General features: G+C 44.2%; 1 long non-coding RNA gene across 1 annotated transcript; it reads right to left on the bottom strand.

Moving 5' to 3' along the window:
• Positions 1 to 72334: 72334 nt before the first annotated feature.
• Positions 72335 to 136052, bottom strand: LOC106590421 (uncharacterized). The gene is made up of 3 exons (XR_001325048.2): positions 135732 to 136052; positions 133398 to 133430; positions 72335 to 72431 (listed from the first exon to the last, which is right to left on the bottom strand). It is a non-coding gene; the product is annotated as an uncharacterized lncRNA (long non-coding RNA).
• Positions 136053 to 140155: the final 4103 nt, after the last annotated feature.

Here is a 140155-nt window from a genome sequence, read left to right as displayed (position 1 = left end):
GCTTCTGCAAGCATTGTCACAAGTCCCGGCAGCTGGACTCTTGTCTGGTCAGGTGGAAGAGCATCAGCTGAATGGCCACCATACACTTCGGAACACAAGCATCCATGCAGTCCAGTGATTGTCCACCAATCATTCAATTTAGAACTTTGTCGCCGCCCATCTGGCAATTCTAGGAAGCTTCGGGTTATGTCTGTAAACTCTGTAGGAGAATGTTACGAAACATCATGGCAAGTCTGAGGGTTTCAGCATCTCTGTAAGCTCCTTTAAAGGTAAGTCAAACCAATCTTGGAAAACTGAAATTCCTCTATAAATTTGAATACGTTATAGGAAAAAAATTACTATGTTTCAATTACGCTATGAATTTCTGTAATACAATGCCATCATCAAATGTTATTGGTTCGCATATACAGATTTGCAGACGTTATCACAGGTGCAGCGAAATGCTTGTGTTTCTAGCTCCAACAGTGCGGTAATACCTAGTAATAAAACATTTAAATAAAAACAATATACACACTGCAGAATTGTTTTATTGTTTTTAATTAATAAATTAAGAAGTATAGAAATGTCAGAACGAGCAATGTCAGAGATCACACAAGATTTGAAATGTGTGTGGCAAACTATACATGATTGTAATGTGGTTGTCAACCATAACAGTTTGAGATAGCAGTCTTACAGACTCATGATGTCTGTGGGTAGAAATACCTGTTACACGGCCAGTGTGATGATAATAGTTACCCTCCCCCCACCCCTTCACTGGAGTGGCATATTCTAAGTGATTAAAATTGGGAAGGGGGACAGAGCAAAACAAGGGCCTTGTCAGAACAGACCCTCCATCAGGTTTGAAGTCAATTACAGCTTGATTGCGTGTGTGTGTGTGTGTGTGTGTGTGTGTGTGTGTGTGTGTGTGTGTGTGTGTGTGTGTGTGTGTGTGTGTGTGTGTGTGTGTGTGTGTGTGTGTGTGTGTGTGTGTGTGTGTGTGTGTGTGATAAACTGGAGTTACCAGAGCCATCATGTGATCAGAAGTGGTGAGTCCCTCACGCACACCTCCTCCCCCCTCTTTCTCTCTCTCTCTCTCTTTCTCTTTCTCTCTCGCTCTCTCTCTCTCTCTCCTTAGTCTTTACCTAATCATGTGTTTCCACATTATGCTACCGCTTACATATGTACACACCAGCCCCCACCAACGTGCCCATTGAGAAGACCAGTACCCCCTCTCTTTCATCCCACTACTCCCCTCTCTCTCTCCTCATCACCATCTCCATCTATCCCTTTCTCTTCCACCCCTCTGCCCCTCTGCCTGCTCTTCCGCTCACCTCCATGTTCGCAAATCACTTCTTCCCGTGTCAGCAGGTAAATTGTTTTGTCATCCCATTCCCTGCTTTCATTACCTTGTGTAAATTAAGCGATACGTCGTCCACTGGTGCGCGCCAGAGCACCCACCGTGGCAACGCCAAAATCATGAAATTTGGCTTAATAAATGAAGACAAACTGGCAGTAGCACTGCTCATTCTGCACGTGGGCTCGCCTTCATTATTCACTTAACTTGCCAGAGAAAATTACTTAACCCTGACCTATGTATTATGTCCCATATTCACTCCAGATAAAAGCCTTTTTACAGCGCACAACAATTTATATTCCAGCAAAGAGACTTTTCTCTGCTTTTCTCTGTCAGTTTTCCAATCTCTGCTCATGAACACATCCCATTAAACTTGTCTTGCATTCCTGTATTTGTCCATCAGTCCTTCTTTTTACATAAAATCTGGCAGCATTATTCTGAGATTTGATGGCACCCACACATTTTTTCCCCTTTTTGATTGGAAGAAATATAGCCGGCTGGGGCTATCTCCTCTCTTCTGTGGAATCATGCGCTTGATGAAATAGTGTTCCCCCAGCAAGAATAATAAAAACAGACTTGTGCATTACAGGTCTCTCTACCTGCCAGCTCGGCTGTTTCAGAGCAAAAAATCCTCCCCCTGACTCCTGACAGATTTTTTTGTTATCTCACCAGATAAATGGAAGCGTGTGACCAGGCTGGGGAAGGCCATACTGAAGCCAGGCATGGGGAGTTGGGTTGGTCAACATGACCTATCAGGATTGGGAGAAGGCGGTGCTTAAACTGCTATGCCTCAAGCAATGAACCCTCTAAGTATTTTCAGCACTGAGCAAATTTCAGGTCTGCTGAGCGCAAACTTAAACATTGTGAAAATTCTGTGCAACTGCCGGCAAGTTTACTGTGAACACTTAGTCTGAACCCGCTTTAAGTTACATTTTTAACAGTGGCCAAGTAGGCTACTGTGGCTATTTGATCATAATGTAGGCCTACCATCAGAAACAATGGAGCAAATGCATCCCATAACATTTGAACATGGAAATAGCTGTTCCATCATTCAGTAGAAGCCAACGTTTGGTGTTCAATGTAGGTTTGTGCAGTAAGCTATAGGATATTGGAAATGCTTTATCGTTGTTTTTTTTACAGAAATGTTTGGTGATCGACTAGGAATGCCTTGGAGATTGACCAGTCTATCGTGATTGACCGGTTTGGTCGACCACTGCTCTAGAAAGTTGAGTGAAGTTCAATGTGCTTCACTCTGTGGGCTAATATTTCTGCTGGGCAGTCCTGGGGGAGCTGTGCAGCAGTCTCGGGCCTACTGCGCATGAGCGCACGTGGACAGGTTAGAGGAAACATTGGCCTCGAGTGTTTTGCACATAACAAACACTCCAAACAGCCTACCCGACCACTCGGAGGCGTCCGCATGGCCCTAAAGCACACTGTTGCCTCGTTTTGTATAATATTCCAACGATTAAACTGGGGGGGGGACAAAAATGCTATTTCAGAATGAAAGTTGCGCCCCTGGCTTTGAGTGTGTGCCCACATGGATCAGAAGGGCAGAGACTCTCAATTTCTAACACAAGTGAACACATAAGTTAATCATGCAGCTGACCCAATTACGCAAGATTTTACTTCTGGGTTACAGAGATTACTCACAGGTCAACCAGTGGCTGCTAATGGAGAAATTAGCTATTTTATCCCCAGTTCTTCAATTCCCTTCCTTCCCAATACACTCTATGGAGGCATGTAGGGGGCACAGAGAATATACAGAGAACCTCATTGCTTTTCAGGGAAAAATGTCACAAGGTGTATTGATATTTGAATAAATGGACATGGCCTTTATTGTGTGTGTTTTATTAGGTCCTTTTTATTGAGAGGGATGGCCACAAAGTTTACATCCTGACTCACTCCAGCTGCTCTATGGAGAGAAGGGAGCTTTTTCATCAAGTGTTCATGTCATTGTTGTACTAATCCCTTGGTGTGCCTGAAGAATCAATCATGTTCATCAGCCACTCTCTGGCAGACGTCATTGGCTAGGCTGTTGTTGTTTGTACTGACACAAGACTGAGATATCAAAAGGGGAGATAAGGGATCAAATGACTGAGGTGAACCCTGGCCTGCCACTCTGCCAAGTTGACATGTCAACCCTGTTGGGACTAACTGGGACTAACTTTGTTGGGACTAACTGACATCACTAACTGTAGCAAATAACACACCTGAAACAATGTGCCACAGTGAGGTCTCTGGGTACAGAGCCACAACGAACACACTCACAACTGTTTGATTTCCTTAACAACAAAAACAATGCTCCGGAGGTCTGTGGACCAGCTTTTCAGATAATGTTGTTAATAGCTTACGCCATCTGGGGCCAGAAAACAGGATTCTTTGAATCCCAATGAGAGATCTCTATTGGCTTTAGTCATATTGTTCAGTTGGTGTTTTTTGTCGTACAGCCATTGTTGTAGCTAGCAGTGATAAAGCTAGAATCGTTAGTTGAAACAATAACAAAGAGGTCACCCGTCTCTGTTTTGGTAAAAGGCTGAGGGATAGGCCTGGAGAAATGTAACCACTCTCACATGCTAGTTAGCTACGGCGTCATAGGATACGGTGCACTGGGTGGGTTTCACGGAAGAATACTGTACCACATTATCTAGCTGAATAAACTAAGTTTGAGCCTATTCCTGGAAACATTGAACCACTGTAGTTTACATCAATTATAATTTCTAAAGTGGAAGTTGGAAAAGTTATATTTGAGTGTTTCAGTGAATGGTTAGTGAGGGAGGCCCTGCTCTCTCGCTTCCCCAGTTGTTTAGTTAATTTTCATTCCAATCTCTTTTGCATTAGCATAGCCTCTCCTGTAGCCTGTCAACTATGTGTCTGTCTATCCCTGTTCTCTCCTCTCTGCACAGGCCACACAAACGCTTCACACCACGTGGCCGCTGCCACTCTAACGTGGTGGTCCCAGCGCGCACGACCCACGTGGAGTTCCAGGTCTCCGGCAGCCTCTGGAACTGCCGGTTTGTGGCCAACAAGGCAGAGTTCATCTCAGCCTATGCTACCCTCCAGTCCCTCGACTTCTTGGCGCTGACGGAAACATGGATTACCACAGAAAACACTGCTACTCCTACTGCTCTCTCCTCGTCTGACCACGTGTTCTCGCATACCCTGAGAGAATCTGGTCAGCGGGGTGGTGGCACTGGAATCCTCATCTCTCCCAAGTGGACATTCTCTCTTTCTCCCCTGACCCATCTGTCTATCTCCTCCTTTGAATTCCATGCTGTCACAGTCACTTTAACCTCCCTACGTCTACCTTTGACTCATTTCTCTCTGCCTCCTTCTTTCCACTCCTCTCCTCTTTTGACCTCACCCTCTCACCGTCCCCCCTACTCACAAGGCAGGCAATACCCTTGACATCATCTTTACTAGATGCTGTTCTTCTACTAATCTCACTGCAACTCCCCTCCAAGTCTCCGACCACTACCTTGTATCCTTTTCCCTCTCGCTCTCCTCCAACACTACTCACTCTGCACCTACTCAGATGGTATTGCGTCGTCGCAACCTTCGCTCTCTCTCTCCTGCTACTCTCTCCTCTTCCATCCTATCATCTCTTCCCTCTGCTCAACCCTTCTCCAACCAATCTCCTGATTCTGCTTCCTCAACCCTCCTCTCCTCCCTTTCTGCATCCTTTGACTCTCTATGTCCCCTATCCTCCCGGCCGGCTCGGTCCTCCCCTCCTGCTCGATGGCTTGACGACTCATTGCGAGCTCACAGAACAGGGCTCCGGGCAGCCGAGCGGAAATGGAGGAAAACTAGCCTCCCTGCGGACCTGGCATCGTTTCACTCCCTCCTCTCTACATTTTCTTCTTCTGTTTCTGCTGCTAAAGCCACTTTCTACCACTCTAAATTCCAAGCATCTGCCTCTAACCCTAGGAAGCTCTTTGCCACCTTCACCTCCCTCCTGAATCCTCCTCCCCTTCCTCCCTCTTTGCGGATGACTTCGTCAACCATTTTGAAAAGAAGGTTGACGACATCCGATCCTCGTTTGTTAAGTCAAACGACATCGCTGGTCCTGCTCACATTGCTCTACCCTATGCTTTGACCTCTTTCTCCCCTCTCTCTCCAGATGAAATCTTGCGACTTGTGACGGCCGGCCGCCCAACAACCTGCCCGCTTGACCCTATCCCTTCCTCTCTTCTCCAGACCATTTCGGGAGACCTTCTCCCCTACCTCACCTCGCTCATCAACTCATCCTTGACCGCTGGCTACGTCCCTTCCGTCTTCAAGAGAGCGAGAGTTGCACCCCTTCTCAAAAAACCTACACTCGATCCCTCCGATGTCAACAACTACAGACCAGTATCCCTTCTTTCTTTTCTCTCCAAAACTCTTGAGCGTGCCGTCCTTGGCCAGCTCTCTTGCTATCTCTCTCAGAATGACCTTCTTGATCCAAATCAGTCAGGTTTCAAGACTGGTCATTCAACTGAGACTGCTCTTCTCTGTGTCACGGAGCCTCTCCGCACTGCTAAAGCTAACTCTCTCTCCTCTGCTCTCATCCTCCTAGACCTATCTTCTGCATTTGATACTGTGAACCATCAAATCCTCCTCTCCACCCTCTCCGAGTTGGGCATCTCCGGCGTGGCTCACTCTTGGATTGCGTCCTACCTGACAGGTTGCTCCTACCAGGGGGCGTGGCGAGAATCCGTCTCCGCACCATGTGCTCTCACCACTGGTGTCCCCCAGGGCTCAGTTCTAGGCCCTCTCCTATTCTCGCTAAACACCAAGTCACTTGGCTCAGTCATATCCTCACATGGTCTCTCCTATCATTGCTACGCAGACGACACACAATTAATCTTCTCCATTCCCCCTTCTGATAACCAGGTGGCGAATCACATCTCTGCATGTCTGGCAGACATATCAGTGTGGATGACGGATCACCACCTCAAGCTGAACCTCGGCAAGACGGAGCTGCTCTTCCTCCCGGGGAAGGACTGCCCGTTCCATGATCTTGCCATCACGGTTGACAAACTCCATTGTGTCCTCCTCCCAGAGTGCTAAGAGCCTTGGCGTGACCCTGGACAACACCCTGTTGTTCTCCGCTAACATCAAGGCGGTGACCTGATCCTGTAGGTTCATGCTCTACAACATTCGCAGAGTACGACCCTGCCTTACACAGGAAGCGGCGCAGGTCCTAATCCAGGCACTTGTCATCTCCCGTCTGGATTACTGCAACTCGCTGCTGGCGGGGCTCCCTGCCTGTGCCATTAAACCCCTACAACTCATCCAGAACGCCGCAGCCCGTCTGGTGTTCAACCTTCCCAAGTTCTCTCACGTCACCCCGCTCCTCCGCACACTCCACTGGCTTCCAGTTGAAGCTCGCATCTGCTACAAGACCATGGTGCTTGACTACGGAGCTGTGAGGGGAACGGCACCTCCGTACCTTCAGGCTCTGATCAGTCCCTACACCCAAAGAAGGGCACTGCGTTCATCCACCTCTGGCCTGCTCGCCTCCCTACCTCTGCGGAAGCACAGTTCCCGCTCAGCCCAGTCAAAACTATTCGCTGCTCTGGCACCCCAATGGTGGAACAAGCTCCCTCACGACGCCAGGAAAGCGGAGTCAATCACCACCTTCCGGAGACACCTGAAACCCCACCTCTTTAAGGAATACCTGAGATAGGATAAAGCTGTGAGGGGAACGGCACCTCCGTACCTTCAGGCTCTGATCAGTCCCTACACCCAAAGAAGGGCACTGCGTTCATCCACCTCTGGCCTGCTCGCCTCCCTACTTCTGCGGAAGCACAGTTCCCGCTCAGCCCAGTCAAAACTGTTCGCTGCTCTGGCACCCCAATGGTGGAACAAGCTCCCTCACGACGCCAGGAAAGCGGAGTCAATCACCACCTTCCGGAGACACCTGAAACCCCACCTCTTTAAGGAATACCTGAGATAGGATAAAGTAATCCTTCTACCCCCCCAAAATAAATAAAAAGCTATAGATGTACTATTGTAAAGTGGTTGTTCCACTGGATATCATAAGGTGAATGCACCAATTTGTAAGTCGCTAAGAGCGTCTGCTAAATGACATAAATGTAATGTAAAAATGTATAGACAGAGCTATGGATGCAAGGACTGACCATCCATGATATGAAAATGATAGTTTGAAGACATATTTTGAGGGGTACGTCAGTTGAACTAATATCATGAGACAGTTGCAAGTCATGTTCTTCAAGAATCAATGGGCATATTTCATTCATTTATGAGTACAAAACATGTATGTAGCACTAGCAACTAAGGACATTAGCTTCTTTAATCAACAATGATTACTAAAATGGTAGGCCTATTTCCTTTTGAAGGAATGGGAAATGTCAGGATGATTTTCTCTGAAGCAAATTGTTCTGATCTTGTCAACATTACTAACTGAGTCATCTATAAGCCCAGAATGTGACTAGAACAAACAATAATTGTGGGAAACTTTGAATCAATTAGGGCCCATTGAGGCCCATTTTCTATCAAATCATAAGACAGTGAGTTGTGCTGAGCAGCCACAGGTTGCTCTCATACCAAGCTGCTTTCAGTCTGACTAGTGCAGAGAAAATTATACAAAATCTGAAATGAAAAAATGTAGCATGCAACTCATTTCTTACTATGTAAAAGTTTCACAAGGTCATTTGGAGAGGCATGTTAACACAATACCTGAATACAGATTTGTTTCCTTGCTCTACAAGTCACGACGCCCCAGGTCTTTAAGCAATCATTATTACCATACAAATAGACAGATCTATTTAACAACCCTCTTTTTATCGCATAACACTTATTCTTTAGTGTTGCTCCTTGAAAGGCATTGAAATGCGGCTCCCCTTTTTGCAGCGGAGCGTCTATGGGTTGATAAAGGCTCAGAGCAATAGACGAAGCAAGGCTGACATCTTCTTAAGAGATGATAGGGAAACCAAATCAAATAGGATGGAACAGTCAGTCTTTTCACAGATAGGTAGCTCATTCTGCTGGCTGGGAGTTTACATCCCTAGTGGCGCTCTGCCTGGGAAAGATAGCTCACTCGGACTCCATTCATTATTTCATTCCCTGTCCCTCTTTTTAAATTTTAAGCCATTTATTTTTGGCTTTAATGAATTGCGTATTTTTCCATTTTTGATGAGGATCTTGGAATTTAGATTTTGAGACAAAATGCTTAATCACATTCCTTTTTCATTTATGTGAGAGGCAAAAATCAATTATTTTTATTAGACAAAGCAGATTGGAATGGAATGGGTAGCATTTAGAAACAAAGGATTCAGAGTGGCCCAGATAAGTGTTATTCTTGCCCCCTGAGGTAAAGCGTGTGGTTTGGGTTATTAAACACTTTGCAAACATTTGCCCTCTCATCCAGGCAGCAAAATAAGTAGTATAGCAGTACCAACAATGATACTTTACCATACTGTTAAAGTGTTAGACATTATAAAACATTGTCCTATATTGCAAAACTACAGTATTACAGGCCCAATTGGGAACTAATCACAAAATCCTTCAACGATCTGTAAAAAACATCTGTCTTTAGACATCTATTCTAGCACTGGTCTTTCAAACCAGATACAACAGCAAGTGCTACAGCATAAGGATGCGCAGGCTGTGCTAGAATAGCTGTCTGAAGATGGCCTTTTGTTTTTTACAATATCCATTGGTCATCACAGTCATATTTGACATATGATGCATTTCTCGCATATTTTTTTGTCTGGCTTTTGTTGACCTGACATTCTAATACCCATATGCCCTCTCTTGTGGAGGGGAGAGTCTCCTCTGTGGCAGAGCTACTGGCTGGAAGGAGTTACCTCAAATTTTGACTATTTACTTCTCAACTTAATCAAGCATGCACAACTCTACAGGATTTCCGGCTTGGTGCTTCTTGAAGAGTGCTTTGCTATCATATCCCATGCATTCTTGACAAATCCCTTTGAAAATGATTTGTAAAATGTACTTGAAAAGAAGAATTACATGACAGATAAAACATATCACCAGCGGAAGGCTAGACAATGTATGTTGAGAAATTGGGAAGACGGTAGAAACAATGAATATTAAGTGCCTTAGAATCTAACGCTGTCCTGCCGACTAAATTGAAACTGTATATCCTGAGGGGGCAAGGTTTCCAAATTGCTAATTACCGCCTCTGAAAGGGGTCTGTTTCTGATATGTTTGCTTGTGAAAGGCTGGCGCTTAATGAAGCGGTGGCATTTTTTTTTTATTGCCCCTCTCCGGCTTTCAGCCCTCTCCCCGGACTTCCTCCCAGGCCAGAACAATGGCAGGCCCAGGAGCCCAGCTCTCCCACAGGCCCGGCGAGAGGAGGCCGGGGGCTTGGTACTGAGGAAGCCGCTCGGCACGCTGAAATATGGAGGGGACAGATAAGGTCGCAGCGGCACAGAGAGGCCCTCTCCCATGGGCCCAAAGGGAAATGTGCAGTTATTAAGAGGAAGATGAGAGAGATTAAATGGCCTTTGTGCTCATTTTCGCAGAGACTTTTCTTTTTTCATTATTAGGCCAGCCTTCATCTGAGAGATGAAAGGAGTGGTAAATGACTTTTCACTTCATTCAGCCACCCATTGGCTTTGAGGAAAACTTCCATTACTGGCACTTGCCAGACATTATAAAAACACTAATTTCTATTGTTTTAAAAAGTCTTATATACATGAAATGTATTGGTCTTGCTCCACACACTAGGAACAATGTCACTTTGAAGTTTTCTGCAAACCTCTGAGAATTCTTTTTTCATACTAACTATATTATTGGCCTACAGGCAGGCATCTATTGCTTGCCTGGTCAAGAAAACATAACGTTGACCTGACATGATGTATGTACTGTTATAACCTGGGGGCTTCGAGCCCTGAATGCTGATTGGCTGACAGCCGTGGTATATCAGATCGGATACCACAGGTATGACAAAACATTTATTTTTACTGCTCTAATTACGTTGGTAACTAGTTTATAATAGCAATATGGCACCTTGGGGGGTTGTGGTATATGGTCAATATACCACGGCTAAGGGCAATGTGTAGTACCTAAGAACAGTCCTTAGCCGTGGTATATTGGGCATATACCACACCCCCTTGTGCCCTATTGCTTAATTATATTACCCTCTGGGAAGTTCACTTTTTAAAGAAAACAATACAGTTATTCTGTTCTATTTTCTTGTTGTATGATATTTATAACTATTTTTCTGTTACTGGTAGCCTATATTTTTTGTTATTTTATTCCTTATTTTTATTTACTTATTTATTGTTTTTCTTATTGTTTTTTTATTAAACAACAGTAACATGCTGAACACAAACAGAACAGAACAGCCAGAGGACTGGTAGCCTATGTGCAGAGACCTCAACGGAGTTAGCTTTTTAACATTTTTCTGGGGGGTGGAAATTACTTCATTTATCTGGCAGCGGGGCGGAAGTAGGTAACATGTTTACAGCTGTGAAAACAAAACAAGCAGGAACCGCGGTATGGTGAGTGGAAACAACAGCATCATAACATAATGATATTATTTCATTAAGAAACGGAGCGTGTTATTTCAGACATCTTTCTCATTTTAAATGGAGTAACAACAATTGTGTCACAATACTGTTTTAAGAGATACTGTAGTAAGGTTACATAACAGTAATGTTTTGGTTTGTTATTTTCTCAGCACATTTATTCACTCCCCAGGCTATTAGCTAATTATCGTGGCCATCTTCAGAATAAAAGAATCAATCAACATTGAAGAACGATTATGATCTTTCGAGTCTGCCGAAGTGGTGAAGTCTACACACAATTGATATTACAGAATAGTTTTCTTCCCCTGTTTTTCACTACTCTTCGTCACATATAGTCTTCCTGATTATTGACTATATAATGGTTCAATTCTCTGTCTTCATGATCGATTCAAACGTGTTTCAGCCGTAGTTGTGCTGTAATAGGGTATGAGTCGTGAATAGATTAATTCTGTAGCCTTTGTTGTGCCAGTGCTGTGTTACTATAGTGCCAGATGGCTTGAACGTTTGTTTTATGTAGTATCAAATCAAATTTTATTTGTCACATGCGCTGAAAACAACAGGTGTAGTACAGTGAAATGCTTACTTACAAGCCCTTAACCAACAACGCAGTTTTAAGAAAAACAAGTGTTAGGTAAAAAATAGATAAGTAAGAAATAAAAATAACAAATAATTAAAGAGCAGCAGTAAAATAATAGTAACGAGGCTATATACAGGGGGTACCGGTACAGAGTTAATATGCGGGGGAACAGGTTAGTTGAGGTAATTGAGGTAATAAACTCAGCAAAAAAAGAAACATCATCTCACTGTCAACTGCGTTTATTTTCAGCAAACTTAACATGTGTAAATATTTGTATGAATATAACAAGATTCAACAACTGAGAGATAAACTGAACAAGTTTCACAGACATGTGACTAACAGAAATGGAATAATGTGTCCCTGAACAAAGGGGGGTCAAAATGAACAGTCAGAATCTGGTGTGGCAACCAGCTGCATTAACTAAGTACTGCAGTGCATCTCCTCCTCGTGGACTGCACCAGATTTGCCAGTTCTTGCTGTGAGATGTTACGCCACTCTTCCACCAAGGCACCTGCAAGTTCCCAGGCATTTCTGGGGGGAATGGCCCTAGCCCTCACCCTCCGATCCAACAGGTCCCAGACGTGCTCAATGGGATTGAGATCCGGGCACTTCGCTGGCCATGGCAGAACACTGACATTCCTGTCTTGCAGGAAATCACGCACAGAACAAGCAGTACGGCTGGTGGCATTGTCATGCTGGAGGGTCATGTCAGGATGAGCCTGCAGGAAGGGTACCACATGAGGGAGGAGGATGTCTTCCCTGTAACGCACAGCGTTGAGATTGCCTGCAATGACAACAAGCTCAGTCCGATGATGCTGTGACACACTGCCTCAGTCCATGACGGACCATCCACCTCCAAATCGATGCTGCTCCAGAGTACAGGCCTCAGTGTAATGTTCATTCCTTCGATGATAAACGCGAATCCAATCATCACCCCTGGTGAGACAAAACCGCGAATCATCAGTGAAGAGCACTTTTTGCCAGTCCTGTCTGGTCCAGCGACGGTGGGTTTGTGCCCATAGGCGACGTTGTTGCCAGTGATGTCTGCTGAGGACCTGCCTTACAACAGGCCTACAAGCCCTCAGTCCAGCCTCTCTCAGCCTATTGCGAACAGTCTGAGCACTGATGGAGGGATTGTGCGTTCCTGGTGTAACTCGGGCAGTTGTTGCCATCCTGTACCTGTCCCGCAGGTGTGATGTTCGGATGTACCGATCCTGTGCAGGTGTTGTTACACGTAAGCCGTTAGTGTCTTAATTAACGACCATTCCACAGGTGCATGTTCATTAATTGTTTATGTTTCATTGAACAAGCATGGGAAACAGTGTTTAAACCCCTTTGCAATGAAGATCTGTGAAGTTATTTGGATTTTTACGAATTAACTTTGAAAGACAGGGTCCTGAAAAAGGGTCCTGACGTTCCTTTTTTTTGCTGAGTTTATGTACATGCAGGTAGAGTTAATGTGACTATGCATAAGTAATAACCAGAGAGTAGCAGCAGCGTCAGGGGGAGTGCAAATAGTCTGGGTAGCCATTTGATTAGCTGTTCAGGAATCTTATGGCTTGGCGGTAGAAGCAGTTAAGAAGCCTTTTGGACCTTTGGTACAGCTTGCCGTGCGGTAGCAGAGAGAACAGTCTTTGACTAGGGTGGCTGGAGTCTTTGACAATTTTATGGCCTTCCTCTGTCACTGCCTGGTATAGAGGTCCTGGATGGCAGGACGATTGGCTCCAGTGATGTACTGGGTTGTTCGCACTACCATCTGTAGTACCTTGCGGTCGGAGGCCGAGCAGTTGCCATACCATGCAGTGATGCAACCAGTCAGGATGCTCTCGATGGTGCAGCTTTAGAACTTTTTGAGGATCTGAGGACCCATGCCAAATCTGTTCAGTTTCCTGAGAGGGGAATAGGCTAAGTTGTACCCTCTTGACGACTGTCTTGGTGTGTTTGGACCATGATAGTGTGTTGGTGATGTGGACACCAATGATCTTGAAGCTCTCAACCAGCTCCACTACAGCCCCGTCGATGAGAATGGGGGTGTGTTCGGTCCTCCTTTTCCTGTAGTCCATGCTATATAAGATGTGAAGCGACCACCTTGGCCTTATGAAGGGTCTATGAAAGATATATTAAGACTAACACAATTGTTGTGCATTTAAAATGGGTCCAAATCATTGTTATATTAGTTGAACAAAACATCTTCATAGTCATCTGCATTATGCTTTAACATCTGAGGATGCTGATTGTTGTAGTTGACACCAGCAGCTTACACTGTCCTCCTATCCTAGACGTACCATAAGCTAGTATCAACTTACACTATACTCATCATATTCATGTGCTATTCACATCAATATTGGAGCTGTAATCCACCAGCTTACCTGTATTCCTCTCCCCCTCTCCCCCAGCAGCATGATGGATGAGCTGGCGCATGACCTGGTGTCAGCCCTGGAGCAGACCCCAGAGCAGACCTCAGAGCAGACCAAGATAGAGGAGCTCTGGGAGGAGATGGTTCTGAGCCCTTCTGCAGCAGCGCAGTTAGATCCTCCGATGTCGGGGATGGAAACACCGCTGTGACTCCTCCCTCCACCCCATGGGGCATGGTTGCTGCCTCAGTGAGGCTGAGGCCATCAAAACCAAGCAGCACTCATGGCCTGAGTAGGACTCCTTCTCAGAGAACACCCTGGAACGGCCATTTTAGGAGGAGGCGGATGGTCAAGCGCATGACCTCAGACGTGACGGTCAGCCTGCAGCAGAAGTTGACGGTGTCGGGAGTGGATGGCGAGTGGGGTGGGAACCACAGGTCGTCTAAAAATAAAGGTCTGTCCAGGCTGAAGAAGGGTCTGGAGGCTGGGTGGGAGTGGGTGTGGACAGGGAGGCTGATGCAGTGGGTCTCAGGCTAGAGGAGTGCTGGACGGATAAGATCAAATCAAATCAAATTTATTTATATAGCCGTTCTTACATCAGCTGAAATCTCAAAGAACTGTACAGAAACCCAGCCTAAAACCCCAAACAGCAAGCAATGCAGGTGTAGAAGCACGGTGGCTAGGAAAAACTCCCTAGAAAGGCCAAGACCTAGGAAGAAACCTAGAGAGGAACCAGGCTATGAGGGGTGACCAGTCCTCTTCTGGCTGTGCCGGGTGGAGATTATAACAGCACATGGCCAAGATGTTCAAATGTTCATAAATGACCAGCATGGTCAAATAATAATAATCATAGTAGTTGTCGAGGGTGCAACAAGTCAGCAACTCAAGAATAAGTGTCAGTTGGCTTTTTCATAGCCGATCTTTGAGAGTATCTCTACCGCTCCTGCTGTCTCTAGAGAGTTGAAAACAGCAGGTCTGGGACAGGTAGCACGTCCGGTGAACAGGTCAGGGTTCCAGCAGGTCTGGGACAGCAGGTCTGGGACAAGTAGCACGTCCGGTGAACAGGTCAGGGTTCCAGCAGGTCTGGGACAGCAGGTCTGGGACAGGTAGCACGTCCGGTGAACAGGTCAGGGTTCCATAGCCACAGGCAGAACAGTTGAAACTGGAGCAGCAGCACGGCCAGGTGGACTGGCGACAGCAAGGAGTCATCATGCCAGGTAGTCCTGAGGCATGGTCCTAGGGCTCAGGTCCTCCGAGAGAGAGAAAGAAAGAAAGAGAGAAAGAGAGATTTAGAGAGAGCATATTTAAATTCACACAGGACACCGGATAAGACAAGAGAAATACTCCAGATGTAACAGACTGACCCTAGCCCCCCGACACATAAACTACTGCAGCATAAATACTGGAGGCTGAGACAGGAGGGGTCAGGAGATACTGTGGCCCCATCCAATGAAACCCCCGGACAGGGCCAAACAGGCAGGATATAACCCCACCCACTTTGCCAAAGCACAGCCCCCACACCACTGGAGGGATATCTCCAACCACCAACTTACCATCCTGAGACAAGGCTGAGTATAGCCCACAAAGATCTCCGCCACAGCACAACCCAAGGGGGTGGGGCGCCAACCCAGACAGGAAGACCACGTCAGTGACTCAACCCACTCAAGTGATGCACCCCTCCCAGGGACGGCATGGAAGAACACCAGTAAGCCAGTGACTCAGCCCCTGTAATAGGGTTAGAGGCAGAGAATCCCAGTGGATTCGGCCAGGCAGAGACAGCAAGGGCGGTTCGTTGCTCCAGCCTTTCCGTTCACCTTCACACTCCTGGGCCAGACTACACTTAATCGTAGGACCTACTGAAGAGATGAGTCTTCAGTAAAGACTTAAAGGTTGAGACTGAGTCTGCGTCTCTCACATGGGTAGGCAGACCATTCCATAAAAATGAAGCTCTATAGGAGAAAGCCCTGCCTCCAGCTGTTTGCTTAGAAATTCTAGGGACAATTAGGAGGCCCGCGTCTTGTGATCGTAGCGTACGTGTAGGTATGTACAGCAGGACCAAATCGGAAAGATAGGTAGGAGCAAGCCCATGTAATGCTTTGTAGGTTAGCAGTAAAACCTTGAAATCAGCCCTTGCCTTAACAGGAAGCCAGTGTAGGGAGGCTAGCACTGGAGTAATATAATCAAATTTCACATTTCAAATAAGATCCCACTGGTCCGAGAGTCCAAGGAGCAATGAGAGGCTTGTGATGAGAGCATGTCTGAAGGGTAATGTTCTAAACATTATGCATATACCTAAACATCACTTTCATTTTATTTGTGTGTGAGAAAATATCTATTTGGGAAAAAGAATAATATAACTTCATATAGGATAGAATATTTTAGGACACTGAAATTTTACATGAAGAGGTTTCATTTCCTAAATATTACATCATGTTTGCAACCTTTGCAATATTTACAACACATCCATTGTAAAATATGTTATTGTTAGCCTTTGTTGACACAGACCAAGTCAGACTGCAAATTACCCCTAAATATCACATGCTCCATTTACCCTTTATGTGGTGAAGTTACTGAGGCAGTTTGGCCCGTAATATAAAAGTCATGGGCATAACTACTATCTGACAGAGGCAATTAAACACGCCGACATTTAAAATGATCTATACTGCCTGTCTTCATCTAGTTGTCAATATTCAATGTGGCCCCGTCTAAAACAAAAGGTGTATCACGTTGATGCTTCTGCACCTTTAAGTATTCAATTGACATTAAAAATGAATGACGTTCCCCTCTCCTGCTCATCTCCTCTCTCTCTCTGAGGTGATCAGTCGGTAGGGTCACTGATTCTTTGGCCGCAAGGCATCACTCAGCTCATTACTTTGTTGGGAGAAATATTGTCACAAATTAATGTCACTTGGTGAGGTATTGATTGGTTTCAAAATGAATTTCTATCTTATTCTTGATAATTGAAGTTATAGTTGCCCTGAGTTCAACTGACTGCATTCCAATGCATTTATTTGTTCAAAATGAGATATACAACTTTCTATAAGTGACATTGGAACCAATCAGTTACCATGCTGTCATATTAATTATAATAATGGGTTTACTAAATAGGCTTATACAGTCCTGCCTGGCCACTGTAGGCCTGAGCCAGAGGTCAACATTTTTACATAAATGATCAAGCCTGATCTCTGGTACCCTCAACAGAGAGGAAATCATCAGTGTCAGTATACTACACTAGGACGAAAATAGAAAGTTGGACCATGGCGCAATAGGCTAGTCCCATATAAGTACATGGTGCTGCCTGTGTGTAAATCTGGTTGGTCTCTTTCCTCCCATGTCCCTCCCACTGCTAGACACCTGCCTCCACTGGGTATTCCCCTTGATGATCTCATTATCTGTTGGCTATAAAAAATAGGGAGAAGACGTCTTTGGTAACCAATAATAGGGATACAGAGGGCTTTACATCTTCTGGTTTAATTTGTGCTGACCTCTCAATGGTACTTGTTTTCTTACTTTATGGAAAAATCAATAACCGTTCTGACAGAAAACAGCTCCGAAGAAGAAATAAATGGGAACACCGTGGCACACTGTCAATCATTTCTCACTTACACAACAGCACACTGCTGATTGCTGCTCAGTAGACTGCCGCTCTGTACTGAGGACTGAACAATCGATGGGTTAAGTCCTACTGAAGCCCAAAGAGATGAAAAAATGGTAGCAAGTAATGGGGGGTTGACAGTGGTACAACAGCCATATTTAGACATCAGGAAATGCTATGATACATCTGATGTTTTAGAGTTAAAGACACTTTAGTGTGTCTTAAAGTGTCTTTTAACCTTTTAGGTTTCAGTAGTCTCTCTCTGTTCGTTCCATTAACCTCTTCATATTCTGTGTTTGATCTCTGAAACGTCCCTTGCCTCAAGGTCACAGCTCATGCAGTATGTGCCCAGACCAGAGCCTGCCTTTAGCCAACCAAGTGCATGGGTAGCAGATGTTGGCAACTCCAGCTGGGTTCCACATCCTTGATTAGAGTAGCATTGGCCTACTGGCAGGATGGCCACCTGGTGCCCAGTCTGGCCCAGAGAGCAGGCCTCACCTGTAGTTGGAGGCACACAGAGACACAGCCACTTTCTTCAGCTGTGGTGGTGGTACTGTTGGTGGACAACCTTGTCACCGGAAAAACACAAGCCATTGGCGTGCATTTGTCACACTCCACTCCATCACTTTGTAATTTGGATTTTTTTTGAAAACTCTACGAGGAGTTTTGGTTTAGAGCTGTATTCCATTTGCTGAAGTTCATTTTCAGAAATCTCTGAGACTAATCCAATTACAGGAGCTCAGGAAGGGTGGGATAACCTTATAATCAGACGCCTATGGAAGAGGGCATGGATTTGGGCTGGGGCGGCTTGTTTGAAGAGCCTACAGATCCATTGTTATCAGCGCTTTGCCCCCCTCTGTCTCTGTCTCTTTATTCCTCTGCTGAATGAGCCCAGGCTCAATAAATGGCGGCCGACTCGTAATCTCTGAGCAAACTAGCCTGCCTCTCCAAGGAGCCAGGGATTATATCCTATTGGATAGTGTGTTTTTGCTTCACGGAAAAGAAGGGAGCTTTTGTTCCACACTGGAATGCAGTTTTCATGTCTTATAACATGTAACCGTCCTTGTATTAATTGAGTGCCACCATGGTTGTAGGGAACATCAGTGTGAAGGCTTATTTAGTGACATGGTGCCTGATGCAAAGTATGTGATGGTATTTCTCTGCGATGAAGAAATGGAAGGTGAGTGTTTTTAATGAGCGTTATCTGTAGTTGATACTAACACAGGGATGATACTAACACAGGGATGATCCCTTTTCTCGTAAGTGCATGTAAAACAGACTAAGAATGACTAAAATGTTAGTTAACTTTTCCTGACAAAGGTCATGGGAGATGAAAGAGAGAGGTGTTTCAACTGGTCTCAAGAAAAATGGCAGCCTCAATTATTCATGGTCATTAAATAGATAGCACTTAATGGAAATGGTTTCACATTGGCTCAGGGCTGCTCCCAGCGACATCACGTTAGACCTTTAGTATGGATAAATACTTAATGTGTGGCTCTAATTCATTGTTTATACCTGTGATCTTTTTCAAACTTTGCACCAAATCCCCCTATAGGAAGCAAACACATTTTCAACTCAGAAATGTAAGAAGCTGTTGTACCGCTGCCATCTGTGAGCCATACCTTCTTTGTGGAGGAGCACTTTTCTAAATGTTCTGCTATTAACCCGTTACACTGCTACCCGTATACATGTTGAAAATTGAGGTGCGTGTCTGCTACCCGTATACACGCCCTGAGGTGCGTGTCACCAGTCTGGTGCCACCTGAGCCACTCCCACGCATCAGGCCTCCAGTGCGCCTGCTCAGTCTGGTGTGTCCTGTTCCTGCTCCCCGCACTCACCCTGAGGTGCGTGTTACTAGTCTGGCGTCACCTGTGCCAGCCCCACGCATCAGGCCTCCAGTGCGCATTCCGGCCTGCAGCCCGGAGTCTTCGGCGGCGGCCTGCAGCCCAGAACCTCCGGCGGCGGTCTGCAGCCCAGAACCTCCGGCGGCGGTCTGCAGCCCAGAACTTCTGGTCGCGGTCTGCAGTACAGAGCCTCCGGCGATGATCTACAGTCCGGATCCTCCGATGACGATCCACAGTCCGGTGGTACTGAAGCAGAGGGATCAGCGGGCTGAGTGGGGGTTACGCCCCGAACCGGAGCCGCCTCCTCTGTGGGAGGATCCGATGGATGATAGGGTTCTGGGTACTGCACCAGAGCCGCCATAGACAAGTTACCCACCCTGCCCTCCCTTTTTTTTCCCTTTTTTTGGGTGGGGGTGGTTGTTGTTTTGTCTAGGTGCGGTCGGAGTCCGCACCTTTGGGGGGGGGGTACTGTCACATCCTGACCATAGAAAGATGCTATTTTCTATGGTAGAGTAGGTCAGGGCGTGACAGGTTTTTTTCCCTATGTTTTATATTTCTATGTTTAGGTTCTAGTTTTGTATTTCTATGTTGGGTTTTGTTTGGGATGATCTCCAATTAGAGGCAGCTGGTCCTCATTGTCTCTAATTGGAGATCATACTTAAGTAGGGGTTTTTCCACCTGGGTTTTGTGGGTGATTAATTTTGAGTTGTGTATGTGTTCATCTCTGCGTCACGATTTGTTGTTTTTTTCATTTCAGTGTATTTATATATTGCATAGTTTCACAGTATAAATAAATATGTGGAATGACACACACGCTGCACTTCCTACGACAGCCGTGAAAGTAGTGGCTGTACAATAACATGTTATAAATGACGTCAGAGCTCAGGCTCTGCCCTTCACAGTGCTGTATGGGTTTTGACTGACGGCAGTCGTTCTGAGAAGTTGCCTTAAACTCTCCTGCTAATTGGGCAACTTTTGTAAATGTTTTGTATTCTGATTCAGGGAAATACTGTAAATTAAAAAGACTGAAAATATTTTTAAAGATGAGACGTGTAACGATCGTCTGAAAGAGGGGACCAAGATGCAGCGTAGTAAGTGGTCATTATTATAAATGACGAAACACTTAAACAAAGAAACAAAAACGAAAGCCAAACAGTTCTGTCAGGTGAAAAACACAAGACAGAAAACAACTACCCAACAAAACCCCAAAGAAAAACAGGCTGCCTAAGTATGGCTCCCAATCAGCGACAACGATGTACAGCTGTCCCTGATTGAGAGCCATACTAGGCCAAAACAAAGAAATACAAAGCATAGAAAAAAGGACATAGAATGCCCACCCTAGTCACACCCTGGCCTAACCAAAATAGAGAATAAAACCCTCTCTATGGCCAGGGCGTGACAAGACGTTGATGATTATAATAAATACCGCTTTGAAGTCTTACAAGCAAGCCAAGAGTCCAAATGTGCACTTCACATTTCCATATAATAAAACTCGTCATATACAGTACAGTGTCAACACTTATGATCACTATGTTTGATTTTTATTTATTTATTTTATTTCACCTTTATTTAACCAGGTAGGCCAGTTGAGAACAAGTTCTCATTTACAACTGCGACCTGGCCAAGATAAAGCAAAGCAGTACGACAAAAACAACAACACAGAGTTACACATAAACAAACATACAGTCTGTATGTACAGTTGATGTACAGTTACAAGATGACATGGCATCATAACCTGGGTTGTTCTGAACAGGATGAGCCTATGGTTGTCTATCGTGAAGAGGATTTGCCACTGAACCTGATGCACACATGACTACCTTCTATGTGTACCTACGATCCGTTTCTCTGAACTGACCTGTGACCTGTAGCTAGTCATGTTGACAATAGAACAAGCTTTCAAATGATGCCCACCTGACCCAGATTGCGATTTATAATGGTCTGTTTTTTTGATTGCCTAAACAACAACAGTAATTGTGTGATGGCAGGGATGCAGGGCTGTGTTCCAAACAAAACAACTAGTTGTGCACACTGGAGAGGTGCGTGTCCACTTAGAGACACCAGTTAGTCCTCTCACTGAAACCCTTGTCATTTCTTTGTTTTATGTTGCACCTACCCCACATTTTCCAATAATATTTGTATCATGTTACTGAATGTATCCAGAGTATTTTCAGATTTCCTTATCCACAAATGTGGCGAAAAGTATAGTAAAATTAAAATGCACATAAAATCGACAGCTTCATGTTTGGATTCAGTCTTATGTCAGGTAAACTGTTGTGTCTTCAATATTGGTCTAATAATTTTCCTATAATCTCCAAACTTTTCCCTTTCAATTGGTACTATGCTTATGTAAATGCATTGGAATGCATTTCATATTCTGTATGAATCATTTAAATGTAGCCCTATCCATATAGGCCATTCCATGAGTGTAAAGGTTTTATGGGAAAGAGTATTGGGAGCCAGATTAAAAGTATACTGTACATTAGTGATGGGGGAAATATTGACACAGTTACATATCGAGATATTATTTTGGATGATATAACGTTATATTATTGTTTACAATATTGCAATATTTTTACGCTAGTCAATCAAATTTCAATCAATCAAATGTATTTATAAAGCCCTTCTTACATCAGCTGATGTCACAAAGTGCTGTACAGAAACCCAGCCTAAAACCCCAAACAGCAAGCAATGCAGGTGTAGAAGCACAGTGGCTAGGAAAAACTCCCTAGAAAGGCCCGAACCTAGGAAGAAACCTAGAGAGGAACCAGGCTATGAGGGGTGGCCAGTCCTCTTCTGGCTGTGCCGGGTGGAGATTATAACAGAACATGGCCAAGATGTTCAAAAGCTCATAGATGACCAGCAGGGTCAAATAATAATAATCACAGTGGTCGAGGGTGCAACAGGTCAGCACCTCAGGAGTAAATATCAGTTGGCTTTTCATAGCCGATCTTTGAGAGTATCTCTACCGCTCCTGCTGTCTCTACAGAGTTGAAAACAGCAGGTCTGGGACAGGTAGCCCGACCGGTGAACAGGTCAGGGTTCCATAGCCACAGGCTATGGAACAGTTGAAACTGGAGCAGCAGCACGGCCAGGTGGACTGGGGACTGCAAGGAGTCATCAGGCCAGGTAGTCCTGAGCCATGGTCCTAGAGTTCAGGTCCTCCGAGAGAAAGAAAGAAAGAAAGAGAGAAAGAGAGAGAAATAGAGAGAGCATACTTAAATTCACACAGGACACCGGATAAGACAGGAGAAATACTCCATATATAACAGACTGACCCTAGCCCCCCCGACACATAAACTACTGCAGCATAATGTCACGCCCTGACCTGAGAGAGCCTTTTTTATGTCTCTATTCAGGTTTGGTCAGGGTGTGATTTGGGTGGGCATTCTATGTCCTTTTTTCTATGCTTTGTATTTCTTTGTTTTGGCCTGGTATGACTCTCAATCAGGGACAGCTGTACATCGTTGTCGCTGATTGGGAGTCATACTTAGGTAGCCTGTTTTCCTTTGGGGTTTGTGGGTAGTTGTTTTCTGTTTTGTGAGTATACCTGACAGAACTGTTTGGCTGTCGTTTGTGAAGTGCCTTTTCATCCAAAATAAAAGATGAACAAATTCCACGCTGCACCTCGGTCCTCTTCTTCCAAAGATAGCCGTTACACATAAATACTGGAGGCTGAGACAGGAGGGGTCGGGAGACACTGTGGCCCCATCCGACGATACCAACGAACAGGGCCAAACAGGCAGGATATAACCCCACCCACTTTGCCAAAGCACAGCCCCCACACCATTAGATGGATAACTTCAACCACCAACGTACCATCCTGAGACAAGGCCGAGTATAGCCCACAAAGATCTCCACCACGGCACACCCAAGGGGTAGTCATTTGTAGCTGCACCAAAACTACAGTATTACTATAGCCTGTTCTCCATCTTCTTTTTAAATATTTAGCCAATTTGTTTTCAGCACTTTTATTTTCATGACTGATCAAAACTCGTTTTCTCATGGCTCTCTTGTTCCTCTGCAGCAGACATATGGTGAGCATTATGTTTGGAACATCGAATCCCAATCGTGAGAATGACAATATATATTGTATCGGCACCTACGTATCGTGATAATATCTTATCGTGAGGTCCCTGGCAATTCCTGGCCCTATTTTACATGTGTAAACTGTACTCAGAATATTCTCCTTAAAACCTGTTAGGGCTAGGGGGCAGTATTGACACGGCTGGATAAAAAACATGGCCTGTCTGACCATTTCTTGAACTTCTTTTCCATCTCTATCATTTACTAAGGATCTCTGCTCTAACGTGACACTTCCCACGTCGTCCATAGGCGCTCAGAGCCCGGGAAAAAACAGAATGTCGTCATTCCAGCCCCAGGCTGAAACACATTATCGCCTTTCTCAAGTGGCCGATCAAGGGACACTGGGCTTATGCGCGTGACCCGACCGCCCCCGCCTTTGGGATTTTTTCCTCTGTTTGCCGAAAAGGAGATTCCCTGTTGGAATATTATCGCTTTTCTACGAGAAAAATGTCGTAAAAATTGATTTTAAACAGCGGTTGACATGCTTCGAAGTACGGTAATGGAATATTTAGAATTTTATTGTCACGAATTGCGCCATGCGCGCGACACTTCTTTACTATTTCGGATAGTGTCTGGAACGCATACGAACAAAACGCCGCTATTCGGATATAACGATGGATTATTTTGGACCAAACCAACATTTGTTATTGAAGTAGCAGTCCTGGGTGTGCATTCTGACGAAGACAACAAAAGGTAATCAAACTTTTATAATAGTAAATATGATTATGGTGAGTGCTAAACTTGCCGGGTGTCTAAATAGCGAGCCCGTGATGCCTGGGCTATGTACTTAGAATATTGCAAAATGTGCTTTCACCAAAAAGCTATTTTAAAATCGGACATATCGAGTGCATAGAGGAGGTCTGTATCTATAATTCTTAAAATAATTGTTATGCTTTTTGTGAACGTTTATCGTGAGTAATTTAGTAAAATGTTAGCGAATTCCCCGGAAGTTTGCGGGGGGTATGCTAGTTCTGAACGTCACATGCTAATGTAAAAAGCTGGTTTTTGATATAAATATGAACTTGATTGAACAAAACATGCATGTATTGTATAACATAATGTCCTAGGGTTGTCATCTGATGAAGATCATCAAAGGTGAGTGCTGCATTTAGCTGTCTTCTGGGTTTTGGTGACATTATATGCTGGCTTGAAAAATGGGTGTCTGATTATTTCTGGCTTGGTACTCTGCTGACATAATCTAATGTTTTGCTTTCGTTGTAAAGCCTTTTTGAAATCGGACAGTGTGGTTAGATTAACGAGAGTCTTGTCTTTAAATAGCTGTAAAATAGTCATATGTTTGAGAAATTGAAGTAATAGGATTTTTAACGTTTTGAAAATCGCGCCACAGGCTGCCAGTGGCTGTTACGTAGGTGGGACGCAAGCGTCCCACCTAGCCCATAGAGGTTAAGACCAGAATATTTATATATTAGACAGTCCCTCCATGATTGCAAAATCAACAATTCTCCGTAAATTTCACCAATCACTGCACTATTTATGCATTAAACAGTCAAATCATTGTAATATTATTACAAAATCAAGTATTTTAACCCGCAAATATAAAAAAAATCCCAGGGAATTCCTGGATGGACTGAATAAAGAGAGAGGGAGAACTAGAAAGGCTGTGGGATAAGTAGCAATAGTCCTGAAAGGGCCATTAGTGTGTATTATAGGTGCTGCTGCATATAGCCAGGAGGACGCATGGTGAGGAGATATGCCCTCTACTGCTGTTGAACAGAAAGCAGTGTGCTCCAGATGCTCAGCCGTGTGTCCAGAGGTGGAGGACAGCTGAGGAGAGGCCTGGGGAACCAGGGTCTGGGGAAGGGGGTGGGGAGGGAGGGAGAGATGGTCCAGGAATGCTTGGTTAGGCCAAACAACTTCCACATTCCCTGGAGAGGCCTGGTCCCTCTCACATCTGCTTCTTGGGTGTGTGAGGGGAAATGGTGCTGGACCATCTGGCAGCAGCCTAGTCTGAGCCTGCAGTCACCGCCACGCCTGTGCAATATGGCAAAGAACCATACCAGCGTGTATCTGACCCCACCGGTCTCTCTCCCTCGTCACCAAGGTCAACGCTGATCACCACAAAGCAAAATGCAACGCAAACAAGACCGTCAGACTTCCTCTGACCCAATGGTCAAAAAGCCTCAAAGGACGGTGCTTGCATGTTTGTGTTACAATTGCCACTTGGCATGCTGTGAGATAATTTAAGACATTTCAAAATCAGTGACTTTATTCCGTCCATTGCAGTTTGAATCTAAGGATCTAAAAAACGAAATATGTCATTTTAGCACAATACAGAGATATTAATTATTAAAATTCACCTTTTGTCAAACAGAACACAGTTCTACATGAACTGCATCAATGTCCACTTCATTAAGACGATCATTGTAAAAAAATTGGTGTAAAACAAATAGGTCTTTGGAGCTTTTAGTCATGTGTGACCTTGGTGGCTCTATCTCTCAGCCCAAGGTGGCAGAGGTGTGACAGAGGCATAGAGACCCGGGGTAGGGGCCCGTGGCAGAGGGGGGTGGAGGGATGACCCGGGGGCCGCCGGGGGGCATGGAGAGGGCCAGCCATGGAGTAGCCTGGGCTGGAGCAGCCTTCACAGCAAATGCTGGCCAGTTGTTGTCCGCAGATCCTGCTCACAGACGGAGGGGAAGGCAGGGGAATCTGCCACGCTCATGTCATCCTCCAGAACGCAGCACAGATTAGATTGGAGCTGACAGCGGAGGATATTCAATTAGATTGTGCATGTCACTCAGTGGTTTCGATCAGAGTCCTTCCCCTTGCCTTGTGGGGAGAGCCCAGTGGGGAGAGCTCACCTTGTCTTTTTGTGTCATTTTATATTTATGTCGACCTAGCTAGGGAATTCTTTATTTGGTTATTGAATGTTAATTTTGAAATTATTCATCACAACGTAAATCATTTTTCTTGTTACACATGAGTATTGTGACTACATAAAAACTGTTTTCTAATTTCAACATGAAATGCATACTGACAATTATATTATTCTTCCTCTTTTGTAGTGATTCTGGCCTATTCACTAATGATGAGGGAAGACAAGGTATTCATGTAATATTATTATTCTGTGGCATTTACACGGAGTATACCCCCCTTTTCCCTTAGACCATCCTCAATTTGTCAGGGCATGGACTCTACAAGGTGTTGAAAGCGTTCCAGAGAGATGCTGGCCCATTTTGACTCCAATGCTTCCCACAGTTGTCAAGTTGGCTGGATGTCCTTTGGTTGGTGGACCATTCTTGATACACACGGGAAACTGTTGCAGTTCTTGACATAAACTGGTGTGCCTGGCACCTACTACTGTACCCCGTTCAAAGGAACTTAAATCTTTTGTCTCAAGGCTTAAAAGTCCTTATTTAACCTGTCTCCTCCCCTTCATCTACACTGACTTGAAGTGGATTTAATAAGTGACATCAATAAGGATCATAGCCTTCACCTGGTCAGTCTATGTCATGGAAAGAGCAGGTGTTCTTAATGTTTTGTACTCTCAGTGTACATAACAGGTATGTATGTGCAAATTAAATAAAATACAACTATAGTAATGTAGTAAAATGCAAACAGAAAGCATGTAATAAGCCTTTTAATTCTAGCATTACCAGTTGGTTAAAAGGATGGAGATATGCCTTTGCTCTTTGTACGTGTAACAGAATCCTGCGACTAGACAGAAGGAGGTTCCGATACAATAGGCTGGTTGCCGGGCACCCAGGCGGCTCTAATAAGGCGTTGTCATGTCGTGTTAATGAGCGCTGAAGCCTCTGCTAATCTCATTAGCCGTGGTGGGGCGAGGTAGCCCCTGATTTAACAGTTGTCACTACACCTTGACTGTGAGAGGCATGCCCCCTGCGTGCGCCCGCTGACTGACAGGTCTGTGGAGAGAGCAGTGTCTGGGGACCAGGGTGGTCTTCTGTCTGTCTGTCTGCTGTGTGTGTGGTGTGGTGTTGGTGGATAGTCTGTCAACAAATAGAGAGAGGATTGATGGAGGACAATTAGGAAATAGGCCCTCATGCAGTCAGTACTTCATTCCATGGCTAATTGTACATCACTAAATTATAAATTGGTGCAGGCCATCCGTGAATACTTTTTTGAACAATCAAACAAAATGTGTAATACAGAATCCTATTAAATTGTTATGGAATTGCCCAATGTATACATTGTGACTAACAGTGTTGTATTTCCTGCCTGTGCAGTAGGTGATGATGAGCAGAGTGACTGGTTCTTTGAGGGGGAGTGTGGAGAAGGGGGATGGGCGTTCCCAGCCTGCTGCCCAGCTGGGACCCAGACACACCTCCTGTCCTAGAGGTACCAGACTCAGCTCCACCCACCTTCCTACAGCCTGCACAGCCCACTCAGAGATGTGATGATCTTGCTTTTGATAACTAATACAAAATACTATGCACTTCCACTGTAAATGTATCTCTCCAGGCTCTCCTGTTCTGATTGGTGGAACCGTCTGCCCGCTGCATCAGGAAAGGCCGGAGGAGGTTGCCCAGCAAGGTGATAGCAGAGTGGCACACTATCAACACAATCCTTTCCCACATGAATGGCTTTCAATGCTGGTATCTAACAAGTTATGTGATACATACACTGAGTGTACAAAACATCTTTCCATGACATATGCTGACCAGATGAAAGCTATGATCCCTTACTGATGTCATATGTTAAATCAACTTTAATCAGTGTAGATGAAGGGGAGGAGACAGGTTAAAGAAGGATTTTTAAGCGTTGGATTGTGTATGTGTGCCATTCAGAGGGTGAATGGGCAAGAAAAAAGATTTAAGTGCCTTTGAACGGGGTATGGTAGTTGGTGCCAGGCGCACCGGTTTGAGTGTGTCAAGAACTGCAACGCTGCTGTGTATCAAGAATGGTCCACCACCTAAAGGACATCAAGCCAACTTGACACAACTGTGGGAAGCAATGGAGTCAACATGCCCCAGGATGTTTTGTACACTCAGTGTATGTTATACAAAAAAATGTGTGTGTTGCAGGACAACAGTATATCCGTGTCTGTGGAGAGAATTAAGTATTTCTCTCAGGACCTCTACCAATGGCTGCCTTCCATTGGATAACGAGACCGGAGCCAGGTATATTTGTGTTGACTATTGAATAAGACATTTCGGCTATCTAGCCCTATTTTGGTAGGTCTGGATGAACACCTTCTAAATGTGTTCCGGTTCAGCCCTCTGTGACCGTTACCTGTTTATCCCATTGACATGGTGCCAGACAGCTCCCATCGGAGATGCTCCTCTTCCATCTGCAAAACCAGTTAGGAGCACCTCACAGCACTCATTATTGGCGGCATGGTTAGACTCCGCCTCTCCTGGGCCAATTGGAGCCATTGAGCCCATTCCCTTCTGAAGCTCAATATATTGACAGACATGGTTAACCCTCCTAAATGAACCAGTCACTAAACACAGGTCGTGTTATAACCAATGCATGCTACATCAAAGTTTGTACCTCAGAGACGTGTGTTCAATGTCTGTGAGGTTTAGAACATTGACCAACTCCTCAGAGACAGGATCTCAAAGCGAGACCTTGTGACCTCCAGACTCGGGTGTTCATGTAGATGACATCACATCAAGCAGCGTAAAGTTGTGCTTTCTGCTTTGTTGCTGTTGGTGTGGGCTCTCCTGGTCTTTAGTGTATGAAAGGGAATGGTCCCACAGAGGTCATGTAGGATGAGGACATGGGTAAGGCTGTAGAAACACTTATCTGACTTTTGTGATATTAGCCACGTCCCCATCACAGCCTCCGGTGAAAGACTAGCTAGCACAGTCAGGTATATGGGGCAAGCTTGACCTGTGCTTTATACTACAGACAACTCTGCAGTGGGATATATGACTCCAATGAATAATAACTGCTGTATTTTTCAAGGTTGTCTTTCTCAAACATAGAATATATTCATGTAGAATCTTTGAATTCCTGTGTTTCTGAAAATGCAAAAAATATAAATAAATGCAGAAGTTTTTCTAAAGAGTTTTTCTCAAAGCCTCCAAGTCAGTTCCTGTACGGTTGGATCTGCATGGGGATTGTTGAGGAGCTGAACAGCCCTCAGCCTGGGACTCTTCCTTGCATTGTTTCCAGTTCCACAGTGCCTATTTACAGAGCATTTTTAATTCTGTTTCAAGCCCTCTCTCTCTCTCCTGGGCTATTTCAGAAAGCCCTCCACCATTCCTTGATGAGGGGCAAAAACACGACTGCTATGAAAAGGCTAAACTTCTTAGAGCTTTCTTTTCTTAACTGGCCCTTTCTTCTCCACCTGAAAGGTTCCTTCAGATTCCAGTTTGAGGCATTGTGAATACTAATTTCTATCTATTAAAAAGCCCTCATATCCCTGGCATGCTCTCATTTAAATGCAGTCTCAGGGGAACCCTCTTAATTCCTTTATAGAGGGATTGAAGACCCTTCACTTCAAAAAGTATAAATCATACTCCCAAATGAACGAGGGAGAGAGGGGGATTGACGAGTGGTGCTTCTGATGTGTCCCGTCGGATGGCACAAGCCTGAATCCATCTCCCCAAGCTGCTCAAATCCATCCTCCAGTGAGACGGCGTCTCTGTCCTTACTGCTCTCCGGCCCCCAAACTGTCCAGACTTACCCCCTCTCCACACCCCTAACCAAGTCACCCAACACATACATTACACACGCTTACCAATGCAAATGTACGCAGGCACACACACATTCACTTACATAAACGTCATCAATATTCTTATATAGTGCATCAGCATTGGTACTAAAAGGGTGGAGATATATAGTGCTGTGTCTCTCTAGCAGAGAGCATCGATACTCAGAGTCAGTAACTGTATTATATAACACCTTGCTCATTGCAAATTTTATACTTACAACAATTGCCTTCAGTATGTTTATTTAGATTTTTGAATGATCCATTTTTATCAATGAGCTCTCATGTGTCTATACATTTTCTATACTTTGTTTCAAAATACCCTTGAAAGAAAAGTGTTTTGGTCTGTAAGGAAAGTATAAACATTAATCTTGTACCTTACAGAGGTTGAAATGATACTGGATTAATAAAACTTGTCATCTGTTTTGGGAGAGCTGATGGCAACAATCAGGGATTTGATATGAAGTGCTAAAGGGCTCTATGTGGTTCCATGTTATTTGTCCTTGTACTGTGTGGTCATGTGAATGGGCACTGTGCACAGTGGAATTTAGCTCTAAGACTCTGGGATGGTGGCCATGTTAAAATGCATAACTGCCTCCCACCTGTGCCGGCCACATTCAGGTTATATATATTGACTTATTTATTTCTAAATGACATTTGTGCTGCAAGATAAATCATAGTCTTACGCCATTCCTCTCCCAGTTTTCATTTTAATTGTGAGATCTCGGTGTCAGCAGTTAGTATATTGGTGTGAGTGGCCTATTGATTATTGATTTGGGGCTATTGATCGGCTTCCCAGGAGACCCTAATCATTTCTGATTCATCTGAATACCTCTATTCATCTTGTGATCCTGCTCACACCTGAAGCGCCATGTAGCCTAATGAAAATAGATGGCCATTTTGTTACTGCTGCTCCTCTCGCTTCTTTTGATGAATTATTTTTAATTGATATATCTGCTTTTGAATGTGTGCGCCTGAATTACAATTGACCCTGTGTCACTGTTGTTTTACTCCCTGCCTAAGGGACCACGCTGCATTTAGGACTGTCTTTGTATGACTCATATGACCTGTAAAATATATTGCTCAGACATTTTCTTGAATGTCCTCGACATGTCTTTGGGAAAAGGTAGTTGTTGTTCATCTGCTTTATTGGATATTTGGTTATTTTTCCATTACTTAATACAGCTCTTAATACAGCTCTTAATACAGCTCTGCTATTCTTAACTGGAGATACATTTTCAATCCCCAATTCTATGACTTTCCTTTCTTTCTAGTTTACCATTACATTACATTCAAATGTTAAATGTTCCCATGTGCAAGGAAATAACTTTTCACCAGAATTTTTTGCCACTTATTTTGTAATGTTGCCATGTAAATCTTGCAAGAAGATCACTCTCATGTATTGTATATTGTATCTGTTAACTGCTTCTCTTGAACACATCTTAAGGCCAACTCTATTGCAAACCAATTTCCAAATGATTACACCTTTAAGTTCAATTTTAGCTGTGTTATCCAGCAGCGAGTTACTGAAACAGCTACAAAGCATGCATAACAAGCCTGTTGCCAGAGGCCTTTTGGTTCCATTTTTTAAACGAGTTGTCTCATTTAGCCTAATGAGCCAGCTGATGGTATTCTACTGTTTGATTAGCATGTGGCTCGGTGTCTCTGTGGGCTCCCTGTGGCCCGTGAGTGTTCCCTGCTCCTCAGCCTGGAGCCTGGATCCTGGAGCAGCAGCAGGGGAGGGGCCAGGCAGGCAGCCACCCTCCACAGGATCTCTCCCTCCAGGCTTCAGTCTAGGCCCCAGAGCGCCTGCCCGATCAGGGCTCCTTGTAATGAGGGGAGAGATGGAAGGATGGACCTCCATGCATTAAGACCATAATGCATCAGGGTATTACTTTTAATACTGCGGGTGTGCCTCAAGACATAATGTGACGTTGAAGTGCGGATCGATTTTTGAATTAAAAACTTAGTTTGCAAAGATTTACTGTGGAGAGTTTAATGTCCGAGCTCTTTATAAAGGGCGCAAATGGCTGGTTATGTTCTATCCGACAGAGGTACGATTGAGGGATCGATAGCCGCGTGATTTACTAACTGGAGTACAGGCAATCAATAAGTATAAAAGTAAATGAAATATGCATTACTAGGATTTTATTAGAGAAGGGTAGCAGGGAGAGAATAACAGTCAAGCCATTTATTTTTATACCTATTGATTATACAACATAGAGACTTGGCTCAAAGCGTTCCCCACATAGCTCTCTGCACCCCCTGCTGCTGCGCCATCATGTGATTGATGGGTGTTGGGGTCATGGATGGAACACGCAGGCTGTTAAAAGGCTGCCATGACAGGACCCTATCCTATCTTTGCACACGTTTGGCCAGTGAGGTTTATATAGCTGGCCGCTCAGGATGAGACACCGCCGTTAACGGGTCTGCTGTATTATGGTCCTCCTTTGTTGTTTTGCACTACAGACATTCCCTTTTTTACAGATATACAGTACCAGTCAAAAGTTTGGACACACCTACTCATTCCAGGGTTTTTCTTTATTTGTACTATTTTTCTACATTGTAGAATAATAGTGAAGACATAAAAACTATGAAATAAAACATGGAAGCATGTAGTAACCAAAAAAGTGCTGCAAGGGAATATCCAACCATGCACCCCAAAGGAGTTAAAAATACTACAAACAGTTTTTGTGTACTGGAGAGAATCACCCGAATTTTGTTCCATTTTGTTCTGTTTTGTTGAAACGTTAACAGAAAGATCAGCGGATGAAGAAGGAGGTGTGGGGGTTGTGTTTGTCTGTCACTGCCAGGTTCAGATAAACAAATTACCCTTGCTGTGGACCTCCTGTGTCATATGTCAGGAGCCCCCAAACGGGAAGGGCCCCCCATGGCCGCTCCTAGCCCTGATTACTGCGATGTAAAGTTAAGGTCAAGGTCCCCGCCATGGCTGGGGGGAGTGATTGAAGTTACCATGAGCAGGCAATGTGATAGGTTGACTCTGAGTTTTTTATGTGTGTGTGTGTGTGTGTGTGTGTGTGTGTGTGTGTGTGTGTGTGTGTGTGTGTGTGTGTGTGTGTGTGTGTGTGTGTGTGTGTGTGTGTGTGTGTGTGTGTGTGTGTGTGTGTGTGTGTGTGTGTGAGTGCGTGCGTGCACTCGTATGTGTGCAAGTGCATGATATCACCATCTCACATTTAGTTTCACAGCACTGTGTCCACTTTGACAAAAACTGTGTTCTTTGATTACAAGCACCTATATAAATGCAGTTCCAGTCAAAGGTTTGGACACACCTACTCATTCAAAGGTTTTTCTTTATTTGTACTATTTCTACATTGTAGAATAATAGTAAAGACATCAGAACTATGAAATAACACATATGGAATCATGTAGTAACCCAAAAAGTTTTAAACAAATCAAAACATATTTTACTTTTTAGATTCTTCAAATAGCCATCCTTTGCCTTGATGACAACCTTGCACACTCTTGGCATTCTCTCAAGCGCTTCCCCTGGAATGCTTTTCCAACAGTCTTGAAGGAGTTCCCACATATGTTGAGCACTTGTTGGCTGCTTTTCCTTCACTCTGAGGTCCAACTCATCACAAACCATCTCAATTGGTGGAGGCCAGGTCAACTGATGCACACTCCATCACTCTCTTTCTTGGTCAAATATCCCTTACACAGTCTGGAGGTGTGTTGGGTCATTGTCCTGTTGAAAAACAAAATATAGTCCCACTAAGCCCAAACCAGATGGGATGGCGTATTGCTGCAGAATGCTATGGTAGCAATGCTGGTTAAGTGTGCCTTGAATTCTAAATAGATCACTGACAGTGTCACCTGCAAAGCACACCCACACCATAACATCTCCTCCTCCATGCTTTACGGTGGGAAATATACATACAGAGATAATCCGTTCACCCACACTGCGTCTCACAAAGACACGGCGGTTGGAGCCAAACATCTCAAATTTGGACTCCAGAACAAAGGACAAATTTACAACGGTCTAATGTCCATTGCTCGTGTTTCTTGGCCCAAGCAAGTCTCTTCTTATTATTGGTGTCCTTTTGGTAGTGGTTTCTTTGCAGCAATTCAACCATGAAGGCCTGATTCACACAGTCTCCTCTGAACAGTTGATGTTGAGAAGTGTCTGTTACTTGAACTCTGTGAAGCATTAATTTGGGCTGAAATTTCTGAGGCTCGTAACTCTAATGAACGTATCCTCTGCAGCAGAGGTAACTCTGGGTCTTCCATTCCTGTGGCGGTTCTCATGAGAGCCAGTTTCATCATAGCGCTTCATGGTTTTTGCGACTGAACTTGAAGAAACTTTCAAAGTTCTTGAAATTTTCCGTATTGACTGACCTTCATGTCTTAAAGTAATTATGGACTGTCGTTTCTCTTTGCTTATTTGAGCTGTTCTTGCCATAATATGGACTTGGTCTTTTACCAAATAGGGCTATCTTCTGTATACCACCCCTACCTTGTCACAACACAACTGATTGGCTCAAACCCAATAAGAAGGAAAGAAATTCCACAAATTAACTTTTAACAAGGCCCACCTGTTCATTGAAATGCACTCCAGATGACTAACTCATGAAGGTGGTTGAGAGAATGCCAAGAGTGTGCAAAGCTGTCATCAAGGCAAAGGGTGGCTATTTCAAGAATTGTTTGACACTTTTTTGGTTACTACATGATTCCATATGTGTTATTTCATAGTTTTGATGTCTTCACTATTATTCCACAATGTAGAAAATTGTAAAAATAAAGAAAAATTAGTACATGTTCTAAAACTTTTGACTGGTAGTGTGTATACATATACACTGCTCAAAAAAATAAAGGGAACACTAAAATAACACATCCTAGATCTGAATGAATGAAATAATCTTATTAAATACTTTTTTCTTTACATAGTTGAATGTGCTGACAACAAAATCACACAAAAATAATCAATGGAAATCCAATTTATCAACCCATGGAGGTCTGGATTTGGAGTCACACTCAAAATTAAAGTGGAAAACCACACTACAGGCTGATCCAACTTTGATGTAATGTCCTTAAAACAAGTCAAAATGAGGCTCAGTAGTGTGTGTGGCCTCCACGTGCCTGTATGACCTCCCTACAATGCCTGGGCATGCTCCTGATGAGGTCTGCGGATGGTCTCCTGAGGGATCTCCTCCCAGACCTGGACTAAAGCATCCGCCAACTCCTGGACAGTCTGTGGTGCAACGTGGCGTTGGTGGATGGAGCGAGACATGATGTCCCAGATGTGCTCAATTGGATTCTGGTCTGGGGAACGGGCGGGCCAGTCCATAGCATCATTGCCTTCCTCTTGCAGGAACTGCTGACACACTCCAGCCACATGAGGTCTAGCATTGTCTTGCATTAGGAGGAACCCAGGGCCAACCGCACCAGCATATGGTCTCACAAGGGGTCTGAGGATCTCATCTCGGTACCTAATGGCAGTCAGGCTACCTCTGGCGAGCACATGGAGGGCTGTGCGGCCCCCCAAAGAAATGCCACCCCACACCATGACTGACCCACCGCCAAACCGGTCATGCTGGAGGATGTTGCAGGCAGCAGAACGTTCTCCACGACGTCTCCAGACTCTGTCACGTCTGTCACATGTGCTCAGTGTGAACCTGCTTTCATCTGTGAAGAGCACAGGGCGCCAGTGGCGAATTTGCCAATCTTGGTGTTCTCTGGCAAATGCCAAACGTCCTGCACGGTGTTGGGCTGTAAGCACAACCCCTACCTGTGGACGTCGGGCCCTCATACCAACCTCATGGAGTCTGTTTCTGACCATTTGAGCAGACACATGCACATTTGTGGCCTGCTGGAGGTCATTTTGCAGGGCTCTGGCAGTGCTCCTCCTGCTCCTCCTTGCACAAAGGCGGAGGTAGCTGTCCTGCTGCTGGGTTGTTGCCCTCCTACGTGCTCCTCCACGTCACCTGATGTACTGGCCTGTCTCCTGGTAGCGCCTCCATGCTCTGGACACTACGCTGACAGACACAGTAAACCTTCCTGCCACAGCTCGCATTGATGTGCCATCCTGGATGAGCTGCACTACCTGAGCCACTTGTGTGGGTTGTAGACTCCGTCTCATGCTACCACTAGAGTGAAAGCACCGCCAGCATTCAAAAGTGACCAAAACATCAGCCAGGAAGCATAGGAACTGAGAAGTGGTCTGTGGTCCCCACCTGCAGAACCACTCCTTTATTGGGGGTGTCTTGCTAATTGCCTATAATTTCCACCTGTTGTCTATTCCATTTGCACAACAGCATGTGAAATTTATTGTCAATCAGTGTTGCTTCCTAAGTGGACAGTTTGATTTCACAGAAGTGTAATTGACTTGGAGTTACATTGTGTTGTTTAAGTGTTCCCTTTATTTTTTTGTGCAGTGTATATACACTACCGTTCAAAGGTTTGGGGTCACTTAGAAATGTCCTTGTTTTTGAAAGAAAAGGCCATTTGTTGTCCATTTAAAATAACATAAAATGTAGACATTGTTAATGTTGTAAATGACTATTGTAGCTGGAAACGGCAGATTCATTTATGGAATATCTACATAGGCGTACAGAGGCCCATTATCAGCAACCATCACTCCTGTGTTCCAATGGCATGTTGTGTTAGCTAATCCAAGTTTATCATTTTAAAAGGCTAATTGATCATTAGAAAACCCTTTTGCAATTATGTTAGCACAGCTGAAAACTGTTGTCCTGATTAAAGAAGCAATAAAACTGTCCTTCTTTAGGCTAGTTGAGTATTTGGAGCGTCAGCATTTGTCGGTTCGATTACAGGCTCAAAATGGCCAGAAACAAATACCTTTCTTCTGAAGCTTGTCAGTCTATTCTTGTTCTGAGAAATGAAGGCTATTCCATGTGAGAAATTGTCAAGAAACTGAAGATCTCGTACAGCGCTGTGTACTACTCCCGTCACAGAACAGCGCAAACTGTCTCTAACCAGAATGGAAAGGGGGCTGAATAAGAGGACAAGTACGTTAGAGTGTGATATCAGTTTTATTTTATACATTTTGCAAACATTTCTAAAAACCTGCTTTTGCTTTGTCATTATGAGGTATTGTGTGTAGATTGATGAGTTACATTTTTTTTAAATCCATTTTAGAATGTAATGTAACAAAATGTGGAAAACGGCAAGGGGTCAATACTTTCCGAATGCACTGAATATAGAATGAGCCTGGACTAGAATACAGTATATACATATGAAGTGGGTAACACAGTATGTAAACATTATTAAAGTGACCAGTGTTCCATGACTATGTACATAGGGCAGCAGTCTTTAAAGTGCAGGGTAAAGTACCAGGTGGTAGCCGGCTAGTAACAGTTGCTAAGTTCAGGGCAGGGTACTGGGCGGAGGCCGGCTAGTGGTGACTGTTTAACAGTCTGATGGCCCGGAGACAAAAGCTGTCTCTTGGTCCCAACTTTGATGCACCTGTACTGTCTCCGCCTAGATGCTAGCGGGGTGAACAGGCCTTGGCCCCCGGTGATGCGTTGGGCTGACCTCAACACCCTCTGGAGTGCCTCGTGGTTGTGGGTGGTGCAATTGACGTACCAGGTGGTGATACAGACCGACAGGATACTCTCAGTGGTGCATCTGTAGAAGTTTGTGAGGGTCTGAATTTCTTCAGCTTCCTGAGGTTGAAGAGGTGCTGTTGCGCCTTCTTTACCACACTGTCCGTGTGGATGGACCATTTCAGGTTGTCAGTGATGTGCACGTCGAGGAACTTGAAGCTTTTCATCCTATCCACTGTGGCCCCGTCAATGTGGATGGGGGCGTGCTCTCTCTGCTGTCTCCTGAAGTCTACTATCAGCTCCTTCGTTTTGTTGGCGTTGAGGGAGAGGTTATTTTCCTGGCACCACTCTGCCAGGGCCCTCACCTCCTCCCTGTAGGCTGTCTCGTCATTGTTGGTAATCAAGCCTACTACTGTTGAGTAATCAGCTAACTTAATGATTCAGTTGGAGACGTGCATGGCCATACAGTCACGTGTGAACAGGGAGTATAGAAGGTGGCTGAGCATGCACCCTTGTGTTGAGGATCAACAAAGTGGAGGTGTTGTTGCCTACCTTCACCACCTGGGGTTGGCCTGTCAGGAAATCCAAGACCCAGTTGCAAAGGGCAGGGTTCAGACCCATGGCCCCGAGCTTAATGATGAGCTTGGAGGGTACTATGGTGTTGAAGGCTGATCTGTAGTCGATGAACATCATTCTTACATAGGTATTCCTCTTGTCCAGATGGGATAGGTCAGTGTGCAGTGCAATGGCGATTGCTTAATCCATGGATCGGTTGTGGCGGCATACAAATTGATCCCTAACTAGCCTCTCAAAGCACTTCATGATGACAGAAGTGAGTGCTATGGGGCAATAGATTATCCTTTATCCTACTTTAGATTATCCTTTATAACCAAAAATATAGGATACATGTGAATCACATCCATTAATAAAGGAATATAGGATATATGTGAATTCATGAATTTCATTGCAAATAGTGTCTCCAATATTTGTGAGACTGTATTTACTTTTTATTAGCTGAGGGAAAAATTCAGACTTGACTAGTGTGCTGTGTTATTGATAGAGCAGGGCTCTGTGAGCATCCTGCCTGTCCTCCCATGTGGAAGTGGTCTGAATGAGTCTGGTGAAAGTGTGATGGGAAGCAGGCAATGATGTGTATATAAACCTTGGATTGCTTATGCTATGTATTGGCCAATGAGAGATTTTGAAGCTACCGGTCAGCCATATTGGCACTACTCAGAAAAGCAGTCTTCCATAGGAATGAATGGAATTCTACAGTATTTCATTTACATTTTTCAACTACAAAATTACATGTTTTTAAGTCTCTTTTCGTTTTAGTGGGTACAGTAACATTAGTACTTTCCAAAATGTAAAGTTTAAGGAAAATGTTTTTATATGTTTTGTATTTTTATGTTTAGCTCACATAGTATATTTTAAAAGTATGCATTAATGTGTCTGTAGTAGAATACATGTGGAAAAAGCAAATGTAGACATTAATAAATGCAATTTATAGCTTCCCTCCCAAAACATTACAACAGTGGGGGAGTGCCAAGATGGAGGCACGGTTGCTTCAAAACAGTACACCCTGGGAGTCATCTAGTGTGCATATAAATCATTGGAAGTAGGCCGTATTAGAGGAGGCACCCTGCAGTAGCCCCCTAGTCCGTTTAGGCTCATAGAGCTGCCTTTTTTCATTAGACTGATGGCTCCGGGCCTGGCATCTTTGCCAGATTGAAATTTGAATTGGTTTGTCCACCTCTTCTCCAAAGTCCCCTCTCCCTGCTCCGCTTCTGCAGCCTCTGTTTGTCATTTAAATAACAAATGCGGGTGGTTCCCTGATTTAGTGAGGGGCGCTGGCCCTTGATGTATATTAATATTGCTGCACAGTGCACTGTACCGGGGTCCATCATTCATTTGGATAAAAGAGGTAGAATTTAAAAACAGCCAATGCTTAACTGGGATGCAGACTGCATCCATTTATTGCACTGAGTGATGGAACGGCCAGCGACTCTGTCCTTCACCTCCCTGGCGCTCACCCACTTCACATAAAACTAAAAAAGATTCACCCCTGGCCCTTAAAGACCCCTCATATTCACCATGTTATTCTCCAAGCAGAGGCAGGGATGGTGGATCCCTCAACATCCCCCCCCAGGAGAGACAATAAGTTACCATCACATCTGCTGAAACTGACACATTGGGTTTGTTGAGCTGAAGTAAATATTGCATTAAACCTTAACATTATATTTGGGTCATTTTTATGTGTTCCAAAGAAAAAGATGCCACACTCAATAAGTAGACTAGGTGCAAACAGACAACTTGGTGAGGAAATAATAAAACATTCTCAATAAGTAATAACGTCTATTAAGAGGGAGCTTTTTAACATTCTTAATAGGCCTCATTAAAGTTATTAACATATCCCCAACCCTTTTGAAGTGAAATGCTTAAGCTTACAGTATTTTCCTCCTTTTCCAATGCCACTGTTCTGAGCGGTTCTTTTCCTTGTTTTGGAGTCTGTCCAGAGGGATTGATCATGCAGGGGATGTCATCCAATGTCAGTTTCTGCGGCTGCTACTGCTCTGTATAAATCTTTACTTTGGCGCCCTGCTTCAGTATTCCATGCCTCTCCTTGGTCATATCACAGAACCCAGGAGCACAATGGCTCCTAAATGCATTTGCAGTTTATTTGTAGAAATAGTAAATAATAGGCATTCTCATTATTGCTGGAATTACCAATTCTTTACACACATTTGTTTTCTTTAATAGTTTAACATTTAAATGGATTGTTTTCCTTATAAACAACTTTGCCGGATTGAATTTGCAAGGGAATTTCTGAGAGGTAGAGAATTCCTTTAGACGAACACGTGCAGATTGTCTGATGAGTATTGAAAGACAAAATATGAATTTGGGACGTGATTTTTTTTTGTATTGTGGTTGATTTCATCTCTGTAATAAGGATTGAGAATGGCCTGTAGTGGGAGGTGTCTCCCAGGATTCCTGAGGGGATTTCTGAGACGGAACCCAGCTGTTGCTGTGTCTTCCATCTTTATACTTTTAGCACTTACCAGCTTGAGTGTTGAAGCTGGCTGTGAAATAACTTATCAACCCAGGTATCTGTTTGTATTGGATGACCACTCCACTTCTCAGGCTCAAATTGGCCATTCTGTACACTTCTCACTACCATCAATACAAAAGGCAACAACATCCTTCAGAAGAGAAAATGCCATGGTTGGCGGTCTCCTGTGTGACCTACGACATCAACGGGAGTCATTTTCTTAGGGTCCTTTCATTCTTATTTTTTGGACTTCACGTTATGTAGACACTGTCCCTTTAAGTTGTATACTGTGTTCAGATCTTGACTTCGATTCTACGTTTTTAAAAACATACAATTCTTTAACAAAAAGTGGATAATTGAGGGAGATTTATTGAAGTTTTAAAGGTTTGAAAAGAAAATTAAGAAAAGGTTTCATTGTACACTATTCCATAAAAAGAGACCTAAGTTGGGCATGTTTCATTTGGTTCATCTACATTTAGCATAAAAGATAATTAATTGTATGGCATTGGCAGGGATAAATCAGTGAGTGTAAAGATCCTGATGGATTTTAATACCCTCGGCTTGTTTCACATGCAGACTAATTAATTATTCTAATTCCCCCCCTCCCCCGCTGTCTTGCACAATGCCCTTCATCTTCATTTGAAATATGAAATACGAGGACGATAATAAGCACCAACTCACTAACTTACACACTCATACACTGAACCATTTTCAAGAAGCTTGGGTACGTCAAAGTTTTCTTTTAGGTGATAGACATATCAGTACAAACAATTGCATGGGTTTAGCTTCTTGTTTTCTATCCATTTTGCATCTGTGTACATTTTATATTTTTACATTTTAGTCATTTAGCCAACGCTCTTATCCAGAGCGACATACAATTTGTGCATTCATCTTAAGATAGCTAGTTGAGAGAACAACTCATCACAATCGTATCATGTACATTTTCCCTCCACAAATTATTTATCAGCAAAGTCACCGTCTGTGGCGCTGTGCGAGTTATTTAAGAAACTCTTCTAAGAGGTAGGATTTCAGATGTTTTGGAAAGATAGGCAGGGATTCCGCTGTCCTGGCTTTAGGGGGAGGCTTGTTCTACCACTGGGATGCCAGGACAGAGAAAAGCTTTGACTGGGCAGAGCGGAAGCTGACTTCCAGTAAGGGTGGGAGGGCCAAGTAATCAGAGGTGGTAGAACAGAGTGCGCGGGTTGGGATGTAGGGTTTGAGCATAGGCTGAAGGTAAGGAGGTGCAGTTCCCCTTTCTGCTCCATAGGCAAGCACCAGGGTCTTGGAGAGGATGCGAGCTCTGACTGGAAGCCAGTGGAGTCTGCGGTGGAGCGGGGTGACAAGGGAGAACTTAGGAAGGTTGAACACCAGGCGGGCTGCAGCATTCAGGATAAGTTGCAGAGGTTTGATGGCATGGGGACCCCAGCCAACAGAGAATTGCAGTAGTCTAGACTGGAGAAGAAAATTGCCTGGATTAGGACCTGTGCAGATTCCTGTGTGAGGAAAGGTCGTCGTACTCTGCGGATGTTGTAGAGCAGTGGTTCCCAAACTTTTTTAGTCCCGTACCCCTTCAAACATTCAACCTCCAGCTGCGTACCCCTTCTAGCACCAAGGTCAGCACACTCTCAAATGTTTTTTTTTCTCCATCATTGTAAGCCAGCCACACACACACCATACGATACATTTATTAAACATAAGAATGAGTGTGAGTTTTTGTCACAACACGGCTCATGGGAAGTAACAAAGAGCTCTTATAGGACCAGGGCACAAATAATAATATAATAATAATAAATAATTTTGCTCCTTATTTAGCCATCTTACATATAAAACCTTACTTGTTCATCAAAAAGTTTGAATAACTCACCACAGGTTAATGAGAAGGGTGTGCTTGAAAGGATGCACATACCTCTGCAATGTTGGGTTTTATTGGAGTCTCAGTCTTAAATCATTTTTAATACACAGTCTGTGCCTGTATTTAGTTTTCATGCTAGTGAGGGTCTAGAATCCACTCTCAGATAGGTACGTGGTTGCAAAGGGCATCAGTGTCTTAACACTGCGATTTGCCAAGGCAGGATACTCTGAGCGCAGCCCTATCCAGAAATCTGGCAGTGGCTTCTCATTAAATTCAATTTTCACAGAACCGGTGGTGTCACATCCTGACCAGTATAGAGGATATTTTGTTATTGTAGTTTGGTCAGGATGTGGCAGAGGGTAGTTGATTTATGTATTACGGGGTTTGTTGGTCACTGGTTTATGTTTGTATTTCTATGGGTATGTTCTAGGTTAGTTTTCTATGTGTAGGTTGGGTGCTGGACTCTCAATTGGAGGCAGGTGTTTCTAGTTGCCTCTGATTGGGAGTCCTATAAGTAGGTGTGTGTTTTGTTTGTCACTTGTGGGTAGTTGTTTGAGAGCACTGCTTTTGTTGAGCCTGCTTCTCTGTTCCTGTCGTTAGTTTGTTTATTGTTTTTCCGTGGTGTTCTCATTGTTATAATAAATATGTTGAGCACGCAACCTGCTGCGCCTTGGTCCCATTCTCTCTTCCACGACAGCTGTGACAGAACTACCCACCACAACAGGACCAAGCAGCGGAGGAAATCTGGCGAGGACCGGGGAACACGGCTGGTAAGGGAGCCCGAGAGGCAGCCCCAATAATTTTTTTGGGGGGGCACAAGGGCAGTTTGGCGGGGCGAGGATGGAGCCCCAGGCCAGCTCCCCATACCATTTTTGGGCAGAGACATACTGGACAGGTCCCGTGCTTTGGGGTGATGGGTGCTGTGGCGAGGCCGGGTATTTTCAGGCCGGTACGCGCAGTACCAGCGCCCCGCATGTGCCAGGGGAAAGTGGGCATCCAGCCAGTAGGGGTGATGCCAGCCATGCGCTCGAGACCGCCAGTGCGCCTCTACGGTCCAGTGTTTCCCGCTACACGCACTAGCCTTGAGGTGCGTGTCTCCAGGCTGGCACGTCCAGTACCAGCCCCACGCATCAGGCTTCTAGTGCGTCAGCCCAGCCTCACCAGTCTGGAGCCGCCAGAGCCGCCAGCCAGTCTGGCGCCGCCAGAGCCGCCAGCCAATCTGGAGCCGCCAGCCAGTCTGGAGCCGCCAGCCAGTCTGGAGCCGCCAGCCAGTCTGGAGCCGCCAGAGCCGACAGCCAGGCCGGAGCCACCAGGGTCATCAGCCAGGTGAGCGCAGCCAGGGTCGCCCGTCAGCCGGGCGCAGCCAGGGTCGCCCGTCAGCCGGGCGCAGCCAGGGTCGCCCGTCAGCCGGGCGCAGCCAGGGTCGCCCGCCAGCCGGGCGCAGCCAGGGTCGCCCGCCAGCCGGGCGCAGTCAGGGGCGCCCGCCAGTCCTCCGATGCGGCCAGGGGCGCCACCTAAGTGGGCGACGCCGAGGGTGGAGCGGGGTCCACGTCCCGCACCTGAGCCGCCTCCAATATAGGTGGGTTGGGGAGGGGGGGTGTAGCACAGTGCCGTCGTTGACGGCAGCCACCCTCCTTTCCCTCCCTGTAGTTTAGGGGGATTTTTCTGTTTGTTTTGGGGTTTTCTGTGTTTTGTGTAGGTGCATCCGGAGTCTGCACCTTTGGGGGGGGTACTGTCACGTCCTGACCAGTATAGAGGATATTTTGTTATTGTAGTTTGGTCAGGACGTGGCAGAGGGTAGTTGATTTATGTATTACGGTGTTTGTTGGTCACTGGTTTATGTTTGTATTTCTATGGGTATGTTCTAGGTTAGTTTTTCTATGTGTAGGTTGGGTGCTGGACTCTCAATTGGAGGCAGGTGTTTCTAGTTGCCTCTGATTGGGAGTCCTATAAGTAGGTGTGTGTTTTGTTTGTCACTTGTGGGTAGTTGTTTGAGAGCACTGCTTTTGTTGAGCCTGCTTCTCTGTTCCTGTCGTTAGTTTGTTTATTGTTTTTCCGTGGTGTTCTCATAATAAATATGTTGAGCACGCAACCTGCTGCGCCTTGGTCCCATTCTCTCTTCCACGACAGCTGTGACAGGTGGTTGCAATTTCAATGAGGCTCTCTTGTTCAGATATCGGTAAGTGGACTGGAGGCAGGGCATAAAAGGGATAATGAATCCAGTTGTTTGTGTCGTCCGTTTCGGGAAAAGTACCTGTGTAATTGCGCACCCAGCTCACTCAGGTGCTTAGCTAAATCATATTTGACATTGTCCGTAAGCTTGAGTTCATTTGTACACAAAAAATCATACAATGATGGAAAGACCTGTGTGTTGTCCTTGTTATTGCAGACATAGCCTAAATTTTGTCCCACTCATTGAATATAGTTGCGGAGAGTCCCAGTAATCCTAGATTCAGATCATTCAGGCAAGAAAAAACATCACCCAGATAGGCCAGTTGTGAGAGAAACTCATCATCATGCAAGTGGTCAGACAAGTTAAAATGATGGTCAGTAAAGAAAACTTTAAGCTCGTCTCTCAGTTAAAAAAAAGTGTGAATACTTTGCCCCTTAATAACCAGCACACTTCTTTATGTTTTAAAAGCATTACATGGTCGCTGCCCATATCATTGCATAATGCAGAAAATACACGAGAGTTCAGGGGCCTTGCTTTAACAAAGTTAACCATTTTCACTGTCGTGTCCAAAAGGTCTTTCAAGCTGTCAGGCATTCCCTTGGCAGTAAGAGCCTCCCGGTGGATGCTGCAGTGTACCCAAGTGGCGTTGGGAGCAACTGCTTGCATGTACGTCACCACACCACTATGTCTCCCTGTCATGGTTTTTGCGCCATCAGTACAGATACCAACACATCTTGACCACCAAAGTCCATTTGATGTCACAAATCTCTCCAGTAATTTAAAAATATCCTCTCCTGTTGTCCTGGTTTCCAGTGGTTTGCAGAAGAGGATGTCTTCCTTAATTGACCCCCATAAACGTAATGGACATATACAGGAACTGTGCCAGGCCCGCCACGTCTGTTGACTCATCCAGCTGTAACGCATAGAATTCACTGGCTTGTATGCGAAGCGGTAATTGTTTCAAAACATCTCCTGCCATGTCACTGATGTGTCATGAAACAGTGTTGTTTGATGAAGGCATTGTTTGTAGTTTTTTTGGCCTTTTCCCCCAGCATTGGCATGGGGCTTGCCTGTCCTAGCCACTCGGTAGCTCACCATATAAGACACTTCTAGACCCTCGTTATTAATGGTATCTGTTGCTTTTATACATGTCTTACTACTCGAAAGTCATCTTAATTCTCGCTCAAAAACTCCCGTTGCTTATTTTTCAAATTGGCATGTTTTGTTTCTAAATGTCTGCGCAAGAGTGAAGGTTTCCCGCGAGAGAGTAACGGTTAATGTGATTGGATGTTAATTATTTGACTAGGCTACCTGTATTTGACATTGTGTTGTTATTTCGCTGAACACTAGATGGTTTAGTTTTATTTTTGGCAGTGAAACGAGGCTAATCAGGTGAGAACAAACTCACCCAAATGTATAGCCCTGTTGGAAAATATAAATGGACTGTTTGAAAATACATTTTTTATTTTATATATTATATATTTTATAAATGCGAATCATGTTTTTATTTGGCGTCCCAGTTTGGGAATACCTGGCATGAACCTGCAGGAGCAAGTCACGGCTTTGATGTTTGCAGAGTATGACAGGGTGTTGTCCAGGGTCACGTCAAGATTCTTTGCACTCTGCGAGGGGGACACTGTGAAGTTGTCAACTGTGATGGAGAGGCCTTGGCGTGGGCAGGCCTTTCCCGGGAAGAAGAGCAGCTCCGTTTTCTTGATGTTGAGCTTGAGATGTTGGGCCGACATCCAAGCAAAGATGTCTGCCAGGCACGCAGAGATGCGTGTCGCCACCTCGGTGTCATAATCAAGACTATGAAATAACAGATATGGAATAATGTAGTAACCAAAAAAGTATTAAACAAATCAAAATATATTTTATGTTTGAGATTCTTCAAAGTAGCCACCCTTTGCCTTGATGACAGCTTTGCACACTCTTGGCTTTCTCTCAACCAGCTTCACCTGGAATGCTTTTCCAACCGTCTTGAAGGAGTTCCCACTTATGCTGAACACTAGTTGACTGCTTTTCCTTCACTCTGCGGTCTAACTCATCCCAAACCATCTCAAATGGTTAGAGGTCGGGTGATTGTGGAGACCAGGTCATCTGATGCAGCACTCCATCACTCTCCTTCTTGATCAAATTGCCCTGGAAAGGGTATCTCTAAAGGCCTTGATGTTCATCAGTCCACAGTAAGACAAGTTGTCTATAAATGGACAAAGTTCAGCACTATTGCTTCTCTTCCTAGGAGTGGCTGTCCTTTAACTTCTATGGGCTAGGTGGGACGCCAACGTCTCACCTGCGGGACACAGCCAGTGAAATATCAGGGCGGCAAATTCAAAAACAACAAAATGTCATAATTCAACTTTCTCAAACATACGACTATTTTATCCCATTTTAAAGATACACGTCTCCTTGATGTAACCACATTGTCCGATTTCAAAAAGGCTTTACAGCGAAAGCAAAACATTAGATTATGTAAGGAGAGTACATAGACAAAAGTAATCAAACAGCCATTTTCGATAAAGTTCATATTTATATCCAAAAACAGCATTTTACATTGACGCGTGACGTTCAGAAAATATTTTGCCTCCAATACTGCCGGTGAATCAGCACAACAATTTACAAAAATACTCATCATAAACGTTGATAAAATATTAAACTGTTATTCAAAGAATTATAGATGAACATCTCCTTTATGCAACCGCTGTGACAGATTTCAAAAAAGCTGCACGGGGAAAGCACACTTTGCAATAATCTGAGTACTGCGCTCAGAAAATACACCAGGCAATACAGATACCCGCCATTTTGGAGTCATCTAAAATCATAAATAGCATTAGAAATATTCACTTACCTTTGATGATCTTCATCAGAAGGCACTTCCAGGCATCCCAGGTCCACAATAAATGTTGTTTTGTTCGATAAAGTCCATAATTTATGTCCAAATACCTCCTTGTTGTTTGCGCGTTCAGTAAGCTACTCCAAATGTAGGAAGCGCGCCGAAGATTTCACGACAAAAAGTTATATTTACGTTCGTTGAAACATGTCAAATGTTGTAAAACATCAATCTTTAGGGCCTTTTTAACGTAAAACTTCAGTAATATTCCAACCGGACGATTCCAAAGTCTTGAAAAACGTTATGGAACACAGCTACCTCCTCACGTGAACGTACGTAATTGTGGCCTGTCATTCTCTCGGTCATCAGACTCCAGGAGGTCTTGTTCGCTCTCTGTTGACTGCAAAAGCCTGAAACACGTTCTAAAGACTGTTGACATCTAGTGGAAGCCTTAGGAAGTGCAAATTGAACCCTAAGTCACTGTATACTGAATAGGCCCAGTCTTGAAAAACTACAATCCACTTCCTGGTTGGATTTTTTCTCAGGTTTTTGCCTGCCATATGAGTTCTGTAATACTCACAGACACCATTCAAACAGTTTTAGAAACTTGAGAGTATTTTCTATCCAAATCTACTAATAACATGCATATCCTACCTTCTGAGCCTGAGTAGCAGGCAGTTTAATTTGGGCACGCCTTTCATCCGGACGTCAAAATACTGCCCCCTAACTTAGAGAAGTTAAACTAATAACACACAAATTATTGTATTTTTCTTGTCTATATTGAATACATCATTTAAACATTCACAGTGTAGGTTGGAAATGTGAACCCCTAGGCTAATGACTTTTCCAAAAGCTAATTGGAGCCAGGAGTCAACTACCCTGGAGTCGAATCAATGAGACGAGAATGGAGATTTTGGTTCGAGCTACCCTGCCCCATTAAAAACAAAATTTGAGCTTGCTGTTCACAAGAAGCATTACCTGATGTGAACCATGCCAAGAAAAAAAGAGATCTCAGAAGACCTAAGATTAAGAATTGTTGCCTTGCATGAAGCTGGAAAGGGTTACAAAAGTATCTATCAAAGTCAGTCCACGGTAAGACAAATTGTCTATAAATGGAGATATTTCAGCACTGTTGCTACTCTCCCTAGGAGTGGCCATCCTACAAAGATGACTGCAAGAGCACAGCACAGAATGCTCAATGAGGTTAAGAAGAATCCTAGAGTCAGCTAAAGACTTACAAAAATCTCTGGAACATGCTAACATCTCTGTTGACAAGTCTATGATACGTAAAACACTAAAGAAGAATGGTGTTCATGGGAGGTCACCACGGAAGAAGACACTGCTGTCTAAAAAAAACATTGCTGCACATCTGAGGTTCACAAAAGAGCACCTGGATGTTCCACAGCGCTACTGGCAAAGTATTCTGTGGACAGATGAAACTAAAATTGTGTTGTTTGGAAGGAACACACAACACTGTGTGGAGAAAAAAAGGCATAGCACACCAACATCAAAACCTCATCCCAACTGTAAAGTATGGTGGAGAAAGCATCATGGTTTGGGGCTCCTTTGCTGCTTCAAGGCCTGGGCAGCTTGCTATCATCGATGGAAAAAATGAATTCCCAAGTAAGTTTTGAATCCGGCATTGTTTTGCATATCAGTTCATAAACCATGTGCCATAGAATTGGTACATTGAAAATCTCTTCCCTACTATTTTGCAAACTATATGACACAACTGTACATTTTTGGGTCCTTAAATGAAACTGGTATACTTTTTTGTTCATCACAATTTTCTTTAACCAATTTTGGTCTTTAATGCAGGGCTGACAGATAAGTTTCTTACTTTTTCCCCCTTCCACTTGCCCCTCATTTTTGTGGTAATACTGCAATTAGTTGGTTGTAATTTTGGGTAGAGCAGACATTTCCATATGTTTTTGTTAGCTTCATGTGTGACATAACTCCACCAATCCTATTTCTGATATTATTTACAAATATTATACCCTTTTTCCCTCAAAAATATATACAGTATTTTATCAATTAGTATATTTGAGTTTAACCATAATATTTGTTGTATTATTTGTTCTGTCTTTTCTGGTGGATGAAACAGAAATTGCAACCAACTTCCTATGGCTCAGTTTAAAAATAGCAATATTTTGGAGATGATTTCATTTTCAAATAAACGAAAGTGAGAGGTTGTAATCTGAATAAAGGTAAACAAGGCCATTCTTTAATATGGGGTGAGACATTCTTACTAATCTGCTAGAGAACCAGTTCGTATTTAAGTATAACTTTTGTATGACTGAAGCCTTTAATGGGACGTCTAATGCTTTAATATTAATCATTTCTGAGCTCCTAATTCATATTCATTATATAAGTAGGACCGTTTAATTTTGTCTGGCTTGCCCTTCCAAATAAAATTGATTCTATTTTGCTCATATAATTTATCAAACAGGTCACTAGGGTTGTAGGCAAGGCAGGGGTATGACTAAACTGCGATATGACTAAAGAGTTAATCAGGGTGATTTTTCCACACATATACAGGTATTTTCCTTTCCATGGTAGCAAGATTTTATCTATTTTTGCTAATTTTCTATTAAAAGGTATTGTAGTGAGATCATTTCTTTCTTTAGGGATATGAATGCCGAGTATGTCCACATCACCGTCAGACCATTTTATTGGTATACTACACGGTAATGTAAAAGTTTAAAAAAAAGTGTGATCCAATACGTAATATAATTCACTTATCATAATTTGCTTGTAATGCAGAAAGGTTAGAAAAAGTATCTAGATCCTCTGTGAGTCTGTGGAGGGATTCACATTTCTGATTTAAAATAAAACATGAATCATCAGCGTACAATGACACCTTTGTTTTTAAGCCCTGGATTTCCAGCCCCTTGATAATATTGTTGGATCTGAATTTAATAGCAAGCATTTCAATGGCCATAATAAATAGATATACCGATAGTGGACAACCTTGTTTTACTACTCTTGACAGTTTAATACTTGCTAGTATTAGCCATTATTTACTTTTTTACACCTAGGGTTACTATACAGAACTTTAACCCATTATATAAGAGATTCTCCAAAATTCAAATATTCCAGGCATTTATATATAAATTCCAGTCGTACTTTATCAAAAGCCTTTTCAAAGTCAGCTATGAACACCAGGCCTGGTTTCCCAGATTTTTCATAGTGGCCTATTGTTTCCAGTACTTGTCTTGTCTTATTCATAGAAAAAGATCCATACAATTAGCTTCGGTTAGTGGAGATGGAGGAGACTGAAACGAAAACATATGCTTAAAGTACCTTGCTTCCTCTTTCAAAATATTGCTTGGTGAATCATGGGTGACTCTGTCATTTGTAACAAGTTTCAGTACATTATTTTTGGTAGCATTTCTATGTTGAAGATTAAAATTTTATTTGGTGCATTTTTCCCGATATTCCTTCCAGTTCGCTTTATTTTTATAATATGTTACACTTGATCTCTCTTGAATAAGTTCCCCCATTTCTTTTTGTTTTTCCTCTGACTTATTCTGTGCCTCTATGGTACATTTTTATTGCTATCTATATGTTCAGCTAGTCCTTCTATTTCCTTTGGAATCTTTTGACCTAAATTGCTTTTGTTTTAGAGATGAGTATTGAATTGCATGGCCTCTAAAGGCACCTTTAAAAGTGTCTCATACAATAACGGGATCTGCTGTACCTATGTTATGTCGGGGCAAATCAGTTATAAATGATTCTCTCCTAGTTAAAAACAAGTTATCATCCAATATGCTTTTATTACATTTTCAATATTCTTGCCTACGTGGGAATTCTGTAATAGTAATGTATATGCCAATGAATTGATGGTCTGACCACATTTTCTTCCCTATAAACTTTTTTTTTTTTTTTTACTTTGGGTGCCAACGAGAATGACATAAGAAAGTATTCAAGACGACTATCTTGATTGAGCTTCCGCCATGTATATCTCAATAGGTCAGGATATTTAAGCCTCCATATATCCACTAGTTCCAATATATCCAGAGCCGAGTGACTTGGTGAAAAGAGTAGTGATAGCATGTGGTGCAGACACAGATCCTCTCCACACCCCCTGGTAGTAGCGACCTGCCAGGTAGGATGCAGTTCAGGAGTGTGCATAGCCTGAGATGCCTAACCCTGAGAGGGTGGAAAGGAGGATCTGATGCTTCACAGTGTCAAAGGCAGAGGATAGATCTAGAAGGATGAGAACAGAGGAGAGAGAGTCAGCTTTGGCAGAGCCTAGAGCCTCTGTGACAGAGAGGAGAGCGGTCTCAGTTGAGTGAGCAGCCTTGAAGCCTGACTGGTACAGGTCAAGAAGATCGAGACAATGAGAGAGTTGGTCAGAGACAGCACGCTCAAGTGTTTTGGAAAGAAAAGAAAGAAGGGATACTGGTCTCTAGTTGTTGATGTCATAGTGGTTGGAGTGTTGGTTTCTTGAGGAGGGGAACAATTCTGGCCATCTTGAAGTCAGGGGGGACACAGCCAGGTCAGGAAAGTGAGGAATGGGAGAAGGTCTCCAGAGATGGTCTGGAGAAGGGAGGAAGGGAGGGGGTCGATGGGCAGGTTGTCGGACAGCCAGACATCACTAGTCATAGGATTTTATTTGGAGAGAGGGGAGAAAATGGTCAGGGCGTAAGGTCTGTGTGAGTGGGGCCAGTGGACTAAGTAAATTATTGGTTTACTCAAACCATTTATTGTATAATTGTCCGGCAACCATCATTTGTGGATATCCCGCCCAATTGGTATTAAGTAACCGCTTTGCATGTAACGTAGCAGCTTTACATTCTATTATGGGACCCAAGTGGATGCCCATGGTGGGTTCAGCCCACAGCCTCCTCCTGTCCCCCTGACTCTCCATCTTTGTGTGCCTCCTTGGTGAAGTCGGAGCAGGGGTGTTGTGTGACAGATCACCTGCGTCTGAGGCCCTGCGTGTTCCTGCACGCCGGTCCGGCCCTTTCTCATTAATGCCCAGGCTGGTGCGAGGGCTGTATGGCAGCACAAGACAAATAACGCCACCACTCAGCCATCACTTCTGCTGACAGAAATGCAGCCCACCGCACTATTTTGCCCTCTCCCGCTCCACTCCACTCCCCTCTCCGCGTCCTTCAAAAAACCCACCTCCACCCACTTGCCCCTGCTACCACCACTGCTCCAACAAAAGTTTAGGGTGGAGTCGCTGTTGAGATGGGCTGAACATGCATGAGTACACACTGTATGGTCAAAAGTCTTTTGGTGGGAGGCATGATTTTTAAGCAGGTTTCTGATACTTCGTTCTTCTGATGGTTCACATGGATCCCATTTATTTATAAATCGTATGATGATTGTTTTCTTCATTGAGCTGTCATCCTCTTTACTGGTTCTTCTATGTTCAGTTCTGCATTACAGGACCATACTGCACTATTACAGAGTAGCTGGTGGAACAGCCCTACCAGTCAGGTGCTAGTAGTGTTTAAGTGATCCAGCCCTCTTCTGAGTGTTTTGATTTGAATGTCCTCCTGTGGTCCAGTGAAATGGATGGAATCTGGAGTGTATGGGAGAAACACACAGAGGCTAATGATTAAAGGCCCATTCAGTGCTGTTCATTTAACTGTGGGAATCAGCAGGCCCATTACTGTCAATGTGTAATTAGCTGATTAATAAACATAGGGAGGGGAGGAGATGGTTCCAGGAAGTGTTGTAATTATTGTTTTTAAACAGCCTCACATGAGAGGTTGTTAAGATGCTAAGATGGTTCCATTCACTCCACCCGTTGTTGCGCAAATCAAATGCACGTAATTCTCCCATTGACACTAAATCTTTGCTTTACATCATCTTTATTGACCTCCACAGTATCGCAGTTTAACGTGTCATATTAGATGGTGTAGGTACAGTAGGTAACATATTTCACAGTATATATTTAAATGGATTAGTGAAACAAACAACAGTAAAACTTAGATTGATGAAAAGTCACTCTTGACAAAAGTTACAATTATATACTGTTGTATTCAGCTTTATCAGTGTTTCACTAGATTCACTGTCCTCTGTTCCCCAGGCAGTATCAAGTAATAACCCCCCCTGAATTTCTATTCATAATTTTGACTGTGTTTAACCTGAGATGCCCAACCACAGCAACAGTTAGTCATCATTCCCTCCAGAAATATTAATCAATTACCTAGCCTGCTGGATCAGTTTGGGGAAGAAGTCATCTGGAAAGAGGCACAAGCAAATGTAATGGGAACGAGCAAAAGCACATGCCAGTGAATGCTGTAATGCCTAATCCTTTGAGACAGCCCAGAGCCACAATGTCACTTTTACTTTCTGTGTCCTCTGCACCTGCACTGCCTTTCACAACGTCTGTGTGACCGCCGCTAACTTCGGGAGAGACCAACACAGATTGATTTATTAACGGAAAGTAGGATAGGAGAGCAGATATTAGAAATTGCAATTGATTTTTATGAGTTATTTTTCCTTCTGTGTAAATTGGCCCGGGAAGTGTTTCAGATATTTACCCTCCAACTCCTATATTGAGACAAAATGGCTTAAAAAGTGAGGAGGATGAATATAGTGAAAATTAAGATGTTTTCAGTAAGATGGTACTATATACTAGTGATGTAGGTACTGTAGAATATCAGCCACTGTAATGCGTCTGTGTGTAGCTGGTGTAGAAGAGTCAGGCGCAGGACAGCAGATATGAGTAATGTCGCAATTTTATTCAATAATAATTACAATACACGTCAAATATACAAGGCCACAAATACGGACCACAATACAATAAACAATCACTCACAAACAAACATGGGGGAACAGAGGGTTAAATAATGAACAAGTAATTGGGGGATTGAAACCAGGTGTGTAAGACAAAGACAAAACAAGTGGAAAATGAAAAGTGGATCGGCGATGGCTAGAAGGCCGGTGACGCCGAACGCCCCCCGAACAAGGAGAGGGACCGACTTCGGAGGAAGTCGTGACAGTACCCCCCCTTGACGCGCGGCTCCAGCAGCGCGCCGACACCAACCTCGGAGACGACCCGGAGGACGAGGCGCAGGGCGATCCGGATGGAGACGGTGGAACTCCCGCAGCAACGAAGGGTCCAAGATGTCCTCCACCTGCACCCAGCATCTCTCCTCCGGACCATACCCCTCCCACTCCACGAGGTACTGAAGGCCCCTCGCCCGACGCCTCGAGTCCAGGATGGCTCAAACAGCATACGCCGGGGCCCCCTCGATGTCCAGAGGGGGCGGAGGAACCTCCCGCACCTCAGACTCCTGGAGTGGACCAGCCACCACCAGCCTGAGGAGAGACACATGGAATGAGGAATTAATACGGTAATCTGAGGGAAGCTGTAACCTGTAGCATACCTCGTTCAGTCTCCTCAGTGCTTTGAGGAGCAAGGACACTTCCACCTCTCTGAGCATTGAGTCGGCTGGCCCTGGGTCCTCCACATCTGACAAGCAGGACTTCATCAAACCTGGGACTTTATTTAGACCTAGCCCCCAGAGGGAGCAGGAGGAGGACTGGGGTGCTCCCACACGCTCTGCCTAGCTGGAGAGAGGCAGCATAGTATGGGAGGCCTACAGTAGCAGCACAGAGTGGTGTGTGAGAGAGAGAGAGAGAGAGAGCAAGAGAAGAAGCTTTAACTCCTCCTGCTGAAATTACTTTGTGAGGAACAGAAACACAGAACTCGTCATTGCTTTCTGAATCAGTATTATGCTGCTGGATCAAGTCTTTCCATCTAGCATTTAAGGATGAAAAATGTTAATGCAATCAAGCGCTGTTAATCACTCCGTAGCCAGCCAGCAATTTCCTTGAAGAGGAAGGCAGTTTGAAGAGCCTGCTGGTCTTGCTACTTCAGACTGCAGCACCAGCCAGGCAGCTCCTCCTGTCTCTACATTACACAGTCTCTAGGCCACCTGCCCTTTACTCAGGCCTAACAATGATGTCATCTTTGAGTTGCCCAGCATTTTTCAGCAGGGACACTGAAATGATGGTCAGGGAGGGTTGAGTGGTTCCTACACTGGCTGCAAAGAGGGGCTGTGGTCACGCTCCTTGGAGGGGCCTCTTTGTTCTCTTCAGCTCACCTTCCATATAAACATTTCACAACACATTCAAGGTCAAGGCAAGCCGCACAATCCGTTTTCAAAAACCTGTTTTTTAGTGGAAAAGCCGTTGTTTTGTTACTGACTGGGCTAATGTTGAGAGTAGAGAGTGTGTTCAGAGTGAGGTAGATGGGGTGGAGATAGTGGAGGAGAGAAGAGGGTAATTAACAGTAATCTCAGCAGTGTTTGAAGTGGCACACAGAGGGGAGCCCTGGTGGCTCGAGCTAGCTGTGACGCTGATCTGTGACTGGCTGCCCTGGCATTCCAGGGGCACAGAGAGATCAGCATGATAGCATGATGATAGCATCCACTCACCATCCAGTACAGGGATCAGAAGTCCCTGCATTAGAGAGCAGAGGGTTCACTCCTGGAAACAAGCAGGACCACTGATAATGAATAGCTGTGAGAGAATGAGAATGTGAGAGGACCGCTTTCCCTGCTGACACTCTGCTCTGTCAGTGGTTTTATATCACACAGCCCAGTCATATGAGCCCACTCACACTCACTCTAACCAACGTTGTGAGAGCTCTTCATACAGTAGATCAAACAAGGTAGTAATGTGGACCAATCTGTATTTTTATGCAAATGAATCAAATTATACATTGATTTATCAGTGGTATGATTTGGGAAACTGAGGGCTGTTTCATCATAGAGGACCCACTCTATATGAACTATATTGGGCTAGATAACTATGTTACTAGTGCAGTATAATTATAATATGGGATCATTTTTACTGGCCATGGTGCCCAGTTAATACATATACATTTTTCAATAATATATAAACAATATTTGATAAAGATTAGGTGCAGATAACACTTACAGTGCATTTGGGAAAGTATTCAGACCCCTTGACTTTTTCCCACATTTTGTTAAGTTACAGCGTTATTCTAAAAACATTTTTTTTTAAATCCTCATCAATCTACTCACAATACCCCATAATGCCAAAGTGAAAACATTTTTTTTAAACGTTTTTGCAACAAAGAAATATATATATATTTACGTAAGTATTCAGACTTTTTGCTATGAGACACGAAATTGAGCACAGGTGCTTCCTGTTTCCGTTGATCATCCTTGAGATGTTTCTACCTGTGGTAAATTCAATTTATTGGACATGATTTGGAATGGCACACACCTGTCTATATAAGGTCCCACAATTGACAATGCATGTTCAGAGTAAAAACCAAGCCATGAGGTCAAAGGAATTGTTCGTAGAGCTCCGAGACAGGATTGTGTTGAGGCACAGATCTGGGGAAGTGTACCAAACAATTTCTGCAGCATTGAATGTCCCCAAGAACACAGTGGCCTCCATCATTCTTAAATTAAAGAAGTTTGTAACCACCAAGACTCTTAAGATCACAATTGTCACTCCGACAGAGCTCCAGAGCTCCTCTGTGGAGATGGGAGAACCTTCCAGAAGGACAACCAGCACTCTACCAATCAGGCCTTTATGGTAGCCCACTTGCAGTTTGCCAAAAGGCACCTAAAAGGACTCTCAGACCATGAGAAACAAGATTATCTGGTCTGATGAAACCAAGATTGAACTCTTTGGCCTGAATGCCAAGCGTCACATCTGGAGGAAACCTGGTAACATCCCTACGGTGAAGCATGGTGGTGGCAGCATCAGAGACTGGGAGACTAGTCAGGATTGTCCTGTGTGGCTCAGTTGGTAGAGCATGGTGTTTGCAACGCCAGGGTTGTGGGTTTGATCCCCACGGGGGACCAGTATGGAGGGGGGGGGGAAATGTATGAAATGTATGCATTCACTACTGTAAGTTGCTCTGGATAAGAGCGTCTGCTAAATGACTAAAATGTAAAAATAATGTAAAGATGAATGGAGCAAAGTACAGAGAGATCCTTGATAAAAACCTGCTCCAGAGTGCTCAGGACCTCAGACTGGGGCAAAGGTTCACCTTCCAACAGAACAACGACCCTAAGCACACAGCCAAGACAATGCAGGAGTGGCTTCAGGATAAGTCTCTGAATGTTCTTGAATCGCCCAGCCAGAGCCTGGACTTGAACACAATCGAACATCCCTGGAGAGACCTGAAAATAGCTGTGCAGCAACGCTCCCCATCCAACCTGACAGAGCTTGAGAGGATCTGCAGAGAATAATGGGATAAACCCCCCAAAGACAGGTGTGCCAAGCTTGTAGCGTCATAACCAAGAAGACTCGAAGCTGTAATCGCTGCCAAAGGTGCTTCAACAAATTACTGAGTAAATGGTCTGAAATATCACATTTACTTATGTAAATGTGATATTTCAGTGTTTTATTTGTAATAAATTAGCAAAAAAATAAAAATTGCATTGTCAGTATGGGATATTATGTGTAGATTGATGAGGGAAATCAAACAATTTAAGCAATTTTAGAATAAGGCTGTAATGTAACAAATGGTGGAAAAAGATGAACGGTCTGAATACTTTCCGAATGCAATGTATGTGAAATAGTCACAGTTTTATAAATTAGTGTGAGATATAGATCTCCAATCATCCTTTTGAGAAGGCTTTATGTGATCATGTCAGTGCTAGCTGATATTTATAAATGCTGTGTGCACACTCATCTAAATGGATGTCTCTCACAAGTCATCCTACCACAGGAATCAGTCAAAGTCTGCCGATAGACAGACCGACATAACTCCGCCCTCAGGCTGCCAGCTCCATCCTGGAGAGAACTCATCAGTGGGTACCTGAACACAGAGCTGGGAACCCCATCACTGTTGGATAAGAATATTACTTGGTCTTTCCTGGAGAGGTCCCTGTCCCTAATGCTTTATCCGTCACTCTGTGTTTTGATACCAAAGGAATTGACAGATAGGAAGGAATGTTCAGATCAAGTCTTGTCAATCGCAGGGAGAATTCCTTACCTGCCTACCTCTATATTAGTGGTCACCATGGCGATGTATCAGCCAGCCTCCAAAATGAATTTCCAATGGCCAAGCAGTCAGGAAGTGGGGCGAGAGAGGGTTATGTGTAGCCCGTCAATTGCCCTGTTACAGTTAAGGAATCCAGCAGGCTGGTACCACTCATATTTCATCCTGGGTAAAGATTACCTGTCAGGCCCATGGGAGATGTATTGATCTGTTTGCCTTTTTCCGGCAGCAATCACCTGACAAACGCACCTAGGAGGCGAGTGAATGAGTGATGCCCAGTCTGTCTCCTCCAGTGGGGGGCTTCCGTGCAGTGTCCACCGAACAGGGAATAGGATGGGGGGGGGGGATGAGGAGAGGAGAGATAATGTAGTCAAACTCTGCATGAACTTGCTCTCTGAACAAGCAGGGCAGGCTCATTCCTCCATCTCTGTAGGTCAGAGGTCTTGTGAACGCTTTTTTATCAATTCTATTTTTGTTACATATTGTATTCATTGATGTCAGAAACACAGATCATTGCATGTGTTGATAGCTAACAGATCAGTCCCTGTTACCAAATGTAGATTTTGTGAGTCACAGTGGTTGGCTCTGGTGAAATAGCCTCTGTCAATGACATCAATGATCCAGTCATTAAGAAATGTAATATTCAGAGGTGATATTTTATCCATAGGATCCAAGCACTCTGGTCACAGGATGTCCTGAGTCGGTGATTACGGCACTGCACTATCAAGGATCAATATTATTGTACATTATCCATTCTGTGTTTCTTGGCAGCTTGAAAACATTTATATTTTTGCATGGATTGTCAGAATGTTGATCTCCATGAAACCTTAAACATAAATATAGTGTTGATTACATTGCACTCATATTGTATGGTATGAAATATGAAAGGTCCATCCATAGATGGATCATGGTATATTTAAGCAATAAGGCACAATGGGGTGTGGTACTGTATATGGCCAATATACCACGGTAAGGGCGGTTCTTATGTACGAAGGAACGAGGAGTGCCTGGTATATCGGCCATATACCATAAACCCCCAAGGTGCCTTATTGCTATTATAAACTGGTTACCAATATAATTAGAACAGTAAAACGTTTTTCCAAATGACAAACAGCACTAGCAGCATCTTATCTTCTAAGCTGTTGTCTTTATATTTCTAAGCATGCTCAACTGCTTTGCAGATGACCTGAGGAGGATTATTATTCAGTCGATACACATTACAGTATTTATGTAGTTGCTAGATAACCCTATATAGTATAAAAACATATATATATAATCAGCATTTATTTACAGTGGGAAGAAAAAGTATGTGAACCCTTTAGAATTACCTGGATTTCTGCATAAATTGGTCATAAAATGTTATCTGATCTTCATCTAAGTCACAACAATAGACAAACACAGTCTGCTTAAACTAATAACACACAAACAATTATAATTTGTCATGTCTATTGAACACACCATGTAAACATTCACAGTGCAGGTTGGAAAAAGTATGTGAACCCTTGGATTTAATAACAGTTTGACCCTCCTTTGGCAGCAATAACCTCAAACAAACGTTTTCAGTAGTTGCAAATCAGACCTGCACAACGGTCAGGAGGAATTTTGGACCATTCCTCTTTACAAAACTGTTTCAGTTCCACAATATTCTTAGGATGTCTGGTGTAAACCGCTCTCTTGAGGTCATGCCACAGCATCTCAATCGTGTTGAGGTCTGGACTGACTGGGCCACTCCAGAAGGCATATTTTCTTCTGTTCAAGCCATGCTGTTGTTGATTTACTTCTGTCTTTTGGGTTGTTGTCCTGTTGCATCACCTAACTTCTGTTGAACTTCAATTGGCGGACAGATAGCCTTACATTCTCCTGCAAAATGTCTTGATAAACTTGGGAATTCATTTTTCCATCGATGATAGCAAGTTGCCCAGGCCTCGAAGCAGCAAAGCAGCCCCAAACCATGATGCTTTCTCCACCATACTTTACAGTTGGGATGAGGTTTTGATGTTGGTGTGCTATGCCTTTTTTTCTCCACACAGTGTTGTGTGTTCCTTCCAAACAACACAATTTTAGTTTAATCTGTCCACAGGATATTTTGCCAGTAGCGCTGTGGAACATCCAGATGCTCTTTTGCGAACTTCAGATGTGCAGCAATGTTTTTTTTAGACAGCAGTGGCTTCTTCCGTGGTGACGTCCCATGAACACCATTCTTCTTTAGTGTTTTACGTATCATAGACTCGTCAACAGAGATGTTAGCATGTTCCAGAGATTTTTGTAAGTCTTTAGCTGACTCTCTAGGATTCTTCTTAACCTCATTGAGCATTCTGCGCTGTGCTCTTGCAGTCATCTTTGTAGGATGGCCACTCCTAAGGAGAGTAGCAACAGTGCTGAAATTTCTCCATTTATAGACAATTTGTCTTACCGTGGACTGACTTTGATAGATACTTTTGTAACCCTTTCCAGCTTCATGCAAGGCAACAATTCTTAATCTTAGGTCTTCTGAGATCTCTTTTGTTCGAGGCATGGTTCACATCAGGTAATGCTTCTTATGAATAGCAAGCTCAAATTTTGTTTTTATGGGGCAGGGTAGCTCGAACCAAAATCTCCATTCTCGTCTCATTGATTCAACTCCAGGGTAGTTGACTCCTGGCTCCAATTAGCTTTTGGAAAAGTCATTAGCCTAGGGGTTCACATTTCCAACCTACACTGTGAATGTTTAAATGATGTATTCAATATAGACAAGAAAAATACAATAATTTGTGTGTTATTAGTTTAAGCACACTGTATTTGTCTATTGTGGTGACCTAGATGAAGATCAGATCAAATTCTATGTCAAATTTAGGTAATTCCAAAAGGTTCAAATAGTTTTTCTTGCCACTGTAACTAGGCAAGTTATTTAAGAGCAAATTCTTATTTACAATGATAGCCTACCCCAGGCAAACCCTAACCCCAGATGACGCTGGGCCAATTGTGTGCGCTGCCCTATTGGACTCCCAATCACGGCCGGTTGTCATACAGCCTGGAACCGAACCAGGGTCTGTAGTGAAGCCTCTAGCACTGAGATGCAGCGCCTTAGACCGCTACGCCACTCAGGAGTATACTGTATTTATGCCCAACTTTCCATACAATGATTAATTTAATGTTCAATTAACATTAGGAATCTTAAACACATTAATAATATTATAAAACCATGTATACTCATATATCCAAGTATATTGTTATCATGTGTGTCTTCAGTACTCAATGTCCATGCCTTTAAAATATACTGCTCAAAAAAATAAAGGGAACACTTAAACAACACATCCTAGATCTGAATGAAAGAAATAATCTTATTAAATACTTTTTTCTTTACATAGTTGAATGTGCTGACAACAAAATCACACGAAAAATAATCAATGGAAATCCAATTTATCAACCCATGGAGGTCTGGATTTGGAGTCACACTCAAAATTAAAGTGGAAAACCACACTACAGGCTGATCCAACTTTGATGTAATGTCCTTTAAACAAGTCAAAATGAGGCTCAGTAGTGTGTGTGGCCTCCACGTGCCTGTATGACCTCCCTACAAGGCCTGGGCATGCTCCTGATGAGGTGGCGGATGGTCTCCTGAGGGATCTCCTCCCAGACCTGGACTAAAGCATCCGCCAACTCCTGGACAGTCTGCGGTGCAACGTGGAGTTGGTGGATGGAGCGAGACATGATGTCACAGATGTGCTCAATTGGATTCAGGTCTGGGGAAGTGCGGGCCAGTCCATAGCATCAATGCCTTCCTCTTGCAGGAACTGCTGACACACTCCAGCCACATGAGGTCTAGCATTGTCTTGCATTAGGAGGAACCCAGAGCCAACCGCACCAGCATATGGTCTCACAAGGGGTCTGGGGATCTCATCTCGGTACCTAATGGCAGTCAGGCTACCTCTGGCGAGCACATGGAGGGCTGTGCGGCCCCCCAAAGAAATGCCACCCCACACCATGACTGACCCACCGCCAAACCGGTCATGCTGGAGGATGTTGCAGGCAGCAGAACGTTCTCCATGGCGTCTCCAGACTCTGTCATGTCTGTCACATGTGCTCAGTGTGAACCTGCTTTCATCTGTGAAGAGCACAGGGCGCCAGTGGCGAATTTGCCAATCTTGGTGTTCTCTGGCAAATGCCAAACGTCCTGCACGGTGTTGGGCTGTAAGCACAACCCCCACCTGTGGACGTCGGGCCCTCATACCACCCTCATGGAGTCTGTTTCTGACACATGCACATTTGTGGCCTGCTGGAGGTCATTTTGCAGGGCTCTGGTAGTGCTTCTCCTGCTCCTCCTTGCACAAAGGCGGAGGTAGCGATCCTGCTGCTGGGTTGTTGCCCTCCTACGGCCTCCTCTACATCTCCTGATGTACTGGCCTGTCTCCTGGTAGCGCCTCCATGCTCTGGACACTACGCTGACAGACACAGCAAACATTCTTGCCACAGCTCGAATTGATGTGCCATCCTGGATGAGCTGCACTACCTGAGCCACTTGTGTGGGTTGTAGACTCCGTCTCATGCTACCACTAGAGTGAAAGCACCGCCAGCATTCAAAAGTGACCTAAACATCAGCCAGGAAGCATAGGAACTGAGGAGTGGTCTGTGGTCCCCACCTGCAGAACCACTCCTTTATTGGGGGTGTCTTGCTAATTGCCTATAATTTCCACCTGTTGTCTATTCCATTTGCACAACAGCATGTGAAATTTATTGTCAATCAGTGTTGCTTCCTAAGTGGACAGTTTGATTTCACAGAAGTGTGATTGACTTGGAGTTACATTGTGTTGTTTAAGTGTTCCCTTTATTTTTTTGAGCAGTGTATATTCATTCCAAGGGCTGTAACTGAGTTTGTGTTTAATAAATGCATTTTAATGTTTGTGATCTGAAATTAATGTTCACGTGTAACAAATTGACTCACTTCCCATACGTTTAAAAACAAACATTTCTAATGTATTTTTAACACATTCCAACACATATTACGGAATGTATTTATAATGTTTATATAAATGTATAACACAATATATGTTAAATGCATTGGAAAATGTATTGCATGTATTTCAAAATACATTCTGAAAATGCATTTGAATATATTTTCACGTGTATTTATCAATAAATTTGATAAATATATTTTCAAATGTATTTGTAAATGTCTTGTGAAATATATTAGATTTGATTGTTTTTGTAAGAAATACATCAAATGTATTTAAATTATATGGAAAATATAAAAAAATGGCCAAATCATATTGCAATGGTGACTGTCTTAGCAATGGAGCTCTTTAGCATCACATACACTTATGTCAGTCTCATTAAGACTGCAGAACTGGCAGTGTACAAGCTCAACCTTTAATAACAGAGTACAACAATAAGTGGTGGTGGGCTGAAGCCTTTAAACATGAAGTTGATAGATCCCCGTTGAGGACGGAGCAGATGTTTTTGTATATGGCAGTAAAAGATTGTTATGATGACTATAACATTTGTCGGCACCTTCAATTCTTGCACATTTTCTCATAAAAAAAAGTATATTTCAACAATCGGCCGCTCAGGCATATTTTCCGAACTACTAAACTTGGAACCAATCAGAACTCAAGTACATACACCTCGTGATGACGGCAGCCAATGGCCTGCTTCTATCTACAATGTAAACACAGCCTTTTGTGAAAACTCGAGCTGCTGTCTGATGAAGTGGAACAGATATAGTTAGCTAGCTCCCAGACTGAAATAAGAGAAATATCTGTTTTCTAGTGCACTTGAAATATGCAGCATGCAATACAAATTGTCTTGATCATATGAACTCCGCTAAACATTTTGTCAATTTATTGAAAGCTAGCCAACGTTACAGACTAGCCTAGCCAGCCACTGTAAATGCCAATTTGTGGTTCATTAGCCATCTCTCTGTCAGTGAATTCAATTGTTGAATCATGTTTTGTCAAGTAACTAGCTGTAGGGTTAAATAAACTAAGGTTACTCACGTAACCACGGTTTTAGGAGCTAGGGACTATGCTAGTCACTCAATGGGATATCCTTCTGCCTTGCAGCAGGATGAGTCGAGATATTAATTTCAGAGTAATTCCATGCCACAGGTGTGATGCGTGTGCCCCCACCCCCTATAAATACCTGGGCGCATAGCATCACTTCCTCGAGACTCTTCCCAAGGCTGCAAGGGAACCGACAGCTGGATTAGCATAGTCCCTAGCTCATAGAACCGTGGTAACGTGAGTAACCTTCGTTCTATTTCACTTGAGGGACTATGCTAGTCACTCAGTGGGATGATAATACCAGAGTAAGTCAGTTCTCGTAAGACACAGCCTAGAGCAGTGGATGCCAACATTTTTGAATCAGGATCACTTTCTGAGTCAAAATGCAAGCCGAGATCAACCGCTCAATGTTGTTCGGACATTATCGAGCATTATCAGCATAAAATATATATATACTGCTCAAAAAAATAAAGGGAACACTTAAACAACACATCCTAGATCTGAATGAAAGAAATAATCTTATTAAATACTTTTTTTCTTTACATAGTTGAATGTGCTGACAACAAAATCACACAAAAACAATCAATGGAAATCCAATTTATCAACCCATGGAGGTCTGGATTTGGAGTCACACTCAAAATTAAAGTGGAAAACCACACTACAGGTTGATCCAACTTTGATGTAATATCCTTAAAACAAGTCAAAATGAGGCTCAGTAGTGTGTGTGGCCTCCATGTGCCTGTATGACCTCCCTACAACGCCTGGGCATGCTCCTGATGAGGTGGCGGATGGTCTCCTGAGGGATCTCCTCCCAGACCTGGACTAAAGCATCCGCCAACTCCTGGACAGTCTGTGGTGCAACGTGGCATTGGTGGATGGAGCGAGACATGATGTCCCAGATGTGCTCAATTGGATTCAGGTCTGGGGAACGGGCGGACTAGTCCATAGCATCAATGCCTTCCTCTTGCAGGAACTGCTGACACACTCCAGCCACATGAGGTCTAGCATTGTCTTGCATTAGGAGGAACCCAGGGCCAACCGTACCAGCATATGGTCTCACAAGGGGTCTGAGGATCTCATCTTGGTACCTAATGGCAGTCAGGCTACCTCTGGCGAGCACATGGAGGGCTGTGCGGCCCCCCAAAGAAATGGCACCCCACACCATGACTGACCCACCGCCAAACCGGTCATGCTGGAGGATGTTGCAGGCAGCAGAACGTTCTCCATGGCGTCTCCAGACTCTGTCACGTCTGTCACGTGCTCAGTGTGAACCTGCTTTCATCTTTGAAGAGCACAGGGCAAATGCCAAACGTCCTGCACGGTGTTGGGCTGTAAGCACAACCCCCACCTGTGGGCGTCAGGCCCTCATACCACCCTCATGGAGTCTGTTTCTGACCATTTGAGCAGACACATGCACATTTGTGGCCTGCTGGAGGTCATTTTGCAGGGCTCTGGCAGTGCTTCTCCTGCTCCTCTTTGCACAAAGGTGGAGGTATCGGTCCTGCTGCTGGGTTGTTGCCCTCCTACGGCCTCCTCCACATCTCCTGATGTACTGGCCTGTCTCCTGGTAGCGCCTCCATGCTCTGGACACTACGCTGTCAGACACAGCAAACCTTCTTGCCACAGCTCGCATTGATGTGCCATCCTGGATGAGCTGCACTACCTGAGCCACTTGTGTGGGTTGTAGACTCCGTCTCATGCTACCACTAGAGTGAACGCACCGCGAGCATTCAAAAGTGACCAAAACATCAGCCAGGAAGCATAGGAACTGAGAAGTGGTCTGTGGTCCCCACCTGCAGAACCACTCCTTTATTGGGGGTGTTTGCTAATTGCCTATAATTTCCACCTGTTGTCTATTCCATTTGCACAACAGCATGTGACATTTATTGTCAATCAGTGTTGCTTCCTAAGTGGACAGTTTGATTTCACAGAAGTGTGATTGACTTGGAGTTACATTGTGTTGTTTAAGTGTTCCCTTTATTTTTTTGAGCATTGTATTTCAAAATTTGAGGTAGGCTATATGATCACACCGGTAATAGATCAGATGTTGTGTTACTTGCGAGGCATAGCTGAGTGAGCATACATTAAAAAGAAAAACATTTATTTTACTGGGCTGATGGTGCCTGCATCTGATGGTCAGTTTCAGCGGAAGCAGTGACCAGCAGACAGAGGGTCCGCCTCTCAACGTCCCTCCACTCTCCCTTTCCTCCACTGACACTGACCAAAAAGGGACACCATCTTTCAGCTGAGGGCGAAACTCGAGTCACACTGCATTATTTCTACCTCATGCACAAATTCATGTTGTTACTCATATGAACAGAGAAAGTGAAATATTCCTTGCTATAAAAGTAAAAAAATTGTGGGACTATCATTTGTTTTTCAACAGGACAATGACTCCACACACCTCCAGGCTGTGTAAGGGCTATTTTACCAAGAAGGAGAGTGATGGAAAGCTGCGTCAGATGACCTGGCCTCCACAATCACCCGACCTCAACCCAATTGAGATGATTTGTGATGAGTTGGTCTACAGAGTGAAGGAAAAGCAGCCAACAAGGAACTCCTTCAAGACTGTTTGAAAAGCATTCCAGGTGAAGCTGGTTGAGAGAATGCCAAGAGTGTGCAAAGCTGTCATCAAGACAGTGTGACTACTTTGAAGAATCAAAACAAATAAATATATTTTGATTTGTTTAACACTTTTCTGGTTACTACATGATACCATGAGTTATTTAATTTTATTTTTGATGTCTTCACTATTATTCTACAATGTAGAAATTAGTACAAGTAAAGAAAAACCTTGAATGAGTAGGTGTGTCCAAACTTTTGACTTGTACTGTAAGTATTCACAACCCTTCGCTATGACACTCCAAATTGAGCTCATGTGCATCTAATTTCCTTGAGATGTCACTACAACTTGATTGGAGTCCACCTGTAGCCACTTCAATTATTTGGACATGATTTAGAAAAAACACACCTGTCTATATAAGGTCCCACAGTTGATACTGAATGTCAGAACAGAAACTATACCATGAAGTCCAAGGAACTATCTGTAGATCTCTGAGATTTGTGATGAGAATTGTGATGAGGCATATAGCTGGGGAAGGGTTTAAAACAATTTCTAGAGTGTTGAACGTTTCCAAGACCACAGTGGCGTCCATCATTGGGAAATGGAAGAAAATATACAACTACCCAGACTGCCTAGAGCTGGCCGTCTGACCAAACTGAGCAACCGGGCAAGAAGGACCTTGGTCAGGGAGGTGACCCAATGACCGCTCTGACAGAACTACAGAGTTCCTTGGCTGAGATGGGAGAACATGCCAAAAGGACAACAGTCTCTACAGCTCTTCACCAATCTGGGCTTTATGCGAGACCAGACGGATGCCACAAAAAGGCACATGACAGCACGCCTGGAGTTTGCAGAAACTCTTTGGCATGAATGTAAAGCACTAAGAGCATTCTCATCAGTCATAGTCACAGCTGTGTACATTCCCCCTCAAGCAGACACCAAGACGGCAATCAAGGAACTTCACTGGACTATATGCAAACTGGAAACCATGCATCCTGAGGCTGCATTTATTGTAGCTGGGGATTTTAACAAAGCAAAGTCTACCTAAATTCTTCCAGCATATTGATTGCGCCATGCGCATGCGCAATACCCTCAGCCACTGCTACTCTAACTTTCACGATGCAAACAAAGCCCTCCACCACCCTACCTTCGGCAAATCCGAACACGACGCCATCTTGCTCCTTCAGTAAAAGTCCTTGAGTGGCCCAATGAAAGCCCAGACTTGAATCCCATTCCCCACCTGTGGAAATACTTGAGGATTGCTGTTCACCCCCACTTCCCATCTAACTGTATAGAGCTTGAGAAAATCTGCAAACAAAAATGGTAAAATCCCCAAATCCAGATGTGCAAAGCTGATACAGACATACACTGCTTGACCAAAAGTATGTGAATATCTGCTCATCGAACATCTCATTCCAAAATCATGGGTATTCATACGGAGTTGGTTCCCCCTTTCCTGCTATAACAGCCTCCACTCTTCTGGGAAGGCTTTCCACTAGCTGTTGAAACATCTACGGGGACTTGCTTCCATTCAGCCACAAAAGCATTATTGAGGCACAACTGAGCAAGAACACAAGTACATTAGTGTCTAGTTTGAGAAACAGACGCCTCACAAGTCCTCAACTGGCAGCTTCATTAAATAGTACCCGCAAAACACCAGTCTCAACGTCAACAGTGAAGAGGTGACTCCGGGATGCTGGCCTTCCAGGCAGAGTTCCTCTGTCCAGTGTCTGTGTTATTTTGGCCATCTTAATCTTTTATTTTTATTGGCCAGTCTGAGATATGGCTTTTTCTTTGCAACTCTGCCTAGAAGGCCTGCATCCCAGAGTCGCCTCTTCACTGTTGACGTTGAGACTGGTGTTTTGCGGGTACTATTTAATGAAGCTGCAAGTTGAGGACTTGTGAGGCGTCTGTTTCTCAAACTAGACACACTAATGTACTTGTCCTCTTGCTCAGTTGTGCACCGGGGCCTCCCATTCCTCTTTCTATTCTGGTTAGAGCCAGTTTGCGCTGTTCTGTGAAGGGAGTAGTACACAGAGTTGTAGTAGATCTTCAGTTTCTTGGCAATTTCTCACATGGAATAGCCTTCATTTCTCAGAACAAGAGTAGACTGATGAGTTTCAGAAGAAATATCTTTGTTTCTGGCCATTTTGACCCTGTAATCAAACCCACAAATGCTGATGCTCCAGATACTCGACTAGTATCTCTATCTAAAGTATCTAAAGAAGGCCAGTTTTATTGCTTCTTTAAATCAGCACAACAGTTTTCAGCTGTGCTAACATAATTACAAAAGGGTTTTCCAATGATCAATTAGCCTTAAAATGAAAAACTTGGATTAGCTAACACAACGTGCCGGGGAAGGACTGCCCGTTCCATGATCTCACCATCACGGTTGACAACTCCATTGTGTCCTCCTCCCAGAGTGCTAAGAGCCTTGGCGTGACCCTGGACAACACCCTGTCGTTGTCCGCTAACATCAAGGCGGTAACCCGATCCTGTAGGTTCATGCTCTACAACATTCACAGAGTACGACCCTGCCTTACACAGGAAGCGGCGCAAGTCCTAATCCAGGCACTTGCCATCTCCCGTCTGGATTACTGCAACTCGCTGCTGGCGGGGCTCCCTGCCTGTGCCATTAAACCCCAACAACTCATCCAGAACGCCGCAGCCCGTCTGGTGTTCAACCTTCTTAAGTTCTCTCACATCACCCCGCTCCTCCGCACACTCCACTGGCTTCCAGTTGAAGCTCGCATCTGCTACAAGACCATGGTGCTTGCCTACGGAGCTGTGAGGGAAACGGCACCTCCGTACCTTCAGGCTCTGATCAGTCCCTACACCCAAAGAAGGGCACAGCGTTCATCCACCTCTGGCCTGCTCGCCTCCCTACCTCTGCGGAAGCACAGTTCCCGCTCAGCCCAGTCAAAACTGTTCGCTGCTCTGGCACCCCAATGGTGGAACAAGCTCCCTCACGACGCCAGGACAGGGGAGTCAATCACCACCTTCCAGAGACACCTGAAACCCCACCTCTTAAGGAATACCTGGGATAGGATAAAGTAATCCTTCTAACTGCCAAAGTTTACTTGGTGACCCAAAAAATATCTCTATTGATCAATATGTAAAGAGTAATTTAAGAATCCTCTGAAAGGCCAAACTACTGTATGACATATGTCGAACCCTGTAGACTAGTGGTCATAGCCATGCATTTCTGGAATTATCAGGCATTACATTCATTGTCGCAAAAAATGCAAGTATATGTACGTGCATCTCTGGCATACATTTTAAGGTATTATATGCATTTTAGCAAAGATGCAAATGTCTGTAACTGTATTTGAAATACATTTTACATTAAGTTAAATATATAGATTTTTTTCTCCCCCTATGGGTTGGTTCTGAGAACATCTTTACACACGTTTCTGTCCTTATAATTGATCTCTGACATGTTTGTCACAACAGGAAGCAGTAACTATTTGTGAAACCTCCAGTCTGCCCATTGCTCGAGTCACTGTTAATTGAACAAGTGGCTCCTAGATTGCTGTGACAGAGGAAATGCTCTGTAGACTTGTTGTGGAGCTTAGAAATATGCCCCCCACTGTTAATCTTGTGTCTGGATGGTGAAGGAGTCAGCAGCAGTCACTTGAGAGTCGAACAATTCTCTCTACTGCTCACCAGTGGTCCAGCGTTACAAATCACATCATCAGCTGTCTGAGCACCCACAACCACCTCTTTTCCAGCAGATTGATGGCCAAATGGAGGAAAAATCAATGGATTCCTCATCAGAAAGAACCAGCTCTGTCATGTTTAGGAGTTTGATGTGCACCGCTCCAGAGTTTTCCCTAACCTGCTGCTTTCTCCTCCCGGCTCTCGGCGTGAAAGTAGTGTTTGAACACACTGACAGGAACTAAGTAGATTCTCGCCATTCTCTCTAATTACCCATTTTTATCTTGCATTTTCTCTCTCACTCCAATTTGTTTGATGGGTATCCCTGTAATGATGGTGGGTCATGAGTGGTATGCCCCAGGGAGCAAGGTGTGTAGGAGGCTGGTAAAGGTTGATTTAGAGGGTTGGCAAACAGTCATGGCATCACCTCTGAGGTGACCCTTTGGCTAACAGCAGTCAGTTTTCCTGCACTAGGATAGCCACCCACACAGCAGCTGTAGCTTCCATCAGTTCATCCGTATCAATACTCCTTTACCTCTGGAACAGGGGAGCTTTCTACACAGTGGTTGTGTGAAATAAACATCAGTGGCATTTTTCACTTTGGGGTTCCCATAATGGAAAATTCATATAAATTGACCATATGTTTGCTTACAGAGATAGTATTTGAATTGATACTTGTCACTGTATCTGTCTTAGCATTACTAGGGTTCAGTCTCTTAAAATGTAAACGCATCCTGCCTCCTGTGCTTCCAGAGTGGAGTTATTTTGAACCTCCTTTTATTTATCCTGTGCCTCCAGACAGTGACTGGGCCATTCATTCCTGTTGTGCTATGTCTGTGTGTATCTGAGCAGATCCCAGCACATCTGCTGGCTCCGCGTGCCTCCCTCTCTGCTGCCTTACAACAGCACCATTGCTTTTCATTTCTCCTGGCATTCTAATCAGAGCATTACGAGCTCCAGCGGGTGAAGTACGCAGAAAGTTGTGTTTCCTGACAGCCAGTAAAAACCTTATAATCTCCCCGATTCAAGTGGGCCATTTAAAAAAAAACACTAACTAGCGCTATCACTCAGGCCACCCCCTTCTCTTTTCCTTTAATGCCCTTTTTTATTTAATATATTGCCCATGAAAAATGAAAGACTACCGCTTCGGCGTGTAGATATTTTGTTGCTGATGATGCGAGACGAATTTCCATCACAGCTTTGTTTCCACCGGGTGAGCGGATAATCTTTTACAGCGCAGGGCGGGAGAGCGCCTCTCCCATCAATCTCCAGGGTTTATGGCCACTGCATGGTTGCATTACCCAACTAGAACACCGGCTCGCTGTGCACACTACCGGCCCACACAGGGTCAGGGGGCGCCAGGGGAGCGGCCCACTCAGGACCCATCTGGGCTCCTCTGATGGACCTGGACCCAGAGGGCACACCTCCCACCCCACTCCATCCTGCACAACAGCGGCTCACTTCTGTTCCATCACTCCTGTCATTGTTATTATGTCATTTTTCTAACAAGCTAGTCATGTCTGAGAGAGCAGTAATGTTTTCCTGCTGACAGCCCCTGTGAAACTATGTTTGCGGCACAGTCTCAGCTGCTCTTATGGAAAGCATAAAGGTGGAAAGCATAAAGTCAGCTCCAGAGGTTTCACCCCGCTGACTTCTACGAGTGAGTGTTGTGTGTTGTGGAGCAAAAGGTCCCATCTGAGTGGTGGCATCCTGCCCAGTGTGGCCCCCAGAGTGAGGCCCCTGGTGGCCCCATGGCGCTGTGGTGCCTGGCAGGGGTGGAGCATCGTCTCTCCCCCTGGCCTCCACTCCTCCGCACCCCACTGCCCTGCTGCTTACCTGCTCGCCTGCCAGCCGCATGCCTCCCTGCCTCCCTGCCGCTGCTCTCCTCTCTGCCCGTGGAGACACCGCTGCTCTGATTGACAATAATGGGAACTGGCAGAATCGATGGGAAACAAGAGAGGGGGGTGTGTGTGAGATTCTCCCGGAGCTCCCAGTCACAGACCAGGGGCTCTGGCACGGCTCACCTGTCATCCCTGCACCTCCCCGGATTAAGGCCTGTGACAGGGGGACGGGCTGAAGAGAGGCTGTGTACTTGTCATTGTCACTGACAGCATAGAAATAGAGCATACCCGGTACACTTACACGTCTTCTTACGAGGCTAGAATTTTTTTTCTTCTGTTATTTATTTCACCTTTATTTAACCAGGTAAGCTAGTTGAGAACAAGTTCTCATTTGCAACTGCGACCTGGTCAAGATAAAGCGTAGCCATTCGACAAATACAACAACACAGAGTTACACATGGAATAAACAAAAGATACAGTCAATAATACAGTAGAACAAAAGAAAACAAAAAGTCTATATACAGTGAGTGCAAATGAGCATTTACTAGCTCTACTGTCTACTCTAAAATCACATGGGCAATCATTTCTCAAAAACATTTCCAAAAAAGGAAAATGTATAGAATGTCATTTACAGTATTTCTTTTTTCATATAAACAGCTTCTATCTTATGTGTCATTTTGGAGAAAAGACTGCCAATAGTATCTTATATCCCGATAAAAATATATGTTTACTGTGCTCACAAGAGTGGAATATTGTCTGTGTGTCTGTGTGTGTGTGTTGGTAGCAGAACGAGGGCAGGTGTCGTGACAGGGGGCACTCCATTCTCTAATTGATCGGCAAAAGATGCACATGAAGAAGACGTTAAAGTGAAATGAAGTCATAACAGTGAATTGAGACATTTATTAGGTCAGACGAAAGGCCCTCAGAAACGTTGAGATTGTTTATTGATTTTTGTGTTTTGGCTGGCTGCGCCGGAGTAATCGTTTGGGCTGCTGCTGCTGCCACTGGAGCTACCGGCCGGCCCGGGCCTGGGGCTGGGGTACAGCCAATCGTACGGTGGGACCCTGGACTGAGACTTCCACCCAAAGTGAGATACTTAAACCATGATAACGCAATATGACTGTAGTCATCCCCATCTCATACTGACTTTAGCCCATTTAGCCTTGTCCAGCTGACCACAATATAACACCTTCACTAATAGGGTAATGTTGTAGGGCGGTTAGTGTTGGGCAGGTCGCTGGTTCAAATACCTGAACCGACAAGGTGCAAATCTGTCAATGTGCCCTTGAGCAAGGCATATAACCCTAATTTGCGCCATGGTCACTGTACTACTATGGCTGACCCTGTAAAACAACACATTTCACTGCCCCTATCCAGTGTATGAGACAATAAAACATACACTGAGTGTATGAAACATTAAGGACACATGCTCTATCCATGACATACACTGACCAGGTGAATCCAGGTGAAAGCTATGCTCCCTTCTTGATGTCACTTGTTAAATCCACTTCAATCTCAATCAGAATATATGAAGGGGAAGAGACATGTTAAAGAATGATTTTTAATCCTTGAGACAATTGAGACATGGATTATGTATGTGTGCCATTCAGAGGGTGAATGGGCAAGGCAAAATATTTAAGTGCCTTTGAACGGGGTATGGTAGTAGGTGCCAGGCACACCGGTTTGTGTCAAGAACTGCAATGCTGCTAGGTTTTTCACGCTCAACAGTTTCCCAGTGTGAATCAAGAATGGTCCACCACCCAAAGGACATCCAGCCAACTTGACACAACTGTGGGAAGCATTGGAGTCAACAGGACCAGCATCTTTGTGTACTGTATATATATATTTTATGACAGACATCTTTAGAGATAGATATGTGTATAGACGTGTGGAGCCTTGTTGGGAGCTGGTGTAGACGGTCTGTTGTTCCTGTGCTTGACTGATAGAGGGGAGTTCTCCCTCAGGGGACACATTGAGGTCTCTGACAGACGGCATCTTCAGGCTGTGCTTGACACAAACAGGTTGTACATTACGTGTGTGTGTGTGTGTGTGTGTGTGTGTGTGTGTGTGTGTGTGTGTGTGTGTGTGTGTGTGTGTGTGTGTGTGTGTGTGTGTGTGTGTGTGTGTGTGTGTGTGTTTACTTCGGCATCTGTGACTTTTTGTTCTGGGAAACAGGTTCATGCAAATTATCAGATGCAGCTACAATGTCCAAAAGGTAAACAGAATAATGTAAATTCTCAGATGCAGCTACAATGCCCAAAAGGTCAATTAAAATGTATACTGAAAGCAGTACGTGAGCAGAGTTCCATGGCATTGGTATGAAATTGATTGACCCAGCATGAATAAAGGAAAAAAAATAGATCACACAAAGAATCACTTTCTAATCATGCTATCATCATAGAAATGCCCTCGATTGGAGGGATCCTCAGTCTCACACAAGCAGCCCCTATAGGGGAGCAGTAAAGATAAGGAATAAGATGATTTCACCCACTCACCCCTCCCTGGTTGGCTGAATGTGCTGAGGGGTGCTGGGCTGGTGAGTGTTAGGCAGAGTTCACCCATACTCGTGACATCAATCTGCCTGTTCTTTATTAGACGGGGCAGTGAGCTGTAACTGACTGCATTGTCCACAGATGGACTGGGGCCCATAGCACACGGGACCCTGGTCAACCACCCTGACAATACAATCAATAACCACACACTCATTACGGGCTGGGGCCGGCCTGCCTGCCTGCTTCGTGGAGCCTACCTCTTTCCCTGCCTGTCTCTCCCTCACTATCTTCTGTCTCATTCTCTTGTTCTCTGCCTGTCTCTCCCTCACCATCTTCTGTCTCATTCTATTGTTCTCTGCCTGTCTCTCCCTCACTATCTTCTGTCTCCTTCTCTTGTTCTCTGCCTGTCTCTCCCTCACTATCTTCTGTCTCATTCTCTTGTTCTCTGCCTGTCTCTCCCTCACTATCTTCTGTCTCCTTCTCTTGTTCTCTGCCTGTCTCTCCCTCACTATCTTCTGTCTCATTCTCTTGTTCTCTGCCTGTCTCTCCCTCACTATCTTCTGTCTCCTTCTCTTGTTCTCTGCCTGTCTCTCCCCTCACTATCTTCTGTCTCCTTCTCTTGTTCTCTGCCTGTCTCTCCCTCACTATCTTCTGTCTCCTTCTCTTGTTCTCTGCCTGTCTCTCCCTCACCATCTTCTGTCTCATTCTCTTGTTCTCTGCCTGTCTCTCCCTCACTATCTTCTGTCTCCTTCTCTTGTTCTCTGCCTGTCTCTCCCTCACTATCTTCTGTCTCCTTCTCTTGTTCTCTGCCTGTCTCTCCCTCACTATCTTCTGTCTCCTTCTCTTGTTCTCTGCCTGTCTCTCCCTCACTATCTTCTGTCTCATTCTCTTGTTCTCTGCCTGTCTCTCCCTCACTATCTTCTGTCTCATTCTCTTGTTCTCTGCCTGTCTCTCCCTCACTATCTTCTGTCTCCTTCTCTTGTTCTCTGCCTGTCTCTCCCTCACCATCTTCTGTCTCCTTCTCTTGTTCTCTGCCTGTCTCTCCCTCACTATCTTCTGTCTCATTCTCTTGTTCTCTGCCTGTCTCTCCCTCACTATCTCCTGTCTCCTTCTCTTGTTCTCTGCCTGTCTCTCCCTCACTATCTTCTGTCTCCTTCTCTTGTTCTCTGCCTGTCTCTCCCTCACCATCTTCTGTCTCATTCTCTTGTTCTCTGCCTGTCACTTTCTTTCCCTTTCCCTGTCCCTTTTTCTCTTTGTAACCTATCATTCTCTTGCTCAACATTTATACAATTTTTGCTATAAGACATACCTTTTTCTCTTTCTCTCTCTCTATGTAGGAAACTATAGGTAGAAAATGATGAGGGACGTAGAAGCTGATAGAAGCATTTTATAGAGATGGCAGCTGCAGTCTCACTACTGTTGGGACTCTTTTTTCCTGGATCTGCGAGGCAGGTTGGACAGTAACACCCTGTGATCCTGGTTGGAGCCCAGGGCCTATAAATGGTCATGCCCTCAAGGTGTCTTCCTCAATCATGGACACTCTTACTGACAGTTGTGGCTGCCTTGTGTGATGTATTTTTGTCTCTACCTTCTTGCCCTTTGTGCTGTTGTCTGTGCCCAATAATGTTTGTAACATATGTGCTGCTATCATGTTGTGTTGCTACCATGTTGTTGTTACTTTGTGTTGCAACCATGCTGTATTGTCATGTGTTGCTGCCTTGCTATGTTTTTGTCTTAGGTCTCTCTTTATGTAGTGTTGAGTTGGCTCTTCAAATCAAATCAAAGTTTATTTGTCACGTGCGCCGAATACAACAGGTGTAGACCTTACAGTAAAATGCTTACTTACAGGCTCTAACCAACAGTGCAAAAAAGGTATTAGGTGAACAATAGGTTAGTAAGAAATAAAACAACAGTAAAAAGTAGGTGAAAAATAACAGTAGCGAGGCTATATACAGTAGCGAGGCTATATACAGTAGCGAGGCTATAACAGTAGAGGCCACATACAGACACCGGTTAGTCGGGCCAATTGAGGTGTATGTACATGTAGATATGGTTAAAGTGACTATGCATATATGATAAACATAGAATAGCAGCAGCATAAAAGAGGGGTTGGGGGGGGCACACAATGCCAATAGTCCGGGTAGCCATTTGATTACCTGTTCAGGAGTCTTATGGCTTGTGGGTAAAAACTGTTGAGAAGCCTTTTTGTCCTAGACTTGGCATTCCGGTACTGCTTGTCATGTGGTAGTAGAGAGAACAGTCTATGACTGGGGTGGCTGGGGTCTCACAATTTTTAGGGCCTTCCTCTGACACCGCCTGGTGTAGAGGTCCTGGATGGCAGGCAGCTTAGCCCCAGTGATGTACTGGGCCGTACGCACTACCCTCTGTTGTGCCTTGCGGTCAGAGGCCGAGCAATTGCCGTACCAGGCAGTGATGCAACCAGTCAGGATGTTCTCAATGTTGCAGCTGTAGAACCTTTTGAGGATCTGACCTCCTCCCTGACCTCCTCCCTGTAGGCTGTCTCGTCATTGTCGGTGATCAGGCATAGCACTGTTGTGTCGTCTGCAAACTTAATGATGGTGTTGGAGTCGTGCCTGGCCATGCAGTCGTGGGTGAACAGGGAGTACAGGAGGGGACTGAGCATGCACCCCTGGGGGGCCCCAGCGTTGAGGATCAGCGTGGCAGATGTGTTGCTACCTACCCTCACCACCTGGGGGCGACCTGTCAGGAAGTCCAGGATCCAGTTGCAGAGGGAGGTGTTTAGTCCCAGGATCCTTAGCTTAGTGATGAGCTTTGAGGGTACTATGGTGTTGAACGCTGAGCTGTAGTCAATGAATAGCATTCTCACATAGGTGTTCCTTTTGTCCAGGTGGGAAAGGGCAGTGTGGAGTGCAATAGAGATTGCATCATCTGTGGATCTGTTTGGGCGGTATGCAAATTTGAGTGGGTCTTGGGTTTCTGAGATAATGGTGTTGATGTGAGCCATTACCAACCTTTCAAAGTACTTCATGGCTACGGACGTGAGTGCTACGGGTCTGTAGTCATTTAGGCAGGTTGCCTTCGGGTACTTAGGCACAGGGACTGTGGTCTGCTTGAAACATGTTGGTATTACAGACTCAATCAGGGACATGTTGAAAATGGCAGTGAAGACACCTGCCAGTTGGTCAGCACATGCCCGGAGCACACGTCCTGGTAATCCGTCTGGCCCCCAGCCTTGTGAATGTTGGCCTGTTTAAAGGTCTTACTCACGTCGGCTACGGAGAGCGTGATCACACAGTCGTCCAGAACAGCTGATGCTCTCATGCATGCCTCTGTGTTGCTTGCCTCGAAGCGAGCATAGAAGTGATTTGGCTCATCTGGTAGGCTCGTGTCACTGGGCCGCTAGCGGCTGTGCTTCCCTTTGTAGTCTGTAATAGTTTGCAAGCTCTGCCACATAAGACGAGCGTCGGAGCCGGTGTAGTACGATTCGATCTTAGCCCTGTATTGATGCTTTGCCTGTTTGATGGTTTGTCGGAGGACATAGCAGGATTTCTAGAGTCCCGCACCTTGAAAGCGGCAACTCTACCCTTTAGCTCAGTGCGAATGTTGCCTGTAATCCATGGCTTCTGGTTGGGGTATGTACGTACTGTCACTGTGGGGACGACGTCCTCGATGCACTTATTGATAAAGCCAGTGACTGATGTGGTGTACTCCTCAATGCCATCAGAAGAATCCCGGAACATGTTCCAGTCTGTGATAGCAAAACAGTCCTGTAGTTTAGCATCTGCTTCATCTGGCCACTTTTTTATAGACCGAGTCACTGGTGCTTCCTGCTTTAATTTTTGCTTGTAAGCAGGAATCAGGAGGATAGAATTGTGGTCGGATTTACCAAATGGAGGGCGAGGGAGAGCTTTGTACGTGTCTGTGTGTGGAGTACAGGTGATCTAAAAAAATGTTTTCTCTGGTTGCACAGTTAACATGTTGATAGAAATTAGGTAGAACTGATTTAAGTTGCCCTGCATTAATGTCTCCGGCCACTAGGAGCGTCGCCTCTGGGTGAGCGGTTTCCTGTTTGCTTATTTCCTTAAACAGCTGACTGAGTGCGGTCTTAGTGCCAGCATCCGTCTGTGGTGGTAAATAAACAGCCACGAAAAGTATAGCTGAAAACTCTCTAGGCAATTAGTGTGGTCTGCAATTTATCACAAGATACTCTACTTCTTTAGAGACGTGTTTAGATTTTGTGCACCAGCTGTTCTATATTGCCGGTGCAGCGTATATCCCGCTAGCTGAATATCCATGTCATCATTCAGCCACAATTCCGTGAAACATAAGATATTACAGTTTTTGATGTCCCGTTGGTAGGATATTCGTTATCGTATCTCGTCTAATTTATTGTCCAATGATTGCACGTTGGTGAGTAATATTGACGGTAACGGCAGCTTTCCCACTCGCCTTCTGCGGGTCCTAACGAGGCACCCCGCTCTGTGTCCTCCGTACCTGCATCTCTTCCTCTTGCCAATAACTGGGATGTCAGTCCTGTGGGGTGTTTGGAGAATGTCCTGTGCGTCCTGCTTGTTGAAGGAAAAATCTTTGTCTAATCCGAGGTGAGTGATCGCTGTCCTGATATCTAGAAGCTATTATTTGCCGTAAGATACGGTTGCAGAATCATTATGTACAAAATAAGTTACAAATAACGCAACAAAAAACACATAGTAGCACAATTGGTTGGGCGCCCGTAAAACTGCTGCCATTTCTTCCGGCGCCACTTTTGTTGTGATGTGTGTTTTGTCCTATATTTATATAGTATTTAAAAAGAAAATATTATCCCAGGCCCCCGTCCCCGCAGGAGGCCTTTTGCCTTTTGGTAGGCCGTCATTGTAAATAAGAATTTGTTCTTAACTGACTTGCCTAGTTGAATAAAGGTTCAATTTAAAAAAAATCTACATTTTATGAAGCATATTAAGAGGAGGTTATAAATCCTCCCAATTAGCTCTGTCCATCAGTCCCCTTAATTGGTGTGTCGTGACTGGCTAGGGGATGACCTTGTGTACCAGAGGTAAGATCGACGAGGAGGCCAGGTCTGGATGGAAAGCTATGTGGGAGTGGGGGGCTACTTTCCATCTACTTTAGGTAACAGTTACACTATGGGACTGTCATCTTTTATGTGGTTTATTGTAAATGTTCAGACCAGATGTGACACGTAGTACAGAAGGTCCATAGTTCCCTCTATTTTGGCAGTTACCTGTACATTCCCTGTGATCGGTGGGCACAGGTGTTCTGTTTAATGGGTCCCTCTCATTCTGTACCCCTTTCTCGCTCTCTTTCTCTCCAGCCCTCTCTCCCCCCACTCCATCTATTGTGGCTTTGGCCACCACACCTCCCCTCTCTCAACACCTCAGTCAACCACCCCTCTGTGGCCAGTCAAACATGAGACCCCAGCTTCCGCTATTAACATCCACTATCCGATGACACCGCTGCGCTGGAGAGGAAATAGAGAGGCCATTTGTCTATGGAGAGATCCCTGTCCTTGCACTTCAACAGACAGACAGAGAAACCAGCACTGGCCTTTATGTGCCCTTAGAATTTCTCTCTCTCTCTCTCTCTCTCTCTCTCTCTCTCTCTCTCGAAATTAAGAAGGGAAGCAGAGTTAACCCCGTGTTTGGGGGAGAAGAGTTCCCCCATCACGCTGAGAGCTGCAGACTGTCCAGAGATAATTCAGTCATCAGGCTTTGAACTGTAGACATCCACAAGGAGAATTAACCCGGGGATGGACCAGTGCTTTGGGGAAGGGGGTGAGAGGGGGAAACTGGAGGGGACAGGTGTGCCACAAGGAGTTCATTAAAGGTCCAAGCCAGCTTGCTACAGCAAGAAAAGAATAATCCTGCAGCAACAGAAAATGTGATTAGTGTACATTTTTATAGGGGTTGATCAAGTCTCAAGTGGAAATGACAAACTTCAGAAGCCTTTTTAAACCTCAAATACACTACATGTTTTACATTTCCTGCATTGCATTAAGGTTCTCCTGCAACAGGGTGATCAAATTAAGAACCTACATCGGTAGGACCCAGTGCAGGTGGAAGTGTACTTGTGTATGAAGTATAAACAGCTTAAAAATGTATAAAACCATCAAATGAATAGTAACAAAAAGATGTCAATGAGTATTGAATGCCTTTAAGATAACAGGCACTTATCTCATGAAAAATGTATGATGTGCAAATTGTATTCAGCAGAGAGATTAGCTGTTATCCAGTTAACTAAAGAGAAGGATGATTTCCCAATTTTTATTTAATTTGAATATTGATCTCCTTAATCTGCTTTTGTAAATAAACCTCCTTCCTGCAGCTGACAGTCCATCTGTACGTGCTGAGTGGCTTTCTGTAAGCACCCTGTCTCTGTAAGCACCCCCCCCTGCATTTTATGAATGCAAAAAGATGGGGAGAGGAAATTAATTTGCAATAAACATCTTGACAGAGTGGCTTTTGTTTTGGCCAAGGCACATGGTCCTCCTCAGTATCTGTCCAGGTGTTTTGGTCTGTGACCCCCCTCCATCCCAGCCCCATGCTCCAGGGCAGGGTGCACCATGAAAGGCCTCGGGTGTCCCATCAAAGGGCCCATTGAGTCCGGACCACGGCCACGGGCAGGACAGAGGGGCCACAGTGTCAGCCCTGGAAACGTGACACCCTCCGACAGCGGCCCACACGGCCCACTCCAGGGCATGTTGACAGCCTGGCAAAAGCAGATCAGTGGGAATACTCTCATTCACTCCTACCTCTTCATCTCCCTGGTTGGCCCTGGTGCCCAAATCAGAGAGAGCGGGAGAGAGAGACAGAGAGACAGAGAGACAGAGAGAGAGAGAGAGAGAGAGATTTACAGAGGGAGAGGATGTAGCAGAAAACAGAGTGAAGTGAAATGGGCCCAGAGATAGAAAGGAGAGATACATTGGAACTTCAAACGTCGGATGGGATGAACCCCGGGACAGGTGTGGCAGGAGGTAGAGATACTGTACAGGAGGAAGTGTTGGGCTCTACACAGCGCTATCTACATGGACTCTGTCCCTCATCCTCTGTGTAACTCAACCACTGTTCCTCTGCTTCTAACAGAATCATAATGTCACTGTACTGTTCACCTACCCCTGTCCCAAACACACTCCTTTATCATGACTTCCTCTGACCTGCAGGTAACATACATCATTGACATGTAATACAGACAATACTAGCAAGGTGTTTTGCAAGGTGTTTTGGAATACCCATTCAAGCCATTGAATAATGGCCTCGCAGAACCTGAATTAAAATGGAATGACTGGATTTACTGGATGTGTTGCATTGTTAATGCTTTAACACTTTCTGTTTATTGATCGATCGGTTTATTTCATATCTGTTTTTTGTCTTTATATTGAAAAGTTTAAGATCTTCTGCACTGCACTGGATCTTATCTAATCCTCTGAATGTCATTCCTCTGCCGATAAAAACAAATAAAACAAGTGTTTTTAATAAAGTGTAATAAAATTTTTACTTGGGAGTCTCTCAAATTAGCAGTAGCTGGGTCATGACAGGGGTGCTGTTCTCATCAGTGCTCTCAAATAAGCCTCACCTGTCGGGTAGTTAAAGAGCATGCAGGCCCTCAATCACCCTGTAGCGAGCAGTGGACAGGTTTGTATTAATAGAGAGGAGGAAGGTGAAACCATGCCTAACCAGGACAATGCTTTATGTTGTGTTCTGTCTTATCCATGTGATTTACAATATACACTGCTCAAAAAAATAAAGGGAACACTTAAACAACACAATGTAACTCCAAGTCAATCACACTTCTGTGAAATCAAACTGTCCACTTAGGAAGCAACACTGATTGACAATAAATGTCACATGCTGTTGTGCAAATGGAATAGACAACAGGTGGAAATTATAGGGAATTAGCAGGTGGGGACCACAGACCACTTCTCAGTTCCTATTCTTCCTAGCTGATGTTTTGGTCACTTTTGAATGCTGGCGGTGCTTTCACTCTAGTGGTAGCATGAGACGGAGTCTACAACCCACACAAGTGGCTCAGGTAGTGCAGCTCATCCAGGATGGCACATCAATGCGAGCTGTGGCAAGAAGGTTTGCTGTGTCTGTCAGCGTAGTGTCCAGAGCATGGAGGCGCTACCAGGAGACAGGTCAGTACATCAGGAGACGTGGAGGAGGCCGTAGGAGGGCAACAACCCAGCAGCAGGACCGCTACCTCCGCCTTTGTGCAAGGAGGAGCAGGAGAAGCACTGCCAGAGCCCTGCAAAATGACCTCCAGCAGGCCACAAATGTGCATGTGTCTGCTCAAACGGTCAGAAACAGACTCCATGAGGGTGGTATGAGGGCCCGACGTCCACAGGTAGGGGTTGTGCTTACAGCCCAACACCTTGCAGGACGTTTGGCTTTTGCCAGAGAACATCAAGATTGGCAAATTCGCCACTGGCGCCCTGTGCTCTTCTCAGATGAAAGCAGGTTCACACTGAGCACGTGACAGACGTGACAGAGTCTGGAGACGCCATGGAGAACATTCTGCTGCCTGCAACATCCTCCAGCATGACCGGTTTGGCGGTGGGTCAGTCATGGTGTGGGGTGGCATTTCTTTGGGGGGCCGCACAGCCCTCCATGTGCTCGCCAGAGGTAGCCTGACTGCCATTAGGTACCGAGATGAGATCCTCAGACCCCTTGTGAGACCATATGCTGGTGCGGTTGGCCCTGGGTTCCTCCTAATGCAAGACAATGCTAGACCTCATGTGGCTGGAGTGTGTCAGCAGTTCCTGCAAGAGGAAGGCATTGATGCTATGGACTGGCCCGCCCGTTCCCCAGACCTGAATCCAATTGAGCACATCTGGGACATCATGTCTCGCTCCATCCACCAACGCCACGTTGCACCACAGACTGTCCAGGAGTTGCACCACAGACTGTCCGCCACCTCATCAGGAGCATGCCCAGGCGTTGTAGTGAGGTCATACAGGCACGTGGAGGCCACACACACTACTGAGCCTCATTTTGACTTGTTTTAAGGACATTAACATCAAAGTTGGATCAGCCTGTAGTGTGGTTTTCCACTTTAATTTTGAGTGTGACTCCAAATCCAGACCTCCATGGTTTGATAAATTGGATTTCCATTGATTATTTTTGTGTGATTTTGTTGTCAGCACATTCAACTATGTAAAGAAAAAAGTATTTAATAAGATTATTTCTTTCATTCAGATCTAGGATGTGTTGTTTAAGTGTTCCCTTTATTTTTTTGAGCAGTATATTTGGTTTTAACACTGTTAATAAAACAGGTATTTGTTTTAAATAAAATAACATGTTAAGACCATTAAAATGGAATATAAAAACTCTGGCCTTTATTGTTTTATTTACCAGAAGAAAAAAAAAACATAAATTCTATTAATTTGACCCTACATTTGACATATCCATACACCTGATTTTCCAACCCTGAATACAATATGATTATAACGGCCCTGCCGCTCAATCTCATCACCTTTTAAAAAAAGAAACCTTCAATAATAACTGTGTTGTTTGTGGTGACACCCTAAGCCATGTTTGTTGTTTTGTAATATATTACAACAGCAGAGAGAGGCAGTTGTTTGTGCTCTGCACCTGCACCAACCATTCACCCAGGGGTCTATAAATCCCACCGCTGTGGTGAATCACAGGAGGAATGTTCCATGTTCCATGGGGTCACCTGTCCCCCGTCTTGCTACCCTGCCACCCCACTGTCCGGGTGCAGTGGTGCTTTGATTGGCTGCCCCTCAACAGGCCTGTAGATTCCACCCCTGATCCCCGCATTCCCCCTGGGCTCTCTCTCTTCCTGCTCCCCTCTGCCACGTGCCAGGGAGCTGTGCATATACAAATCACTATGGCCTTGTTAGCATAGTTTAGTGAAGATGTCAGCTTTACGAGGCCTGGGATGCTTGTTATGCATGTCAGGGCCGCGAGGGGAGGGGCTGACCCACCAAGGGAGAGAAGGGGGGCACACCAGCACTGCACTGTAAATTTAGGGCTGACTGAGGCATGGAGCCTGTTCCTTCACAGCAATGAAATGACAGACCTGTCCCCATACCCTGGCCCTATGAACACATGCTGTGCTTTGTGATGTAGCCCTTCCCTGCAGTCAAATTACCTAGTGGCCTCATGGGTGGAATGTTATTAATATTTTTCATAATTTCATAATTAATAAACTTAGTTTTTTTTTATCTGCTAAAAATACGGTTTCTGTAAAACGGTTTTGTTATATTTCAGTCTTCTGTGATGTATATAAAGTGTAATATTGGGATGCAAACTCAAAATGTAATACATTTCAACTCTATATCTGACATTGTACAGGTGTCTTCTTTTTTTAAGCCCATAACCATGTGTGTGAGGTGGATACTTTTGTTTCAAAGTAGATTTGTTTCAGACTACCAAGAAACACCCTGTGTGACCCCGATTCAGCCCACTGCAGTATTAACTGGGACAGGAAGATAAGCAGAGACTAGTTAGAGGTTCTCTTTACTCAAAGTTTCCCCTTTTTTTCTGAAAAACTCCAAATGATATTTATACTAAATATTGGCCAATATTATTGTTCCTTGTTATAATTCAAACGATGTTGAGGAATCTGCAGTGGCATGATGAAAATATTAGTTTTCTATTTGTATGTTGATGCCATGAGCTCGTTATCTAATTTCCTTTCTGATGATTGAAAATGGAGCAAGGGACTGACTTTATCACACAGATAAATTGGCGGCCCATCCTCTGAGCAGATATAATCTGTCACGTGTCATGCAGGAAGATCAGTTCAGCTGCCCACACTTAATAACCCTGTGCAGGGAAGGCCAGGCCAGCACTGTGGTGATTTAGGAGAGGCTCGCTCTTTGTTTGCCATCGCAAACACCTGATGGTTCTATTAATTAATAGAGTGCAATTAGCAGGCCACGTCACACCAGGCCACATCACACCAGGTAGGCTCCTTAAAGAGAATTACGAGATATTAAAAAGCAGGGAGGGACTCCATTAGAGCTGACCTTTTCTTTTAAATTACTGATATTTGAGATTTAATTCAGAATTCAATGAAAACTTCATTCTTATGGCTGGGGCCTTTTTTGTCTCCGCTCTGAAATGGGGTCTCCTGCAGCCTGCACGTCATTAATTATGATCTTTATAAATTAAATTAAGAAGATGTCACTGGTTTATTTTTTATATTCCTCCCACACAGGTTAACAGACTAGCTGACATTTTACCTAGTGAACAGTAGAAAAAAAATATGGTCTCTTTTGTGTGTCTGGATAATTCTGTACAAGCAAATATGTCCAAAATATTATTTAGAGTTAGGATGGACCTTCTTGGTGTGGCCATAAACTGTCTCTCCCCAGCTACATCCTAGTCACCTGATGGTGGAGGAAAATATTCCCTGTCTGGATGAGCTGCCTGTGAGTGATTTAACATGTGAGAGATATGGATCCTGAAACAGAAAATACAGTACTGTACCGAGGGTATCTTTCCTGATAAAAAGGCCCTTGGTAAGATTTAGCATGGGGTATGGTTACAATGTAATGCTTAAAGTTGTGTAATAGTGCATATGGTTTTATTTCAACCTCTACTGAAGGAGAGGTATAACTGTGTAATAAAATGTTTTTTTTACTGAAACTATATCATGATGTAACCCTTACTATTACCATACGCTATCAGCTGTTTGGATAGTAACTATAGCAACCACAAATTGTGCCTTCCTTGCCATTGCATCACACACAAAAACGCGTGCACGCATGCACACACACACACATTCACTCAGAGAAGCACACACATGCCATCTATTTCTATCTATGCTCTCTTTTGCTCTCTCTCTCTCTCTCTCTCTCTCTCTCTCTCTTTCTCTCCCTCTCTCATACACACCCACACGCACGTAGACACATACACGCACACACACACACACACACACACACACACACACACACACACACACACACACACACACACACACAAACTCTCACTCACTAACTCACTCACACCGCCTCCACCCACATACATTTATTTATTCGTTATATTTCCTAATTCAGTTTGACGAATGAGTGACAGTTTGACACCTCATTCGGCAAGATTAATAGAACGACACAATATTTACGTGGCAGAGACAGCCAATTATCCCACCATCTATCATCCAGATTATCTTTCTGATTGAAAACTACTCGTCCATGTAATCGGAATTATTTGGAATTAGAAGGGAATTTATGGCTTCTTGTGTCACTTTTCCTGGACGGTGGTAAATTAGAAATATTAGATCCATAAAAAGAGTGCAGGAAAGGGGGAAATATTTCATTTTGGCTATTTGCCCCGGGGTGAAGCCAAGCATTTTCAATACACCATTTGATAGGTTTATGTAAACAATTTAAATTGTTTAAACCTGGTATATTGAAAATGTTGTGGATATGGTTATCCTGGTTTCCAGTAGAAGAGGCAGCATCCATGAATTGGTAACATATGTGAGTTGTAAATAAATCATATTAATGGAACAGGCTTGAAGGTTTGATAGAGTAATAGGTATAACTGTTTTACCCAGCAGGTAGAAGTCATTGTGTTGAAGTTTGAAGACAGTAATGGATTTGATCTTATCATAAGAAATAGGCTCCTTTATTGATCTAATGCTATGTTTTTAAATGTCTATCTCGCTCAGCACAGAAGCTGTTAAATCAGCTCGCTCCTTCAACTCCTGTCTATCCCTCAGCCTCCCTCGATCAATTCATCTTCCTCTCTCTCCTACTACAGTACTTTGCATTCCTTTTTTCTCTCCCATCCACCTTTCTTCTCATATCTTCCACTTGCTTTCCTCTGACACATCTATCTTGTGTTTAGCCACACTTTTGACTAACTCCTACTTGACTTTACTCCTTCATACTATTACTTAACTTTTCTTGTAACTTCTCCCACAAAAACCCATCCCTCCTTTACCACCCTCACCTTTGGCAGTATAATATATATCCACCTACCCCCCTAGAGTTGTCAGAAACTGGTTTTCAGACACTAGTTGTTGAACACAAAAGCCTGTATCTGACTCAGAGTCAACCAGAACCTTCTTCACACAGCCTTCCCATCAGGAGAGACACATTGTACTATGCAGAGGTCTTATAGAGTAGATAGGCAGCATTTCTGCATCTTACTTAATACATCAATACTTTCCACATCTGCAGAATTTGAAACTTGTTTATACATGTTTAAATGGCAAATGAAAATAGATCTATAGATGAATCAATTATCAAACGTACTGGTCGATACCGTACCCCAAAATATATATACTACTAGTGTCTAATATTGGGTATATGACATAGATTGACTGAGCATTTTTCTTAGTTGGACATGGATAATGAAATTTAGAAAGTGATGTTTTATCCATTTAGTAATCCTGGCACTCTAAGGCCTTAGGCCCAGTAGTTTCTGGTTTTAAAAATAGTAAAAATTGCCGCCTATAACCGTGTTGCAGTGGCTTGATCTCATTGCCTAGAGCGCGTTCAGACTTGTAAATAGGATTATGCCATCCCGATATAGTGCTTTCACAACTAGCTTGTTTATTTGTATCCTCTTATTAGGAGAGTTGGATCCTTAAAGGATGCCAAAATTATCCCGCAAATCGCTGACAATGAAAAATGAAAGGTCCCTAACGGTTATTATAAGCAATCTGTCTGCGTTGAAGCACAATGTGACTGCTGTGCTTGTGATACCAACGGGGTGACCTCTGTGAGATGGGGGAGAGACACACGCTGAAAGTCAGTGATTCAGTGAGAGGACAGACAGATCGAAAGAGAGAGCGTTTAGGACTTCCATCATGGTAACATCTAGAAGTTCTCAACAAGGTAGCAAGTGCATGGCTAATGGCTGATAGATTGTAGAATTTAAACATGCAATTGATATCTCCAATTTATATATGTGTACATTGCACATAGGCATTTACTAAACCTAGGATTTGTCCATCATAAACTTTTAACCGAAGACTACAGTAATCATGTATTCATTAAATTGTACTCATTGCAATAGTCAACATTGAAAAGGCTATTCAAATATATCAATACATTATAATAAAGAAATGTAATGACTTTCTACTAAAATCATTATGTATAAGCCAGTTACAATGCAGTATGTCTTGCTTCTTGCCTCACACAAAGGTGTGTGCAGCTCTTTCTTTTGGAAGTATAGTCTCACTACTTGGAGTTGGGAAAGCCAGATCACTCCACTAGTCCACTACTTCAACCCTGGGGAACAAATTAACTGTGTCTTGCTCTCAGCTTCCGCGTAACCTTTCCCCATCCTGAGTGACATTTGTATTTCCCTGCGCGCTGCAGGGCCTGGGCCCGGGCGTATGGTGGCTGGTGAGGAAGAGAGGATGCAGAGATGCTACATATGTAAAATAACAGCATCTGTCTGTCTGTGTTCTGTACAGGAGGATAGAGGAGAGCGAGAGACGGCCCAGCTGTTGAGTGAAAGCTTCCTCCCATGTGAAACTGAGATACTCTGGTGGAGGCAGCAGCCGAGAGGTCACGACCCCAGAACATGGCACAGATTCACAACACTGTCTGAGATCTGTCTGGAGAGACAGATTAAAAAACAGGTGCTGCTATTTTCTACCCACATTTTTTAAAGAATGGGGTTGATGTGTCTACTTTTCAATTATTTGGCATCATTGTGACACTGATTACTGACAGATGTATTTATTTATTATTTTTACAAAGACAGGGTATGCCATTTGGAAATGATGGGATATTTTCCAGATTCTTAAAAAAAAATCTGTAGATCATAAGACTAACATGTTTGCAAAAATCACCTTAAACATCCAACCCACTGAACAAAATGAACGAACAGTTGAGTTGGGGTATGCCAGTTTGGGGGATTTGTATTTATTATGGATCCCCATTGGCTGCTGCCAAGACAGCGGCTACTATTCCTGGGGTCCAGCAGAATTAAAGCAGTTATAAATTTTTTTTAAACATGACAATACATTCACAACAGATTTCACAACATATTAAGTGTGTGCCCTCAGGCCCCTACTCTACTACCACATATCTACAACACAAAAGCCATGTCTACGTGTGTGTATAGTGCGTATGTTATTGTAACGTGCGGCGTATAGAGGGGACCAAGGCGCGGCGTGTTGAGTGCTCATGATTATTATTTAATGAAAACTAAACACTTGTCACGGTTGTCGTAGTGATGAGACCAAAACGCAGCAGGTATGTGTATGCTCATCTTGACGTTTAATGAATTCAAAATGAACACCAAAATAACAAAAGAACTAACGATCAACAAAACAGTCTGGCAAGGCACAAGGCTAAACACAGAACCATCTCCCCCAAACACACAGACAAACACACCCAACTAATATAGGACTTCCAATCAAAGGCAACACCACACAGCTGCCTTCAATTGGAAGTCCACCCCAATTAACTCTACATAGAAACAGACTACCTAGACTAAACATAGAATACATGAATCTCAAACAGTGCCCAAAAAACCCCGGAATACTTCAATCAAATGCCCTTACTACAAAAACACCACCCCGAACCACATAAAACGAATACCCTCTGCCACGTCCTGACCAAACTACAATGACAATTAACCCATATACTGGCCAGGACGTGACAGTACCCCCCCCCCCTAAAGGTGCTAACCCCGGAAGCACCTCAAGAATAACAAAAACCCCAAACAAAACAAAACAATCCCCCTAAACTAAAGGGAGGGAAGGGAGGGTGGCTGCCGTCACCGACGGCACTTGTGCTACACCCCCCCTCCCCAACCCACCTATGCAGGTGGTGGTTCAGGCCCCGGCCTATTGTCCTCCAGAGTGCCGACCGACCCGATCAGCCTCAGACCGTAGGCAGACTCCCCCTGCTCTGGATCATGGGCAGACCTCCACCTCTCCACCCTGTATACAGGCTCAGCAATTAAACAGTTAATCTCTTTAAGTTCTGAATTGTCAGGCTTACTCAGTTCAAGGTTGCTGCTAGACTCCCTTGGGTTTTGATCATCGGCAGACTCTGGGCAGATGGGCCACTCTGGCAGCTCCGGGCAGTCTGGCTACTCTGGCATCGCCGGGCAGTCTGGCCACTCTGGCATCGCCGGGCAGTCTGGCCACTCTGGCATCGCCGGGCAGTCTGGCCACTCTGGCATCGCCGGGCAGTCTGGCCACTCTGGCATCGCCGGGCAGTCTGGCCACTCTGGCATCGCCGGGCAGTCTGGCCACTCTGGCATCTCCGGGCAGTCTGGCCGCTCTGGCATCTCCAGGCTGTCTGGCCGCTCTGGCGGCTCCTGACTGGCGGGCGGCTCTGGCGACTCCTGACTGACGGGCGGCTCTGGCGACTCCTGACTGACGGGCGGCTCTGGCGACTCCTGACTGACGGGCGGCTCTGGCGACTCCTGACTGACGGGCGGCTCTGGCGACTCCTGACTGACGGGCGGCTCTGGCGACTCTTGACTGACGGGCGGCTCTGGCGACTCTTGCCTGACGGGCGGCTCTGGCGACTCTTGACTGACGGGCAGCTCTGGCGACTCTTGACTGACGGGCAGCTCTGGCGACTCTTGACTGACGGGCAGCTCTGGCGACTCTTGACTGACGGGCAGCCCTGGCGACTCTTGACTGACGGGCAGCCCTGGCGACGTCGGACTGGGATGACGCACTTGAAGCCTGGTGCGTGGTGCTGGTACTGGACGTATCAGCCTGGGAACACGCACCTCAGAGCTAGTGCGGGGAGCGGGAACAGGACGAGTCAGACTGGGCTGACGCACTAAAAGCCCGATGCGTGGCGCTGGTACTGGAGGTATCGGCTTGGGATCACGCACCTCCAGGCTAGTGCGGGGAGCGGGAACAGGACGAGTCGGACTGGGCTGACGAACTGGATGCCTGGTGCGTGGTGCTGGTATTATCTTCACCAGACAGCTAGCACGCACCTCAGGACTAATAAACGCTACTCCAGGTGATAACATTAGGACACGCTCTGTAGGGCGAATGTCGTGCCTAAAACACCAACACAGTAGCTCTCTCATCCTTTTCTCCTCCAATTTTCCCATCAACTCCCTTATAGTCTCTGTTTCTCTTTCCTCCACTTTTCCCCTCACTAGCTCTGGTTCCATCCTCGGCTCCGCCGATCTGTCCATGTGCCCCCCCCCAAAAAAAATTATTGGGGCTGCCTCTCCGGTTTAAACGCCAGTCGCGTTCCTCGGTAGCGTTCCTGGTCCTCACCGAATTCCCCTTGCTCCTTCCTCTGCTGCTTGGTCCTGGTTTGGTGGGAGATTCTGTCACAGTTGTCGTAGTGATGAGACTAAAACGCAGCAGGTATGTGTATGCTCATCTTGACGTTTAATGAATTCAAAATGAACACCAAAATAACAAAAGAACTAACGATCAACAAAACAGTGTGGCAAGGCACAAGGCTAAACACAGAACCATCTCCCCCAAACACACAGACAAACACACCCAACTAATATAGGACTTCCAATCAAAGGCAACACCACACAGCTGCCTTCAATTGGAAGTTCACCCCAATTAACTCTACATAGAAACAGACTACCTAGACTAAACATAGAATACATGAATCTCAAACAGTGCCCAAAAAACCCTGGAATACTTAAATCAAATGCCCTTACTACAAAAACACCACCCCGAACCACATAAAACGAATACCCTCTGCCACGTCCTGACCAAACTACAATGACAATTAACCCTTATACTGGCCAGGACGTGACAACACTTTTACAAAGAAACAAAACGACAGCAAACAGTTCCGTCAGGCAACAGACAACAAAACGGAAAACAACTACCCACAAAACACAATAGAAAAAAACTCAACTTAAATATGATCTCCAATTAGAGACAACACGAACCAGTTGCCTCTAATTGGAGATCATCCCAAAACTCCAACATAGAAATAGAAAAACAAGAACTAAACATAGAAACAAAAAACATAGAATGCCCACCCATATCACACCCTGACCTAACTAAACAGAGAAAAAACAGCTCTCTTAGGTCAGAGCGTGACAGTTATCGTGTGTTTGTATGCATGTGTCTGTGCCTATGTTTGTGTTGCTTCACATTCCCCACTGTTCCATAAGGTGTTTATATGTTTTTTAAATCAAATTTTACTGCTTGCATGAATTACTTGATGTGGAATAGAGTTCCATGTAGTCATGGCTCTATGTAGTACTGTGCGCCTCCCATAGTCTGTTCTGGACCTGGGGACTGTGAAGAGACCTCTGGTGGCATGTCTTGTGGGGTATGCATGGGGTGTCTGAGCTGTGTGCCAGTAGTTCAAACAGACAGCTTGGTGCATTCAACATGTCAATACCTCTCACAAATACAAGTAGTGATGAAGTCAATCTCTCCTCCACTTTGAGCCAGGAGAGATTGACATGCATATTATTAATGTTAGCTCTGTGTACATCCAAGAGCCAGCCGTGCTGCCCTGTTCTGAGCCAATTGCAATTTTCCTAAGTCCCTATTTGTGCCACCTGACCACACGACTAAACAGTGGTCCATGTGCGACAAAACTAGGGCCTTGTTGATAGTGCTGTTAAGAATGCAGAGAAACACTTTATTATGGACAGACTTCTCCCCATCCTAGCTACTGTTATATCAATATGTTTTGACCATGACAGTTTACAATCCAGGGTTAATCCAAGAGGGATGGAGCTAGGGTTTGGTAGCTCGCTGAAGAGGAGTGGGGATAGGGTTTGGTAGCTAGCTGAAGAGGAATGGAGCTAGGGTTTGGTAGCTAGCTGAAGAGGAGTGGGGATAGGGTTTGGTAGCTAGCTGAAGAGGAATGGAGCTAGGGTGTGATAGCTAGCTGAAGAGGAGTGGCGCTAGGGTTTGGTAGCTAGCTGAAGAGGGATGGGGATAGGAGTTGGTAGCTAGCTGAAGAGGGATGGGGCTAACATTGGCTAGATTAACTCCACAGTGTCATGCTGCTAATTGAGGAAGTGGAGCAGGGGGTCAGGGTCTTCAGCACCTATGTAGAAGATTAATGACCACGGGGCTGGGCCGGCCAGGAGAGAGCAGCTCGCCCATAAAGACGCCAGTCCCTGTGGAACATCGGGGCTCTGGCTAGCCCTGGCCTACCTGGCTAAACCAGAGGTCAGGCCAGTTGGCCCACCTTGGGGAGCCATGTTGCAGCGCCATGTCTACTGTACCCAGGACCATTGGTATCACAGAGAAACTGGACCCTGGGAATGGTCAAAGAAAATAATTGTGACCACATCAGGTCATATCCATTTTGTTATAAAAACAGTACACACATGCTATATTAGAGTTTGATTTTAGGTTCATATTTGATGCAACCTGTCATCTCTTTACGACATTCAATATGCTGTTAGCTGGTGATGACAGAACAAACAACAGTAGGGTCATTCCACCAATTTTGTGCCTTTTGAGAAGTGTAACGTGGTTAAAAAAAAAACTTTGGATTTCACCTAATTTTAACATTCTGGCATAAAGAGCACGTTCAACTAATTTTCCCATCTTAACCCTAAAAGCACCAATAGGGGTACATTTTACAGGGACAAAAACATAATTTTGAAAACCCTTATGTTTATCCTTCAGAAATTGTAGGACTTTGTAAGCAACAAGTTACCGACATATAAACACAATTTACAATGATTTCTGTGTTAATATAGAACTGAGTTGATAGCCCAGAGCGTTCCAAAGTCAGGGCTAAAGGTCTGATGGCACCGGGGCCATATCACCTATAACACCCATATCGCCTATAACACCCATAACACCCATATCGCCTATAACACCCATATCACCTATAACCCCCATATCGCCTATAACCCCCATATCGCCTATAACCCCCATATCGCCTATAACCCCATATCACCTATAACCCCCATATCACCTATAACACCCATATTAGTGGCTATTTTAGGTCGTACTGGTACGCCAGATTAGTGCAATCATCAATTTCTAGAAACACAACACTTATCACAGATAAGTATTCACAGAAACACACCACTTAGAATGAATAACAGATACATGTTCATGAAGAGTTGCTATGGATTAAATGTATCAAAATAACTGTTTTAAACATTCAAAACAACGAATTGGTCTATAACTATGTTCAAATGTATATACTGTTTGACAGTTTGACTGTTTGTCATTTTGCCATTATTTCCAATTTGGGGTCAAAAATGACCCCTGTTGGTGCTTTTAGGGGTTGAAATATGTTGGTGCTTTTAGGGTTATGAAGTTAAATAAAACATTTTTTAAATACTATAGTAAGTGCCTATAGTACCAAATAAAGTAACAGGGTTGACGATTTCATCTTAAATCAGCCATAAATCTGCTTGTGACAGGGGATTGGAAACTGGTATGCAACAGGGAGTGGCAATTGTATGCAAGGTAAAAAAAAGTGTAATTGTTAAAACATTTCTAGCCTGTCTATTTATGGGTAACAGGGTTGACGTGTTATGCCCGACCCGCTTAGTTTTCCACAACAAAACACCAGAAAATTGCCAAACAGAGTAGAACCAGTTCACCTGCTTTTACACTATGATTTGACAATTAGATGTTCAATGTTTCTTTTGAAAAAAAATATTTAAAAAGGAATAGTTTCACCATATTAAAATGAGAAATCTCTGTCGCGTAATCATACTGAAGGTAGCTAAGAAGTCAAGCGCAGGAGAGCAGAGATGTCAATGTAGCGTCTTTATTAATAGGCAAGTCCCAAAACGGTACAGGTACAAGGTCCATAAACGCCCGAGACAATGGAACACACAGTTATACATGGAAGGAGGAAAACAACGCTCCTACTATACTTAACACACGGTACACACGTGAATAAACTGAGGAAAAAACCTCCACGAGCAACGTGAAAATAACCCCGCACAAACCTAAGCGGGGAAACAGGAGTAAATATACACACAGAAATTAAAGCAAATGAAAACCAGGTGTGAATGAATCAAAGACAAAACCAACAGAAAAGGAAAAATGGATCGGTGATGGCTAGTAGGCCGGCGACGCCAACCCCCGAGCACCGCCCGAACAAGGAGAGGAACCACCTTCGGTGGAAGTCGTGACAAGTTCAGTTCACGTAACATAATTGACTTTAAAATGAGGGACAGACGTAAATTAATCACTAATCACATTAAATAAATAACCATTTTCAGAAATTACTTTATCAAATCAACAAAATAACTAATGTTTTACATTGATGGTGAAAACTTGAAGAAATGTTGGGGTTAAGTGGGTAAAAATCTTCCTAGAAGTCACAGAGGGTGTACGGAAGTCTATCTGATTTATTGAATTCTCCATGTGGTCTATATTAAAAGGGACTTTATTTAATATAACAGGCTTTTAAAATTCAATATTGGTGCACAATTTATACTTAAAATATCAAAGGGACTCTTTTCGTGGAACGACCCAGTAATGATTACCCTTATTGCTTTTAGTATTACCTACAGAAATAAGATATCATCATTATCGCTGGCTGCACAAAGGCAGCCTTGGCATTGTTAAAACAATTTGCTGCGCACTAATATAGGCTGTCAGGGAGCCGCATAGGTCTAGTTCTAAGAGTTAAGTTGTAGGGATGTGTAGCCTGGGGAATCGCAGCGGATAGGAGTCTCATTTCCTCATCAAACAGAGTGAGTGATTTGGAATATTTATGAGGGTCCCAATTTAAGTTAAACATTTAACAAAAAAGCCTCAGATTAAAATTAGACAGCAGAAAGAGTTAGAGTCCCTGTGGGGAAGCTAGGCTAAACGTGGAATGCTTAAGATGAATTAAAGTGTCAATTCAGAGACAGACAGAGGGGTTCCAGTTCTAAAATGGTTCTGTACGTACACGATAGTGGTAGATATTGAAAAGTACTGAGTGACTTGAACCATCATTTTGCAGAAAGAAAGAAAAAGTCCTTTGATAAAAAGCTAATTTACGTTTCTGCTACATGTTCTAGTAGTGTTACGATTTCAAACTTTAAATCAACGAGACACTGATTAATGGGATTATAATTGTGTATGAAAATAATGTAATGAATTAAGTAACTTTAATTAAAGCAATTTTATTCTTTATTACAATAATTCTAGAAGCTTGTAAATGATGATTCTACCATCCGTAGGCCTATAGTTTAGAGGCAGTTTATGCATTTCAACCCTTTTAATCCTAACATTATTTAATCCATGATAAAATCTAATCATCCAGCTGTTGAATGCAAATGAATTTCAAAGCTCCTCTCTAATAGCGGCACTTGCTGCATCATTGCGTAATGTGAGATATGAGTGTTAGACTTAGATACCATGCTTAGGTCAGAGGTTAGACGTAATTCAACTCCATATTGATTCAACTGATAATCCATGTCTCCTTCTTCCCTTCCCTCTCCACCTCTCTCTTTCGCTCCTCCTCTCTCTATCCCAGCAGATCAGTGAGTGAGGGAGGAATGGTAATGGTATAACTGGCACTCTGGACTGATGCACTCTACTTCCTGTTTAATCACTGGGCCCTGAGGGACTTCCTCCATGAATCAGCCGGAGAAAAAGTTCAGGTGCTCTATATCACTGGGAGACAAAGGAAATGTGTCGTGTGTGAGAGAGTGTGTCATAACAGCCACCAGGCTGTGTTATAACAGCCACCACTGCAGACATCCACGCAGAGAGAGAGTGTGAATAAGAGAGAGAGAGAAACTCTGCTGAGCTCCCACCATCCCGGGATTTTGGATTTATTCCCCCATCGCTTTATGGTCGCCTCACTGAGTTCCTGCAAGGCCTTTACACCTGGGCTGAAGGCTCAGGTTTGAGGAGGACTGGGAGGCTGGGTAGTTCTTATTGATCACCGGAAACTGCTCCATGCTACTTCACTCTGTTTATGAATGTGAGTTCAGGATTATGCTGGATCCATTTCTCATTCCCTGCCATTTATAAATGGCACACCCTATATTTCAGGGATCTAAGAATGTAAACGGCCTGCCGGCCTTCACTTTCAAACTGATTTGAGTTTCAAAAAATGTATCTGATTGACATACGTGTTTTTCACATACGGTAAATCACTCTTAAATAATGACATGCATACATACTGTAGTCTATAGCAGTAGTCTGCACCTTGCACTCCCATCCTCCCAGAGTGGAAATCCAGTTTGTTTATGTTTTCAGTGGCAGCCTTCAGGGAGTAAGGGATGCCTCTACCACAGAGCCACAGCTTCAGGCCATCATATGTTGCCCTTCAAAGCTCCCTCTCCTCTCCAATCTGCATCCAATGGCTTGTGTGGTGTGGTGTGGTGGTGGTGGTGTGTGTGTGTCACAACAGCATCCCAACAGGCTGGGGATACTGAGATGAGGCTCCCTGCTATCTGGAAGAGTGCTGCTTAGGGGTCATACACCTGTCTCCCTGGCTTTTCATCTCAGCACTGATGTGTCATTACTCAGCCTCTCCTCAGTAGATGCAGGAGACTACATGTATGTGTATACCCCTGATGATTCACAATGACAAGACAGCCACAGTTAAATGATATCTGCCAGAGGGGATACGACTGGATGGATTGTCAATAGAGTTCATCATTTTATGGCAGTTACCATACTACTGACTATAGATACAGTGCCTTCAGAAAGTGTTCATACGCCTTGACTTCATACGCCTTGACTTATTCCACATTTAGTTGTGTTACAGCCTGAATTCAAAATTGATTAAATATATTTTTTCTCTCTCACCCATCTACACACAATACACCATAATGAGAAAGTAAAAAACATGTTTTTAGAAATGTTTACAAATATATTGAAAAAGAAATACAGAAATATGTCATTTACATAAGTTTTCACACCCATGAATCAATACATGCTAGAATCACCATTGGCAGTGATTAAAGCTGTGAGTCTTTCTGGGTAAGTCTCTAAGAGCTTTGCACTCCTGGATTGTACAATATTTGCCCATTATTATTATCAAAATTCTTCAAGCTCTGTCAAATTGGTTGTTGATTATTGCTGATTATTGCTAGACAACACAGGAGTGTGTTGTAGTACCTTAATTGGTGCGAACGGACTCGTGGTAATGACTGAAGCGGAATAGGTGGAATGGTATCAAATACATCAAACACATGGTTTCCAGGTGTTTGATGCCATTCCATTTGCACCGTTCCGGCCATTATTATGAGCCGCTCTCCCCTCAGCAACCTTGTGTGCTAGACAACCATTTTCAAGTCTTGCCATAGATTTTCAAGCAGATTTAAGTTAAAACTGTCACAGTAAGCAACTCCAGTGTTTATTTGGCCTTGTGAACTGAAATGTATCTTCCGCATTTAACCCAACCCTTCTGAATCAGAGAGGTGCGGAGGGCTGCCTTAATCAACATCCACGTCTTCAGCGACCGGGGAACAGTGGGTTAACTGCCTTGCTCGGGGGCAGAACGACAGATTTTTACCTTGTCAGCTCGGGGATTCAATCCAGCAAACTTTTGGTTATTGTCCTGCTGTAAGGTTAATTCATCTCCCAGTGTCTGGTGGAAAGCAGACTGAACCAGGTTTTCCTCTAGGATTTTGCCTGTGCGTAGCAACATTCCGTTTATTTTTTATCCTGAAAAACGATTACAAGCATACCCATGACATGATGCAGCCACCACTATGCTTGAAAATATGGAGATGCGTACTCAATAATGTGTTTTATTTGATTTGCACCAAACATAACACTTTGTATTCGGGACAAAAATGGAATTGCTTTGCCACATCTATTGCAGTGTTACTTTATTGCCTTATAGCAAAAATGATGCATGTTTTGGAATACCTCCCTGGTCTTTGTGGTTGAATCTGTGTTTTAAATTCACAGCTCAACTGAGGGACCTTACATATAATTGTATGTGTGGTGTACAGAGATGAGGTAACACAATTATTGCACACAGAGTGAGTCCATGCAACTTATTATGTGACTTGTTAAGCACATTTTTACTCCTGAACTTATTTAGGCTTGCTAAAGCATAGGGGTTGAATACTTATTGACCCAAGACATTTCAGCTTTGTATGTTTTATTAATTTGTAAGACATATATTATTTTAATCATTCCACTGTGACATTATGTGATATTATGTGTAGGACAGTGACAGAAATCCAAATTTAATCCATTTTAAATTCAGGCTGTAACACAACAAAATGTGCAAAACGTCATGGGATGTGAATACTTTCTGAAGGCACTGTATACAGTAGAACAAAGATAGTATGTGCATGTATGTGAAGACATAGGAAGGACACAAATACAAGCACGGTAAACCACTAAGAATGTGGTGTTGAACCACATGGTGATAAGCCAGTGAATTCAAATATGTGGAAAGGTCTTAGTCTCCAAAAGTTAATACAAATCAACAGGGAATGCAAGACTCTTGTGTTAGAATGCATCTGGCTGTTGAAGAGCTATCTGAATAGGTCTCTCTTGAAAGAGAACAGACCACTTGATAACCTCCCTGCATCTACAATTGGCCTTCATTGAAGTCAATTAGAGGCAAAAGCACTCAGTCTCACACAGCTCTGTAGCGAGGGCTGAACGACAATAGCTGAGAGTCAGTTGTTAACACCTGTTAGTGGTAAGCATTAAGAGAATTTATGACTGAGTCTGATTTATTATAATGTTCCCCTGGTTGATGAAAATGTTTTTTTTTGCTATTATCTTCCGGCCTGGAATGAAGGTCCTCAAAGGCAGCCCTCCCATGGTTCTCTTGTGATCTCATTTTCTCTGCAAAGGGGTGAGTTGGTACGCTCCCTGTGATCAGGTTGGCAGGAGGGAGGCGGAGCAGCCATCCCATTGACCTCTGGGTAAATCTTTCCATGGTTGGAGGCCCATGTAGCCTGCGCGAGACGGCGGTGGGGCATGGATGACTGAAGCAATAGGGCTGTGATTAGCTGACATTGCTGCTTCGTTTTGCAAGCTGGTCTATTCTTGGGCGTGGGTGGGCAGATGGGGGCAGGTGAGCTGAAATGGGAATGAAGGTATTGATCCCACAGCCTTTATGAGAATGACACGCACAAGCTATTTCTGTATGGGGGAACACACTATGCATTATGACTGTGACGTAGATAAGCTCTTCAAAAAGTGGATGGGACACATTGTCTATGAGGAGTAGCTGCAGAAGATATTAACTTTATTAAATGATGCATAAACACATGTTATAAAGGCTCTATGGAACATCCATCACACATTGTAAGTAAGGTACACTATGTAAAAGTGGTACCAGTGGATCCTTTGCTGACTGGTTCTGGTGAAGATATCATTGTTGGACAGAGAGCCAGTGTGTTGATGACACTTCAGCAACATTAGGAGTAATAATTAAATAAAAAGGGATTCTTTCAAATCCCTTTCATTGACAATGCCAAGCTGTGCCTACATCGTATTTACAGGGCAAGTGGACTCCCTCCTATGTCGAGTCCACATACACTACCGCTCAAAGGTTTGGGGTCACATTTTTTGTCCATTAAAATAACATAAAATTGATCAGAAATACAGTGTAGACATTGTTAATGTTGTAAATGACTATTGTAGCTGGAAACGGCAGATTCTTTATGGAATATCTACATAGGTGTACAGAGGCCCATTATCAGCAACTATCACTCCTGTGTTCCAATGGCATGTTGTGCTAGCTAATCCAAGTTTATAATTTTAAAAGGATAATTGATCATCAGAAAACCCTTTTGCAATTATGTTAGCATAGCTGAAAACTGCAATAAAACTGGCCTTCTTTAGACTAGTTGAGTATCTGGAGCATCAGCACTTGAGGGTTCGATTACAGGCTGAAAATGGCAAAGAACTTTCTTCTGAAACTCATCAGTCTATTCTTGTTCTGAGAAATAAAGGCTATTCCATGCGAGAATTTGCCAAGAAAATGAAGATCTCATACAGTAACATCAAGGCAGTTATATACCATTTTAAATATTACATGACATTACATTTCATAATACATTTCACAATACATTAAGTGTGTTCCCTCAGGCAACTACTCTACTACCACATATCTACAATACAGAATCCATGTGTACGTGTGTGTAGAGTGTGCGTGCTAGCATGTGTATGTGTATGCGTTTGTCTGTGCCTGTATGTATGTCTCTTCACAGTCTCTGCTGTTCCATAAGGTGTATTTTTATCCGTTTATTAAATCTGATTCTACTATTACCTGATGTGGAATAGAGTTCCATGTAGTCATGGCTCTATGTAGTACTGTGAGCCTCCCATAGTCTGTTCTGGATTTGGGGACTGAGTGGTTGCTGATGATGTCCACCTGCGCACCCTTATAGTCACTCTTGTTCCTGGACGAGCCTCCAAATATGTAATGGCCACAGTTCTCTACGTTACATTAACCAGACAACAAGCAAATGGCATGTTGGCACTCACACAACGGTGATGTCAGTGTTTTGGGGAAACATCCCCCTCTGCCCCGTGGTGCTCATGGGAGGTGATTATTGGCATGCTGTGACCAGAGCAGCGCCAACAGCCAGTGTTTTCACCCGTCTTATTCTCACTCACGCCACTCTGTGAACTCTCCTCCACTCTTTTTGCATAAAGTAATTGCTGTCAGGGAGTGTGTGCAGTGCAGTGCAGTGCTTGGGTTCCGCTCTAAGAGACAAGATTAGGGAATATAAGAGCTAAGTCAGTGCTCAGGCACTCACAATGCCTCTCACAACGCCTCTCACAACGTCTACATCTGCCATTGGGCCTGCGTGGATCAGGGCTGACAGTGATGAATATTTGGCCAAAAGTTTGCATTACACATAATGATTTTCCCTAATGAGAATTGATGAATGCAGGCAGGACTGGGGAGAGTGTGATGAGAGGAGAGACCACTCATTAGCATCCAGTCAGGCTAAGCTGATCTGGGCTCAACTGGGCTAGGCCCGCATTCTTAGGGAAAGATCAACCACTTTGTTTCAATCCCACTAGTCATTTCAGAGATGAAAGCTACTCTATATGTGGGACTCTTTGGAAGCCATCTGATGCCTTAAAAAGGCCAAATCAATAAAGAAGTCTCCTTACCTATCAGAGACCATTTGCACCATGTGTAGACACATTAGACACAAGGGTGCGTGCTCAGCCCCCTCCTGTACTCCCTGTTCACCCATGACTGCGTGGCAACGCACGTCTCCAACTCAATCATCAAGTTTACAGACGACCCAGCAGTGGTTGGCCTGATTACCAACAATGACGAGACAGCCTACAGGGAGGAGGTGAGGGCCCTGGCAGAGTGGTGCAAGGAGGATAACCTCTCCCTCAACGACAACAAAACGAAGGAGCTGATCGTGGACTTCGGGAAACAGCAGAGGGAGCACACCCCCATCCACATCAACGGGGCCGCAGTGGAGGAGGTGAAAAGTTTCAAGTTTCTCGGCATACACATTTTTTCAGCCTCCTGAGGTTGAAGAGGCACTGTTGCGCCTTCTTCACCACACTGTCTGTGTGGGTGGACCATTTCAAATGTGGTGAAGAAGGTGCAACAGTGCCTCTTCAACCTCAGGAGGCTGAAAAAATGTGTCTTGGCAACTAAGACCCTCACAAACCTTTACAGATGCACCATTGAGAACATCCTGTCGGGCTGTATCACCGCCTGGTACGGCAACTGCACCATCCGCAACCGCAGGGCTCTAAAGAGGTTGGTACAGTATGCCCAACGCATCACCGGGGGCACCCTGCCTTCATACATGGGTTCATCCTTTAAAAGTTGCAGCGTACTGCAGCGCAGCTTGCATATACTATATTCTAGTCAAGGCCTATCCTATTTAACTATTGCTGTACATATACTATTCTTCAGATATACTACATATTTGATCCATATACTGTTCATATTGTCTTTACATCCCATCACATATGCATATCTTTATATTCTGGACTCTGACATTGCTCGTCCTAATATTTATATATTTCTTAATTCCATTATTTTACTTTTTAGATTAGTGTGCATTGTTGTTTATTGTTAGATATTAATGCACTGTTGGAGCCAGGAACACAAGCATTTCGCTACACCAGCAAAAACATCTGCAAAATATGTGTATGCGACCAATAACATTTGATTTGAAATGTTATTTTATTTTATTTCATGGAGCTACAATAGGCCTATGTTACAATTCAAATACATGTAGTTCCCCTTTAGAGATGTCTACTTGTCCAACTGCACTTATAATGAAACGTGTGCACTCAGCTCACAGATATGGACAGGAACAATTTAGATATTCCAATATTCAAGCATCCATATGCATGAAGCCAGGCTGCCGCGGCCCCACCAATGGCCGTCCTGTGAAGGGGTATCGGCTGCACTAACAGATGGCATGGTAGGGTTTGAAAAGCGATCGCCCTGAACGAGCCCCAGGCAGCCCTAGAGGCCGGCACTGAGCCCTCTCTCCACATGTGGCCAGTCAGGAATGATATTATGTGGTAATAGTAGTTAATAGTGAACCAGGTCATTAGCATCACGTGTAACTTTATGGGCCACATCCACCAGCCTGCCTGTGTACACAACGGGCTGTGGCCAGTATCCGCAGGTTTAACTTTTACACTGCACATGATCACTGCCAATAATATATTATTACAGACTATAACTTATTACAGACTCTAAAAGACTTGGATAAACATTGTGCAATGCAGTAGGTGCTTAATGGCTGTGGCTATGATTTATGAAATTCTCAGTAGAAAAATATTTTAGCATAATATTAGCATAATAGTATTCTGTTGGTGATTTGATTAAGAGAATGATTATTAAGAAGCTAAATCTAGCTACTTTTAAAGCTCCATCTCTGAGTCTGCTGGTGATCCTTCTAAATTCTGGAAAACTGTTCATTAGTTCTGTCAGACAGGCATCACTACTGAAAGAAAATTAGATAAGTGATGAATTTAATCAACATTTTATCTTAACAGGCTTTCTGTTTGAGAGGACTGGTGGTTTAAATAACCCCGATCAGTCAGTTTGCTGCTCCCAGCCTCTCGTTGACTTGAAAACTTGCCAACTACTATTGAATCTGTGTTTTCACTTAAACAAGTTACTACCTGTGATGTGCCAACTGCCTTGCTTAAAAATCTACTGGGGTCGATGTGCTTCACCTGTTTTTACTGCACCTTTCCGCCCCCTTGATTGCTGAATCATTTACACATATTCTGTATCTGATGATCATATCTGACCCCCACACATGAGCCTGCTCAACCTGAGAATGCCCGGCTCTTACAATCTCCAACTCAATGGAGTTCAGTAGAGAAGCAACTACTACACCTGCTGCATGGAGTGGTTATACTGAGTGGCTTCAGTATATGCTGTCTTGTGATATGCTAAGACATATTGTCTAAGTATTTGTATTTATTTTTGTATTGATACTGCTCTTCTTGATACAGCATTTTGTGTCAAACTGAGGCAATATGATTCTCATTCAGACAGGCTATGGCTGTGGGTGGACACCATCCACAACCTTTTGTTTGTTTGACAAATGCAGCCAATTCCATATCCATTCCATTTAGGATTTCACAGTCACAGACACAGGGACGGGCTGTGAGGGTCATTGTCAGATGCTAAGGAGGAATATCTAGACAGACATTATAGGATAGACAATTGCTACATTGTATTTTCATTTGATATGATTCAAAGGAGAATTAGAATATCTCTGTCTCCCACAAAGTGAAATAATGTATCTAAGGGACGCATTGAAAACCATTTAACCACTTTGAGCTGTATTCATAATTGGATTTTAACTGCAGATCCAATCGTACATCCAGCAGTCACCAATCTCCAATATTGGATTTTTCGAATATTTTTATTCGCTGAGTCCTCTCTGTATTCCCATCCTGTTGAAATGTCATGCTTTTTAATCAGCCAATGTGCAAAATGTCTTACTGAATTGTGCACACACACACACACACACACTGTCTGTCCAGCCTATTAGAGAGATGGAAGATTATGTTCTAAATTAAGTCATTAGTTACGCAAACCTAATGATCATCCTATTTGTGTATATAAATATGATCCATTTCCCCTGCTTCAGGCAAATATTTATTTCCTCAAATGAATTTGGACGCATTGAATAAAAAGAACAACAACAACAACCAAAACAACATCAGGGCCCATAATGAAATGGAGCAGAGGCACTCATTACCCCTCTCCACTATACAGACCCCTTCACAGGGATTACCCCTAGTTCAGGAGAGGTTGATTATTAGACGCTCGCAGAGGTTTCATTCGAATCGCCCCAGTTAAACGAGAAATTACAGGCTGAGGAGAGAGGCTAATAACAGTTGTTAACCCCGCTCGGGCAGCTGCGTAAAAGAGCGGCACAATAACGAGGTGCACCACCAAGGTTTGAGGAGCGACGCAGCTAGCGCACCCCCGAGGAGAAGCTAACTTATTAAAATAATGAATTAGCCAACCAGATTACTGCAGCCTGCGGCAAAGGCAATTATCCCTCTCCAAATCCCTGGACAGGGCTCCCCTGCGCCACGATAAAACAAGTGCTCAGAAAGCAGGAGCCCGCCGCTCCACGTAAATGAATAGGCTGTTAATTAGGATCTCTCCCGCTGCGGGTAGCTTTCCCACAGCCACAACACTACTTCCACTACTAGTACAGAAGAGAGAGAAGGGGAGAGAGAGAGAGAGATAGAGAGAAAGAGGAAAGAGGAGAGCAGGGGAGGAAATGAGCTATACAAGGAAGACAGTGGGAAGAAAAGAAAGAAAGAGGGAAGGGTTTAGGAGAGAGCATAGAGAAAGACAGCAGACTAGAAAATAGCAGAGAGAGAGAGAGAGAGAGAGAGAGAGAGAGAGATAGAGCAGACAGCCATGGTGGCCCTGATTGTAAGCTTTGTGTGAGAGGCCCCTGTGGAAACAAACAGAGAGAAGCCAATCCCAGCCAGAGCCCAGGGCTGTACTCTCTGCACGGCAGAGCTGTGGGGGAGCGTGTGTGTTTGTGTGGCCTGCCTGGTCTACATAGCCATCCTCTAACAGCTCAACCCTGCTCTCCACTGTGTGTTAGACATGCTTTATACTGTCAAATCAAATCAACGTTTATTTGTCACGTGCGCCGAATACAACAGGTGTAGATCTTACAGTGAAATGCTTACTTACAGGCTCTAACCAACAGCGCAAAAAAGATATTAGGTGAACAATAGGTAAGTAAAGAAATAAAAACAACAGTAAAAAGACAGTGAAAAATAACAGTAGCGACGCTATATAAAGTAGCGAGGCTACATACAGGCACCGGTTAGTCAGGCTGATTGAGGTAGTATGTACATGTAGATATGGTTAAAGTGACTATGCATATATGATAAACAGAGAGTAGCAGTAGCGTAAAAGAGGGGTTGGCGGGTGGTGGGTGGCGGACACAATGCAGATAGCCCGGCACTGGTTGGTCGGCCCAATTGAGGTAGTATGTACATGAATGTATAGTTAAAGTGACTATGCATATATGATAAACAGAGTAGAAGCAGCGTAAAAGAGGGGTTGGGGGGCACACAATGCAAATAGTCCGGGTAGCCATTTGATTACCTGTTCAGGAGTCTTTTGGCTTGGGGGTAAAAACTGTTGAGAAGCCTTTTTGTAATAGACTTGGCACTCCGGTACTGCTTGCCATGGGGTAGTAGAGAGAACAGTCTATGACTGGGGTGGCTGAGGTCTTTGACAATTTTTAGGGCCTTCCTCTGACACCGCCTGGTGTAGAGGTCCTGGATGGCAGGCAGCTTAGCCCCAGTGATGTACTGGGCCGTACGCACTACCCTCTGCAATTGCCGTACTAGGCAGTGATGCAACCAGTCAGGATGCAACACTTGCACTGTGAAGGAGCAGTCTGAGTCTGACAATAACACTGACACTGTGAAGGAGCAGTCTGAGTCTGACAATAACACTGACACTGTGAAGGAGCAGTCTGAGTCTGACAATAACACTGACACTGTGAAGGAGCAGTCTGAGTCTGACAATAACACTGACACTGTGAAGGAGCAGTCTGAGTCTGACAATAACACTGACACTGTGAAGGAGCAGTCTGAGTCTGACAATAACACTGGCACTGTGAAGGAGCAGTCTGAGTCTGACAATAACACTGACACTGTGAAGGAGCAGTCTTAGTCTGACAATAACACTGGCACTGTGAAGGAGCAGTCTGAGTCTGACAATAACACTGACACTGTGAAGGAGCAGTCTGAGTCTGACAATAACACTGACACTGTGAAGGAGCAGTCTGAGTCTGACAATAACACTGACACTGTGAAGGAGCAGTCTTAGTCTGACAATAACACTGACACTGTGAAGGAGCAGTCTGAGTCTGACAATAACACTGACACTGTGAAGGAGCAGTCTTAGTCTGACAATAACACTGGCACTGTGAAGGAGCAGTCTGAGTCTGACAATAACACTGGCACTGGGACTGAGATGTTTACGGATACCACTAACGCCTTTCCTACTCCCTTACATTTTGGTGTTACGAAAAAGATTACTTTTATTCCAGGCCTTACACTCAGTTATTAACAATTGGCTGGCTATATGGTGCAAATACGCTCATAGTATAGATTGGAGACAGACCCTCTCCGTCCACTAAGGGTTAAATCTATCTTCTCTCCTGAAGGTGAGTGGGCCATCAGTTCTGGCTTATAAAGAGAGAAAGTCGGGCAAAGATGGGTGACAAGTGAAGTAGGGCAATGGAAACACTGAAAAAGAGTCCTGCTGTACTTTATGACATACAGTATACACACATCTTAACGGTTATAAATACTGAAGTATCACATGCTTGACACCATGAACCAAATCTGGCCACCTTCTGCTTTCACCTTCCAACTACACATCAGTAGGAATCAGAAAGTTTTGAAGAGTGGACTCACCTTGTCCTGTATAGCTATACTTATACATTATAGCAATATTTTGTCAAACCTGGAAACTATGCCAAAATGGATGGCTAATAAAGCTAAAACTGCACCACATTTAGATTTTGTATGAACTCCAATAAGGAGGCAATAGTTATCTCTTAAATTACTGACATTTGAGCAACTGGTCTACTGTAGGTATGCAGATAACTCTACTGGTCTACTGTAGGTATGCAGATAGATAACTCTACTGGTCTACTGTAGGTATGCAGATAACTCTGCTGGTCTACTGTAGGTATGCAGATAGATAACTCTACTGGTCTACTGTAGGTATGCAGATAACTCTGCTGGTCTACTGTAGGTATGCAGATAACTCTACTGGTCTACTGTAGGTATACAGATAACTCTACTGGTCTACTGTAGGTATGCAGATAACTCTACTGGTCTACTGTAGGTATGCAGATAACTCTGCTGGTCTACTGTAGGTATGCAGATAACTCTGCTGGTCTACTGTAGGTATGCAGATAACTCTACTGGTCTACTGTAGCTGTGCAGATAACTCTACTGGTCTACTGTAGCTGTGCAGATAACTCTACTGGTCTACTGTAGGTATGCAGATAACTCTGCTGTTCTACTGTAGGTATGCAGATAACTCTGCTGGTCTACTGTAGGTATGCAGATAACTCTGCTGGTCTACTGTAGCTGTGCAGATAACTCTACTGGTCTACTGTAGACATCCAGATAACTCTACTGGTCTACTGTAGACATGCAGATAACTCTACTGGTCTACTGCAGACATGCAGATAACTCTACTGGTCTACTGTAGACATGCAGATAACTCTACTGGTCTACTGTAGCTGTGCAGATAACTCTGCTGGTCTACTGTAGGTATGCAGATAACTCTGCTGGTCTACTGTAGGTATGCAGATAACTCTGCTGGTCTACTGTAGCTGTGCAGATAACTCTACTGGTCTACTGTAGACATCCAGATAACTCTACTGGTCTACTGTAGACATGCAGATAACTCTACTGGTCTACTGTAGCTGTGCAGATAACTCTGCTGGTCTACTGTAGGTATGCAGATAACTCTACTGGTCTACTGTAGACATGCAGATAACTCTGCTGGTCTACTGTAGGTATGCAGATAACTCTACTGGTCTACTGTACGTATGCAGATCATTCTATTGGTCTACTGTAGGTATGCAGATAACTCTGCTGGTCTACTGTAGCTGTGCAGATAACTCTACTGGTCTACTGTAGCTGTGCAGATAACTCTACTGGTCTACTGTACACATGCAGATAACTCTGCTGGTCTACTGTAGGTATGCAGATAACTCTACTGGTCTACTGTACACATGCAGATAACTCTACTGGTCTACTGTAGCTGTGCAGATAACTCTACTGGTCTACTGTACACATGCAGATAACTCTACTGGTCTACTGTAGGTATGCAGATAACTCTGCTGGTCTACTGTAGGTATGCAGATAACTCTACTGGTCTACTGTAGACATGCAGATAACTCTACTGGTCTACTGTAGCTGTGCAGATAACTCTGCTGGTCTACTGTAGGTATGCAGATAACTCTACTGGTCTACTGTAGCTGTGCAGATAACTCTACTGATCTACTGTAGGTATGCAGATAACTCTGCTGGTCTACTGTAGGTATGCAGATAACTCTGCTGGTCTACTGTAGACATGCAGATAACTCTACTGGTCTACTGTAGCTGTGCAGATAACTCTACTGGTCTACTGTAGACGTGCAGATAACTCTACTGGTCTACTGTAGCTGTGCAGATAACTCTGCTGGTCTACTGTAGGTATGCAGATAACTCTACTGGTCTACTGTAGACATGCAGATAACTCTGCTGGTCTACTGTAGGTATGCAGATAACTCTACTGGTCTACTGTAGCTGTGCAGATAACTCTACTGATCTACTGTAGGTATGCAGATAACTCTGCTGGTCTACTGTAGGTATGCAGATAACTCTGCTGGTCTACTGTAGACATGCAGATAACTCTACTGGTCTACTGTAGCTGTGCAGATAACTCTACTGGTCTACTGTAGACGTGCAGATAACTCTACTGGTCTACTGTAGCTGTGCAGATAACTCTGCTGGTCTACTGTAGGTATGCAGATAACTCTACTGGTCTACTGTAGACATGCAGATAACTCTGCTGGTCTACTGTAGGTATGCAGATAACTCTACTGGTCTACTGTACGTATGCAGATAATTCTATTGGTCTACTGTAGGTATGCAGATAACTCTGCTGGTCTACTGTAGCTGTGCAGATAACTCTACTGGTCTACTGTAGCTGTGCAGATAACTCTACTGGTCTACTGTACACATGCAGATAACTCTGCTGGTCTACTGTAGGTATGCAGATAACTCTGCTGGTCTACTGTAGGTATGCAGATAACTCTACTGGTCTACTGTAGCTGTGCAGATAACTCTACTGGTCTACTGTAGACATGCAGATAACTCTGCTGGTCTACTGTAGGTATGCAGATAACTCTACTGGTCTACTGTAGACATGCAGATAACTCTACTGGTCTACTGTAGACATGCAGATAACTCTACTGGTCTACTGTAGACGTGCAGATAACTCTGCTGGTCTACTGTAGGTATGCAGATAACTCTACTGGTCTACTGTAGCTGTGCAGATAACTCTGCTGGTCTACTGTAGGTATGCAGATAACTCTACTGGTCTACTGTAGGTATGCAGATAACTCTGCTGGTCTACTGTAGGTATGCAGATAACTCTACTGGTCTACTGTACGTATGCAGATAACTCTATTGGTCTACTGTAGGTATGCAGATAAATCTGCTGGTCTACTGTAGGTATGCAGATAACTCTACTGGTCTACTGTAGACATGCAGATAACTCTACTGGTCTACTGTACACATGCAGATAACTGCTGGTCTACTGTAGCTGTGCAGATAACTCTACTGGTCTACTGTAGACATGCAGATAACTCTACTGGTCTACTGTAGCTGTGCAGATAACTCTACTGGTCTACTGTAGACATGCAGATAACTCTGCTGGTCTACTGTAGGTATGCAGATAACTCTGCTGGTCTACTGTAGGTATGCAGATAACTCTGCTGGTCTACTGTAGGTATGCAGATAACTCTGCTGGTCTACTGTAGCTGTGCAGATAACTCTACTGGTCTACTGTAGCTGTGCAGATAACTCTGCTGGTCTACTGTAGGTATGCAGATAACTCTGCTGGTCTACTGTAGGTATGCAGATAACTCTGCTGGTCTACTGTAGACATGCAGATAACTCTGCTGGTCTACTGTAGGTATGCAGATAACTCTGCTGGTCTACTGTAGGTATGCAGATAACTCTACTGGTCTACTGTAGACATGCAGATAATTCTACTGGTCTACTGTAGACATGCAGATAACTCTACTGGTCTACTGTAGACATGCAGATAACTCTGCTGGTCTACTGTAGCTGTGCAGATAACTCTGCTGGTCTACTGTAGGTATGCAGATAACTCTGCTGGTCTACTGTAGGTATGCAGATAACTCTGCTGGTCTACTGTAGGTATGCAGATAACTCTGCTGGTCTACTGTAGGTATGCAGATAACTCTGCTGGTCTACTGTAGCTGTGCAGATAACTCTACTGGTCTACTGTAGCTGTGCAGATAACTCTGCTGGTCTACTGTAGGTATGCAGATAACTCTGCTGGTCTACTGTAGGTATGCAGATAACTCTACTGGTCTACTGTAGACATGCAGATAATTCTACTGGTCTACTGTAGACATGCAGATAACTCTACTGGTCTACTGTAGACATGCAGATAACTCTACTGGTCGTTAATACACTGAGTGTACAAAATATCATGAACATCTGCTCTTTCCATGACATACAGTATTCCCACTGTTATGTCTACTCCTGCTCTCCCACTGTCACAAGCGTCGTATGGAGTGGACCAAAATGCAGCAGGTATGTGAATCATCTTCTTGTTTTCATGAAAGAAAATGAACACTGAACAAAAGAACGACGAAAACAGTCCTGTAAGGTACACTGACATGGAAACAACCACCCACAAAACACAAGCTGGAAACCCCTACTTAAATATGGCCTCCAATTAGAGGCAACGAAGAACAGCTGCCTCCAATTGAAGGCCAAACCAAAACCCTGAACATAGAAATAGAACAACTAGAAAACCACATAGAAATAGATGACATAGAACAGTACCCAAAAAACCCAACAACACAAAACAAACACACCCCTGCCACGTCCTGACCAACTACAATAACAAAATGACCCCTTTACTGGTCAGGACGTGACACCCACTCTGGCGCTCGACGTCACCAGTCTACTAACCATCACTCCTGGCAACCCATCTGTACGACCTACTTTCAGTCACAACTGGACTTTATTACTACCTTCATTAATTACCATTTATCTAGCACTCTGTTTTGTCAGTCATCTGGTAGTATTGTTTGTGTTTCCATGTCAGACGCTTCTCTTGTTTTGTATCGTTCCATGTTGTTATCATTAAACTCACTAACGGCATCTGCTTCCTGACTCCCTGCGTCTACTTTACAGAATACTACCTCTACAAATGGAAGGAGCAGTTAATCAAGACATCTCCCAGATGGTTGGCGAACACCACGACCAGCTGGCTCATTTGGGAACAGCTATGGATGGGGTCCTCCGCGTTCTTCAATGAGTCGAAATTACTCCAAACAGCAGAGGGTTCTCTACCACAAGTCGACTCAGTGAGCCAGTACCCCAGCCCATCCAGCAGTCCGTACTGGTCAGCGATGCCCGCTTGTCCCTCCCGGACAAATATGACAGGACTTTGGCTTCCTACTCCAGTGCTCTCTCTATTTCGTTCATCAGATGGGAGCCCCCAAGGTTGCCACGGTTATTTCTCTGCTGACCGGACGGGCATTGGAGTGGGCCACAGCCATCTGGGAGAGAGGAGAGGAGGAGCTGGGTTCCTATAAGGGGTTCATGGCTCTGTTCAGGGGGGTCTTCGAATGTCCACCGGAGGGCAGAGGGGTGTGAGAGCTTACTTCAACTACGCCAGTATGGCCAGACTGTGGTGGAGTACGCGCTCACCTTTCGGACAGTGGCAGCATCCAGCGGATAAAATGATCCAGCGCTCCGCACCCTATTCAGAAGAGAAATGCGCAAAGTGGTCCAGATGGAGTTGGCGTGGTGAGACGATAAACTATCCTTGGACGCCCTCATCGAGATGGCCAGCCGTCTGGCTAACCTGCTTCGGGAGCGTCGGTACCCACATCATCTCTCTCCCTCTGTTGATCAAAGCCCGAACCCATGGAGGTGGGGACCACATGCCTCTACGTGGCTGAGCAATGTCGTCGTAGACAGCTGGGGCTCTGTCCTTATTGCGGACAGGAGGGGCACTGGCTTCAACGGTGTCTGGTACCTTCTAACCGGGGTTCCACAAGAGCAGAGGGACAGCCACGTGATCATCCGTCTCCTGGGTTAGACGTGAATATTCCATCATCACTTTCCGCCAAACCTTTCCTAGTTTCGATTTCACTGGCTGGCTGTCCTTCATGCTTTGTTTCTACAGCTCTAGTGGACTCCGGGACCACGGGGAATTTTATTGACTTGGCCCTCTCCTCTCCTTGTCCGGTTCAAGTTCTGGATAGTCAACCACTAGGATCCGGGACAATCACACACATCACATCACCACTCACCCTCACCGTGGAATCAATACATCAAAAAAGCCTTCCCTTCCTCATCAGTGCACCCGTACACAAGATCATCCTCCCATGGTTTCAACGTCATAACCCCACCATCTCATGGCTGAGGATGAAAATCACAGAGTGGGCATCCGAATACCGGAAACCCGAATACCGGCTTTTCCTTTCCCTGTGGTTCCAAGTCAGTTTAGTGTCCTGCGGTTGCCCTTCAGCCCAACACCTCGGAGGTATACCAGGACGTTCGCAAATTTTTTCCAAGACCCGAGCCACCTGTCTCCTTCCTCATTGCCCCTGGGACTGTGTCATCGACCTGCTTGCAGGCTCTGCGCCTCCGCACGGCCGCATCTAAACTCTGTCGGTGGCTGAAACCAAGGTTATGGAGGAGTACATCCAGGAGGCTCTCCAACAGGGTTTCATTTTCACTTCCACCTCCCCTACATCAGCAGGCTTCTTCTTCGTGGCCAAGGATGGAGGGTTGCGCCCGTGCATCGATTACAGAAATCTGAATTCCATCACCACGAAGTACCACTACTCTCTCCTGTTGGTGCCAGCCACGATCTAACAACTATGTGGGGCCCGTTTTTTTTTACCAAGTTGGACCTGCAGAGTGCCTACAATTTGATCCGCATCCGGAAGTGGGATGAATGGAATACGGTCTTCAGCACGATGTTTGGTCACCACGAGTATTTGGTGATGCCTTTTGGATTAGCCAATGCACCGTCAGTGATCCGTCAGTGTTCCAGGCATTCGTCAATAAGGTGTTCTGGGACATGCTTGGATGCCAGGTGGTCGTGTATATCGACGACAACCTGGTATACTCGGCTACCTTGGAGGATCACATCGCTCACGTCCGAGAAGTCCTGGAACGCCTCCTGGCCAACCACCTGTACTTCAAAGCGGAGAAGTGCCAATTCCATCAGGAGGATGACGCCTTTGAGGGTTAGCAGATTGGCCAACAACGGGTCAGGATGGATGAGAAGAAGGTGGATGCTGTCAGGTCATGGCCAGTCCCAACCACCATAAAGGGGTTACAACGTTTTTTGAGATTTTCCAACTTCTACCGCCGATTCATTAAGAACTTTAGCTCCATCGCCTCTCCTCTCACTTCTCTCATCAAGGGTGGTCCCTGGAAGTTGGAGTGCAGCTGATGAAGCCTTCCACCTACTGAAGGGACGTTTCAACTCCGCCCACTGCTCAAACATTCAGATCCTATGCTACCCTTTGTTGTGGAGGTGGACGCTTCAGGAGTAGGTGTGTGGGCTGTCCTGTCCCAACGTCAAGGCAATCCACAGAAATTGTATTGATGTGCATATTATTCTAAAAAGCTCTCCTTCAGAAAGGAACTATGATGTTGGCGATCGGGAGCTCCTGACTGTGAAGTTGGCATTAGAGGAGTGGAGACACTGGCTGGAGGGCGCCCAGGACCCATTTCTCATCCTCACCGACCATCGGAACCTGGAGTACATACAAACAGCGAGGCGACTGAACCCGCGCCATGCCAGGTGGCCCTTCACCAGATTCTATATCGCGCTGACATATCACGCAGGTTAAAAAAACATCAAAGCTGATGCCCTGTCCCATCTCTACAATTCGGAAGAGGTTCCTGTCTTGAGTGCACCCATAATTCTGCCCTCTCGAGTCGTAGCCCCCATGCTCTGGGACGTGCTACCTGTCCTCCTGAGCGCACCTACATTCCCACAGGGAAAAGGGATCGGCTGTTGATCATGGCACACACAGCTGTCGTTGCTGGATATCCAGGTATCACCCACACCATTCAGTTAATCTCTGGAGAGTACTGGTGGTCCACCTTGGGACAGGACATCACTCCTTATGTCAACTCCTGTTTCGTGTGTGCCCAATCCAAATTCCTCCGGAACGTTCCAGCAGGGAAACTCCTTCCCTTTCCAGTGCCTCAGCATCCTTTGTCTCATCTTTCCATTGATTTTGTCACTGATCTCCACTCTTCTGAATTTTTTTCCACAATTTTTGTGATAGTGGACAGAATCTCTAAATAATGCTGTTTAATCCCTCTCTCTGGTCTCCATACCGCTATACAGGTCACTAAGGCACTGTTCCAGCTGGCCTTCCGGGGGATATCATCTCTGATTGTGGCCCTCAATTCACATCACGTGTATGGAAGGCCCTCCTGGAGAAGCTAGGGGTCACGGTAAGCCTCACTTCTGGGTACTGGCCTCAGTCTAATGGGCAGGAGGAGAGCATGAACCAGGAGAGCATGAACCAGGGGAAGTTCCTGAGGAGCTACTGCCATGACTGGCAGGGGGAGTGACCCAATGCCCAAGTGAGACTCCAGCGTGCCGTCCCACGTCCATCCTCCTGATTCCTGCTTACAAGCAAAAATTAAAGCAGGAAGCACCAGTGACTAGATCAAAAAGTGGTCAGATGAAGAAAATGCTAAGCTACAGGAATGTTTGGCTTGCACAGACGGGAATATGTTCCGGGATTCCTGCAATGGCATTGAGTAGTACACCACATCTGTCATTGGCTTCATCAATAAGTGCATCGATGACGTCGTCCCCACAGTGACTGTACGTACATACCCCAACCAGCATCAGCACTGAGCTAAAGGATAGAGCTGCCGCTTTCAAGGAGCGGGACTCTAACCCGGAATCTTATAAGAAATCCCGCTATGCCCTCCGACCAACCATCAAACAGGCAAAACTTCAATACAGGACTAAGATCGAGTCGTACTACACCGGATCTGACCCTCATCGGATGTGGCAGGGCCTGAGCTAAACTACTTCAATGCTCGCTTCGAGGCAAATAACACTGAAACATGCATGAGAGCACCAGCTGTACCGGAAGACTGTGTGATTATGCTCTCCGCAGCCAATGTGAGTAAGACCTTTAGACAGGTCAACATTCACAAGGCCGCAGGGTCAAGAGGGATTACCAGGACGTGTACTGCGAGCATGCACTGACCAACTAGCAAGTGTCTTCACTGACATTTTCAACCTCTCCCTGTCCAAGTCTGTAATACCAACATGTTTTAAGCAGACCACCATAGTGCCTGTGCCCAAGAACTCTAAGGTAACCTGCCTAAATGACTACCGACCCGTAGCACTCACGTCTGTAGCCATGAAAGGCTTACATAAACACCATCTTCCCAGAAACCCTAGACCCACTTCAATTTGCGTACCGCCCAAACAGATCCACAGATGATGCAGTCTCTATTGAACTCCACACTGCCCTTTCCCACCTGGACAAAAGGAACACTTATGTGAGAATGCTATTCATTGACTACAGCTCAGCATTCAACACCATAGTGCCCTCAAAGCTCATCAATAAGCTAAGGACCCTGGGACCAAACACCTCCGTCTGCAACTGGATCCTGGACTTCCTGACGGGCCGCCCCCAGGTGGTAAGGGTATGTAACAACACATCCGCAACGCTGATCCTCAACACAGGGGCCCCTTAGGTGTGCGTGCTCAGCCCCCTCCTGTACTCCAATTTGTAAGTCGCTCTGGATAAGAGCGTCTGCTAAATGACTTAAATGTAAATGTAAATGTACTCCCTGTTCACTCATGACTGCATGGCCAGGCACGACTCCAACACCATCATTAAATTTGCCGATGACACAACAGTGGTAGGCCTGATCACCGACAACAACGAGACAGCCTATAGGGAGGAGGTCAGAGACCTGGCCTTGTGGTGCCAGGACAACAACCTCTCCCTCAACGTGATCAAGACAAAGGAGATGATTGTGGACTACAGGAAAAGGAGGACCGAGCACACTCCCATTCTCATCGACGGGGCTGCAGTGGAGCAGGTTGAGAGCTTCAAGTTCCTTGGTGTCCACATCACCAACAAACTAACATGGTCCAAGCACACCATGACAGTTGTGAAGCGGGCACGACAAAACCTATTCCCCCTCAGGAGACTGAAAAGATTTGGCATGCTCCTCAGATCCTCAAAAGGTTCTACAGCTGCACCATCAAGAGCATCCTGACTGGTTGCATTGTTGCCTGGTATGGCAACTGCTCGGCCTCCGACCCCAAAGCACTACAGAGGCTAGTGCGAACGGCACAGTACATCACTGGGGCCAAGCTTCCTGCCATCCAGGACCTCTATTACGTTTACTCCCGCTTTCCCGCTCCAGCACTTGACGTCACCGGTCTACTAACCACCGGTCCTGGCAAAGCATCTTTACGCACATCTGGCAACCATTATTACGCACACCTGCGCCCTATTATCAGTCACACCTGGACTTCATTACTACCTTCATACCAGGCGGTGTCAGAGGAAGGCCCTAAAAATTGTCAAAGACTCCAGCCACCCTAGTCCTAGACTGTTCTCTCTGCTACCACACGGCAAGCAGTACCAGAGCACCAAGACTAGATCAAAGAGGCTTCTAAATAGCTTCTACCCCCAAGCCATAAGACTCTTGAACATCTAGTCAAATGGCTACCCAGACTATGCGCATTGCCCTCCCCCCTCCCCTCTCCACACCACCGCCACTTTCTATTGTCATCTATGCATAGTCACTTTAATTAACTCTACCTACATGTACATACTACCTCAACTAACCGGTGCCGTCGCACATTGACTCTGTACCGGCACCTCCCTGTATATATTGTTATTTTTTACTAATGCTCTTTAATTACTTGTTATTGTTATCTCTTGTTCTTATCCATATTTTTTGAAACTGCACTGTCAGTTAGGGGCTCGTAAGTAAGCATTTCACTGTAAAGTCTACACCTGTTTTGTATTCGGCGCATGTGACTAATAAAATTTGATTTGATTTAATCTTGAATGAGTAGGCGGATCGCCTCCACAGTGAGGCCCGTGTTCCATCCTGGTGATCGCGTCTGGCTCTCCACCAGGAACCTTCCGCTCTGCCTGCCCTGTAAGAAGCTAAGAAGCTGAGTCCCCGGTTTGTGGGGCCATTCAAGGTCCTCCGGAGGGTCAACGAGGTAACTTACAGATTACAACTCGCCATTAACTACCGGATCTCACCATCTTTTCATGTTTCCCTCCTCAGTCCAGTGGTTCCTGGTCCCTTGGCTGATGCCGTCCCCCACGACACCCCTCCGCCTCCGTTGGACATTGAGGAGAGCCCTGCCTATGCCGTCAGATCCCTCCTGGACTCCCGACTTCGTGGGGGTCGGCTCCAGTACCTGGTGGACTGGGAGGGGTACGGTTCAGAGGAGCAGTGTTGGATTCCGGTGGATGACATTCTAGATCCCAAGATCATCTGAGATTTCCACCTTCCTCGACCGGACTGGTCCGCTCCTCGCCCGCGGGCCCGTCCCCCTGGCTGATGTCATCCTGGGGATGGAGCCGCTCATCGGGGGGGGGGGGGGTTACTGTTACGTTTACTCCCGCTTTCCCGCTCCAGCACTCAATGTCACCGGTCTACTAACCACCGGTCCTGGCAACGCATCTTTACGCACACCTGGCAACCATCATTACGCACACCTGCGGCCTATTATCAGTCACACCTGGACTTCATTACTACTTTCATTAATTACCATTTATCTAGCACTCTGTTTCATCAGTCATCAGGTAGAATTGTTTGTGTTTCCATGTCAGACGCTTCTCTAGTTTTGTATCGTTCCTTGTTCGTTATCATTAAACTCACTAACTGCACCTGCTTCCTGACTCCCTGCGTCTACGTTACACCCACCCCTTGACTTTTTACCCATTTTGTTATGTTACAGCCTGAATTTAAAATTGATTAAATTGAGATTCTTTTGTCATTGGCCTACACACAATACCCCATAATGTCAAAGTGGAATTATGTTATTTGAAATTTGTAAAAATGTATTAAATGAAAAGCTGAAATGTACAGTATGTATTGAGTAAACCCCTTTGTTATGGCAAGCCTAAATAAGTTAAGGAGATAAAATGTGCTTAAGTTGCATGAACTCACTAGGTGCGCTATAATAGTGTTAAAAATGATTTATGAATGATTACCTCATCTCTGTATCACACACATACAATTATCTGTAAAGTCCTTCAGTGAAGCAGTGAATTTCAACCACAGATTCAACCACAAGGACCAGGGAGGTTTGTCAATGCCTCGTAAAGAAGGGCACCTATTGGTAGATGGGTTAAAATAGAAAAAGCAGATATTGAATATCCCTCTGAACATGGTGAAGTTATTAATTACTCTTTGGATAGTTTATCAAAGATACAGGCATCCTTCCTAACTCAATTTCTGGAGAGGAAGGTAACCGATCATGGATTTCACCATGATGCCAATGGTGACTTTAAAACCGTTACAGAGTTTAATGGCTGTGATAGGACATAACTGAGGACGGATCAACAACATTGTAGTTACTCCACAATACTAACCTAATTGACTGAGGGAAAAGAAGGGAAGCCTGTAGAGAATATAAATATTTCAAAACATGCATCCTGTTTGCAACAAGGCACTAAAGTAATGCTGCAAAAAATGTGGCAAAGCAATTCACTTTTTGTCCTGAATACAAAATGTTTTGTTTGGGGCAAATCCAATAAAACACATTACTGAGTACCACTATCCATATTTTCAAGCGTAGTGGTGGCTGCATCATGTATATGGGTATGCTTGTAATCGTTAAGGACTGGGGAGTTTTTCAGGATAAAAAATCTACGGAATGGAGCTAAACACAGGCAATATCCTGGAGGAAAACCTGGTTCAGTCTGCTTTCCACCAGACACTGGGAGATGAATTCACCTTTCAGCAGGACAATAACCTAAAACACAAGGCCAAATCAACACTGGAGTTGCTTCCCAAGAAGACAGTGAATGTTCCTGAGTGGCCGAGTTACAGTTTTGACTTAATACAACAATCTATGGCAAGACCTGAAAATGGTTGTCTAACAATGATCAACAACCAATTTGACATATATTGAAAAAAAAGAAAAGAATAATGGGCAAATGTTGCACAATCCAGGTGTGGAAAGCTCTTAGAGACTTACCCTGAGAGACTCACAGCTGTATTCACTGCCAAAGGTGCTTCTACAAACTATTGACTCAGGGGTATTTCTTTATTTCATTTACAATACATTTGCACAGCTTTCTAAAAACATGTGTTCACTTTGTCATTATGGGGTATTGTGAGTAGATGGGTGAGAATTTTTTTATGTTATCCATTTTGAAATCAGGCTGCAACACAACAAAATGTGGAATTATCAAGGGTTGTGAATACTTTCTGAAGGCACTGAAGACTGACCAGGTGAATCCAGGTGAAAGCTATGATCTCTATTTAAGTGCAACTCTATATTAGGAAGGTGTTCTTAATGTTTTGTACACTCAGTGTATTTTATTTACTGTATGGTGCTAACTCATGCAGCCCCATGGTTTATTCACTCTTTGTTTGGTGTAATAATACTGACATTCCTAAATGTTTGTAAGGGTTATTACATCCTCTGCTACATGGAGCAAAATATGAATGCCTTGGAAATATTCATTATCCACTATAATCGTCAAAGTTATTCCTGGGTGTATTACACCACTGAATTATATTAGGAGAGAATACTGCCTCTTCAAAACAACGAAGTCAATCATTTATTTCCTCAACACATATTTTATCACTTGCTTTTGTCCAATCCATGTTTTCTTGAAATCAACATCCTTATGCGTTGAACAGTGTTAGAATGAGTGGACCAAGATGCAGCGTGTTCGTAGTTCCACATATTTATTTAACCAGTGAAACCGAATGCAACAATTAAACACTTCAAAATATACACAAAACAACAAACTGTGACGCAGGAGGATCAAATACACTCACAACGAATTATCACCCACAAACACATGTGAAACAAACAACAACTTAAATAGGACCTCCAATTAGAGACAACGACAACCTGCTGCCTCTAATTGGAGGTCATGCCAAACAACACCAACATAGAAATGCAAAACTAGAAACTGAACATAGACATAAAAAACTGACAAACACCCCCTGTCACTCACTATGGTCAGGACGTGACAGTACCCCCCCCCTCAAAGGTGCGGACTCCGACCGCGCCTAAAAAACAACACAACACAAAGGGAGGGTAGGGTGGGTGACAACTGTCTGTGGCGGCGGCTTTGGTTCCGGGCGTGGTACCCCCACTGCCCATTGATACCCCCGCTTCTGTATGTTCGGAGGAACCAGACCAAGGATCCTCGCCGGATGCTTCGGACCACCAACCACCGCTGAAAACTCGAGGCTGCAGGCCGCCGCTGACAACTCTGAGCTGCAGACCGCCGCTGAAGGCTCGGGGCTGCAGACCGTCGCCGGAGACTTGGGGCTGCAGACCGTCGCTGGAGACTCGGGGCTGCAGACCGTCGCTGGAGACTCGGGGCTGCAGACCGTCGCTGGAGACTCGGGGCTGCAGACCGTCGCTGGAGGTTCGGGGCTGTAGACCATCGCTGGAGGCTCCGGACTGAAGAGCGTCGCTGGAGGCTCCGGACTGGGGACCTTCGCTGCAGGCTCCGTGCCATGGATCATCACTACTGGTTCCGCGTCATGGATAATCACTGGAGGCTTTGTGCCATGGATCATCACTGGAGGCTCCGGGCCATGGATTATCACTGGAGGCTTCATGCCATGGATTAACAGTACAGGCTCCGGGCCATGGATCCTCACTGGAGGCTTCATGCCATGGATTATCACTGGAGACGTCGGACCATTGACCATCACTAGAGGCTTCCTACGGGGCGCTGGAACTGGTCTCACCAGACTGGGGAGACGCACTGCGGACCGCGTGCTCAAAGCAGGCACCGGCCTTACTGGGCTATGGAGGCGTACTGGAGGAAGAGTGCGCGGAGCAGGCACAGGGAACACTGGGCCTTGGAGGCGCACTGGAGGTCTGCTACGTGGGACTGGCATAGGAGGCGCCAGGCTAGTAACACGCACCTTCGGGCTAGTGCGGGGAGCAGGAACAGGACGTACTGGGCTATGGTGGTGCACTGGAGGAAGAGTGCGCGGAGCAGGCACACGGTACACTGGGTCTTGGAGGCGCACTGGAGGTCTGGAGCGCACGGCCTGCACAACCCGCCCTGGTTGGATGCTCAACTCCGCTCGATAACTGCGGGGTGCGGGCACAGTTCGCACCGGCCTTTGAATGCACCCTGACAACGCAGTGTGGTTCACCGCAAAATACGGTGTCTGCTGCATCACTTGCTCCCCGCAGTAAGCACGGGAAGGTGTCTCAGGACTCCATCCTGACTCTGCCCAACTCCCCTTGTGCCCCCCCAAAAAAATGTGGGGCTGCCTCTCCGCCTTGCCTTTCGGTGCATATAGAGCCTCGTAGTATCGTCGCTCCTCTTTCGCTGCTTCGATCTCCTCCCTCGGACGACGATACTCCCCAGCCTGCCTCCAGGGTCCTTTACCATCCAAAATCTCCTCCCAAGTCCATTCCTCCGGATACTTCTGCTGCTCCTTACCACGCTGCTTGGTCCTTCTTTGGTGGGTGATTCTGTCACAGCTGTTAGAAGGAGTGGACCAAGATGCAGTGTTTTCGTAGTTCCACATATTTATTTCACCAGTGAAACCAAATGCAACAATTAAACACTTCAAAATATACACAAAACAACAAACTGTGACGCAGGAGGATCAAATACACTCACAACGAATAATCACTCACAAACACATGTGAAACAAACAACAACTTAAATAGAACCTCCAATTAGAGTCAACGACAACCTGCTGCCTCTAATTGGAGGTCATGCCAAACAACACCAACATAGAAATGCAAAACTAGAAACTGAACATAGACATAAAAAACAGACAAACACCCCCTGTCACACCCTGACCACTCCACCATAGAAAATAACCACTCACTATGGTCAGGAGGTGACACATACATTTTTTCTAAAGAGGATGTTTATACAGCAATGCAGATAGGCAGTGCATGAATCAAGACGTTCTTCTGCGGTGTATATGTGCCTCCCAGGCTTGACATGAATGTCATTTCATGTCACTTGAATGTCTTTTATGGGACAAGGGCTCTTTGAAATATCTAAGAGTCCACCTCCAGTGCTGTAGCTGGCTACCACTGGCCCTCAGAACACTGAAGTCATGTAGACAGGGCCAATTAATGGCCCAGAGTTTTCTGAGAGAATGAATGAGGAGCTTTAAGAGGATTCCTCCACCTTAAATCCCCACGCGCTGCGCAGCCAGCTCCCTGACTGCCTGTGAAGAACAATCAAACAGCAGCTCCCCCTCCTATCCATCACTTTAAGACATTAGCCAGACATGGTCTGGAATATTAACGAGCTCCTTTGCCAGGGAGTTCCACACCAGAGCCTGCGTGTGGCAACATACATTTTTAATCACAGGGGGGAAACGAGGGCTTCTCTTCACACTCATCTATTACTGTGTGTTTACCACTCCGCGAATACTCCAGGACTCTCATAACAGTAAACATGAATGAACTTATATAGCACTTTCTGTGCACATTTTTAGAAAGATATCAATAAAGGCATCAATATGATAAGGACAAAGGAAGAGGGACATTTTTGTGTTATTGTACTGATCTTACAATATTACATGCTTTTATGCTATTGTTGTCCCCATATCCACACTATTCAAATATAATTTTCTGCAGGCATAGCCAACCTTGGTTACCAATTTATCATGAATTGACATTCCATTTGGGTTCTTTACCTCCATGAGGAAGATCTGTTCCTGAGCCATGATTTGCCTCCCTCACTCTATGGCTCTCTATCTCCTGTCTCCTAGCTCTATCAGCTCCTAGGGCACAGTCTACTCTATATGTACAGTAAGACTGCTGGGCCTCTCCCTGGCCTGCCTCTCTCCCTGGAGCTGCCCGTCTCCCTGGTCTACCCCTCTCCCTGGAGCTGCCCCTCTCCCTGGAGCTGCCCGTCTCCCTGGTCTACCCCTCTCCCTGGAGCTGCCCCTCTCCCTGGAGCTGCCCGTCTCCCTGGTCTACCCCTCTCCCTGGAGCTGCCCGTCTCCCTGGTCTACCCCTCTCCCTGGAGCTGCCCCTCTCCCTGGAGCTGCCCGTCTCCCTGGAGCTTCCCCTCTCCCTGGTCTACCCCTCTCCCTGGAGCTGCCCGTCTCCCTGGTCTACTCCTCTCCCTGGAGCTGCCCCTCTCCCTGGAGCTGCCCCTCTCCCTGGAGCTGCCCCTCTCCCTGGAGCTTCCCCTCTCCCTGGTCTACCCCTCTCCCTGGAGCTTCCCCTCTCCCTGGTCTACCCCTCTCCCTGGAGCTTCCCCTCTCCCTGGTGCTGCAGGCGTTCTTAATGTTGCGATGGGGGCAGAGCGGGCAGCATGTGGGCAGGGAGATACCCTGATCACCCCTCCCTGGGTATACCACTGTGCCTCCCAAAATGCCAGTGTGATACCACTGATCAGCCGCTGATTGGCTGAATACCCAGGACGGTGGCAGTTTTCAAATTACCAGTTGTTTGTTTGGAAAGATATATAAAGTGGTCTGTGCATTTGAACAACTGCATAAATGCACCTATTTCACTTTCGCATGTAAAAACAAAATCTTCTGCTGCCCATGTTGCCACAAATTATCTAACTGGAGATAGTTAGCTAGTATAATGTCACAAGTATGATGAGCTTGCCAGCAACTTTAGTTAGACTTGATTGGTATGCGAGCTAGCAAGCTAGCTACTGGTATGCTAGCTTGCTGGTAGCTAGTGTCCACTAGCTAGCATCTAACGTCTGGAGGTGACAGAGCCACGTTTTCTTTTGTCATACCAGATCTGCGAGAAGGTTCTATCTAGAGCATCCCTCTATCCTTCGACTGTTGATGGATGTGGATGTCCAGTTCAGGTCCCAGGCTCCCACTGATTATTTACTCACATGTTCATTGCAATTTAGAGCCATCTGTTCAGTACCTGATAGTGCAGACCCAGAAGGCGTGGGCATTCATTTCAATGCCCCAGGACTGTCCATTTAATTTGTGCTGTGAAAATCATGTGATGAAATCTTGCAATCTCATTGCTGCAGCCCCCCCCCCAATAGCAAGTAATGTAAAAGCTTGCAAGAGCTGGGCGGCAGGCCGAACGTCCGGAGCTGCTAATGGCAGAGCAGTAGGTAAATAAACAGCTTGTTTTGAACAATATACTGTATATTTGAAACAGTAAAAGGTACACAAATTAACCACACTTTTATGTACATTTTAAACATAGTCCTTGAATTCTATAATATATATTTTGTTGTAAAAAAAATACATATATATATATATATTTTTATTTTTTATTTTTTTATTTGTATTTGTTTCAAGTGGGGCACCACTCCTAACGCCCTAATGGACGCTCCGCCACTGCCACTGGTAGAGATGGGGAGAGGAAAAATTCTCAACCAGAACGTAAGAGAGAATCACTGCTTTGTTGGAAACAAGTCGGTCTAAACAGTAATTGGAATGGAACTAAATTCAAACACATTTCTACAAGGTAATAAAGTCATGATACAAAATGTGATGTTTTGTAAGATAAGTGTTTTGTTTATGGTCAATGAGCGAAATATTTTTTAGAGTGAGATTTATTACACAGTCTATGTTTAATTTGTTTAGATGATCACATATAAATCACATTGTTTAGTGTGGAAATTACGTTGCTCAACTAAATGAGGTAGAGCACGCATGGGCTGCTTCTGCCAGCATTTATCAATCTCAATCCCACTCACAGCCTCCCAAATTGAAAACTAAGGAAATTCATTTTGTGCTCAATGGAAGTTTTCCTGTGGAAATTTTGCCTTCCATTAAGAATCAAATTAAGTGCTGGACCACTGCTTTCTGAGAGTCGCTTTTAACTGCTCCCCCCACCACCACCACGATGTGCACAATAGCATGCACGCATATGCTTTAAATGTTTTATTTATTATGTTCTCGTGGAGGTACCCTGAATTGGAATGATGTTGAGTGAGAGGTGGTTTATCACAATGGTGAGTGTGTTTGTGCATTTCTGTGCAGTCTATGCTCTCTAACCATATACTGATGTAGAAAACCATAGACACAGGTGAGGTCTGTTAGTTTGACTCAATATGCACGTTATGCACATCTCATATCCTCACATGACCTACTGAACGTCCAAAGCATGTTGCCAGGTTGGAGGCAAAAGAAGCAACACCTGGATGTACAGGTTTCACTATGCTGACTTAGTTCAGCAGTTCCAAAACTGTTTCACTAAGGTCCCCTTTCCAGCATTTCTTAAAACAACAAATCTTTGGGCAAAAAAATTGAACTAAAAAATGGGCTAGTTGATCTGGACATTTCTAACAAATTATAAATAATGTAGCTCTCTTAGGTATGCAATGACTAACATGACAAGAGGAATTGATGATGCACTACCCAATTTCGAAATTACACTTTGTGCATTCTACTATTACAACTTTCAAGAGTAAGTTTAAAGCTGGACTGAGTTGCTAAAAAAAAATCTCTCTATCTATATTATATATTTTTTGGGGGGGTGGGGGACAACCCCAGTGCACCCCCTGCCGACCCCTTGCTCCATTCCTGGGGGGCGCACCCCACAGTTTGGGAACCACTGCCTAAGTTGGATCGCATTCAGCTTGATGTGTTTTCTCTCTTTCTTTTTCTCTCTCTTTCCCCTCTTCTCTCTCTCTCTCCAGAACTTAGTCGGCACAAATCCTTTCTTCTTCACTGGTGTGTCTGCATGAGTCTGATGACGGTGAAGTCTGGAGGCTGTGTTTTTGAACCGCCTCTCTGCCAGCTATTCTCTGTAGGATTCCACTGAGTTTAAGGTAACTGTTATTTATCTCATGTGTTATGCACCAGACATTCAGCCTTTGTGAATGTGCGTGTGTAGGTGAGAGTGAATGTGTAGGTGCATCTGTGTGTGTGTGTGTGTGTGTGTGTGTGTGTGTGTGTGTGTGTGTGTGTGTGTGTGTGTGTGTGTGTGTGTGTGTGTGTGTGTGTGTGTGTGTGTGTGTGTGTGTGTGTGTGTGTGTCCAGACGGTTTTCACAGGTTCACAGGCCTGTCAGTGGACTAGATGAAGGTGTATGGCTCTTGTTTCATCCTCTCCACGGCCTCGGGGGTGTCTTCCGTTGATTGCATTACATTCACAGCAACCTTCCCCTCATTAGTGGCAACCATGTTTTAACTCCTTATTTCACTTGGCTGATCTGAGGCTAGACACCTCTCTGCATGCACGCACACGCACACAAATGGACACACACATGCACACGCACACACAAGCAGGCAGGCACTCAAACACACACAATTACAACAAAGGGTGTAGTGTTTTTTTGTAGGCTACACATGGACATATTTTGTCTTAGATTTAAGTTACCATAGACATGGAAGATAAAGAGGGTTATGATTAGATTTAGCTGACCAAATCGCTATATTTTTGCTTGTAAGATAAATCTCTTAGTTTAAGATAAGCTATGAAGTTCCACGTATGACATGTGCAAATGAAACCTTTGTACTGTCCCCTCTACTGTGAGAAGAGGGCATTGATAGGAAAGTAGATAGGGCTGATCAATAAGAAGTGCCGTTTTTTTCCCCAGGCCTTCCTTCATATCTCTCCCCCTGTGTGTGCTGCGGAGGGGTCGGGGGTAGGGTCAGGTAAGTGGTGGCGTGGGCGGGTTTCTGCCCCTTTATCAATCAAGATTTTAATTACACACGTCCAGAGCGACAGCTAGATTAGAAACCAATCGACGCTATCGGCCACAAAATCTAATTACTGTTTATTGACAGATAAGGCCAGGCCCCCTTCACTTTCCCAAATAAGATAAACCTCCCCCACCCCACCCCTAACACAAAGAGGACCTGCTCCAACTGTCCATGAAATACTTTATTATAAGTAATTCTCTACTTAGGAATCAATGTATGCTTATGGAGACAGGTAATCCCCCAAGTATTATATGGTATTCTATGTCAAGTTATCTATGGAGCTGAAGACATTACCTCTCATGTATCCAGAAACAACAGGAATCTGAATTAGGACCAGTAATTTTACACATAATTGGACAACACAGCCAAGACAAACGAGACAGGTCTTTATTTGGGCAACCATTAATCTCTCCTAACATTATGTTCAAGTGTTGCCAGTCTTGCCAGTGTTGGTACATTATTCAGGTGTCTTCTATAGTTCAGCTGTCAGTTCCACCTTAATATGTGACTGACCGCCTTGATTCGGGCCTTATTTGAAATTGTGTTTTTTACATTGCATAAAAGCAGAGACACAGAGCTACAACATGGTATATCATACACTGCATTTGAGGAACAATGGGAAAGTAATTCTGCTTTGAAAGTTAATAAACCTCACTTTTGAGAAAATGGCCTTCGAACATTTTGGTAGCTACTGGAGAGCTCTTCTTTGTCTACACCCATTCAGCATCGTTCACACCCTCTTAAGCTTTAGCCCCACCCATCTCTTTAAGGGTTGATCCGAGCATTCTGTCCTAACAACAACAGTCAAGCACCCAAGCTAACTGGCTAACATTGGCTAGCTACTTCCAGACACAAATGAGAGAACAGCTCACTAACAGAGCTGGTTAGGATGCTTTTATGTTATCCAGAGCGTTGGTGACTGCAACTGTGCCGCTGGCAAAAATGTGCGCTTTTTTTACTTAGTTTACTGACAACGGCCATATTCAACGGGTGTTGAATATCAGTTATTCTGCGCTCTGGCACACTCAGACAAGAGTGCTCTTAAATCGGAGTAGTTTTCTAGCTAATTTGCCAGCTTCGTCTATCAACAGTTGTCGCAGTGACATTCTTTTTGAAATGGTTACGTGAATAGTCTTTGGTTAAGACGTAGCTAGCTAGCTAAACAATGAACCATAATCACAACTCATGACGTTACTACCCTGCATGAATCTGCAGGTAGTTAACCAACCAGGTTTAATGTTAGCTAGCTAACATTAGGCTATAAATAGCAACGCAAATGGCTCTTAGATACGAATAATAAGATCATACACATAACGTTAGCTAGTGAGCCAGCCAGCTAAAGTTAGCTAGCTAGCTAACAGTACACTTTAATTTGAAATTAAAATGATTTCTGTCAAAATTAGAAATGTGTAATATCTGAAAATGTAGCTAGTTGGAGTATCTTACCAGTATACATTATGGATGGATGCCCCTCCCTGTCACAGATGCCATGGTTGCCCTTAGTTTGAAGATGTAATGGGGAGACAGGTGTTTTCTCCATCTCCTTAGCTATCATACTCTAATTCCACTGATTTCAAAATGTGGTCCTTCAGAAAGCGGAGAGCAACACTTACAGTGAGGGGAAAAAGTATTTGATCCTCTGTTGATTTTGTACGTTTGCCCACTGACAAAGAAATGATCAGTCTATAATTTTAATGGTAGGTTTATTTGAACAGTGAGAGACAGAATAACAACAAAAAAATCCAGAAAAACCCATGTCAAAAATGTTATAAATTGATTTGCATTTTAATGAGGGAAATAAGTATTTGACCCCTCTGCAAAACATGACTTAGTACTTGGTGGCAAAACCCTTGTTGGCAATCACAGAGGTCAGACGTTTCTTGTAGTTGGCCACCAGGTTTGCACACATCTCAGGAGGGATTTTGTCCCACTCCTCTTTGCAGATCTTCTCCAAGTCATTAAGGTTTCGAGGCTGACGTTTGACAACAAGAAACTTCAGCTCCCTCCACATATTTTCTATGGGATTAAGGTCTGGAGACTGGCTAGGCCACTCCAGGACCTTAATGTGCTTCTTCTTGAGCCACTCATTTGTTGCCTTGGCCGTGTGTTTTGGGTCATTGTCATGCTGGAATACCCATCCACGACCAATTTTCAATGCCCTGGCTGAGGGAAGGAGGTTCTCACCCAAGATTTGATGGTACATGGCCCTGTCCATTGTCCCTTTGATGCGGTGAAGTTGTCCTGTCCCCTTAGCAGAAAAACACCCCCAAAGCATAATGTTTCCACCTCCATGTTTGACAGTGGGGATGGTGTTCTTGGGGTCATAGGCAGCATTCCTCCTCCTCCAAACACGGCGAGTTGAGTTGATGCCAAAGAGCTCCATTTTGGTCTCATCTGACCACAACACTTTCACCCAGTTGTCCTCTGAATCATTCTGATGTTCATTGGCAAACTTCAGACGGGCATGTATATGTGCTTTCTTGAGCAGGGGAACCTTGCGGACGCTGCAGGATTTCAGTCCTTCACGGCGTAATGTGTTACCAATTGTTTTCTTGGTGACTATGGTCCCAGCTGCCTTGAGATCATTGACAAGATCCTCCCGTGTAGTTCTGGGCTGATTCCTCACCGTTCTCATGATCATTGCAACTCCACAAGGTGAGATCTTGTATGGAGCCCCAGGCCGAGGGAGATTGACAGTTCTTTTGTGTTTCTTCCACATGCGAATAATCGCACCAACTGTTGTCACCTTCTCACCAAGCTGCTTGGCGATGGTCTTGTAGCCCATTCCAGCCTTGTGTAGGTCTACAATCTTGTCCCTGACATCCTTGGAGAGGTCTTTGGTCTTGGCCATGGTGGAGAGTTTGGAATCTGATTGATTGATTGCTTCTGTGGACAGGTGTCTTCTATACAGGTAACAAGCTGAGATTAGGAGCACTCCCTTTAAGAGTGTGCTCCTAATCTCAGCTCGTTACCTGTATAAAAGACACCTGGGAGCCAGAAATCTTTCTGATTGAGAGGGGGTCAAATACTTATTTCCCTCATTGAAATGCAAATCAATTTATAACATTTTTGACATGCGTTTTTCTGGATTTTTTTGTTGTTATTCTGTCTCTCACTGTTCAAATAAACCTACCATTCAAATTATAGACTGATAATTTCTTTGTCAGTGGGCAAACGTACAAAATCAGCAGGGGATCAAATACTTTTTTCACTCACTGTATGCCCTTGTTCTACGCGATACATTTTTTTTAAAGCCACATTTGACAGGATTTCCTACACATACTGACCAGCTCAAATAGACAGACGTCTGCTACAGTATATGGCAGACCAATCCAATCTCATCTCTCGGCATGTCCAGCCCACTCATTATCTTAGCCAATCATGGCTAACGGTAAGGTTGCTGTCTTTTTCTGTGGCTAAACCAACTAGGCTCATAATTTAACAATTTTAATTTGTATTTACAGATGGCATACAAGTCTGTTTTAAGGCGCATGAAAGTTCACATTTTCCAAAAGGCATTTCTGCAAAAAAACGTATATGTTCAAATGGGTCTCCTGTGAAGTAGTGACCCGCGACATAAGCCTAGTTTCCAGAAACGAGTCACATATATGGTATCTTAATAACCAGTGGTGACCGACCCCTGACCTCTGACCCTGAGGACCATACAGTAGATCATCAGGCACTGTGACTCCCACTGCTCAGAATGCTGCCCTCCAGAGGACAGTCCACTCCCCCTGCAGTCTGGGGAGCATGGAGGTCCATGCTTTGCTGCTCTCTGGAGCCTGTCTGCTCTCCATCATGTAGGTTCATGCTCTGCTACTCTCTGCTAGTCTGGAGCATGTCCGTCTACTCTCCATCAGCCGCTTTATAGCCCCCACCGCACCGCCACAGTGAGCACTTCACTTTTAAAGCCGAGAATCTGCCTCAGGTAAATATGGAGTAAATGATTGGATTATTGTTCTTTCATTTGGCCGTGTAGTAATGGCTGGATTATAAACATTGCAGAGTATAGATTTCCTGTCAGATCCTATGAATCAGACATCCTTATCTCATTTCCAGACTGCCTCTCCACCCAGCACTGCCATCTCCTAGCCAGGGAGTCTGGGGGAGCAGAAGAAACATCCCTGCAGCCACCCAGCACAGCACAACACAGGCACTCCAAAGTCCATTCAAAGATTTCAAAAACCACTTAGGTCTCCTGTCCATATTTGTTAAGCAAGTAAATCTAAGGGATGAGGTGCACTGAATTCATAGAAAGGGGAAGAGAGGGGAGATGTCTTCCAAATTAAATTTAGGGGATGAGAGATAGAGGCAGCTGACAGCAGTTGTTGGGAGAGAAGCTGCACTCTGATTTGGTTCGAACCATGGAAAGAAAAATGTTTGTCTTTCTTTGAATTATGCAAATTTTTTGAGAGGGAGTTGAGATTAATGCCTGGTTTGTTTGATCCCGGGACATCACTAATGGTGATTCTGTCTGATGGTTGATGTTTCTTAGCTCCTCTCTCTGCCTGTTTGACATGGGAGTTACTTCACTGGGTTTACAACATCATCATGATTAAGTTAGTAAACAGTGTAGAGCTAAAGGAAAGCAGCCATGCACAGAGCTTACCTTATAGTCTCTATCCAGCTCTCTCCTACAGATCTATAGAAATAGGAGAAGAAACACACAATATTAAGTAAATAAGACAATTATAATAGTGGACTACACTGAAAAGCACGAGTGCACAGTAGTTTGAAAAGAAATCAGTCTATTCATTCATCAAATCAAATCAAATGTTATTTGTCACGTGCTTCGTAAACAACAGGTGTAGACTAACAGTGAAATGCTTACTTACGGGTAATTTTCCAACAATGCAGAGTTAAAGATAACGCAAAAAAAATAAACAAATATATAAAACAAATTGTGACACAAGGAATAAATACAATAACGAATAACGAACAACAAGTACAAATAACATGGCTATACAGGGAGTACCTGTACCAAGTTGATGTGCAGGGGAACAAGGTAATTCAGGTAGCTCTGTACATATAAGTAGGGGTAAAGTGACTAGGCAACAGGATAGATAATAGACAGTAGCAGCAGCGTATGTAGTGTGTGTGTGTGTGTGTGTGTGTGTGTGTGTGTGTGTGTGTGTGTGTGTGTATGTGTATGTGTATGTGTTTGTTTGGTGTCATTGTAAGTATGTGAGTGTGTGGGTGGAATTACTGCAAAAAATGGTCAATGTAGGTAGTCCGAGCAGCCATTTGATTAGTTATTTAGTAGTGTGTTTAGCAGTCTCATGGCTTGGGGGTAAAAGCTGTTCAGGGTCCTGTTGGTTCCAGACTTGGTACAGTGGTACTGCTTGCCATGGGGCTTGGGTGGCTGGAGTCTCTGACACCACTGATCCCACCAAGGCACTGATAATAACTCCATCCAGGATGGAAACTCACTGGTTTCATTGACCTGCCTAGTAAGTGAGTGAGTTGCTGAAAGCTGAGCCAATAATCACCTTGAAATGTAACCATCTAAGGAAGCGTTTTTTTATTGGGAACTAAACAGGGCCACTGTTGTAATTTCTCCAGCCTGATGGATTCTGTGCGTTTAACAAATTGCATTTATAGATTTTCCCTTTGAAGGGATAATCTGATCTTTTAATTTATATTTCTACCATGAAACTCAAACATCAAGTGATCTTCTGAAACCCCTGGTGCACCTCAATTGGAATACATTTTCACATGCACTTAATTGCATTTAAATATATTGATATTTTAAAAGTGACTATATTATCATTTTAATGTAACTTAGCCTAATGTTCTCTTTCAAATGACTTTATCAATAGCCTATCAACATGGACCCCAGTATTTTATCTTTAGCTTATTAATGTATTCATTTATAATGATGATTACTTCATGATTTCCATAATAGAAAGGTTTATGTTTTTATTGATCTAGAGTGGGCAAATTACAGAAACAAATTGCATTTTGTTGCTGGCAGGTTCCTGTCATTCCTTCAGTTCATGAATTGCAATGTGTTATAAATAAATAAAAGTGCCTCCCTCGTCCTAGGTGGTCTGGTGAAATACCACTCCCTCTAGCGGAGAAGTTGACGTGCCTGGTAGTCCCTCAACTATAACCTACAAGCCTTCAAGGAAGGTGTATTCAGGAATGAGGGCTTTTCTCAGTTTAAGGCCAGCGTCAAATGGAAGACTTCATGATCATCCCATACTGTGATCTTTAAAAGTAGGCAATTTTATGTTAGCCAACTCATTACATTTTTTTAATGTATTTTTATTTTACACAATTGCCTACGAAACCTATGAATCAATAGATTTGATAACAAGCATATCAAACACTGAAAATAACTTTTATGTTTACTAAATTCAATGCTGACACACCAACAGTGGCTTACTGTCCATAGTTTACACTAATTTCAGCAACTCTTGATGCATCCCACTGGGCACAGATGTCAGTCAGTTCAACTGTTTATTTACATCCGGTTGAGTTGTCAACTAACGTGAATTAAATTCGAAATCAATACAAAAAAAAGGCCATTGGATTTAGGTTAAAAGTTGGGTGGTTCATACGAAATTCGCTTATGTTGATGACTTTTTGCAAATCCAATCAGTTTTCCACGTTGCTTCAACGCGTCACATTGATTGTTTTTGTTGAAATTACGTGAAACAACATTGGATCAACCAGTTTCTGCGCAGTGGGATATTTCCAAGAGGAACAACTAATTACACGTTTTCAGACAATAACTGATATGAGGTCATCCGTTATGAAGAAAGGGGTTTCTGACAATTTGCATACAAATCTGGCCCCCACTCTCACCGTCTCAAAACTTCCTGGGGATCTGTCACAATGTTAGCTATGTGATACTTTTGCAATGCCCTGATCTAACTCTGCTACAGACGACGCTACTATTGTCTTGTTATCTATTCATCAACAGTGGAATCCAACCGACCTTTTCCAGAACTGCCGTGGTATTTAAGATTTGCACCGCGTGTCAACTGTCACTGTTGTTTTCTTGGTGAAGATTTACACTAATCCAGGCACACGTTGCTGTTATGGACCCCGAGATGGAGGGGAAAGGGAGCGAATATTCAGTGTCAGTTATCCAAATTATCTCTGACTTTTTCTCAGTAACTATAACAGTAAAGGTCAGTAATGACTTCTCAGCTGCATAGGCATCTTGATCTCTGCGACGGATGTTTGGTTTCGCCGCAGGGGATGGAGAATATACTGTAAAAGGGCGAAGGCTGGAGGAGGAGTTGATAGATGTAGCCTACTGTCGTATGACTAAAACGGCGCATTCACAATCACAAAGGTAGCCGCTCCTACAACCTGAAGACACCAACCCTACACAGTAGCACCTGAGGGATTTGATATAACCTGTCTGTAAAGGTAGAGTATTCTCCACGTTACTTTTCTCTTCCATTTATTATCATTGAACTACTTTTCTGAAGGCTATTTACAAGTTGTTGGCAGGTCCACTATCACTTCATTTATTAGCCTATGAATTTAATGGTTCAATAAAATATTTTGAATGAAAGATGGTCAGATTTTTTTTATTTACTTGTATTTTGATGGAAGTTATTGTGTGTGGAAACACTGAAATAAATTATTTCATGCAACTTTTTAAAAGTTCATATTTGATGTTGACTGCTGTTATTAATGATAACGATATAGCCTACTGCTGACCCCGTTGGCAGCTCATATGCATGTAGGCTACCAAGACTACCAACTTGCGAAACAGTACCCTGAAACAGTGCACATTGTTGATAACCCAGCTATTCAATGTTTTATAACTGTGGACAGTGTGCACTTTTTTTTCAGTTTCTTTTTTTTTTCTTTACGATTTTATTTTTGTATTGATTGTGATGAGGGCTGCCTGTTTTTTTATGAAGGACTGTTAATCAATGGGGCTGAAATTTAAATCAACTTGAACTGCGTCGCACGCGCCTCGTGGGCATAATGAAAAACAAGAACATGATTAGAGCGAGGGAGCGAAAGAGAGGAGGACATCCCCTAAAGCCAAACGGTCAACACAATTGCCAGCCCACGTCGTATTCATGTGTTATCTTACCTTCAGAGTTTGAGTGAGTTAAACTGTGATTCGGCACCTCCAATCACTCATTACTGCCACGCACAGGTCGGAAGGCTACAATAGCTCAATACAGTGGAGGTTTTTATTTAGACATTTTGAGGAAGTACATAACGGGAGGAAATGAAGATAGTTGCTCAGCGAAACTCCACATTTGCAGAGTAACAAACGTATTTTGACATTGAAACACTTGCAGCGCTGTCTAATGGGAGTTCGAATCGGAGCTTCTAACGCCAGATACTGGGGCCTACTATTGCTATTGTCTGTTCGAAAAACAGTTGGGACTGTGCAATTTGGCCTGGTGTTTAATTCGCATAACAGTCCCTGTGAGAAACTGGAAGTGCATGACAGACATTTGTTATCATTTTGAGACAGCTGAAGTCGTTGAGAACCCCAAATTCTAGCCACTTCGCAACCAGCAGCCTAGCCTACTTCTTGGATCAAAAACAGGTCATGTGAGATGTAATGGAACTCGGGAGTATTAATGCTGTATCTGTCTAACAGGAAATTAAGACACAAGTATGCGTGTTTTAGTACTTCATAATCTTGTGGTGACACACACACTCACTGCTTCAACATGTTGCTATTCTTATAGAAGATGTGCTGTATGTATTGTCTAAATTGAAGCCTTTATATCAGATCTGCAGGGTGCACATTTATTTTTGGTTATCTATGTGCTATGAAATAAGGGAGGTCTGTGAATGCAACACTAGTCCAAATTATTGTATGGCATGAATTGCGAGTGGGGTATTACTTTCTGTCATAACTCTGCTTCCACATTTGCTCACCTAATAGTGATCAAGTGTGTTCAATGCATAGAGCAGTCTCTTCTCTTTTTGTACCCAATTTCTCCCTGTCAAATAATTTTCCACTATAGTGGTAAGGGAAGGTTTCATAACACACCTGATTACGAGGGCATTATAAACAACATAACTTTTTTCATAACTGAGCTTACGCTACGACAGTCTGGCCAATGTCATCTAGTAAGCGCCAGAAGTGAAGTGTAATATTTCTCAATGAAATTCCATCATCTCATTCTCTGATATTCAGGCAGGTTGTAAATGTGGGGCAGTATCAACTCTGGTAGGCTCGTAAAGGACAAGGATGAATTTAGCATATTTGCTGAAAGAGACATCACATCCAAATACGAACTTGAATATGTAACCCTGTAAGTAATCCAATTCACTATATAAAAACCTGTGTGTGTGTGTGTGTGTGTGTGTGTGTGTGTGTGCGTGCGTGTGTGTGCGTGTGTAGTTACATACTGTAGCTGCATAATGAATGAGACGGGTTTTTTTCAATGGAGGATTCCAGCAGTGAACAAGCCTTCTTGATAAGCATTCCAAAGGGATTGCACCCATCCCCTTAACCAAATCAGATGGATTACGAATTAGGATGAATGACCTTTAATCAAATGTTTTTCAATTAAATTACAGTCTGTTTGAAAATATCTTAAGACATCATCTATTTGATACAAGGCTCAAAGTTGATGCCTTTAGCACATGCCAAAGCCCTATGCCATGAGGTCGCAGGTCACTGTCTAAGGTATTTTACAGTAGGTTGATAGTAGTTTTATTCATACTGTATGCTGACTCATGAAATCCCTTGTCAGCGTTGTCTGAAATCTCCACTACGTGTCTTTAAGGTTGTATCTGGGTCAAGGAAATTGGGTAGCACTTTGTTTTTAAGAAAACACATAGTCTTGATTTGTCATTGATTTTGTCTGGATATTTCTCATTATATCATTGGAATATTCAGTCAGGGTTATTTTAACTTTAACAGATGTTTAAGATTTTATAATTGATTCACACACTAGTTTGATTTTGGATTGTATATTGTGCTTTATATACAGTAGCAGCCATGTCAATCAATGGCCTAGATGTGGAAATATAGTTCTTTGGTAGACTGTAAGTCATTTGTTGTATTTTTTAAGAAAGACTAGGTGTTTTTATCTGTGCTACTTTAAAGCAGATCTGATGGGGATGTTGTTGGACATCAATAGGCCTGTGATGATCAAGAGGGATTGCGTGATGTTTTGCATCGATTATGGAAACGTGAGCTGATTAATAGAACTGGATTCTTTGTTAAACTGGAATACCAACATGCAGTTATGGGGCAGTCCTGTTTTACCAGACATACTGTTACTGTACTGTAAGGAGGGAGAATTTGCCAACCTCCTCTTTTTTGTAATCTATTATTGGAAGACATTGTACTCAGTTCCCCAAGTTGTCGACTCTTCAATGATGAAATTATTAAATCAACTATGAAAAGTAAGCCACTGGCCACCATCTCTGAACTTGCTTTATTCAAGTAGAGCTAATTAGATAAAAACAGTAAAGTCATGCTATTTGACTTATCCCAGAATTGTCAGCCATTGTTCGACTGCTCTTTTCTACGTTAAGATGCCATGTTAAGCTGTGTTCTTATAATATGGGGATACAGTAACATGGAGCCCCTCAATGACTGTGAAATGGTATCTGCATTCTCCACATTCTTCCTGGGCTTGATCAACAGTGAAACACAGGCGGTTTTAAACGGAGGTCAGAGAAGACAGGGCTGGATTTTCCGCTGCTTTAGAAGCTGATGGGCTCTCAGAGTTTGAGTTATGGCTTGAGATCATCTCTCACAGCTGGTGAAAGGTCCACAATAGTCCTTCACATGTAACACCAAGCGCATATGGCCACGTACAACTCAGTACATGGATTTACTTTCCTCAACGGATGCAAAGTTGTTGTCTTTTGCTAGTAAATGTGTGTTCCCAGTTGTCTCTGTGTTTTTGGGTTTCAGTTTTCTGTGCTTTTTGACTTGTTCTGAATCCTAACATGTCAGATTTGTTGTTACTTCAGCAGAAATCCCAGAAACATTCCTTACCCCATGACTTCAACGGGTGACTATCCAGAAAAATGGAGCACTCTGTTTCTGCATAGATCTGAAAGTTTTATTGACGGGACATACAAACAGGCTGAAATGTCTCTGGGGTACTGAAAAAGCACTACGGCTGTTAGTTAGCAGTTTTAAATTAAGCTAATTTGAAGGATCAACAGTAAAGCATTGCTTTGTTACATTGCTTTGTTGTGGTTGTCTGTCATAACCTGCTGAAACAAATACTTTTTATGTAATGAACTGTTGTTATTCTTTTACACTTGTGTATGTTGTGTAAAAAACTTTTCTTTAACATAAATATTCCTTGTGCTATTTCAATTAGTATAAAAACGTAATTTTTGTGAATCTGAAAATAAAGGTTGAATTGAATTAATAATATAATTCCTTTTTGTTTTACTATA

The sequence above is a fragment of the Salmo salar genome, chromosome ssa01 (genome assembly GCF_905237065.1).
Source record: "Salmo salar chromosome ssa01, Ssal_v3.1, whole genome shotgun sequence".
NCBI lineage: Eukaryota > Metazoa > Chordata > Actinopteri > Salmoniformes > Salmonidae > Salmo > Salmo salar.
Note: the sequence above shows the minus strand (reverse complement) of the source record. Positions and strands in the feature narration are given on the sequence as shown.